Source organism: Ambystoma mexicanum, chromosome 9, assembly GCF_040938575.1.
Source record: "Ambystoma mexicanum isolate Mex_15411 chromosome 9, UKY_AmexF1_1, whole genome shotgun sequence".
NCBI classification, from domain to species: Eukaryota; Metazoa; Chordata; class Amphibia; order Caudata; family Ambystomatidae; genus Ambystoma; species Ambystoma mexicanum.
In genome coordinates, this window is record NC_090931.1 from 1,499,779,696 (window position 1) to 1,499,923,874 (window position 144,179).

Here is a 144,179-nt window from a genome sequence, read left to right on the forward strand (position 1 = left end):
GTTACTTTCTTCTCCTGTCTGGAACAATTATGACATCTTATCTGTTCCAGCGAAAAAAGCTAAACTAGGTCCTCCAACCTCAGGGATCCTAATAGCTACTAAACAGAGCACTCTAATTGCATTGACAAATTGGTTCTCTCCAAACCCTTTTATTCAAATGGTCAAACTATCAAAAAATCAAACAACTTATGCTGTTATCAATGTGTACTGGAACCCAGAAGGAATAAATGATGACTGGTTCCTAGAATCCATAACCGAAACTCTGGATCTGATTGCTCAAGAAAAACAATACTGTCATACAATATTAGCTGGTGACCTGAACCTACATTGTCTAGATTTGAAGCGCTTCTTGGAACGCTCTAGACTATCAAAATGGAACAATCTAATCAAATCCAGAAACTTGTTTATGCTCAATGGCGCCTGGTCATCAGATATTCCTGCCATTGCCACCTGGCATAGGGGAACCAGCTCAGCTGTTATTGATTTTGTATATGTGGATATGATATTATTTTCTCAACTAACCTCCTTTAATGTAATACACTCTGACTTAAGTGACCATAATAAGCTATGCCTGTCGTGGATTCACAGGACTATAGAGAAGACATCTCCTAGCAAAATCCATCCAGGGCATATAGTGGTTAACACCGCCAGGAAAAGACTTAGATGGTCAGAACCATCATTGAATGCATTTAAAATATGTTATACTTCGGAAATTGTGCGAGTGAGACAAAAAAGACCACGCATCTAGTTTAATTTATCCAGAATTAATGCAACAGTTTCAACCTAAAGCCATCCGGATGGAAACTAAGCAAACACCTCATTTGCATGTTCATAATCATGAAGTTCATCGAATGAAAACATACGCGGGATACCTTAAACGCAAAGCCATGAGTTTACCTATAGAGGAGCGAGCCACAGCTCTAATAAGGATTAATACAAATTATAAAAATTGGATAAAAGGTACAACATCCAAGCTATACCAAGAAGATGGGAACCAAATGCTTAGAAATCTATCTAGTAAAAATGCATCTCAAACTTGGGTGCTGATAAATCAAACAACTTCTGGAACACAGGTGGCAGTTCAAGCGAAAATGATTAAAGAACAAGACTGGATTGACTATCATAAAAAAAATATACAGTCTTCCAGTCTCTGTCACTTTCCAGAGAACTCAAACAGAGGAAAGAACCTTTGAGCTCAGTTATGATTGTGATGACATTTTATATTACATAAATAAAAGCAGCCACTCCAGGGCCCTGATGGATTTTCCAATGCAAATTTCAAAAAACATCCAGATATTTGGGCCGACATTCTTAAAATCATGTTTGACAACATACTACTTACTCAGCACATCCCCGATTCTTGGACTGGTTCAATCACCATACCATAATGGTGATCGTGCAAACCCTGCTAGCTACCGACCAATATCACTTCTTGATTCCCCTAGTAAAATCTTTGGGTGCATCATACTAAAGGAACTAAATAAATGGTCATTACACGAAGGGAAGAGAGATCCCCTACAATCAGGGTTTGTGAGTGGCCTTGGCACGGTGCCCAATATGATTGCTTTAAGCATGATACAAGATCAAAGTGCCATAACACAACAGCCGTTATATTTGGCTTTCATCGACTTCCGAATGGCCTTCGATTCTGTTGATAGAAACCTACTATATACCAAACAAGAAGCTTATGGATGCCCATCGTCTTTACTAACCTTGATCAGATTATTACACACAAATACCACTATGAGAATTAGGCTTACACATGAAGGCCTATTATCAGCGGTTTTCAGAACTTTACGTGGCCTAAAACAAGGATGCATCTTGGCTTCAATATTGTTTAATCTCTTCATACTTGACATGGGCTTGTTTTTTCTTCGAATTACATCAGACTCTCCTAAACTAGGGTCCCAGCGTATTCCGTGGATGTTATACGCGGACAACCTTATACTAATGTCGCACACACCAATTGGTTCGCAGAATCTATTAAATGCACTAACTGCCCTTGTTAAAGCAAATAATTTGATCATATACTTGGAAAAAACACAGGTTCTTGTCTATACGAATTCTAAAAAACGTAGACAGTCTAAGTATGTATGGCATTTGCAAGGTGTTCCGCTTAAGGTTGTCAATGAGTACAAATATTTAGGATATAATGTTTATAATAATCCTTCATACATGTTGTACCATGATACCCTTAACATCAAGATGAATAATTTAATATCTCAAGCCAAGATTCTGAATTACAAATATGGTAAATTTACCTGTAAACATGTGGCATTATTTTACGAGCTAAAAGTTATTCCTATAATGCTATATGGAGCAGAATCAAAATTAAACACGCATACAAAAGTATGGAATACTCTTGAAGGCCGTTTTTGGAAAACTACTCCATTGCCAATAATTCAACATGAACTGGGTTTAGTGTCAATGGCAGCTCGCTTAAACTGACGCATGAGTAATTTCTTTCGTAAGTGTATATTGGGCCTTGAGGACAACAATATTCTAAGCACAACAGCCCATCACCTTATAACTTCAAAGAATAATTTCCCAAAGAAATGGCGTGTAAATGTCCTAGAAACCATGGCTAAAGCTGACATAACTCTGACTCTATTACTTGAGAATCCTTCTTGCGCTAAGGTGAAATTGTATCAGTGGGACTGGATTCAAAATCAATTCATCTGTATGACCTACAAAGATTTTGACACTAATGGTTTGGAAAAAAAAGTTGCGGGCCATGACTTTCTACCTGCTACAATGCCCTTCCAAAACTCTGAGGCAAAAGTTTCTAAGGTTTAGGCTAAATCTGTGGCCTACACGAGAAATTCTAACACGTCGAATGAAAATGCCATTAAACCTGAATTATTGTCGTTTTTGTCAAATAACTACGGTTAAATAAACGCTGCAACATCTAATAATAAGGTGTCCAAAATTACTTTCACAGAGAATAATATACTTCAAGAACTTGGTTTGTATGTATGGTGACAAAAGTGATGATGAAATCTGGCGGGTGTTATTTTCAACAGATAGACTAGCACTTATGAAAGCTATAACACAGTTTTTGGATTGTATTTTACCAGTGGAAATCAAACTCTAGTGAAAGAATAATGAAATTACTAATTTCTGTCCTTATTTACTTCATAGTGCTAGTTTTGTTTCATCTCATCACAATCATTTTCCTTTCGATTTTATTTTTATATTTTTCCTTCCTTTTAGAGAATATTAACTGTTTTAATTATGAATGAACTAAATGTTTGCAAAATGTTTTGTATTTGAAAAGTTGTTTAATTTCAGCTAAATCAAATCAAATAAAAAAATTAAAAGACTAATTGGGGGTCTGGCCACCTTTCAGAGGTTAATGGACCAAGTCCTCCGGCCTTAGACATCTTTCTGTGGAGCGTACATCGATGATATATGGACAGATCATTTACACCACCTGTACATAGTTAGCAGAGCATTAAGAAAGGCAGGGCTCACAGCCAATCAAAATAAATGCTGCTTGGCTCAATCTGCAGTGTAGTATCTTGGATTCTTTTGTTGGCAATGGACTAGTTCAGCCCCAGACTGAAAAAGTAAAAGCAACCAATACAGAAAACAAAAACAAAAAAAAGACCTAAGAACCTTTTTGGGCCTAGTGGGGTACTATAGGCAATTTATCTCCAGTTATCCATGTGTCACTTTTAGCCTCACTGATGAGCCCAAAAATGGAGAAACCCAGAAGAACTGTGTTTTGATAAACTCAAGCACATTCTGTGCAGTGAAGCCAATTTTGAAGGTGGCAGATTTCAACAGGGAGTTAATTTTACAGACCCTCTTCTGTACATTAGAAGGAAGTTGTTTCCCGGGAAATGAACTACACCACTATTGATTCGGAGGCCTTGGCAATACATTGGGCAATAGCCTATCTTAAGTATTACCTTACTGGTAGAAAGTTTAGATTGGTCACAGATCATGCTCCATTAACATGGATGAGCCTCTGCAAGGACACCAATGCACGGATAATGCACTGGTGCATAGACCGGTAGCCCCATTGTTTTAAGGTAGAACACCGAAAAGGAATAGAACAGGGCAATGCAGACTTCTTTTCCTTTTTTCGAATAGGCACTGAGAGAACTGGTGTCAGTAGGGGAAGGGTATATGATGAGTTTGGTGGAGTCATCGCTATTTTCCAACGGTGACCTCCTCCCATGTGGCCTGGGGATGGCAGCCGCTACCTGATCTTGACCCTGCGGGCGGCCATATGAGGGAGGATCACATGGGAGGAGATAGGCTCTGAGATGTCATGGCTCCATCGGGTGAGAAATGGTATCCCCCCTTTTCCCTTCAATATAACCTTCCCATGTCTGAAATCCTTGTGGCATATTCTCATGAATCTAGTCACTTTCCTACGGCAATAAAAACCCTTGGAGTATACTTGACGCCTCACTTAACATGTCAGGGCAAATCCGCCATATCGCCTCCTCTGCAACAAACGCCACAAACTGATACGGGCCAGCAAGCTGTTCCTGTCTCCTAACAATTGCCCGAGCCCTTGTAGGATCCAAACTGGACTACTGCAACGCCCTGCTCTGTGGCTCATCTGAAACTTGAACCAATTTGTTGACTGTGTAGGAATCCGGCACCACTACATCACCCCATACTGGCCTCAAGCTAATAGGGATGCAGAAAGATTTATGGCATCCATTAACAAATCGGTGAGTATTGCAAAAGACAAGGGGATACCATGGCTGCCCGAACTTTACAGGTTCCACCGGTCATACCGGCAAACCCCTCACACAGCGACTGAAGTCAGCCCTGCAGCACTGATGTTCGTGGTACCCATTCAGGGGGGACAGGCCCTACACCACTTGTGGAAGCTCCCACCAGTGGACTTGGAACAAGTAGAACGCCGAAGACAAGAACACAACACCAGAGTGAGAAGAGCCACACCAGAGTGAGAAGAGCCACACCAAGTTACCTCCAAGTAGGTGACACAGCACTCGTGAGGAACAGAGCACAAAAGGGAAAGATGACCCTCCCCTATGAATTGCTCCTCTGGACCAACACCCACCGAGCACATGGACTAGCCACTGCCATGCGGGGGCTTGAAACGGTGACCCAGAACGTGTCGCACTTCAGACGGGCACCTCCAGCCTTATGGGAAGAGTTCTGATAGAACCAAGACCCCGCAGAAACCCGCTCCTCAATGATTGAGAGGACACACCTGAAGAGCGACAGAAGGCCAGTCCACCTCTGCAGCATCTGACACCAGGCGGGGAGGACAAGAGTCTTCCCAGATCACGCACCCCACACCGAGAACAGTGCGAACGATACTTGCTCCAGAGGCGGTTGGTACCATCCACTCGACTGCGAGGGGTACATCTTGAATGGCATCTACAGAAGGCTGGGAAGTTGACCGCCCAGGACTGGTGATTGATAGGTGACTGAAGAAAACCACCAAAAGAGAAGCGGAGTCTACTGTTGTTCCATCTGTTTGTTTATTCTGCTGTCTCATTTGTTTGTTTGGTTTGTCCAAAGTTGGAATGGGATATGATGTCCACGTGATATGCATCATGTGGCCAAAGAAATAATGGTGAGCGAAAAGCCTGCAAAGGGCAGTTCCCACTCTGCTCCCAGAGCTACAGTGTCTGTGCAGTCATTGCTTGCTCGCCCGTGCTGCGCTCCACTGGCCTCGCCAGGCACACATAGCTCTCAACCATTTGTGTCGCAAAGGCGGGTGAAAACACCCTATTTTATTTTTGGTGGTTGAGAGGCCCATTGAAACGAATGGGCGTGCAGGAGTCTTGGCGGGTGAGTCAGCTGTTTACAAGGCAGGTGACACCCGTCAAAAGCGTGCGAGTTGAGAGCTATGGGCACATCCCCTGCGCGGCGAGCCCTCCCATCACACCAAGCATTCTGCAGCCATCTCTATAAAAAAAAAAATAACAGCAACACAGAGGGGGGGGGTGGGGGCCCAAGAATTTATTTTTTGCTCCAGGGGCCTTGGCATAAAAAGTTTGAAGACCACTGCTATATGCGAAATTTTAAAAGGACCTTTTAGAGCTTCCGTGCTAACAGTCTGCATGTCCTAGTGAGTAGTGCTTTGTCTTTTCTTAGCCTCAGGACAGCTGGGCTCCTTGGATTTCTCAGCCGGGCGGTTTTGCTCTATGTGGGTCTCTGTCATGGAGCTTTAGTCCTGACAGTCTACGCATGTCCAGGTGATAAGTGTCTTCTGTTCGACGCAGTCGCAGTACATCGCTGGGCTCCTCAGATTTCTCAGTCGGGAGATTTTGCTCCACGTGGGTCTCTGTCATGGAGCTTTAGTACTGACAGTCTGCGCATGTCCTGTGGAGGAAGTGTCTCTTTTGTTCTGCGCAGCCGCAGTACCGCGCTGGGGCTACTCGGATTTCTCGGCTGGGATGTTTTGCTCTACCGGGATCTTTGTCATGAAGCTTTAGCACTGACAGTGTGCGCATGTCTTGGTAAGTAGTGTCTTCTGTTCTGCGCAGCCGCAGTTCAGCGCTGGGCTTCTCGGGTTTCTCTGCCGGGAGGCTTTGCTCTCCTCGCGTCTATTCATCTCTGTGGTGGCGGGTGTCGCTGAAAGACCTGCAGGAGGTCACTGGGGCATCCTACGAGAAAACCATTGAATATCACTGGGGCGAAATGAGTGCACAGGGCTCAGATGAGGTGAGTTGCCCCCCAATCGCTTCCTTGTGAACAGCAGTTGCTGCCATCTGGACCCATGTCACGAGGCTCCCTTTCATCCTCCCTTAGCCTTTTAGCCAGCCGTGCTTTGGATTTTGGGAGTTGTAGTATCCGTTGTACTATGCAAGGTGGGCCTAAACGGGCTATAATTCCCAGCATTCATCTTGCTGCTGTCTAAATAAAGAGGATTGGTAGAAGATGACCTTTATGACATGGGTCCGGTTGGTTCCTCTTGTATTTATCGAAGATAAATATGAGTGCTTCTGTCTGGAACACTGTACAGAAGTAAACAAAACAGTGCATTCCCTTCCAAAGGTGCTTTACAATGTTAGAAAGTGAACAGTGAGCAGAAAATGGCGGGGGGCTCCGGGGGCAGAGCAAGATGCAGCTTGCTGGACACCTGGGTCAGGACCATTAGCTGCAATGGTATTTCCGTAGTTTCCACTTCCGGCTGTGACCCTAATGCATACCCTCTTTTCCCCCCTCGACCCCCCTGGCCGTCTTGCACTCTCACAGGCAGGCATGAAAGGAATTGCACCGGTCCCAGTAGAACTCCCATGCTGGTGAGAATGGAGTTTCCAGGGGTGCAATGGTTGCTTGGGAGCGAGAATGAGATTTCTAAGGCAGCTTTAGCACAGTAAAGCAGCGGGAGAAGGCTAGGGCTAATGATACACATTAGTCAGGAGCCTGGAAGGTGTAGAAAGGGGCTGCCATGAGGAGAGGCAGGGGAATAAGGGCAGGGCATGCCATCCTGCAACTGTAAGGTCGTTTTCAGTTGACATGTAAGTGACATGACCCGCCACAGAAATATTGTCAGCTTTCCATCATCCTCTGTTTTCTACCTGCATTTTTTCTTCATTTCCCGTTTGTGTATTCTCTATTATTTTAAAGATTATTCTTCCAGCTTTGCCTGAGGAAGCCTACATTGGAGTAAACAATTGCTCTCACCCTTAGTATCCGTAAGTGTTTCCTGGGATTGCAGTGGTAGTTCAGCTTGAACACACACAGACCAGCATTGTGGTTTTGTTTTCTATTAAACCTTACCCAAAGTACAAAATTAAGACAATGAACACACTTTATACACATTTCATTTAAATCCACTTAATATAGTCTAATTAGTATGCATTTTACAATACAAGTCACCGATACAGTGATCAATTTCATCTAAGAATTAGCATTACAGATAAAATAAACACAACAAAAAACAGCTTCCTTGCACTGTTGGTGACCTATCTATTGGATTTTTCCATGAACTACCCTGCAAAACTGATTGCAAACTCTCTGGCTGTTTGCCCAATTTTTCGCATAAGTGTCATACATAATGCACCATTTTAGCCTATTATTCAGAAGATTTTCTCCATGGTAGTACGCCCCCCGAGCCATCCTCCTTGTTGGGTTCGGGCTTTCTCACTTCACTCTCAGATTTGTGGGAAATATTTATGACCCTCCAATTAAAGAATTCACCAGCTGCAAATGCACAAAGAGAACAAGCTTTCATAATTTGAAGCTTACCTAATGCCTATAATCGATGACCTGATCGAGCAAACTGCACCAGTCAAATTCATCTCAACCCTTGCTCTGCCAACGAGTTACTGAAAGGTTCTGCTGGACCCAAAAGATCAGCAGAAAAATGTCCTTGTTCCATTCCCTGGTGCTCCACTTTGCCACACATGCCTTGTCCATCTCTTTCAAGATGATAATGGTTGTGATCCTCCATCATCAAGCGTTCTCAGGGGATTACTTAGAGGAGATGGTGATCTACAGCAGTAGCCAGCATCAAGCATTCTCAGGGGCTTACTTGGAGGACACAGAGAGGTAGTGCAGCAAAAGCAGTATGCCGTGGTGGAGAAAGTTGGAGTCTTTTTATTTTTTTTTGCTTTCACCATGGAGGCAGGATTGTGACCTGCTGTGCTAGCCCTTCGGTGGGACAAAGACTGGTATGCATATGGAAATGTCTCCTCTGTGAAAAGCGCAGTGAGCTAAAGCATGGTTGAGACTCTCCCGGGGGCCATCCACCCAAGAACAGGTGAATGGGCTGTGTTTGTGCCGGTAGAGTGACTCCCAGCCCATCTGTTGCTCATAAGATCAGATGCCGGGTGGAGCAGAGAAGTGCTGTGGCAATAGTGGTCTGTTGGGGGAGTGCACAGTGTGGGGCAGGAGCCTTAGCCACCACCTCCATTCTCCTGAATACTTGGAACTTATTCAGCAATTCTGAGGTGACCCTAAGTGAAATTCGTGTTTCTGTCAGTTTGCTTGTTGCTACTTTTTGGGACTTTTAATATTACACATGGCAAGTAAAACATGTGATCTATTGCGCAGTAAATCATCACAAAGCAGTACTATCAATGAATCTATGGCTGATCACTATAGCAGAGATGGTTTTATTACACTTTTAGGCAAAATTGTGAAAGTTGGAGTAGTGATGTTGAGCGCAGACACTAGGACGATAGCAGGAAAATAAAACACTGATAACGAAGGGGAAGGGGCTAGTGAAATGCCATTGCAGCCCTGAGTTAGAGTGCAAAAAATTGCACTTATGACTATGGTGGACTTCAGTACCAACTTGGGTTCCATTATTGGCAGGGGTCGAACAGAGGATGATATCATCATTGAATTAAGGGTACATTTAGGTGAACAGGAGAACTTAAATACATGGCAGTTGCGACAGAGAAGCGTAATCACTTTGTCGCAACAGTATTAGGGCCTCATTACACGGATGGCGGTAAAATACCGGCACCGCCTTGGTGGAAAGGGGAATTACCGCCCTATTCCAAGGTTGGCGGGGCGGTAATTCCCCCTTCCACCATTGCCCTTCCCCATTCCCATTTTTGCCCCATAGGGCTCTATGGGAATGGGTGAAGGCGCTAATTACGGTACCGCAAAATGCGGTTTTTAATGCCTGCAAAAAGCAGGCGTTAAATTCCCCAACCCGCAAAGGGACCTCGTAGTAAGGCGGTAAGGATTTACCGGTACCGGTAAAATACCGGTACCGGTAAACCCTTACCGCCATCCATGTAATGAGGCCCTTAACCCTCTATTACTGGGCAGAAAATCAGACTTCTTTCTTGGACCTTCTACTATTATGAGTACATAAGAACGAAGCAGCCCAATCAAACACAGGATAGGGGGACAGATTGGAAGGTGGAGGAACTGCAGCAACAAGGAAATGTAGTAATAGAAAACAGAGATGCTCTCAAAGGACCATTTTTCCGGGAACGAGATAATAAAATAACTAGCGTTGTGAATCAGAGGTCGATGAGAGGATTAAACTGTCAGCCCCCTCAATCTCTGCGTTGAATTCGGTGCTCAGCTCATTCGTGCAACTCTATGATATTATTAGATACGAAGTCAGAGGCCATACCATAATTCTTTCTGAGATAAAATTGGAGTTGGAGTCCCAAAGTGATCCAGTAAATGTAGCTGTGACATCATCCTGTAGGCCTCACCATCCTTTTTGCTCCCCAAATGGCATGCGGGTTAGTCAACATTCAGAAAGAAGCCCCTGGGATTGTTGTAACCCCCTCAACGAATATTCCTTGTGGTGATCCAGGAAAGGACATTGGGATCCTAGGTAATGGAATGAATATGCAGTCTGGTACAGAAGCATCTACCTCTAGTTCAAATGATTGGCCGTGAATAAAAACACAAGGAAAATGACGCATAAAGGGAACACAAACAGAACTAATACAGATGTCTGGAAATTACTCTGATTTTTGCATAATACCAAAGCAGCCATGATTTCGGCGAAGGAAAAGGCTCCAGCCAGAGCTGAAAGTAATGTATATGCTTGATTTTTGGACAGGCTAAAGTGTTGGAGGAAATGGCACATTTGGTTAAATCTTCAATCTCCAAAGTTGTCACTAATGGGAAAGGCCGAGTAGCGTAGGAGATGTCTACTGTCAAAAAGTGTGACTTTGGGATTCAAACAAAGTGGATGGATGATGGCAGTAGTAGGGTCCATAGCTTGCTATAATACCTCCCGTTAGTCGACTGGATCAAGTTATCCATAGTTTTGAGCCTGTAAGCAGGAATAACTGCCGTTCTGCTATGTGTGAAAAACCTGAGTGTATTCTCCCAGGAGGACCTCGAGAATCCCTTATTCAGGTGGCCATGGAAGGGCTGGTGCTTTCAGATCCCAACCCTGGGGGTGGACGAGTGAGGGAGGATCACCTGGGTACGGGAACTCTGGGTTATGCTTGGGGGTATAGCCCAGGTGAGACGCAGTATTATACCGGAGAAAAAGGAGAGGAGGGTGAGATCCCTGAGCCCTTTGTGGGCTCTAGCACATCTATTCCCCCCCCTTTCTCACATGAAATCTCTTCTACCCAAATCTACATATATTCCCCCTAGAATCGAACACCCCATTGCATTCAGAAACCATCTCCCTCAGAATTCCTGCCTTCCTCTTCCCTATCTGAATGCTCCCAATCATTCTTCTTCACGTCCCTCTGATTATTCTGTGTCGAACACCCACTCTACTTAGACTAAACACTACCATTCCCATCATCCTCCCCTTTTCTTTTTCACAATAACAATCCCGGTCATTCCTATCAATCTCCCCTTTCTAAGGTCATCAACCCTCCTGATACGATCGTAATTCCCTATAACACCTCTTCCCCATCCTACCCTGTAGGATATGCTGACTCTCCAAACCCTACCTTTTCCTACCTAAACACTGTAGAAAACAGACTAACCCTAAAACTGTTTACCTGACATGTCCCAAACCAAGGGTCAGGCAAAGTCAGGCACTTGACCTGAATCACACACACCTGACGGCCCTTTCCCTACAGGGATAAAAGGTGGAGCACAAAAGTACACGATGAGCAAGGCAGACCGCCTGACGTGAGAGCTAACTCAGCACTGCAGTTCAAGAGGAGGTGAAAGACGGCGTTTACCGAGATGGTGAGAAGGAGAAAAGTGACCTTGCCCTTTTCAATCAAGGCCCGTGAAACCTCTGCAGACAGAAACATAAGTCTGCGAACAATAGCTAGCGTGTGTTGCAGCAGATGTCTACAGTACGCGAGACCCTCCTCTGCTGATAACCAAGCTGGGGAAGGACAGTGGTACCAACCTTGACTCCAAGGATAAAGAAAGGCAAGTGGTCCCTCACAGCTGGGGAGGGGAGAATCGATAGGAAACCCAACTGTGTTGAACGAAAAGTAGCCCAGCGGCTAATTTGAACTTTGAAAGGCTTAATGATATATTGATAAAAGAGGGGGGAAACCAGCAGCAGAGTTGTACAGCAACATGTGGGTGCTCAAGCAGGAAACTGGGCGATTCCCCGAAGATAGAAACTACTGTAACCAGAGGCCCTTGGGAAAGAGTGAAGAAGGGTCAAAGAGTTCAAACAGTGCAAACAGTGCTCTTGTAAAATCCTCTGTACCGTCGAAAGTCTTTGACCAGCAGATGATTGCGAAAGCTAAGGGAAGTGAATCGTGCATGGTGAAATGAGCGTTTGAGCAGTGTATTGAAGTTGGCAAGAGTGAACCCGGCAGAGGGATGCTAACGGAAAGGGGCGAGGTAAAAAATGTCACTATGGTGAACTATTTTGTCGAAGTTGGCAAAAGTGAACCCGGCAGAAGAATGCTAACAAAAAGGGGTGAGATCTGAAGTTCCTATAAACCGTGTGTTAACTAAAGTGAACCCAACCATGGGGTGTCTACAGTGAACTGTCTGTGAAAGTTGGCTTGAGTGAACCCAGTAGAGGGAAGCCATAAAAAGGGGCGAAGCACGTAGAACTGTTCAAAAAGACGTTAAAGTTTGTGAAAGTAAGAAAAGCCACAGTGAACCCGAAGGAGGGAGGTGAACGTCTGAAAGGGGTCCGAGCCCGAAGTAGGGAGATCCGGGGTGGAAAGTTGTCACACAAAGATTAATTGGAAAAGGAACGGTTTAGTCAAATTGTTGAATATGATATCATGAAGGGTCTACACCCGGAAGAGGGGGGCCCAGAGGTGAAGCCATCACCCAAGGTATACGTGAAGCCGAACTTGGTGTTTGTTGTTGAATACATCCGGCGCTTGAAGGCAAGAGACTTTTTATTGAAAGAGACTTAACCATTGAAGAACCTGATAGCTTGAATGGAACTGTCGGCTTGTGGTGAGAAGGCTCACGCATGTGCTGTGCTCCAAGGTCCCACCTTTTCCTGTGCTACAAATGTGGGGAAGGGAGAACCCTGGCAAACCCAACCTGACTTACGATTTGAGAAAACTTCCTTCTTTATTGAAATCCTATCCCACACTCTTTCTGTAATTCGTTGTAAGGATTTGGCAATAGGTTTTTCTTAGTATAGGCCCTTTTATTTGACACAATGCCACTTGGATTGCCTTATTTTTCATTTGATGGTCGACGCTTGCTCCCATCTTAGATTTAGGTTAGACGTTTTTCCACACTGCATTCATTGTTCAATAAACACCCTTGAACTGGGATCGCTTGTGTCTGTCTTTACTATTGCCACAATGAGTTCCTTACCTATATAAGATATGCAATCAACCAAGGATTCTATGAGACAAGAAGTGGCTATCGAATGCAATCCTACGGAAAGGATACAAAATAAGAGCATGTTGGGGGTTGATAGGCTGCCACTGACACTGGTGAATAAGCATGAGGTTGCTGTCCAATGTGGGGATCTGGAAGTGTGGGACTTGGTAGTGTGTCAATCACCTCATCGAACAAAATATGGTATGTGCCAGACAGTCAATGATTGGCGAGATTAGAGTGTGTCTAAGGACCTGGTAAACAACTGCAATAAATTATATTTTGATTAAACTCGTATCCGACGAAAGAAGTACTAACAGCCAGAAATGGAAATGGAGAAAAGTGTGCAAACTGTAGGCTGTACTGTTTTGCCCGGCTGTAATCGACATAAGATCATGATTCCTAGGCAAATTCTTTTATGAACTAACTATGAGTGGCTACTTCAGATGAGTGGTGGATCATCTTTTTCCAAGGGGAGCGGACAACTCTGATCATAGCTTTGATTAACTTCTTAGTGGACGTTGTAAAGTAATCGATCAGCAATAAGTAATTTATGGGGACAAAGGTAAAATAAACAAATTCAATATGAATTTTGAGGGTGATTTTATTTTTTATGTTTTTTTTGTTGTTCTTTTGCATGAAATTTGAAGGACTTTTTTGAATGAATATATTGCTTTTTTATGAGTTTACTAAGGTGAAAGGTTTATGATAAGCTAACCAATTGGCGTTATTTGGAAATATTCCCGAACTGGGTTTGCTCTCTACATATGATATTGATCAAGTAATATTCCACGATGAATAGATAAACAACATAGAATAGAGAAACAACATATAGAAGTGATAAAAGTCCCCTCAAGGGTGGTTTATTCTATGCTAATGTTAGAGGTAGATATATTCGCTTACTGGCTTTTGATCTTAGACTCTGCCTCATACAGTTTGTAGAGATACCATTGCTTAAGAAGGCGCTCGTTCCGAGCCCAATCAGAGAAAAGGGGGCTTCTTCAATAGAAGAAAATGTGACTGTTATGTGCTCTCATAGTCTGGATAGGAGAAGGGTGTGCTTCCTAGAATCCCAGATGGTATTACTGTAAGGAACTGATGGTGCCAACAGTAAAGACAGACACAAGTTCAAGGGTGTTTATTAAACTGTATATGCAGGTTGGAAAAACACCTAATCTAAACTTAAATCTAAGATGGGAGCAAGCTACAACCATCAAATAATAATAAGGCAGTCCTAGTGGCGTCTTGTCAAAATAAAAGGGCCTATACTAGGAAAAACCTATTGCCAATCCTTACGCTAAATACAGAGTGTGGGTTCACTATGGCCTTTTCAACACAATCTCATCTGTGTCATTCACAAATCTTAATGTCTTTTTATACAGTTCACTATGTATCATTGTTCACATCCTTCTGCCATGTTCACTCTTGTCAACACACTGTTTATCGGGACTTTTGGCATCGCCCCCTCTTTATTGGCATCCCTCCGTCGGGTTCACTCTTGCCACCCTTTATCAGTCACACAGTTTCTTGAACAGTGCTTATGATGCAGGATTCACTTCCCTTAGCTTCATAGTCATCTGTCGGTCAAAAACAGTCGACTGTACAGAGGATTTTACTAGACCCCTGTATGACCACTTTGACCTTTTTCTTGCCTTTCCCAAGGCCTTCTGGTAACAGTATTTTCAACAATAGGGTAGTCGCCCAGAGTTTCTTGAGTGAGCACCCATGTGGTGCTTGACTCCTCTGTTGCTGGTTTTCCCCTCTCGCATTAACAGTTGTTTGCACTTTCTTCAATTAGCTGTTTGCTACTTTTGTTCAACATAGTTCGGTTTCTTATCAGCTCTCCCCTCGGCTCACCGGCTGTGATGAGCTGCTTGGCTTTGCTTGTCTCTAGAGTCAAAGTCGGTACCACGGTGGAAAGTCTCTCCCCGGCTTGGTTATCAGCGGAGGAGGGCCCTGTGTACCATTGACATCTGCTGCAACACACGCTGGCTATTGCTCGCGGTCTTAAGATTCCTTCTGTGGAGGTTTCACGGGCCTGGTTCGGAAAGGGCAAGGTTGCTTCTCTCCTTGTCACCCTCTCAATTCTCACCGTCTTTCTCCTCCTCTTGAACTGCCGTGCTGTGTTAACTCTCTCGGCGTGCCGTCTGCCTTGCTTGTGTTGTGCTCTCGTGCTCCACCTGTTATCCCTGTGGGGAAGGGAAAGGGCTGTCAGGTGTGTGTGATTCTGGTCAATTGCCTGACTTTGCCTGACCCTTGTGGTGGGACATGTCGGGTAAACGGCTCTGGTGTTTGTCATCTTTCATGGTGTGCAAAGTGTTTGTGTCAGAAAAGGGGAGGGGGCAAGAGTGTTTGAGTATCCTACGTTTTAGGATGGGGAAAAGGTATTATAAGAAGGGGGATAACACATCTTACCCATCGATGGCCCACTTAGATCCGTGAGGATCTCGCATCCAGGTGATCCTCCAGCACTGGTCCACCCCCAGGAATTGTATCCAATAGCAATGGCCTTGTCCTGGCCATCTGGATGACAGATCCCTGGGGACTAGTAAGTGAGACACATTCAGGTTTCTCACATTACCTAAATCCCAGGAAAACTGGGACTGGTTTCTGGCTTGTTTGACAACTAAGAATGGTCCCTAAACACAGGCTGGATTTGATTTCAGAGGTAACCCCTGTTTACAAACCAATTATAGAACCTTATTAGCTCACAATTGACTTATGGAATGTTAGGGGTTTTGTGAAATGAACACAGCATGATAAAATATGCGATTTATTCGAGGTTCTACAAAGGTTTTATTACAGAAAACGTGTGCTATTGACAGTTTAATTTGGGATGGATATTGTGCCCTACAGCAACTGGCCACGGTTCAGAATGGCGGTAGGCCTCTGGGTGGTTTTTGCACAATACTGAAACATAATCCCCAGTATCTGGGAAGTTGGTATCCTGTGAAATGAGAGGTGCTTTGGTAGTTGAAAGTAAGTTAGTCGATAATCGTGCAAAAAAAAGAAATCCTTCTCGTCAATATCTACTGGCATCCCCTACATTATTATTTAACTTTTTGAGTAGTGTGGGGAAGTTCATTGAGGCATTCAAAGAGGAGGAACCAGAGGATGAGGCAACTGGAATTCGAAATATATTTCGTATTCAGACTACTTGGGAGCAGAGAAGTATGTTGACTCCGGTTATAACAATAGACAAAAGGAGTATGGAAAACATGGATAGAATTCTATGCTGATGGGGTTCTCGTTATTGCGAATGGCCAAGTAACTGAGGATATCCCCAGTAGGACAACTTGCCATATGTATGAACAAAAACCATGGATAGACTATGTAGCGTTTACAGAGTCATTATTTCACTTGTGCAAAAAATGTGACGTTAATAATGTTCAGAGTAGTGAACATTGTATATTAGCTGCTCACCTGGATGTAAAGCTAAGCTCTGCTGAGTTAACAAGGTGCAATAATTTGGTAATACACCAGCAGAAAAATAGAGTATCTTGAAATCTTAACCAAATGCATCCAGTGAACACCTGATTGGTAGGTTTTTTTGAATGATACCCCTTTAAGCCAGAAGTCGAGGGAATTGTCGGTGCAGAATTTTTCAACCTTTTATTTCTACAAGTTGATGGATATAGATGATAAGATACACCCTTCAGGTTAATTACAAAGATCTCATAATTCTGATGAAAGTGTTCAGCAGAGAAAAAAACAAATCAGACAGACTATTAGAAAACTACATAGGGGGAACTGGGAACCTTTAGTGAAACATAACTTGATTAGAAAGGAGAAATTCAATTATAAAAACTGGTTGGGTAATGCATAAGGATGGTGAAGCAATGTTTAGGGTCATCACTCAGCTTATGATGGCAAACATTTCAGGACCTACACAATTGCAATGAGTGTGAGATTGGCATGGGGCAAAGAGCTAGACACAGACACAAGGATAGAGTTTCCAAAACCTTTATTTATAACAATGCGGTTGGAATAACGCCTAACTTGCTCTATTTCTAAATGGGAGTAGTCTCAACCAAGAAAATAAGGAAACAAAAGGAATAGTCCGAAGGTTAGTCTGTCCAAATTAAAGAAACTGCTCATGCCAAACTTAAGCTTGCCATTACTCTCAAACTTAACAATGTGTAGGGGTTTGAATAAAGTAGGTACGTGTCTCAAAAGAATATCAGGATGACCAAGGAGCTTCTTCTCAACTCCCTTCCCCAAGCTTAGATCATGTGGGATGTTGAAAAGTTAAATTGGTCCCAAAGAGTTCACAAAAAGGCAGTTCAGCTTTATCGATGTTCTTTTCCTCAGGCTTCCCTTGCCTGCTTCAATGCTCTCTAGCATAAAACAGTTAAATTATTGGATCTCCAGGCCCTCTTCACTAGAGCTTGGATCCTTCTCTCTTGCCAATTCCACTTAAACAGATCATCACATAACACAACATTATCTTCACATCCGGAGTTTCTTTCCCAATCTTTCCTGCTTTCACTATGCGGTTTACATCAGACTTTCGAAACGGCATAGACGTACTCATTCCTATGCCTGACCACTCCGACATAGTTGTGTTTTAGCTCTCGTAGTTCTTTTCCTCAAACGTGCATCCAGCACCATGACAAGTATCACTCGCTTGATAGTTCAATTATTCAACACAGTTCACTTCATTCAATCCCTCTCTCGGGATCCTCCTTTATTCAGTACTTTTCAGCTGCCTTTCTCATTTGCTTCAATTTCACCAACTTTGCTTTAACTCGCTTTGCACTTGTCATTCAATATGCTTCAACAGACATTCTCGTCGGCTTTTCTCTTCATCAATTTTGCTTTAACATTTCAGAGACCTTTGAAAATATGGCATTCTGCGGGACAACTCTGTTACTTTGTCTCAACACACTTCAAACAATGAAGGCTTTAAATGTGTTTCACTTCCTACGCATACTGCTGCTTGCAACTTTGTAATTATTTCACAGAACCGTGCTCTCTCATTGCTTTGAACTCACCGGTTTTACTTTCTTCCATGCAGCCTTCACAATTCACTTATCCGAGGTTAGGGTCCCTCCCACCTGCTGCTCAGATCTTCCTGGACAACCTTGCTGTCCCAGGGAAATGAGCAATGTTTTGGCACATAGTCAGAGCGATTCACCCAGCTTTGTGGCTTCTTTTGATGAACACTTTCGGCTTCCTGGAGAAACGGCGCCCTTGCCACACTACCTCCTGCTATAGCCTTGTAGCATCTCGTCGTCGCGTTCCAGTAAGCTGGTTTGCTCTCCTAGGACTGGCCTTTGCCATCTTGGCTTTGCGTCCTTGAGCTCTTGCTCATTCACCCTCCATGAGTTTGGGCTCCACCTTTTGTACCTGATTCGGTTCCTAATGGGATTCAGATGTTGGTCAATGTAGCTAAATGCCTGACCCGGCCTGGCCTTGTTAGAGGGACATTCATAGAAATAGTCGTTTTTATGATAGGTTTTTCTAGGGGTAATCTGCACTGCTCTGTCATTTCTTCCTCTTCTCAGTACATGTTGAAAATAGTGAGGGGGCGGATTGGGATAGGATTCACAATATAGCCCATACAGGTGGAGGGAATGTCGGGCATAGGGGTATTGGGAAAGGGGGATACCATGTCTCACCCTCAGGATAATCCCTTTCCAATCCCAAGGGACCCTCCACCCAGGCGATCCTCCCTCGCTTGTCCTCCTCCAATGTTGGGATCCAAAAGCAATGGCCCTCCCTTGGCCACCAGTTTGGAAGATCCCCCGGGAGTGGGAGGGGGAAAACCCTTAGGTTTTATACAGGAGGCATTTATGAATCCTATATCTGAGCAGGTTTGGAGTGACCATTTTATACAGTTATATCGTAACATATTGACAGTCAGTGGAATTTCTATGAAGGTGAGTGGAATTTGGAGATTTCCATTGAGCAAATTCATTTGATCCTACAATCTGTGTCTGATTCATGTGCCCCTGGCACAAATGGGCTGTGTAATCAAATCATGAAAATGTCTCCCCAAATGTTGGCATTGGTATTATGTGTCCCCTTTAATAGTATTTTAGGGGCAAAAATAGTGCCTCCTTCATGGAGGTTTTCATATGTGGTCCCAGTGTACAAGAAGGGTAACCTGCTTTGATCCAAGTTGCTACCGCCAGATCGCCCTCCTAGATGCTGATAGTAAGGATTTCTCAGTCTGCATTCTTAGTGCGATAGAAGCATGGATTGCTCAAACGGATACATTGTCGAAGTTTCAAACTGGCTTTAGGAGGGGGATGCCCTAGCTGCGACAGTAAACCTTAGTCTAGCGTTCAACATGGTAGACTGAGCTAAACTCTGCAACAGGTTGTATAGGTGGAAGTTTCCAAGTTACCTATTAGATATTTTAATACACATCGATGCTGATATGCAGATTCAGGTCAGATTGAATGCTCATGGTGAGGTGTCCAAGGTTATTCCTACTATGTGTGGTTTGAGGCTGATGTACGTATTGGCCGCCTACCTCTTAAATCTGTACGTATATAACCTTGTTGAGTTTTTGGACCCAGCTGCATTTGTCCCCCATATCATTGCCAACAAACGTTGCTTTTGGTTGGGATACGCCGATGATCTCCTGCTTATGGACAAGACTCCAATTGGACTTCATCGTCTTTTGCTGCGCTTTGAGGAGTACACAGTGCAGGATATACTGGTGGTGAACCCCTCCAAAACCAACATTCTTTGTTATAATGGCAGGAGAACCAAGTCAACTAAGTTTAAATGGTTAATGGGTAAGAATGTACAGTCAATAGAACAAACAGCAAATTATTTGAGTTATATTTTAACATGACCATTGCAGTGGATGACTTTGGAAAGCCATATTTGGGGCAAATAGAAACAACTGGGAGGGCAAATAATGTTTATTTCCCAGAAAATACTGTCGATTTACGCTGTGTTCTCTGATTCATTTCTACAATAAAGTGATTCCATTCATCTTGTATGTATTAGAAACTACATTGTTATCTGAGAAATTTGAGTACATTGTTTTTGAGGGTATACTTTGGCAAACGGCACTAACCATGCCTAATTGTGTACTGGCAGTGATCCTGAGATATGAGTTGGCTTTTCCATCTTTGTCTGGGTTGCTTTCATGGAAACTAGTATCATTATTTAGAAAGCTTTTGTGTGCTGATCCTAAATCATTGCATCAAATGGCATGTAAGCAAATAGAGGGTACGAATGTGGGATGTTTTGCCAATTTTAAGAGAAGATGTCGTCAGATCCTGGAAGATAATGCGGTTGCTCTGGATATGCTTATTGCCAGTCCCATCTTGGTAAAGAAGAACATTTTTGATTTAGATTGTATTAGGACTTGTGATGGGAGGAAGAAATATAAACTGTATTCGCACATTGCATTGGAATACAAAAGAAGAGGCTCTATAACGAAACACATTCGGCAATGTCTGGATAGTCTTTTTTTACGAGTGTCTTCTTAAAAATATGTTTTAACCTCATACACATCCGAGAAAAATGTTTTATCAGCTGCCAGAGTATTAATACTGTTGATTTTGTAATCAGGAAACTGAAACTCTGAAGCACTTGATAATTAAATGTCAGTACTTTTTTTAGTCCATATGTTATGAGGTGTGTGAGGGGTCAGAAATGAGAGGCACACACAAAGTTGTAACGCTTGTAACATTGCTCATGTTTATTAAAATAAAAAAGGTCGGCATAAAGGCCTATTTGTCCCTATCCTAACGAGAACTAAAGCAAGCTGACCTTGTGTCCAAAAGATATCTGACCCTCAAACTAACATACACAATCAAAGGTGCAAGTCAACAAAAATGTGCACAAATCATAAACGTTTAATTCCAACAAAACCCTCCTTTTGTCCAGGGGTGGATTCTCTTCCCCTGAACTATTTCAGGATAACTGTTGAAAGTGTTTTGTTCCAACAAAGTTCTGTTCAAGTCAATAAAATGTCTTTCACGAAATACTTTCCTTAGATTGACAAAGCAAATGTCTTTTCTATAGAACACTTTTGTCAGGATGGCAAAGCAAATGTGTCTTTTTAACTTCAACAACTGCTTCAAATGGGAAAAAAGTGTTTCTTTCACATAACTGTCCAAAAATATGATCTACTCTCCTGCCAGGAATTTCTCAACTGAATCTCTAGGTAGGAATTGCCCCTTTCTGGTTCACACAGATCCCCTGGTGTACTCTCCTGCCCCCAGGTATCTTTCCAAAAAGGTCTCACTGCCTAATATGTAGCCTCCACCAGGTCTTTGCCAATGTTCACTTTTCTATAAAGTATAACACAGTGGTACTTGTTCACTGTTTATACCTTGTTGACACCAGGTATCACTTGTTCCAACTTCCCCCCTATTCAGAGCCCACATATGGGGGTTTGTTCAAGTTATGTTTGTCAACTTTCTTCTTGGTGTCTTTTTGCTTTGGCAATGCTTGTTCCAAGTTTACTCAAGCTGACATCTCATGTAAGGATAATTGGACAACCTTTGCACTTATATTTCTTCTTTAGTGTCTTTAGCTTATTGCAATGCAGGTTCCATATTTCCCCAAACTGACATCTAAAATGTCCCATTTTGCCGTTGTCCTTCAATTCTACTTGGTCGTTATTCAAAAGGACTCCCCAAGTATTTGTTAACTTGATGGCATGTCCCGGGGTCCCCAACTCCTCTGGTTCGACTCACTGGTGTAACGTGCAGCTGCAGCAAAGAGTTTTCGTCGGGCAAGCTTCCCAAGCTAGGCAGAGTCTCTCTCGGTTCCTGCATCGCTTTTCACTCCTTCACTGATGGAACCATTGCACCTCAAATGACTTCTCCCTTCTAGCAGTCCCTTTAGAGCACCCGCTTAAACTTCACCAGAGTTCCTCTCCTCCAGTACGCGTCACCTTCAGCTGTAAGCATCTTCTTCTTCCTGCCTCTGTCTTTGTGTTCGCTTTCTGCTCTGTGCTCTCTGCAGCTTTCCTCTCCCTTTCCTTCTCCTTCTCTCCTTCCTTGTAGGTGATTTTCAGGTTTAAATGTCCTGTGCAGATGATTGTGAACCTAACAACTAGACGGCATGTTGTACTGAGCATCACATGCATTCCATATTGATCCTTGCTCCTTCTTCGTCGCAGTACTTGAGGCTTCCTGGGACTTGGAGTCCCAAGGATTTTTAGACGATTGTAAGCTACACTGTTGGATACTCTTGTAACCATTATAAACATTAGGGGGCTGATAATTGGAATTTTTGCGCCAAAAAACGGGGATTTGTGCACCATTCTGCCCGCAAATACCCATTTGTTGAACAGGGATTTGCGGGCAGAATGGCGCACAAATCCCTGTTTTTCGGCGCACAAATTTCATGAATCAGCCCCTAGATGTTAAATGTGTTTTAGAGGTGTTATGAACTTCTGAAGCGTAAATGGAGTTCTGTTTCGAAAGGTTAACAAAAAGGGGGTTTCAGGGTTTTACCATTGAAGAGTTCTGAATAATGGCAACATGCCATCAGAGATTCTGGCATTAGAGTTTCGTCTTCACTGGAAATGGACGAATACCGCATCTCCTGCGAGAGTCTCCACCACCCCCTGACAGCCATTTCCTCCCATGTGATCCACTCCCAGGATACCGCCCCCAGGGTCTGGATCAGGTAGCGGCTGTTTTTCCCTGGCCACATGGGAGGCGACCTTAGGCTGGGGATCACTGATGACTCCATAGGATTCATCACAGGTGTCATTGCTAAATTTGGACAGTTTCTGGTATATTTTGAGAGGGCAACCAATGTCGCTAGTGATTAGGGTGGTTTCCTTTCTAAACATTTATGGAATTGAATGAATGGAATTATCTGACGCATTGGTATTTTATATTGCATTTTTAGGGAGGGGTTTACTGAAGGTTTAAAGTGTTTTTGAGTGTTTAATGTGAAGTATTATGAAAATGTGTGATGTGTTTATATCATTATTTTTTAAACATTGTTTTTCTAAAGTGTTTTTGTATAAGGATTGTAATAAGCCTATGTACAATAAAAATTAATGTACAAAAAAAACAGCAACAATCACCATCCCATTCCCAAGGGCTCACTTTGATGGCATAGTGATCTACAGCAGTAGTTCCCATCAAGCGTTCTCAGGGGCTTACTAAGATGACAGGGATCTACAGCGGTAGTCGCCATCAAGCATTCTCAGGGACTTACTTAGATGGCATAGCGATCTACAGCAGTATGTATGTATGTCCGCTTACATAGCGCCGGCAGCCCGCAGGCATCAGGGTGCTTTAACAAACACAAAACAACAGTTATACAGACAGCAATAACATAATGGCTAAGCTATAACACTACTGGTTCTATATTCCATTTCGCAGACTGTCACCGAATGGAAGAATCATAAATCACCTGAACAAGTAAGTTTTCAGGTTTTTTCTGAATTTTAAGTGATTTTCTTCCAATCTGAGATCCTGAGGACGTCTGTTCCACTGTTGTGGTGCCAGCACTTCAAAAGATCAACCCAGGCCCATTTTCAGCTTGTGTTTAGGCGCTATGAGCAACCCTTTGCCTTCTGATCTTAACTGTCTCTGTGGAATGTACCTTTCCAGGCGGGTTTTTAGATAGTGAGGAGCTTTGCCGAAAAGGCACTTATGAACAAGTGTCATGGCCTTAAACTTTATCCTCTTCTCAACCCTAAGCCAGTGTAACGATCGTCTAGCTGAGGTAATATGCTCACTTCTTCCTAGTTTCTTCACTATCCTCACAGCGTCATTTTCTATGACTTGACATCCTCCTAACTCTTTTGCAGTTGCACCCTTAAGAAGAGCAATACCATAATCCAGTCTTGATAGCACAATAGCCCTAGCTATTGTGGCTATATTGTTTTCCTCTAGGTATGGGCTGATGGCCTTCATAAGACACAGATAATAAGCTGTGTTTTTTTGCATGTAATTAACCTGTGCTTCAGCATTAACCGAGGAGTTAACCATCATTCCCAAGGTTTTAACCTGGTTGGATACCTGGATTTTGGCTTCATTAATCTTAAAGATCTCATACTCGTTCCCCAGTTTAATAAGTGTACGACAGGACCCAAACAGCATAAGTTCTGTTTTAGTGTCATTGAGACACATCCAGTTTCTCTGCATCCATTCATTGATTTTACTATGAACTGTTGCAATCATCTCACTATCCTCAAGGTAGGATCCCTTTAGTTCAATGACAAGCTGCGTATCATCTGCATAGTTAGTAAAAAAATAGTGCGGCTTTCACCAAGATGTCGCACAGACTTTGCATATAGATGTTAAATAACATAGGTGAGAGACTCGCACCTTGAGGGACTCCGAATAAAATTGCAACGGGGTCTGAAAAATTATTCCCCCAATACACTTTAGCTTGGCGGTCTGTAAGAAAAGAAACTAACCACTCCAAAGCTACCTCGGAACAGCCCACATTGTCTCTCAGTGCCTCTACTAATAATTGATGATCTACGAGATCAAAAGCGGCATTGAGATCCAACGGCATCAATATCCCTATTTTTCCTTTATCTATCAGTCCCAACATGTGATTTTGGAGGTCTCGCATCGCTGTCTCAGTACTGTGGGAAGCCCTAAAACCCGATTGTTGTTGATGTAAAAAGTTCTGTTTTTCAACGTATTCTTGTAATTGCAATGTGGCAATTCTGTCCATTATTTTGAGTATAAAATTCGAGTTAGTTATAGAGCGAAGATTACCTGGGCCTTAGGATCCAAACCCACTTTTTTTTTACCAGAGGTGTAATGGTAACTTTTTTTATTTCTTTTGGTACTATACCCTCCTTAAAAGAGGCATTGACAATTCTCAGTAGAATAAGTGCAAACAGTTCCTTATTTTCAAGTATAATATTAGCAGGTAACATGTTTTCAGCGCATGACGTGGGTTTCATTTGACCCAAAACTTCCACTAATTCTGCTACAATGATAGAGGTGAAATTAAAATTCTCCAAACAACTATCGTTATTGCCATTCTGCATCCATGCTTCCTGGCTCAATGTTTTCCTGGCATTAATTATATTTTGTCTTGCTCTTGCTATTTTAGCTGCAAAAGCATCTTGGACTGAGCCGCAATCTTCCTTGGATGGTAAAAATGGAGGAGTAACAGGTATCAACCATTCTGAGGTGCTTATTTGGATGACACAGTGATCTACAGTGGTAGTCCCCACCAAGCATTCTCAGGGGCTTCCTTAGAGAACGTAGTGATCTACAGCAGTAGTTACCATCAAACCTTCTAAGGGGGTTACTTAGATGGCGTACTGATCTATAGCAATAGCCAGCATCAAACATTCTCAGGGGCTTACTTAAATGACATAGTGATTGACAGCAGGAGCTTGCATCAAGCATTCTCAGGAGCTTACTTAAATGACATAGTGATTGACAGCAGTAGCTGGCATCAAGCATTCACAGGGGTTTACTTCGATGACAAAGGGATACACAACTGCAGTTGCCATCAATCATTTGGTGATCACTTGAAACATATATATCCTGTGGCCCAGAATCTCTGGAAAGGCCAGGTTTACCACTAATCCAACAAAACTCACAGTACTTTAGCATCCATTAAGTAACTGGGTTTCCAAATCTGCAAAGGACTTTACAGTCTCAGGGGAGCAAAGTCAATTGGCAAGAAGGCCTCCTGTATCTTCAGCCCCAAACCTACTGGTGACCCCCAGGAGTTGAGCACATCAGATTCCATTCTCGGTGCATAGCATGTGCAGACTTCTATCATAGTGTTTATACATTTAAATGGCAAACATTTTCGTGGTCTCTTCTCATCCGCTGGCAACTGCTCAGAGTTCCACAAACACAATGTGGGGAATGGGGCACTCACTCTGTCGCCATACAGGCTGCCACTCCCTGGAACTCTAACACAATATCTCAGGAATACTGGTGATGCTTTATGTTTCAGGGCATCTCTTCAAATCCCCCTTTTCCCCAAATATGCCCTTACACGTTAGACCTTTATAGGGCAAATACTGTAAATAACATAAATGACTGAACTCATACAAGTACTCTTGGCATGTTAATGAGGAAAATAATTTCTAGAATAGAGATATGACATGGGAGACAGCAGATACGTATAAATGTCTTCAGCAGTTTTATGGATTTCTCCCCATAACCTTCACCATGCCCCACCTATCCCAAAGCCATCTGTCATCGATTGCGGTGCACGTCAGAACAGGAATTCAGCAGCAGGAGGAAAAATAGACTGCTAAGGCAGGCTGTCCACAGGAGGATGAGACATGAATCTCACTATCCATGTGCTGGCCTCCTCTGTGGCCCACCTGAGGAGGCCCCTACACCATCAGATGTGGAAGGTGTCCCTGCTACTCCCTTCCTTGTTAGCCACTCTGATTCCATTGCCTATGGCTGTGGAACAGCAGCAATGCCGTGTGTGCCTCCCGCTGCCTCTGCTCTTCTTCCTGTTCCCTGCCTGCTTCCTTGGTCCTGGGGCGGGGCTGGAGGCTGGAGTATGGAACGCGCAGGGTGGCAGTTCTGCAGCGTACCTCTCCTTTCCATCCCTACTTGCCTTCCCAGTGTCAGCAGGACACCCTCCCTTAGCTGCAGGGATCCTGGATAGGGCATCATCATAAATCCCTAATGGCGTGCAGGAAGGGCACATGAAGATACCGAGTGACTAAGGCCGCAATAATCCCCTTTAGAATGACATCACCACGCCCATGTGTTTCCTGCCAAAGTGCTTGTTCTTTTTTATTGCATCCTAGCAGAGTTTGGTTGATGATGTCACCTGGGTTTGTTGTCATTGGCAATTCTTGGGCATACATATTGATAAGGCTTGCGCAATAAGGTTTGCTATGCTCAGCATTTTTGGATGTTTAGGGGCACTGGGCAATAGACACCCAGCCATCATGTTTGGAATGCTCTGGTTTTATCCAGCTCCCACATTAAGGCTCTCGTTTGGGGCAGATGTGCGTCAGAGGGTGGTGAACCTGTGTCCCTCACTGAGGAGGAAAAGAGCGGATAACGATGTGAGGGCTGTTCTGAACCGGAAGTATTACATCACATGGTGTTGGAGAATCTTAGAAGTAGATGCCAGACTACGTCCAAAGAAGAAGGGGATCCATTGTTTCGGGAAGTGGGTATTGTTCCGCAGGAAGGCCTGCAGAAATGGAGGCTTCGAGCATCTGGTGGGGCACAAAAGGGTGCGGGTTGGGTTGGCTGCGTGCATGGGGTCTGAACGAGATTCTGTCCATTCTCTTGCAAGAGATAGAATAAAACCTTGCCTGTTCATCACCTAAACCTTGACCCCACTGGTCCCATGCCTGGTTAATACCTGTCTCACTGTCAATGGCCTCAGGGATGTCTCTTCTTCACTCTCGCTGCACAGAGGGGAAGCTCATGGAACCTTTGGAAAGGAACCAGTTGGTAACTTGTGAAAACACTACATCTACAAAACATTGTCTCAAGCCACAGCAAAAACCAACAACACTTGACACAATAGGATAAGAGCAATTTCACTTTAAAGGATGAATTAATTTACTGATGACTACTCTCCCTAAATTCCTATTCGTGTGCCAAAATGTACAGATTTCTGCCACTACATTCATTCAAGATTACATATTTAAAGTGAAACATCACAAGATTTATTTAGACTTTCAACAAGGTCAGAAAAGCCTAGAAACACTAAGTACACCAAGGTTAAGAGGGGCTGGCCATGGCCATGCTGGCAGAAATACTACTGGGAGGACCGCGGAAGGCAGGTGGAGATGCCCATTAATCTGCTGGCTGAACCAGGTGCACCCACTCAATGAGCTAAATGTGACCAGTCCCAAAGGGGAGGAAAGAATTTGCAGATGGAAGTTTATTTTGTAATTTAAAAAGCAGTCCGTCTTGCAGCATTGTCAATATATATGCTTTTTAAAGACCCTCCAAAATTCAGGACCAATAAAAGATTAATTGTTCCAGATGCCAAGAAAAAGGAATATTTTCACCTGTACTCGTAGTGTGTAAATGGACGACAAGTCTCTGTAACTATCGTCTTAAAAATATCTTGGGGAAATATTAGCAAAGTAATGGAACCTACCCTGAGTACTCAATATTTGGCAATAAGCGCGGAAGAGACATCCACGAGCATTGTTGCATAAACCATGTAAATATTGGCAAAGCATTGGAAAACAGGGAGGATTGCTGGACTAACTTCCTGACCATATGACGCTGGAAGGGATCGGGGTTTGTCGAGGCTGTAAATTGTGAGCTTGTCTGGGATCCTGGGGCTGGATATCCATTGAAATTATTGGAGAAACTGGTAAGATCCGACCGACATGGAACAGGGAATCGAGATTCCAAGCAGGACATGGATCCGGTTCAGTGGAAGCGGTCTCTTTACATTTTATTTGATTTGGTAGCATGGAGGGGGTTCGGACTGAGACATCAATTATTAAATAAGAAATGTTTTTGGAAATAAGAGAGGTGTAAAAGGCGATCTCCTCTTCTGTGTAAGGGGGGAGCTTGTCTTGATTTTAACAGTCATGCTTTATCTACTTTCCCACCATTTGATGCAACTATCCGGTGCTTTGCGCTTTGAGAACCTTAGCAGTACTTTTGCAGCACTTGTCATCTATCGGCCGACACACGATGCACCCTTTGCTATGATGCTGCCCTTCTATCTCAGCGAGTAGCCTGAGTAGAATTAATCTCTTTTCCCCCAATCATGTTTTCATTGAACCCCCATCATTGCTAAAAGAATAACTTGATGCCCAGAGCTTGCTGGCCCCTCCCATCTGATACACATTGCATCACCCTCACTATAACCATATTTCATATTCCCTTTCATCCCGCATGCCACTTTCCCTTAGATTTGATACCTAAATAAACACTTGAACCAGCAGTCTTGAAATATTTACTCAGGTTTTATGATTTGAACTTGGGTTTGCATGATGCGTACTATTTAACATAAGTGATGCAGAGGGGAGAGCACGTTCTCTTTAACATGAGTGATGGCAGAGGGGAGACCACGCATTCAGTACACCATTCTCCCACAACAGAATCACTAATAGTTTTGTGGTGAATGGCTTCCATTAAAAACCATCTACAACTATTTCCTTTCCCAAATGTCTTATCCTCCTGCTGTGACATTACGGCAGAGGAGTATGGAATTCATAAACAGCTACAGTAACATCACAGGAGGGGAAACTCGCCGTTTACTCAACCTCCCCTGGGTCTCCTATGACTCGAGGGATACACCCCGGCCAAATCCCTTACAGTGTAAGAGCTGTGATTCTGTCTGCTTCTGGCAGCTGTGGCTCCTGAGACTTCAAAGTCCACTCTGTCTTTAGCGTCATAGGAAACACAGATCTTACAATCTATTAGACTTGCGACTCCCACACTGCCAGGGAGCCGCATCAATAGGGAGGTAGTGTTGATGATGAGGGAGCAGGGAGTACAGCTGTTATTCATGGAGATGACTTGCTTTATTTTGCATGTTGTGTATAGTTCCCTCATGACTTGCCACTCTACTCCATGCAATGCTGGTTAATAGGGACGTTGCAGGAGTGTACAAATATTACATTGGGGCCACATCTCTCAACTGCAGGATAATTCAATGTGTGGGTTCAGAGACAGCTCACGTTTTGCTCTCATTATTTTTATGTCATTTATTTGCATTTTTTAAAGCGCTCGCACAGCCCGGGGGCATCGAGACGCTGTTACAGAATTGTTTGTTGTTGTCTTAGTTGGATATTGATAACACGCTTAAATACCCAGAGGTTTCTAAGCGCGGACCCGGGGATCGAACATGTGTTGATTCGTGTTGTCTTGCTTCCAAGGCGAGCACGTTGCCACTCGGCTATCCTCCCAGGGATGGGGCAGGAGGGGCACATTCGACTACCCAACTGCTGAAACTTTCACATATAAATCGGGCAGTATTCTCCCAGCAAGTATATTTTGTCCATATCTCTCTCCTGGTTGGTGAGGGCTCTGGAGGAGCTACATTTATATATTTATTAAGGATTGTACTCTACTAAGGTTTCAGACCCCTGATTTTCACTCTTAAAATGTATCTGAGGCAGGACACTAATGGCTTCATTGTGGCTCACCCAGTGAGTTTGTGAGTGGGGAGTAAAGTTATAATTAATGGCTGTGCCCTGAGTCTATTGATAGTTGGGCTGTTTGATGATATAAAATAATATGTGGAACCTATGCTTCTTTCAACAGAGAGTAAGCAGCCATGAGATACGTGTTCTGGAGAAGGTCCACGAGTGCATGGAATGTGATGAGCACTTTAATCGGGAATCACAGCTGAGAATACATAAGAGATCCCACATGGGTGAAAGACCGTTCAAGTGTACAGAGTGTGAGAAAAGCTACACTCAGAGCTCACATCTGCATCAGCATCAGACGAGACATATGAGAGAGAAGCCCTATAAATGCACAGAGTGCAAGAAAAGCTTCAAGGACCCCTCAACTCTGATCAGGCATCTTAGGATCCATACTGGGGAAAAGCCCTATGGGTGCACGGAATGTGGTAAGCGCTTCAATCGGGCATCAATCCTCATGTCTCACCAGAGATCCCACAATGGAGAAAAACCGTACCAGTGTATAGAGTGTGAGAAAAGGTTCAGTTCCATCTCAAATCTGTACAGACATCAGAAGAGCCATACAGGTGAGCGACCATACCAGTGTACGAAGTGTGAGATAAGCTTCACTCAGAGCTCACATCTAAATCAGCATCAGAAGAGCCATACTGGGGAGCGACCATACCAGTGTATGGAGTGTGAGAAAAGCTACACCAAGAGAGGACATCTGTACGAACATCAGAAGAAACATACTGGGGAACGACCATACCAGTGTATAGAGTGTGAAAAAAGCTTTACTAGTAGGACATGTTTGTACAAGCATCAGAGAATCCATAAAGGGGTGAAGCCCTATGAATGCACTGAATGCAAGAAATGCTTTAGGGATGCCTCATCCCTGAGCAGACATCTAAGGATCCATACTGGGGAGAAGCCCTTTGGGTGTATGGAATGTGGAAAACACTTTACACGGGCATCAACTCTGATGTCTCACCACAGATCCCACACTGGCGAGAAACCATAGCAGTGTATGGAGTGTGGGAAAAGCTTCAGCCACAGCTCAAATCTGCACAGGCATCAGAAGAGCATACTGTGGGGGGGACGTGTGGATGCACAGAGTGTCTAAGCTCCTCAATATGCTATCAATTCTGAGGCAATATTAGGACCACACGCAAAGTGTTCAACCAAGGGTGGTTGCAACAGTGCTGAGCCTTCATAAATCAACACCACTATTGTGCTATGTCTTTGTGAAGAGGATTACTGTCTCCCAAAAGCAGGAAGCAAAAAAGAACCAGCTCTAAAAGAAACTGATTTGCTCCACCTTCTTGTGCTATACATTACCCCATTATGCCCTGATTTTAGGTTCTTTCTCACTTTCGAATACATGAAAACATGCCTTGAACTGGGAACTACTAACACCAGGAGAAAAATAAAAATAATGCAAAAGAAAAATGAAGAACATAAACCTACAAAAAAGGCAAGAAGAGAGGGAGCACAAGTGCAGTGAAAGATGTCAAGAACTACTGAAAAAAATGCTGATGAGCAATTAGCACGAGTGGCAACGAAAATGGAAACTGAAGCTTAAATGAGATTCATACAGGAAAACACGCTGACGTCACATTTAACCTTTTCCATGGCCCAGAAAAATAGAAAATCAGGTGCTGACAATTCTGCCATTCTCATGTCAGTAAATAGATAGCTATGAATGTATAATATACTCATGAAAGTAAAGACCGAGATGAGGACCAAGGCCCTCACTATGCGTTTTGCAATAAATAGTGACATTACATACTGCAGTCCTTTTGAGTCTGCAGAAGGTATTTTTAGGGCCCGGGACCCAATGAAACTATACTGCATCTTATTATTGATAGTTGTGCTGTTGCTTGCGCTACACCTTTACATTAGAAACAATCTTTCAAATAAAGTTTCACGCTTTGTGAGTGCACATGCATAGTCCTTTTATTCTTGAACTCTGTGACAGAGATCACAGAGATGAACAATCCCCAAACTACCAAAGACAAACACTATTAAAAAATGTATACGATCCTGGGCATCTAGCAATTCGAAGTAAAATTAGAAAATAAATTTGTGATGAGAAAGACTGTCGGGTTGACAGTGTCTACACCTTTCAGACAAAATTTGACGAGGTTATAAGAAAATTCAGAGAGAGCACTGCCGTCACATCTTCAGGCAGCTCAGATGTTTACTCTGATGCGGACACAAGCCCCAATACAGAAGAATCCACATCAGGGGCCGAGACAGGATATACACCGGGACAGAGTTTTTTTTAGGGCAAATCAGAAGAAACGGTACTCAACATAGCACCAAACGAGTAAGGTTTCAGCTTCCGACAACACAACGTATTATAACATGGGGCACCACGTATTGGGCAGGAGGGGGGAGGAGGAAACGTGGATGGGGCAGGGGGACAAACAGTTCAAGAAAAGGTAGCAGGCGCTCCTCTCCAGAAGGAACATGGCATGATAACCAGTTCTGAGATGAGTTTGCTGCACATGCTTTTTGCTCACTGTACCTTTCACAGATGGGAAATACCCATTTGCATATCAGTCTTTGTCACGCCCACATGGGCAGTCCAGCACTGAAATGCTAGGGCAATTACTCTCTGAACAAGAGTACCAACAACAACCCCATACACGTGTTTCAGCCTTGTTGGGCCTCATCAGTGAGGTGAAGCTGCGCCTCTCTGAGCACAGTGAGCAGGGAGTCCACGTCTGGTTACCCCCCAGGTAACTCAGGATGGCCAACCCCAAGGGGAAAAATAGGCATCCTTACACGGTCCGGGTCGCAGAAACAATCAGGGATTTCACCACATCTCTCATTTGCACCCACTATAGGGACCGACTACACAGATTTCCAGATTGACATATTTAAATTCATCAGGAAACTCAAACTCAAAAACGTTTTGCTACATAAGTGTTGGATCCCGTAAGTCAACTGACGATAGGGGATATCGAGAATACACATCTACTGATGACATTGGAAATGGAATCCAGTGTTTCTCAAACATACATCTGTAAGGACTTAGATGTACCAACACAACACTTGCCAATTGAGGAACTTCAATCCAAGTCTAGATTCATGCCTCAGCTCTCAAATGAAAGTTTGATCAAAACCTTTCATCAAATACTCACAAAGGACATTGATGCCCTTTGGACACAAGGGAATCTGGAACAGAAGAAAAGGCAACTTCAGCAAAGAGGAGACTCAAGCGGGTAAGGGAGGAAACGTACTGGTTATGAACACTAGAGACTATCTAAGTATGGGCATGGCACACCTCGGTAACCCTGGGTGGTATAAGCAGTTGCCAAACAACCTAACCAAAGAAGTGGTTCACACGTCAATCGCTAATACAGGACTGGTAACGCACGGACAATGAGAAAAGATTCCTTAACATCAACAACCCAACCATACCAACAATATATTTCTTACCAAAAATACATAGACTATGATAGACTCCCAAAGTTGAGAACTATAATGAGTGGAATAGCATGGGCCACAGAGGGACTATCCAAATACATTGATAATATGATCAATGAACATGTATTGACTCCACCATCGTATATCAAGGGCAGCACACAAATTCTGTCTGATATAGAGTGGCAGGGGGGTTATTAACTTGCAACAGTGGACGTAACAGTGCTCTAGACTTCAATTAGTCATGACTTGGCAGTAAGAGCCATTGATCGCACATATCAGGGTTTCTCACCATCTTACAGACAGCATGTCCAAATGTTGAAGGACCTTCTCAAATTCATACTAGAGAATTTGTTTCTTTTTGGAGGGACCTACTATGCCCAGCTACAAGGGGTAGTCATGGGGGCCAAGTACGCACCTTCACTTGCAAACCTATTCATGGCAGATTATGAAGTCACATGCATTATGCAATAACAGATTCACTCGTAAGATAGAAATTTGGAGACAGTATATCAATGATATTCTTATAGTTTGGCATGGGGACACACAAGAATTTGCAGAGTTCACTGACTATTTGAATAATAACCATTTTTTTGCATTAAACTAACAAGTCCCAGATTGATTTTCTTAACCTACACACATATATATATATATATATCGAAAGGCGAGATACAGACTAACACATTTTGCAACAAAACCGAAGTCAATTCCATTTTACATGCAGACAGCTGTCATTGAAAGGTTACTATCAATAATATTCCCATGCAGGAGTTTTATAGAGCACGACGCAACTGCAGTAAGGAGAGGGACTTTACTAAAGAATGCAAGGCATAAAATAAGCATTGTTGAATAGCAATTTGCTGTGCAATACTGTAGGTTTGCTAATCAAATGAACACTTGTGTAGCAAAGGTAGCCATTTAAGTTGCCCTCTTCAATGAAAGCAAAGCTCACCCTGCATTCCTCTCTTGCCGTCAGTGCTCTCTTCACCATCTTTTCTCTGTTCACTTCAAGTGCTAATGGAGGGAAAGTGCAGCAATAATCCTCTCCTCTACTCCTAAATGCTAAATGAATGTGTAGGAGTGAAAGAATTTGTTTTTTCAAATAATTGCAAACCAGAAGAAATCGAGATGATACTTTTATTAAGCTTTTTATATCCTGCCTGGCAAAGACAAGTATGTGTCAACATTATATTTTTTTAATAGACAGTTATGCAATTCTATTCCTAAAATGTGAGTTGTTAAATAATACATAATTACAATATTGAGACTGTAAAGACTTGCATCAATCCATGCTTTACAGTAAAGTTTATGTTAGTGTATCTGAATTTCATAGTTTCAACTATATTTCATTTTGGGGAAGATGCATCATGTTGACTAGTGAACTTTTGAAAATGTACAGTGAGTGGAGTGCGTTGAGTGTTTGGTGAAATAGTCATCGTCCTCCGACACATTGCTACATTGTGTCCCTGTTGGAGGAATTATGAGACGTGCCATTTGAAGTCTCCTTTCTATGCCTGCAGCTATAATATCCCAGCTGACAAGCCTGAGCGACGCGGAGTGCGTCAAGTGTTCAGTGGGCGTGGGCTTCTTGAACTGCCCATGGGAGCAACTTTCCGTTAAGAAAATATCTGGAGCAGCTCTTTTCAAACCACTATAGGGGAGTACTACGCATATAACTATCGCACACATTTAATCTTAAGTGCTTGCAGAAGTGCCGGCTGTGGGTGCTGACTTGGCTGACACCACTGGTCAAGGTATTGCACTTGGCCAGAGGGTAGCTGCTGCTCAGGCACTATCGTTAACTATACCAGCTGTAGGCATCTGAGCCCAATCTTGGCATGAAATTGAAATTAACTAGACAGACTGTCCTGAGGAGCGAGATGCTCTCTAAGGGAAAGGGAGCTTGCACGGGCACGCGCGCATAAGACACACACATAAGACATGACTGGCCAAGATGGAAATGGGGTAAGAAGGACGGGGCTGTGGGTATGAACATTTTAGCCCCCTCCCAGCTAAGTGTTCCAGGGTACTTTACTGGCCTAGGTCCAAAGCAAAAGCCAGTTGAAGCTACAGTTCAAAATGGAAAACCACAGTGTCTTAAGCAAACCGCGGATAGAAACTGCCAGAGGGAACAAGACAGTGACCTACCTAACACAGATCACTCATTGGACAATAATGGCTCCCTCTTGGCATTGCACAATACCATTATAAGGAACTCTCTGGGATTGCATAACCAGTCTACGAGACCAGCTATGCTATTCAGTAACCTGTCTGCAAGTCCAAATTTGGCGGCACTGGTTTCGCCAAAGCGAATAACTGGAAACAGCGGAAAGGAGAAGCAGGAGTACTGACAATTCAGACACCGGCCATGGTACGCTTACTTCCCAGACCAGGTAACAGTTTTGGTTTCCAAGGTAGAAGCCCTGTTTGCACTATGCTCTGTAATAGCGGCAGACCAGAGAATCCTGCATACCATGACGACACCATGGGCAGCGAACAAAGGGGTGTATTGTTCGCCCAACCTTGTATCCATCAAAGTGCAGAGGCTGCATAAAATTCCTACAGTGGAACAGTCTATAGACAATACTCTGAACCTCCGATACTATCCTCGTAACAAGGTCCACTCAAAGGCAATAACTGAAGTAAGGGAGGGTGCAATAATAGTGCCAGACGACTCAGACATTACCTGGACATCCCAGGATTCAGTAAATAGAGTGGCAGGGTCGGAAGAGGATGCTATAGGTGCGCTTTGTGCTGAAATCTCAATGATGGAGGCAGAGTCTACACCGGCAAAATTGGTCCAGCAGGAGGGAGAGCCAAGTGAATACTCGCAAGACGAGGAAGCAGTCATGCCTGCCTACTCCACTGGAACTTGGAAGACCCCTTCATTGGCTGCAGCAGGAGCATACGACAAGGCATCTAAGGTGGTAACAAGGGTGTTGAAGGATGGTTCTAGAAGGACAGTGACCATACTTGGCCCTTTGGATAAATGGGTCTATACGAAACCTCCCAAGGCTCCAGACTGGCTTTCCACTAGCCCAAGGAGGGCCAGTAGCTTGGGGGGCCAAGCCACACAGTTGTGTGGACAGACGGGCAAGCATGCATAACTGGCTAATTCGGACCCAAATTGGCCCAGTAAAAAATTAAGTGGATGCTGGAAGATATTGTCAGCCAATGAGGGAGACTGGGGTGCCCAGGCTCTTGCCTGTATGTCTGTCTCCAACTATGGAAATTAATCTGCTAAAAGAGGGCACCTAGGTCCCAGATGTAATCTCGAATGCTGGCCTGTAGGCAGAGCTAGCTAAAGGCAGACAGAGGGAGACTGAACTCTACAACCAGGCCGTTCCATTAAGGCTGGGTCTCTCAGTAAAACTAGAGGAGATGACTACAGCTCTCAAAGGCCGATGCTAAGAACTGTGCCCACAAACAAGTTTTTGGTTGGAAGTCCTTCTTTCATTTTCATGATTTTTACTCTTCTGGAAAGTCTGTGCATGACCCAGAATCAGTCTGTTCTACTGAGCACTGCCTGGGCCCTGAGTGAGGCCGGAGTTGTACCCTGGGCAACTGCAAGGACACGGCAGCGACCAAGCCCACCAAGACAATTGCTTTCTTGAAGGCATCCCGTTGAAGTGGTGGGAGGGACCTGCATCATTTTGAAGTGAGAGGAGGATGTAGCACCCCTTTGTAGTGAGAGGGAGCATCACTTTGAGTTGAGAGGGGGTGCTGATTCCCTTTGAAGTGAGAGATGCACTATATTCCTGTACCATGAAGTGAGCCAGTCTCTACTATCCTGAATGGACTGCCAATAACGAGCCTAGTGCTGTTTCACTGTAGCTTTGAATTGGACTAACAATTGGACAAAGAAGTAAAACTGCTCTATATCCTTGTGTTTTGAGCGATACATTGGAGAATCAAATAAGTGGCGCGCCTGTGTGAAGTGGCCTGCTGAAGTGGCCTGTTATGCCTGGAGATTCTCTGCCGGCTTAGATACGTGTGGAGCTGTTTGAATTACCCAGCGCTTCCACTGAGATCGTAAGAACATCTACATACAACTGCTTGTTAACATCATCAAATAGAGACATTATAAGTTCAACAGCAGTCTAATATATGAACTTTTTGTAATTAAATACAGTGGCCATGCCCCCAGCCTACGTGAGATTTGAAAAAGGGACGAACATGCACGTATGCGCGCGTGCCCGTGCAAAATGGCCTGCTGAAATGGCCTGTTATGCCTGTTAGGCTGGAGGCTGGGGCGTGAGGCTTATATAACTTTGCCAATTTAGGTTACTGCTAATGGGAGTTGTAATTGCATGTATTTTGAGACGAATATATTCGTATGGCTACGTAAGAGTGTTTTAGAAGTTTTACATTCGTTCTCAGATGTAAAGCGTCGTGTTGGTCTCAAATATAGCGGACGGTGATTGAGAGCATGAAAAGATAAATGTTGCATGCTAAGCTATACAGAGAAAGGAATGCGCAGTGATGACCCCTGGTCCGAAGACGCAGAGGATGAGCATGTCTAGAGCAGTGGCTCTACTGCTCCCCGGGTCTTCAAATACCGATGAGGATTTAATTGAATGTGCGCAACAATGCTCACTTATAAGTATAAACAAAGATTCAACTAAAATGAAAGTATACAAAGAGGTGAATCTTGAGTCTTCGCAATCTTTGTTTGTCGAAGACCGAGATATTGACTTGCCAGCAAATATGAAAAAGATGTATCTGAATGAAAATGATCAGAATCATTCAATTCTTGATACACCTCCTATTTTCTCAACAGGGAAGATCACACTATTATGCATGTCATAACACCTAGACCCTCAATTTCAACCCTCAACAGTAGATAGGTTAAGCCCAATCAAAGAAGTAAGCACCGCCAATACAGTTAACCCAAATGAAACCATATCGATAGTAGCTGAATTAAAAAAGCAAACTCGACTTTTGAATGAGATTGCTTTAGTTTTGGCATCTATGCCAGAAGTGTGCTGTAAAGTCTGGCAAGGAATGATGCTCCCATAAAGGACGGTGTATTCAGGGAAGGTGGCAAGTGTGAAGAAATAGCACAAAATAAGAGGTTAGAGCAATTTAAAGTGAACATTTAAAGAAAATAAATTGCGATGCATAAATGCAGTAGCACAAAAAGCGCTTAACACGTCCTTTTGTAGGTTTCTGAGGGATGTTACCCTGCGTGATGCATCAAAGGAGGCTCAGCTGGGTAAGGAGGACTATAAAGCTGAAGAGTTTCAAAACTCTAATGCTCATATAAATGCGCTACGGGTGCCCAAATTCCCACAAAAGCCAAGTTTATTTATGCACTATATTTTTGACGAAGGGCCATGGTCAATGACTAGACCATATTTTAAGTCTCTTTGCTGATATTCCAGAATTAGAGCTCATTACATCAGCTGATATAAAGTTGGTGGACTTTATTCATGCACAAAGGTTAGACTTTGTACGACTTGTAATACCATCTCTTTTGGTAAGGTCCCTGATACTGAGGGAAGCTGGTGCACTACAAAAGAGACTTTGATATTTTGAACTATCATAATCCCATCTCTAATTTTATGGTGGGAATCCCAAAAACGGCAAGAATAGATGTTGTAGGATATCCTAGGGAGGAAAGTGTGAAAGCAGTAGAAATGGATAGTGCACTCCTCAAAGATATGAACAAGTGGCACTCATTAGCACTATCATTTAAAAGAATCCATCACACAATTGAAAACAATGGGGAAACCACTCTAGTACTGTCAGATTCTTTAGTTTGGTTTCATGGAACTCAAGAGGATCTTCTCATCTTATTTCCAATAATGAAGTTTGTGAATCCATGCTAAAATATGACTTATTCTTATTGCAGGAAACTTGGTCAAGGAAAGTTATGGTGTGGGATGGATATGACATTTTATTTATACCAGCCAAATTGGGAGCTAGAGGTCGCCCAAAAGAGGTTTGGCCCTTGCATTACGTAATGACGAATCGATAACTGTTGAATCTGGAGAGCATATTTATGATACAATAATGGTTTTAACTCTTAAAATATTGACAGAATCAGGTATAAAGCATCTCCTGCTAGTTAAGATCTACTGGAATGTGTCAGAATTCTTGGATAGTGATTTGGAGTTGGTGATTGGTAAACTGGATACAAGGGTAGATGCCTGGCTGGGCACAAAACCGTATGGAGCGATTATCTTAGCTGGCGACTTGAATGCCAACTGCACCATGTCAAACAGTGATATGGAATGGGCTATTTCGGTTTTGGGCGATCACAACTCCAATGCTGGAAACAAATTGTATAGAGGAAGTCTATGGCTTGCCTTTGCCAACAGTTGGGGATTAAATATCATGCATAATACCAAACCGACGTGGCAAGCAAGAGGGGAGGGTTCTATAATAGACTACCTGTTTGTTAGCACAGACCTATGTTTGGCGATGTGTAATATGAAGATTATCCTAACGGCAGCTAGCAACCATGCTATGCTTTCATGTAATTTGCCCTGGGAAAAAAAAGTGATGTTCCAAAAATGCATTGTGCAAATGTTGAAACTAATGTCAAAGGCTCACGAATCAAATGGAATCCAGGTAAAATTGAAAAATGTAATATTATGTTGCTTTATGAGTATGAATCAAAGACACTTGAGACAAAACATAGGATTTATACAGCTGATAAATTTAGCAATCATCTGAAGTCTGTGCTAAGTAAATATCTAAGGAATGAATCATCTGTAGTTATGACAAAAACTTTACATAAACATTCATTTGATTTAGAAACAAAACAGCGGAAAACTGATTTAAATAAAGAAATACGTGAGATAAAAAACAAAATGCTAATATTCGAACTACTAAACTAAAATTGAAGAGTTTTAGTCAACAATATTAAAAATTGGTTTATTAATCACTGTGTTATTATCCAACAAAGGGATGCCGAGGCCCTGTTCGCGTTCATGAAGGAATCCAACTCAAGAAACCTTTGGTCCCTAATAAACAGATCGGAAGTGATGCAAACTCAATTATCAGTGAATCCAATAAATGGCAATGTATGGACCGAACACTTTGAAAAATTATACAGGGAATCCAAATCTGAAAAAATTGAATTTGAAATAAACAAAATGAGTTGGAAGATAGATGTATCCATTTCAAATATAAAGCAAGAAATCTAAGGCTTCTAACACTCCGGGCCCCAATAACTTGGGAATTGAAAGAGATCTCTGAGATATATTGGTAAATCTGTATTCAAAAACAGATATCCGTGTAAAACTGAATAATGAAGGACTAATGTCAAATATTATAATGGCAAGAAATGGTCTGAAGCAGGGCTGTGCACTTGTTGACATTCTAATGAACCTATACGTATATGAAAGATCTGGATGGGAGTGGATTCGTAGCTCCAAAACTGGATAAAATAAAAATGCAAAGGGTGGCATATGCAGATGCCTTTTTGCTATTTGATACTACAAAAATAGGGCCACAACGAATAATTAATTCGTAACCTTGACAAAAAGAGTTGAAATTGAAAATAAATGCTTCAAAAACTGATAATAAATCTGGGCCATAGTTCAAAAAAATCATCGACCTTTGTATGGCATTGTGACAGCATTATAATTAAGTAACATAAATCTATGAAATATTTGGGTTTCTCATTCACAAGTAGACTCTCTACTAATTTCATCAAAAATGGTTTAAATCAGGAGGCGTTATATGCCTCGAAACAATTGAAAATTATTGAAAGAATGTATGGGAAATGTTCCATGTATGCTTGCATTGAATTTTATTGTGAGAAAATAATTCCAAGAATTACTTATGGTCTGGAATTCTTACAGATGAATTGTCATATTACTTAGTCTATCGAGGCGATAATATGGAGAAATTTATTGTTTTTTATTCCCAAATGTATTCCAATGGAAATAATTCTATATGAATTTGGACTTCCTTCGTTAAAAAGCTGTACATTTTGGAAAAAAATCGCCTTACTTGCCTTACTTGAAACGTCAGACTAGTGAAAAGGAATCAATTCATCAAAAAATAGCTGATGATAATTCAGGACATTTTATGCGCATGTTAGAAGAAGTTGATGGTATATTATTAAACTTGGGCTTAGCACTGTCAACTCTCATCAAAAAACCGTTGAAAGTGAAATCATTGATAAAAGCGTATGATTGGGTGGAAAATAATGCAAAACTGTTGAATTCAAAGTTATATGCACAAACTGTATTGTTTTGAAAATGGCATCCTGAACCAGAAGTCTGTATGTTGAAATATCCTGCTCGTTCCCTTCGAAATAGTACAATGCGATTTAGATTCAATGTTTTAAATACTCTTGAAATTTGCAATATTCGATATCATACAGAAGGAGAGTATAAATATTGCAGGCGTTGTTTGACTCCAGGGGAGATAGAAACTTTATACCATCTTTTATTAAAGTGCCCGGAATTACTGCCTAAAAGAATAGAATACTTCGAACAATTTGTTAATGATACATCACAAGTAAATGGTGAACTTTTATGGTTTAAATTGCTTCATGGTAATTCCATGGTAATGAAGATAAGAACAAATGTATTTTTAAAGAATGTATGTAATTTGAATAGTACAAGAGATAGCTAAAAGATGGGTAGTGTATTCTGCCGTGTAGAGCTGTTTCTCTTTTAAGCAATATGTATTATTTAAATTATCTAAGAATTCCTTTTTTTGATTTGTTAATCTGTTTATGTAATTAATGAGATGTATTTTAAAGATATAAATGTTGCTGTTTAAAAGTTTTGTAAAGGTTTATATAAACCAAAACAATAAAAAAAAATACATCGCCCACCAGCCCATTTTTTAATAGAACTGCATTGCTGAGGTTGTGGTCGACCACCCCAGGCTGTCAATACCATAAGGGTCATGCTACAGATTAAGTTGCCTAAATGTGGAAGCAAGTCTAATTGGGTAGTGATTTGCTTTGCATCCCTAATGGTGGTGTCTCTCCTGTGTGCTAATGTTCAGTCACCGTGTAAGTTGGGTCTAAAACTTACGGTATGTAAGGAACGACCTGCACATATCAAAAGATATGTGGGGGAGTCTGCAGTGGCTAAAAGGGGAGCGTTGCCTTGCGTGAGTTCCAGAGAACCACATAGAGGGGGTTGTGAGGCTGAGACAGGGGATGTTTGTTTGTTTATTTATTGCATTTATAAGGCGCACCAGACCCCGGAGTAGCGGGGCGCAGACGGATATGCAATGCTTAAATATGTTACAAATGTACAGGCAAAATACGAAATGTCGACATTACATCTGAAATAATACTATATACAAAACTTGGGTTGCACGTAGAGGCAGAATTATTTACATCTAGGTAGTTGGAACTGTACATGATTTACAATCTAGCAGCAGGTCGTGCTGACGTACCAGAGTTTCAGGGCGAACTAATTCTCAGTCAGGTTGAGTTGAGTAATGAGGTTCTTTCTGAAGAAAGAGTAGGGGAGGTTGGCTCTCAGCTGGTGTGGCAGGGAGTTCCAAAGTTTAGCGGCCTTCACGGGGAAACTGCTGCCGCCAATCTTAGACAATTTGAATCTGGGTACTACCAAACAATTAGTATTAATGGTTCTGGACGGTCTACTAGAAGTTCTTCTGGATATTCTGTCAATGAGGTAGCTCGGTGCCAAGTTGTGTAGCGCTTTGTGTCCGAGGCGATTTTTAGTTGTATTTTATTGCGGGTTGATAACCATTTATGGTGATGTCTGGTGGCAGAGAAATGCACTCTTTTGTTGATGCCTAGTGCAGCTCTAATGGCATTGTTTTGTAATATTTGGAGTTTTTGGATAATGGTTTTATTAGCGCTGCTGTAGAGGGCATTGCAGTAATCTAGTCTTGATAGAATTAATGCTCTGGCCAGTATAAGGCAGCTGACGTTGGAAAGGAAGGGCCTGCCTGCTCTGATCAGCTTACAAGTATAGGCTGTGGTAGAGGTCAGAGAATTTAGTTGTTTGGTAAAGGACATCGTTGCATCCAGGTAGAAATCAAGAGGTTTTACCTCTTTGGAGACGTGAGTATTATTACCGTCAATGATGAAAGAGGCATATTCATGCCCTAGTTTGGAGATGTTGGATGGGGAGCCAAGGATTATCAGCTCTGTCTTGTCATCATTCAGGCATAGTCCGCGAGTGGCCATCCATGCCTGAATGATGAGATAGATTCTATTCACCATCGCCAGGTCCTTGCCATGATCCCCGGAAAGCGGGAGGAGAATCTGAGTGTCATCTGCGTAGTAAGTATAGGTGACACCCAGAAGGTCCAGATCATCGAACAGTGGCTTGGTGAATATATTGTAGAGAGTGGGGGACACACAAGAACCATGATAGGCCCCACACATGAGGGTCCTCAGCTGCAGAGGGAGAGAATACTCTGCTAGTTCTGTCGCTGAAGAAGGATTCTATCCATTTAACAGCGCCTCTAGAAAAGTGGGCTGCTGTATCAAGATGCCTTCAAAGGATCTTATGATCAACCAAGTCGAATGCAGCTGAGAGATCGAGTAGCAATAATAATGCTGTTTTCCCTTGGTCCCTCAGCTCATCGATTTGTGTCTTCAGGTCTATTAGTGCAGTTTCCGTCCCGTGTAATGGTCGGAATCCTGATTGACGGACCCCTAGGAGTTTGTGCTGTTCAAGGTGTTTTTTTTATTATCTGCAAATATGCAATTTTATCCAAAATTTTAAGAAGAAATGGTACTGTTTTGATGGGGTGGTAATTGATAGCGATAAGTGGGTCTAAGGTTTGCTTCTTGAGAAGCAGAAATACCCAGGATTGTTTCAAATTGGCTGGGACGGTGCCAGAGGCAAAGGAGGCGTTAATCAGTTTGGAAATGAACGTGTAGAGGTCTCTCGCAGCCTCTTTTATGATATACGCTGGGCAGATATCACCTTTACAGTTAGATGGTTTGAGAGAGAGGATGGTTTTTTCCACCTCGAGGATAGTAGTTTTGGTGAAGCAGAATGTGGTATTTGGATCGGAGATATTTGCATAAGGTGGGGGATGGTGGTTGGTTGAGATAAGTTCAGAGAGTCTTTCTTGTTTTTATTTTGGTTTGGAGGGTGTCGATTTTATTGGTAAGTGCTAGTTGTATCTCTGAGCACCAATTCTTGTCTTTAAGGCAGATATCGGATGGAGAGATAGGGGACTCTAGCTCTTTTAGGATTGAAAATAATTCTTTCATACTGGAGTTGGACTTAGCTATCCGTTCATTGTAGGAGTTTCTTTTGGCCTGGCGGATTTCTTTTTTATAATGTGATGCAGTGGCCACTAGCTTCTTTTTGTTTTCGTGGTAGGGGCAAAGGCGCCAATCAATTGCACATTTTCTTTTTAATAGTCGCAGGTCTTGTAACTGAGGAGTAAACCACTTGTTGAGATGTAGTTTAGGTTTACTAGCTCTCCGTTTGAGAGGGGCGACTTTGTCCAAGGTAGAGAGCATGATCTTGTTATATTCATGCACCATCGTACTTGGTTCCAGGTTGTCTGCCAGAGAATTTAGGGTGGGTAGAATATTAGGGATCACACTGTCCACTGTTATATTCTTTTTTTAACCTGGTTAGACAGGGTGGCACTTCTTGGGGAGCCATGAGTTTTTGTCTGGTAGTGGAGAGTGTCATGGACACGAGGAAATGGTCCGTCCAAGATAGGGGAGAGATTAGAGGTAACGGTAGCTGTACAATAGTGGTCGGCTACCCAGTCCAGGGTTCTACCTTAATGTGGGTGGGAGCGTTCACCTTTTGGGTTAATCCTAATGCATTGAGGGAGTTTACTATTTGCATGATTGTCAGAAGGATCATCCAGGCCTAAGTTAAAGTCTCCAAGGAGCAGTACTTGGGAGGTAGGTTTGAAATTACAAGCAATTGGATTATGCAGATCCTCTTCAAAGGTGCCAATGGGACCAGGGGTTCTGTAAACTATATGCATGGTGAGAGATTGGGCGTTCTTTAGTGGTAGCTTGATAGAGAGGGATTCACATGATTGCAGGTCATGTGGGGCTACTAGTCTCAGCGATAAACTCTCTCTAGATATGATAGCTATTCCGCCGCCTCGGGAGCCATCTCTGTCTTGTCTGAGAATAGTGTATCCTTCTGGGATAGCTAGCGTGAGTGCAGGTCCTGCGGCCTTGTGTAACCATGATTCGGTTATGGCTAGGAAATCTAGGCTGTCTTCTGTAAGTAGGTCGGCTATGTCGATAGCATGGGCCACCAATGACCTAACGTTGAGGAGAGCTCCTTTTGGGGGTAGATTATCTTCTTTAGTTATGGTTGTGCATGTAGTAGGGCTATTGGGGGCTAATGCCTTGGAGATGAGTGTGGGAGTCTGAGTATCAGAAATGCTACAGGTGGGAAAAGTAGTGGGCCATTTGGCACTAGTGGTTGTCGTGGTGTGGTGACAATTAGTTTTCTTATTGGAAGGTGGTAGCGATCTGGTAAGCGGCTCATAAATATTAGGGTTTCTGCTACGTAATTTAAGGTTTCTGATGTACATAGTGCAAGGGATCATGCTATATTCTTCTGTAAACTAGTAGTTGGGATGGGCAAGAATACTAGGCTTGGGTGTCATGTTGGTGTAGGTATGAGGGCGTGATTTCTTCTCAGCTAGGAGGGTAGCGTTGGTGTAGGCTACTAAGCTAATGAGCAGCTGAAGAATGATAGGTCTCATAAGGATATAGAGGATGCGACGGCCTGGCATATTAGAGGTGAGCAGTGGGCCTGTTCAACTTTAACTAAGTGGTCCTGGGACTCTGTATACATGGTACACAGAATGTTCTAAGACAAATCGAAGTAGGCAGATACAACTTAGTCTGTGAGGGCCTGTGAGATGGTATGCAAGTGCACTGAGTGCTCTAGGACACAAAGGGTAGGGCTAATGCGGTATAGGGCAATAAGGCTGAGTAGCATTGCAGTACTTTGTCTAAATGGTCATAGTGGTTATAAGGCTTCAAGCGCTGAATAATAAATGCAATGGTATCATGGTAAGCAAATCCGTATAGTACAGCATAAGTACAGTTCCTACAGCAATACAAACATAATCAGGCAGGCGCATTTAGGTGTCTGAGTGAATATGGGTGGTCTAGGCCGAGAGTAGATCAAAATACAGACAATGATGAGAGCGCGATTAAGGGGGGAGTTTGTGCCGCTGATGTTACTGGACAACAAAGGTAGCAATGAGTGTCCCGCACAGGTGCGGACAGGGGCAGACAGGAAAGGGCTTTTGGCTCACGGGCCTTAGCCAACTCAGGGTCGGCTTCCGCCTCCGGTTTGCGGCACAAAGGGATATGCAAATGAGGTTGCTAGGCAACCGATGTAAACTCTGAAAGCGCTTTCACAGTGGCGGCCATCTTACGGCAATGAAAAGCGTCGGATTCTCGTTGCCTTGATTCTTCTTAATGGTGGTGGGGCCCAGATTTCATGGGCAGAGTGCCACGGTGCCCTTCTGGGCAGGTGCAGGCACTGGTGTGGTGCAGGTCTTCCAGCACAAGGCAGGCTGGATCAGGGAGTTATGGACGGCCTTCTGTGCTTGGATCCTAGCTGCGCCTGCAGCCAGGTGCAGCGTTGATGCTGCTCGAGGGAGGGTGTTGCAGGCTCCTGCCCAAGTGGATAGTGGGCTCAGGGGCAGACAGGAAGGGGCTTTTAGCTCACGGGCCTTTGGCGACTCAGGGCCGGCTTCCGCCTCCGGTTTGCGGCACAAAGGGATATGCGCTGCTGCAGAGGTGGATATGCAATGTTATACCCATCTAGAATTCTGACCTACTAGAATAGCTAGCTGGAACACCAGAGGGCACAGTAATTTATACAGGCCCAAGGCTCCATGGTACAGTTAACTGCGTTTGACATTTTTATGTTAGAGGAGACTTGGCTAGACTGCCCCCTATATGTAGATGGGTATCGGATCCATCGGGTATTGGCAAAAATAAGGGCAAAAAAGGGAGACCCTATGGTGGCTTTGTAATTGGCGCCAGACAGAGTTGGTCTTCCGTCGGATAGATGTAAACTCCATTGAGAGTAACGTCGTAGCAGTAGAGCTAAGCCTAGACGCCGGTTCACTAGGGCTGAAGATATTGATTATCAACTTGTATTCTCCTCCCAGGGCCAATGTGTTGGTGGAGATGCATAATGATATTGATGCTATCTTCAAGGCAGCAGACGTCACAAGGGAAGTGTATCTGATCATCCTAGGCAGAGACTTAAATGCAAGGTCTTGGGATGATAAGCCATGTGCAGTCTACAGTAAAGTGTTTCAAAAACGTATCATGGCACAAGGGATGGGTAACGCCAAGGGCAAGCAGTGGGTCTCTTATTTGGCGCAATGAGACCTACGGATCTTAAATGGTAGGACAGATGGCGATATCTCAGGTAGTTACAACTGAGAAGGAAATAAATCAGTGGCCACATTGGACTACTTGTTTGGCAATAATGATAGCCTCCAAAGGATTGAAGTACTAAAAGGGGTGCCTACAAAATGTAGCAACCATTATCTATTGGCACTGGACATCAGCCTCCAACCCCATGGGGTATGGCAGAGGGGGTGGAGGGGTACTGACACCTATGTAAATCATACTGGTAATGCAGTACAGTGGTCAGAAAAACATTTACAAAAGATGGATAAGAAGGCATCAGAATTACAGGATGCAGACTTTGCACAGACGGAGAATATGAATGGGGATGAGATAAAGGCATGGATCATGAAACGTACTACATGCATAGGTGGTGATGCAATAATACCGCAGGTGGTGAGTAATAAATCCCCATACGTATCCGGTAAAACCATATGAGAGGCCAAGTGAGGATTGAGGAAAGAAATTGGAATATTGCGGGCCCAGGGCATATCAGTTGCAGACCTGGCGTCCCACACTAGGGCCATAAGAAAAAAATATTTTGGTTGGATTAGGAGATGGAGAGCATCGTTCGAAATGCCAGTTGGCAGCAAATGATTATTGCCCCGCGTAGTGGTTGCCCCAGGATGGTTTGGGGGAAGCTGGCCAAGATGAAAGGGGAAGTAAGGAAACCTACATTAAACCTTATATAGGAGTCTGCCTGGATTAGGCACTTGGAAGAAAGTGGGAAAGCTAACATCTTGATGTCTTCACCTGAATATATGGTTGGGGGTTGGCCGCTGATGTTTAATGAAATTGAAATCAGCAGTACTATCTGAAAATTGAAAAACTCGAGGGCCCGGGGCCCGAATGGCCTGGTCAATGCTTTATTAAAATAGAACCCAGAGCAGTGGGCCAGGATATTGAAATTGTTATTTGAAAAGGTTTGTAGGACACAGACTATCCCAGTATCATGGCAACAATCAATCCTAGTTCCTGTATATAAGAAAGGTGAGCGAATGTTACCAGAGAACTACAGATTGCTGTCACTCTTAGATGTGACAGGAAAGTTGTTCCCAAACTTTGTGTTGAGCGCCCTCTAAGAGTGGATGGAAGAATCCCAGATACTGCAATTTATGCACACAGGTTTTCATCCTGGTAGTAGTACAATTCACAACCTAAGGCTGTTGGACTCCTTGATAAGAGGGACACACGAGGCAGGCAGTCAAACACTTGGACACTGTAAGTGATCTTTGTGGACTTCAGATCAGCATTTGACAGTGTTAACTGATTAAAACTATGGGGTAAACTGCTGACCTGGTGTTGTCCATCGTGGATTGTTAATATATGGAAAGGACTTCACTTAACACACAGGCTCAGGTTCGATTGACGGAGGATGGGGTACTTACAACACCAGTTAAGATCATTAAGGTGTTAAGCAGGGCTGTGCACTTGCACCAGTATTGTATAACTTATATATGGCTGACCTCCCGGCCAGACAGTTACCAATCATTGGATGCTGCCCGAAGAGAGGTGGGCGGCCAATCCCAAGTATGCTCTACGCGGATGATCTTGTTATGTTGAATTGCACATATTTTGGAGCCACAGCCATGCTCAGTGTTTTAAGTGACTATGCATCTGGAAATGAGCTCAAAATTAACATGGGGGAAAACACAAATATTGGTCATTTCTGCTAAAAGAGTGAAGAGCCCTAGTTTTACAACTACCTTGGGCAAGGTGGACTACGTTGAGTCATACCGTTTTCTGGGATTGGACATATCTTGTGGTAAAACCTATAGATACATAGTGGAAGCGGAGAGAATAAAGGCCATACATATGGCACACTTGATCATCCCCTTTGCGAGAAAAAAGGCAGGGTTTTCATTGAAGGGGATTATAATATTGTGTAAATGTTATTTTCCCATGATACTGTATGGATTGGAGGCGCTGGCTATGAGGGATTTGACATGGCTAGACTATATAGAAGGTTTGTTTTGGAAAAGATATTGAGGCTGAGCGTGTCTACTACTAAGCAATACATTCAACTTGAGTTAGGCTTGGTCACGCTAAGAGGCAAGCTACTAATTAGGCGAGGCTTGCTACATTTGAAAACCCACTCCAACCCGAAATGTCAGTTGCTGGCACTATTAGGTAACCGTGGTAACTTGGGTGGAGGGATTAAGGTGGATGGGTTTGAGACCTTAGTAGCTGAATCATACACAAATATTGGATGGAGCCCCGATTTATACAATTGGCACAAAATATGAAACCCTAAAATGTATCTTTAAAGCTAAAGCAAAGGAGTGGGATTTGGTCAATAACAATAATCACCTTGGGACATTACGTAGTTATGTTTACGTCTGAGGAGTGATGATGCATAGTTATCTCCAACCTCAGAGATACGTTGGGCAGTGCCAGAACTCTGCAATGTTGTATTTTAGACTGATGCTGCTCATTAATCAATTGCCGGTACTGGCAAATATTGGAGCACAATTAGGGATTCTTTTAAAGGAAAGATGCATTGGAAACTACTAAACATCTAATGACAGAATGTGCAGCCTTGGGAGTAGAATACATGAAAATCCTAGGGGGACTGGTCCATTTCTATGAGTCGCATTGCCCTGTATAACCTATGGGGTGCTGTTAAGAAGCATCTGCCTGAAGTTAGGTGGGGGAGAGGGACCCAATTGAGTGCACCAAAGGTTCTACCATGCCTATAATGTAAAACAACATAGTAGATACCTAATGGGAATTTTTACATAATTATGTATAACAGGTTTTAATGTATGGATGTTAAATTTTCACTTATCAAATGGGAAATAATGATGTCCCCAGGTGTATTGTGTTTTAAGCATACAGAAGCATAATCCTGCATGACCAGGTAATGGCCCAAGGACCTTTGTGATAGGATCAGCATTAGAGAGTCTGGGCTTAATTACAAGTGTGCCAGTCCTGTAACAATGGTGCCGGTAAGCCTACCGGCACACTACGAGTCTGCGGGTGGGTGCCGTCCCTCCCACCAGGTCAGACCTGGTGGGCAGAACGCCACCCGCTCGCAGACTTCCGGGAAGCACCAGCACCGTTATTAACAGTGCCAGTGCTTCCCTCATCCCCTTTGAGTCCTGTGGGACTCAATGGGAATGGGGATTTACATTTTTCCGGCGGAGTTTGTGGAGGAGCTGCAGCGACGTCATATTCACTGTGTACCTGTACCTTTTAATCCTAAGGCCAGCCTTCATAAGTGAACTCCCTGCGCGGAGCGTGGCGCGGAGTTCGTGGCAGAGTTCAGTCTGCTTCAGTCCGCATTAGGAAGCGGCCTCACTCCCCATCATGAAGCGTACTGCGTCAGGAGGCCTGCATTTCTCGCAGGGTCCTCAAACACGCCATAAACTTCTGCAACAACGGCGAAGACTCAAAAAACAAAATGATTTATCGCTGGAGGTAAGCAAACATTTGTCTAACAATGATGCTGACATTGACAAAGAACAGACAAACCTTGTGAACAATGATCGCCTGTTTCCCTCTCTAGCCTCCTTAGCGTCATCAATTTTGTACCAGAATGAAGGAGGGCGTAGTCGCACCGTTCCAGCAAGCCGCACTACAAACATGTCAAACGATCAGACAAACTGTGCTGTGAACAGCGCTGTCTCGTCTGTTAACACGCTGTCCCCTCAAGGCCCTCCTCAGCCTACATTGACACACAGGAAACACCCTTTGATTTCGATATCACAGATATCACTGATCGAGATCTGTTGAAACTGCGCTTGCCGTTTGAGGCAGAACCATCAATCAGCATAACCTGTGACCCTTGTGCGCGTCCTTGTGTGCGTCCTGTCTCTGAGAAACGAGTTCAAGAAATTGCACTGAATGAGAGTAACGCCAAGGAGCCAACTAATAACCATCACATCGCCGAAGTTGGACACTCGACCCCGATGCAATGTAAACCACATCATTTGAATGCAGCTAATGAGACAAATAACGTTGGAGTAAACGCCTTATCGAACACTGGCAGAGCGAAGGTGAGGGCGAGGGAGAGTGAGTACCGCTGTAGCTCACTCGAGCACCGAAGCCCAAACCTACAAAACTCTCTCCCAAATATTAACTTAAACAACACAGAGCTTGTAGGGCTATACGAAACAACTAAAGATACAACTGAGCGTTTAACAAGTGGAAACAACGCAGCTACAATGACCTCTACACAAATATCTTCACATGTGAAAAGTACAGCTGCATTTGATGTTGCTGCACGTGAAGCACGATGGACTGAGCGGCTAAAAGCCGATTTCTTATCCATGCACGAACATCTAGAAGCCAGCTACACTCAAAAATATGCCAATATCCCACGGACCAAAGGGAGAACAGCTCGACCAAATTGTCCTCCCTTGAGAGAACTTATGTTCCAATGTCCAGTTAAAGAGCAACCGCAGGGTCAAATCTTGGCAAACACAAACCTCAGACCACAAGCAAATAAACTACAAGTGGATTCCGAAGTTGAAACAAAACAAAGCCCTTTAAATGTGCAATCAGATGTTCACATGAATGGAAACACATCAGCAACACATCAAACATTGTCGCCAACAAGTCAAATGAAAAAAGAGGCAAATATAAAGGAAAATCTGTCAACAGCCGCGAGTGTGCAGATTCACAACAACAAACTTGCAGCCACCTCAATTGCCTTATTACCCTTTATGAAACTCTATGAGACAATAAATGACTCAATTCAAGACCAAAGCTCACTTCTAGTAATGATCAATAACAAGTTGCTGATTTTAGAAAAGCTCTCTGAAAACCTTATGCACAGACTGGATTACGAAACTGAAATATCCAGACAGTGGCAATCCCGCATACATGAGTTAACAAAGCCTGAAGCTTGTGAAAAGACCGATTTAATTGAAGCAGTGATCGAATACACAAAGTGGCTTAGACACAATGCACCCACATGACTAGCATGCAATTCTTACACATGTAATTGTCAAAGAGAAGTGGTGAAAACAAACCCCCCCCCCCGAATGATACACCTCCTTTGGCCAATAGGATGGCAGTAAAATCTTGCCAGACGCTATTGACTATAACACCAAAGATACCTGTAATATCAAACGAAGTATATGAAGCCCCATTGAACTCGCGTGTCACAGAGGAACACGCAAGAGTGATTGGCGGAACTTCTGCCGAGAACATTGGAGCTGGCACCAATCCAACTAGATGAAGCTAAGTAACGAAGTCTAGAAAACTGCCATTTTAGTTGGAAATGAAAATGTCAAACTTGCCACGTTGAACCAAGAAAATCAGACATCAAATAAAGCTTCATCTGGAATCTTTACCGGAGCCGCGCTATCGATATCGAAGCCAGTCGACCCAAAATCTTCTGCAAAAGCCAAACACAGTTAGCACCATAAAAAATTAACCGAAAACCAGTGGCAAAAAAAGCCCGAACAAGTAATGCAAAAATGTTAATTCGAAATCTTACAACTCTGCCGAAGATTGGGCTATTTGAACGCAACGACAATGCAAGAAAAACAAGCACCAAGCTGGCTCAAATACAAACTGAGCCACTTGCGACCCAAATGATTACAAATCCCAATTAAAGACGAAGACTCAAAGTTGAAGATTCGGAAGCTTCGAATTCCGATGCCTCGATTCACTTATGTGAATTTTCAACCTACTCCATTGATGAAGATGCGAAACTGTGGCGGAAATTGAAAACTCAATAGACAACAAACAAGGCCCACAGGAAAAACGGTCTGAATGTTTGAAATTCCAAAAAACATTATCAAAAGAACGTTCTAAAGAAGTGGAATCAAACAAATCTGAGAGATCAAATGCCGAAGCTAAAATCTTGGAGAGCAGACACGGCTAAAAGGAAGTTCAGCCACAAAGAAAAGACGTTAGGCACACAAGTCTCCAGATATCCTCAAAACTAAACCCAAGAAAAACAAAAGGACAATTGTTAAAAGAAAGATACATAGCAAAAATGTCAGAGACCAGACAAACATCAAATTCCAAAAATGGAATCTGGAAAATACAACTGGAGTACAAAAAAATGAGGTGAACCTTAACAGAAACAACATAATGAAGCTACTGCACAGTATTCCAGCTCTCCGGACCATGAGATTGGATGACATCATGATCGTAGAATATAAAACAGAATGTCGCTCAGATTGGGTGATCCTCCACATGAGATCCAAGTTTGTCGTAAAATCCATAATTGAAGCCAAGGAAGACTTGATATTCTTCGGTTTCGATGTCGAACTGTATGCTGACTCTGTTGAAACACGAGTAGCTAATCAGCGATCCCAGCACACACACACCTCACACGAACAACGACGACAAGAACTGTGCAATCGATTCAATGACCTCCCAGGATCGTCGGATAAACAGCATCAAAAACAGTTAAACTCTCAATCTACTCGACACAAAGAAGAACATCAAAGTCATAATTAGCATAAAAAGGAAGGGATCAAGGCTGCCCATCTACTGACCTCCTGGTATACCCGAGGATTCACCCATCTGGTTAACGATGACTCACCGATAAATAACAATCATTTCATAATTTGCCTGCAAGAGACATGGCTGCGAACAATTCCAACACGTGACGGCTATTCTATTTATCAAAATGCTGCAGGAAAAAATCTATTCGGGCGACCATACTCAGGCTTAATTAGTATGATCAAGCACAATAACAACTGGAAAATGATAAATTCCTCTAATCCAAACTTATTCACGCAAGTTACTATGTTAGAACAAATTAATTTGAACTTATCAAATCCAAAAACAGCTAATAATTATAAACCTGTAGTGGAACCCAGCAATGATTTCACAAAAAACGAATTTATATCAACAGTAACTAATCAAATTGATAATGGACTACTGATCTTTGAGGGTCCATTTATCATGATATGTGGTGACCTAAACTTCTCATGGTTCAACAAAGCAAATGAATTGATCACATCACCATCAGTCAGAAAGCCAGACAAACCGTGGACAATGTTGGTCAGAAGAGATGGCCTTACGACAATGCAAAATGCTGAATGGTTGCATTAGAGGCGACATCCCAGCAGCAAAAACATGGCACAGAGGCACTATTACTAAGACACTTGATTATATTTGGGCCTCGAGAAATCTGCTAAGCAAAAATTGTCAAACTAACAACAGCAAAAACACTGAAGAGTGATCACGACCCATTACTGCTATTCTGGTGGTGGCCTGATGAAGACATTCCTGTAAGGTACAATTCTACCTTGGCCATCAACAATGGAAACAACAGACTTAGAATAAATGCAAATCAAATAATATATTTGACATCTAAAATGGCTTGCAGCAATGACAACGGTTTCGAAGTGAATTAAAAACCTTTTTTGCATCAATTCAAAATAAGAACTACTGGTAATAAAACTGAGATATTGGCACCAAAATATCCTCACAGTACGACTGTAGCAGAAGCAAAAAAAGAACTAGCTAGTATTCTCTGAATTTTAAGAAAATCAAAAACAAAAAATCATAGAGAATTGGCAAAAAAACGACGCCATCTTTATTGAAACTGGCTCAAATCGTTCAACACGATTTGGGACCAAGCCAAAAAAATGCTATGATTGATCATGCCAAAGGACAGTCGACACATATGGGAAATATTAAACACCGGGCATCTAAAGCAAACTTTTTCCATGTCAAACGGAGTAAATTCAGCAAACTGGGTTAAACACTTTTTGACTGTCTTTGCGTCTAAAGCTCCCTTAGAAATGCCATCTTGCCTTCAGACAAGGTCGAGATGGGACGTAACAAACATGTGACACCATAGAAAGTGCCATTCAAAAATTAAAACTCAAGAGCTCCAGGCCCTGATGGCATTTCAAACATGACACTCAAACAAAACAAGCCTCAATGGGCTTCTTTCATCAAGTTATTGTTTGATCAGATTGCAAAGTCAAAATAACTTCTTGAGTCATGGAAAAAAGCAGCGATTGTACCAATCTTAAAGAAGGGCGATCGAGATGATCCTGCAAACTATCGTCTGATCGCCCTTCTTGATACGATGGGGAAAGTGTTTGCAACATTTTTGCAATAAAAACTGGCAAGATGGGCAGAAGTCGCAGCTGTGACGGATAATCGGCAAGCAGGATTCACTAAAGGAGTTGGAATCCAGCTAAACTTGACGCTGCTCAACATAATCAAACTTGAAGCCCTGAAAAACAGCAAGCAACTATTTCTTGCGTTTATTGACCTAAAACAGGCCTTCGATTGTATTAAGAGGCAGAATTTATGGAAGGTATTGAAGGCCTGGGGATGTCCGGATAACATACTGCAGCCGATAATGGCACTATATTCAAACACCTCGATAAGAGTAAGGCTAAACAAAAAAGGAGACCTTACTGAAGAAATACCAACCGAACGGGGAGTAAAACAGGGATGCCCTTTAGCGGCACTCCTGTTTAAACTCTTTATTTCAGATCTACCTACGGCTTTAACGCAACCTAGGACCTTTCCTCCTAAAGCCAATGGTGTGCAAATTAGTTAGATGATTTACGCCGATGACATTGCGCTTCTAGACCTAACACAAATAGGCCTACAAAGATTACTCACAGCCTTACAATGCTACCTGGTGGGAAACAACCTAGAAATAAATGTACAAAAATCAAAGCTAATATATTTTGGTCGTAAATCATAACCGCGATCCAAGAACTTCACCTGGAAGGTAAATAATGTCCCTCTGCAACAAACTGACAGAATACGTTCTCTAGGAGCCATCTTTAATACATGGACACGGGTGGGAGGAAGGTGAAGATCAAGGAATTCATCAACTGAAGGTCGACCTATATGGTTTATGCATTTATTTGCATGTGCAATAAACTGTACAAGGGCAGCACAATCAGGCAGTTGCGGATCAGAATTAGGGACCACATGACAAGTTTGTCCAACCAGCACGAACAATTACCATTGTGCAGCCATTGGCAAACAGATCACCAGATGGCAGACCGAAAAGACTTTAGATTCATAGGACTTATAAGGGTAAAAAGGAGCACAAGAGAGGGAGACGTGATACGTAAACTACGCCAACTATAGGCACAATGTATCTGCTATCTAAGATGTGTTAAATATGGGCTCAACTCAGAGCATGAAATGAATGTGTTTCTATGAAATGCATAGGAATGTGAATGGGTGGGGATGCACCAGAGGATGCTTGCACCACAGTACCTCGCACAAAATGAAAGTGACTTCAGTTAGGCTTATTACGTTTTTTAATAACTCATATGCATACTTATCCGCCTCTCAATTGTATTGGAATATGCTCCATAGTGCACAATAGCCACATTTAGGTAATAACATGACACACAATCCATACAATATAGGACATTAGAGGGTACTCATGCGCACTGCGCAGTCTTAAGAAACAAAGGACACAGTGGCCCTCATTACAACCCAGGCGTTAAGGGGTTAACAGCGCCGTAAAAGGTGGCGGCGGCGTTAAACCCTTAACGCCTGATTACGAGGTCCCTTTGCGGGTGGCACTTTAACGCCTGCTTTTAGTTAAAAAACCAACCCACAAAGGGACCTTGGTGCTAAGTACGGTGCCGCAATTTGCAAAAAATGGGGAAGGGCCATGGTGGCATGGGGAATTACCGCCCCGCCAACCTCGGAATGGGGCGGTAATTCCCTATTCCGCCATGGCGGAGTCGGTAAGTTACCGGCATGGACCATGGTGCTGTTAGCACCATGGTCCAACGCCTGGGTCGTAATGAGGGCCAGTGAAATAAATCTATCATTTTGCAGGTTTACAACATGATACTTGCCACCAGCACAATATTTGACATCAAGAGTAACAGGTATTAAATGTTAAAGTTCTCGTATGGTGTCATTTGCTGAAAATAGTCCTCCGCATTGGTGAAATGCTTATACAGGAAATAGATTCTGCAGAGAATCATTTACCAATACATAGGGCCTCATTACGACCCAGGCGGTAAGTTACCGCCTGGGCCGTGACTTTACCACCATGGCGTAAACTACGTTTACGCCATGGTGGTTGGCGGACTTACCGCCCCATTCTGAGGTTGGCGGGGCGGTAAGTCCCCAATCCCCATTTACCCTTCCCATTCCCATTTTTGCCCCATAGGGCATAATGGGAGTGGGGAAGGCGTTAATTACGCCACCGTAAATTACGGTGGCGTAATTAACTCCATGGTCCCTTAGCGCCATGGATTTTAACACCTGCTAAAAGCAGGTGTTAAATCCGCCATGGCGCTAAGGGACCTCGTACTCAGGCGGTAAGGGTCGGCGCTGTTTACGCCGGCGTAAACCCCTTACCGCCTGAGTCATAATGAGGCCCATATACTATTTGTTTTTCATGGTAGGTGATGCAGACTGATGTATGGAGTGGTAAAAACTTAGGCAGGACACACACAGGAACCACTCCAGAGCCAGGCTTGTAGAAAAAGATAAGCTTCTTTAATGTTACAGTTGATAGTGGGAAAGTGTGACAAATCTGATGTAAAGAAAACAGCAGAGATGCAATCAGGCACGGGCTCTGGCAATATTAGGTCAAACAGGGCAACAACGGGTTAAGGTTGTTCACCAGCTACAGGGAAAGACTGACAGATTAATTGGCCAATCACTGAAAGAGTTGTGGTTGTTGACTTCCTTTGTTTTTGTATCCTGGTTGCTAGGAGGCGGAGGAGGAGGAAGCCGGGGACGACCATTTTTTGTGGGCTTATTGAAGAGAAGGTGAATAGTTGAAAGGCTCCGGTCGATGGGGTGCTGGCGTGAAGATGATAAAAGGCGAGAGCAGAAAGAAATAAGGAAGCGATCGTGGTCGCTCTTTCAGAACAGTGAGTGACACGTCGTAAGGTTAGAATAAGAAGATCAACCTTACATTAAGCTAATGTTTGCTACCCACGAATAGACCCCTGAATGAATGTGTGGTTTGGATAAGAACGAAGTTGCCGAATGAAACTAAGGGCGATCGTTATCGCCACATGAACTTTAAAGAAACGCAATGCCGTTGTGCGGTATGAGCTGAGGTCCATACCAAAGCAAGTGATTGATGACGCCGCATGATCCACGGTGAAAACAACGCTGTTGCGTTGTAAGGAATGGAAGTGTATTTGAAATAGGCGCCGTTGCGCTACCTGAGGAGAAAGTTAATGAAAGGCGATCGTTGTCGCCGTATGTTCATGTCAAGTAGGCGCCGTTGCGCTATCTGAGGAGAAAGTTAATGAAAGGCGATCGTTGTCGCCGCCTGTTTGTATTAAGCTGGCGCCGTTGCGCCTGAAGTTCGGAGTGTAATGAGAAAGGCCATTCTTGCGCCAGATGAGGAGAAACTGTTTGGGGCAAAACGTTATTAACAATATAAGACTGAAGTTGGTCACTAAAGGATACTGCTCTTAAACAAACTACAGAGAGCAGGAGGTGGAGCTCTAAACAACAGACCGAACTTAATGAGGCAGAGACAGAAGTATTCTACAGTCTAAACATGTAGGGATTTTGGACAATAGAAAGACAGGAGAAGAAATCCACATAAGGAGAATTCCAAATAGAGGAGATAAGCAAGAATAGAGATACAAAAGACTGAGAAAGTACATACACAGATAGAAAGTGTCCTAAGGAATTGTTTATGAGAAAAGCATAGAAGAAAGAAAACATAAGAGACATTAAAGAATTAGAAGTATATCTTACCTTGATGCATCTCGAGGGAGTATCCTGCAGAGGAAAGCTGAACAGCGAGAGAGAAGACATATCCTTTTTTCTGAAATATAAAAAAAGAAAAGAGAATTGAGAAATAAAAGAATTGGGCTCTCTTCTAGTCCAAACAACCTACTTATTGGCTAAGCACTCATTTGTTTTAACTAATACATCTTTGAATCCCTACATTTTGGTGTCAGAAGTGGGATTGAGGAGAACACCATGGAGGAACTCATCAAAACACTGAGTGAGGGCCAACAACTTCTCCAACAGGCATTACAGATTCAAAATCACAGTTGATAGTGGGAAAGTAAGACCGAGATCAGGTAATGTGCAGAAGCACAGGTTCTACCTCCACCAGCTCTCTCCTGGCCTGTCCTCAACCGCCAATCCTGGAACCCTCATGCGCTCTCCATTCCAGGCCTCACTTCAACACTCCAAGCTCCACAGCTCTCATACACATACACACAGCTCATCTAGCCAGATATACGCTAGGCGCTAGAGCAGAGTTGGCACTAGGTTACAAGACAGGCCCATGGCACAAACAATAGACATGGGAATAACAAACTGTTATGCTGCAATCTTTCAATGATTATATTGATGCTAAAAAGCCAATAGCATTCGTTATATGTATAAAGACTTTTTTTTTTTGACACACGCGCTACCAGAGGACTTTTTTGCCTCTCCCGACACATTAAGAGGGCCTATACGCACCTACTACCAACAGTAAATATACTGTGACGCCAGACGCACTGAGCGTATGACGTCGCCTGTTTGTGATCACACATAAACAAAATAACTATCATGGCGCGCGTGCAATTCTGAATGCGACACCAGGTTAAGGTCCAAGGACGTTGGTTCTAAACATTAATGTAGATACAAGAAGGCTAAACATTTATCCACAGAGATTCAGGATATTACTAGCAGGGGATATTTTGGGATTCAGGGGCTCACAGGGACAAAGGTATGCTCTAGGGCTCCAACCAGAATGGGCAGTCATGACGGATTTCCTTTGCTCAAAAGCCTCAAGGCATTCATACCTGAAACAAAGTTTAAATGGACCGGGTATACACACCACAGTACGAGATAGGTAAGTGGCTGCATAGCGTTACTGGGAGCACACACAATAGGACTAAATCACGCGTTAGAACGATACAGGTGTTTATTGGGCGTATTTCTTTTTTTCTCTTTCCCCATTATGGCTCAGGAGGGGAAGCTAGGCTAACAAGCAGGAAATTGCGATTTGCAAGGAGTTTAGCACCCGCTCGTGGGGGTAAGTGTACAGAACACTCTGGGTGACACACAATATTCTACACACACAGTAAACTATTATTATAAACCACAATGCTTATTTTATTCCTTCAATCTCATAGAATATTCATGCAGTAAAACAAGTGGTAAGACTTGCATGTACCAAACATCCTGCCTATTAAAGTTAAGAGGTTCTAGTGCCACGGAATGGGGGAATATAAACCTTTTCACCCTCCAGCATGTTTATACTCCGCACGGCTAAAAGCACCCGTCCCTAAATGCTCCAATTTCCACATGAGGTATGGCACCTGTACAATGCTCCTCACACTGGCATGATCCTTCGAGATACTATGCAACCACCCTAAGGGCAACCTGCCTTGTATATAGAATATGTGATAAACACTGTAAACGGGCATGCTTTTGCGCATTTGGATCTTGTGTAACACACATGTATCATACTATAACTATGTAGCATTATCCCTCGTCTGTTATTTCCCCATCACCCCTCTGGCCTACTGACTATGGGTATGTAGTACAATGAAATGACTGTACTCATATGGGGCATAGGCTTTGTACGATGGAAATGTATATATGTATGTACTAATCATGCAATGTGGATTGACAATATACAGCCTTGAGGACGACCTGGGGTCGAAACACGTGCCAGGCTGTCACAGAGCACAAGAATAAAAGACACTATGCATGGGCACTTATAAAGCGTGAACCTTAATTTGAAAGAATTTTTCTAATGTAAAGGTGTAGCACAGGCGACAGCACAACTTTCAATTATTGAATCATTTGGACAGGGGCAAGGGGAACGCCTCTGAGTGCTGACGCTGCTGCTTACCGGAGGTTATGAGGAGATTTAGCGCACCACTCTACAGTTTAATCCGCCCATTATATTTACATCTATACTGCATTTTAGGCTGCAAAAAAGGGCACATGAAATTACAGTTATGGCATGTAATAAAAATATTACCTCATGTAGTAATTTCTGCTTCGTGTCTGGAATATAATGATCTAAAAAACGTATTTTTATCACCTCCCTGGCATATGGCATGGAAATGCATGCAGGATAATAGTCGCTCATACTGCTGCTGGTGTTGGGGGCGGGCAGGAACAATTGCACAGAAAGGTTGAAAATCGCACTTTCAAATGGATTGTGTCCTCCCACGTGTTCCTCATCTTTTGATATGTATCTATATCCAGCTTTAGGTGCTTCAGCAAAAATTTTCAGCAGGGGGCGCTGCGTGTTGATGCCTGTTGACTCAATGTCCCTCGAAGGCCTCTGTCTCGATGACCACGTCATCACTGGCATATAGCGTGCAGTGACTGTTTGCTTCAGTTCTGTTTTTCCACAAGATCTATCGCTTCGGAAGATCGCCTTGCTTTGTTCACCTGCTTTTATTTTGGAAAAATATGGCATCTTCTTCAGGATTATCAACTCCCAAATCGGGGTTTAAGAAAATACCATAACTCTGAGGCAAATATGTCCCTTATGGACCGGCATCAGGTGTGTCTGTGGTTCTCTGATCCAATTATAAGACATTGGAGTGTGAATCCTGCCTTTCGATGACAGTAAAAGCCTTGACAGAACATAGAGAGAAATTAGCTGCAGGTAGGTCACGTAAATCCCTTTCGACGATTCTGTCGAAAAAAAGCAATCGTCCGATGGGTTGAGGGGTTACTCTCCTCGTCGGAAGAAAGCTAGAAGACTATCTTGATCTAGGAATGGGTCTCGCCACTCTTTGTCGTCTTCACGACGTACAAAGAAAAGGCGCCACGCCATCTTAGTCATCGAGTTCCTCCCCATAATGTGTTACTTGCTCGACTGAAAATGCTTCAGCTCTTCGATAATGTGGCCTCAGCCCCGTCGAAGAAGAGTAAAAGTCATCCTCATGTTGAGGGGAAACCTGACAAAGAAAGGGCAAAGGACAGACCCTGTGCACCCTCGAGCCCGGGTGTCCAGGAGAAAACTCCTTGAGAACTTTTGGAGGTTCCATCGAGTCGAGAAGATACTGCTTTGAAAGGAAAAACTTTGAAGTCATTGATGCCGTTTAGTTGACCTCATTGTCGAAAAAATCTTTCGACGCCGTCTTCGACGCATGTGACAATCTTCGAAGAAGGTTGAAAAAATGAGGCATTCCTTTGTTCCACTGCCAAGAAAGGATTTTTTTTTTAATCACTTTCTTCTATTTATGAAGAGCATGAACCTTCATCTGATGAGGCAACTAGTGCAATATGGGACACAAGGTTTTCCAGAGGCTCTGATATCAGAAGAGTCATGGATAAAAGATCTATATGAGACTCTGCAAACTGCAAGTGGGATAGACACTTCTCTGGAAATTGAATTTGGAAGGCCAGATCCTTCAGACCATGTTGATGGGCTGTATAGACAGTTAATGTCTAGAGAAGTAGAATATCTAGGATGGAGTAGACCTGCACCACATTTTGTGCAGCATGACCTAACATATTTTAGATGGGGACCGTAGGAAGATCCTATTCTTCCCTGCCATGTAGCTTTACAAAGACGGATCGTTGCCAAGTGGGAGAAGCCGAAACTAATTCCAGCAGTAAACAAAAAAATTGACAAGAAAATACAGAACTTCAAGTAGTGACCCCTTTTATCTAAGCAAGCATCCTACTCCAGAAAGTCTGGTGGTACAAGCCCCCACATCAAAACAGACTGCATACCCGATTCCCCCAGACAGAGATTACAAGCGCTATGATGCCATGGCAAAGAAGGTCTTCTCTGCTGGGAGTATGGCACTTAAGTCAGCAAATGCCACATGTGCACTTCCTAAGTTTACATTTACCCTATGAGAATGCATAGTGATGGCGGCTGAACATATCCCCAAAGGGGAAGAAAGAGACTGTTTTTCTAAATATTGTTAAGGATGAGAAGGACACCATGTGCGAATCCCTTCATACTGGTCCTGAATGTGCAGACAGTATCAACAGAGTTGCCTGGTTAACAAAGTCTGCATTTGCTCTGGATGTTCAATCAAGACTTCTTAACATGCCCTTTTACGGCACACATTTATTAGGCAGCAAGGCTGACGAGAGCCTGGAGAAGTTTCAGACTGCAAAGCAGCAGCAAAATCCCTTGGTGCTGCTCCCCCATCCACTTTGGTGGATGGGGGAGAAGTGCTAAGACCGCCCAGACACTGGCTCCTTTACCCTCAGACGCTGCATCAGCTGCCTCAAAACCTCTCTGAGGCCTTAGTCCACAAAACCCCAGTGGGAGGCAGACTCTCACAGCATCTGCAAGACTGACAGGGTATTACTCCAGATGCATGGGCATTGGAAACAGTAGCCCAGGGTTACTGCCTTCCCTTTCTAAAAAGGCCTCAGGATCATCCACCGTGAACAACTCTTTCAAGATTCCAGATCCGCTCCTTGTGCAGGACATGTTCACCCTGCTATAGAGAGGTGCTATAGGGTGAGTCACTGTCTTGCGTAAGGTACACACAAAAGGACAATTTTAAGTTTGCATAAAAACGGAAACTGAAGCCAGCGGTCACTGCATGCATTATATACCAGTGATGATGTCGACATCGAGACAGAGGCTCTCGAGGTACATGGAGTCGACAGACATCTACGTGCAGCACCCCTTACTGGAAAAACTTTGCAAAGCAGCTAAAGCTGGATATGGATGTATATATCAAAAGATGAGTAATACTTGGGAGGAACATCCAGTCGAAAAGAACATTACCAGGGGTAAGTATTTATTTCTTTGTCTCTTGCCTTGCTCCTGTTTCCAATAGGCAGTTAATGCTGCTGTCTCCAGGGATGTTAACGTGCATCTTGCGCTTGAACATGGGGTGCATCTTGCTAGTGAGTGTGGGGGGGCACTCTGGAAGGACTGTAAATGCCCCATTCAGCCCTAGATTTGCAGAATTGTGCACCAGAATCCTGAATGTGTGCTGTGATGATGCCCACATCCTGTGGTCCTTTTGTTAATAGATGCTTCATATGTTCTTCAGAGTGAAGGGGTGCATTGCCCCCTCATTTGAGGGATTGACCTTTTTGGTCAAGAATTACTTTTCAAAGAGAAACCTTTGTCTTCCTCAGCGTTCTGCAGGTCGGAGTTGTTCCTTCTCGTTTCTTGCAGCCAAACAGTGGACTTTGCTTCCAATGTTCTATTTGATTTCTTGAGGCTAGTTTGACCTTTCTGAAATCTTGCAATACCTGGATAGATCCAAATTAAGCACTCTTGCTGCGCTTTCCAGTGGCTTCAGCATTCCATGCCGTGGTACATTTTGTGTAAGAATTAGAAATATATAACAAAGAAAAAGTACACATTGATGAGATACTTGGCACATGCACCAATGCCGGTATGTCAGTGGGTTGCGCACCTGCTGCAAAAATACATTTGTAACCAGCATCGCAACTGCACCTAAAAGACAGAATACAGTCCCTGCAAAATCCCCTCCTGTACTGCTTTCCAGACCTATCTGTGCTGCAGGAGTATATCTTTCCCCCAGTTCTTAAAGAGGAGAGGTCCAAAGCAGGGTGGGTGCCTTACAGGGGTACACCCATCACCATTACTCTGCCAGGCCAAGTGTATTAACATCCAAAGCACTTCCGCTGCTTAATGAAATCTAGAAGTCTTGAGGTGAACCGAGAACTAAAGGTTTATTTTAGAAGCAGCTCGTCTTGCACCATCGGGGGAACCCATGCCCCAGAATATTGCACAGAAGATATGATTACTGTATCCATCTGGGTTTGTACTTAGAGAATATTGTGGAGAGCTGGTTTCTCAGTTATTTTGAGCCACTAATATTTTTAATTATGAGAGGGACGTCAGGTTGCAGAGTCCTGGACTCCAGTGTGCTTGAACCAGAGATCACCTGCAGCACAGAGGACTCTGTCAACGGCAAGTTCAAACTGTGGTTTATTACAAATAAAACCAACAGGGATCAATACAAGGACACAGGTGGATTCCAGTACTTCTTGGCGTCTCCTGGCTCTCAGGCCAGTTTACTCTAAAATGATGTCACTACTCTGTAATCACTTGGATCCTTCTCCAAAAACCTATCGGTGTGAGGGATTGGCCATCGGAAGTCTAATAACCTATATTGTCACCTATAAATGTTATTCTGCTGGCTCTTACGTGGCTGACCTGTCCCATCCCCAATTCACTATCTATTACATGGTTGCAGAGTAGTGGGCTTACCATTGGTTCTTGCCCGTCGCCATCCACCCGGGATACTAAACTGTGATTGGCTAGAGCTGATCCCCCTAGGCCTGGGACTCGAACAAGTTCTCACTTGCTGTGTACCTTTTTCAAGGTAATGAGTGCGATTATGTGTCTGTATTTTAACTTGTGTACACAACCTTTGCCTTATGAGAATATTCTCCTAATGGTAGCAACACTTCTTGCAATCTGCGTCTGGCTGCTGAGACTGGCTTCTCTTTCCCACCGTGGAAGACTGTCCATTGTTTCATTCGGCTGTATCACGTGTTTGGAGACCACAAAATCGATCTCTGCAGCTCCTAATTATGAGGATTTATTCTGTTTCCTTGCAGCTGGTCCCTTTGTTGTCTGCGGGTTGGAATGTCTTCATATCTCTTGACCTTGGCTGTGGGCCTCATCTCACGTGTCTTGCTCTCTGTCCAGCCTTGGGGTCTCATCACGAGTTGGGAGGTGTCCGGGCGCATATACCGCTGAGCGTTATTTGCGTTAATGCCGTGTGTTGTGGTGCAAACACCCCATCACGAGTCAGCGGGCATGCGTACATGGCCCGGGCATTAACGCAAATACCGTTCAGCGGTAATAGTGGCTGGAAACCTGAAAACTTGGAGAACATTGCGTTACCGCCGGCAGCTAACGCTATTAGCGCACTACTAGCACGCTTTAATAGCGCTGTGCGAAATGTGTCACCGCCAAAACGCGAAACAAACCAACTTCCATTTTGGAAATCACAATCCACGTAAAACCGGAGCCCCTGGAAGCCACCAACTCCAACAAATTGCAGGCAATGGGCCTAATTACAAGTTTTACCGTCCGGAAACAATGTGTGCCGTAAGCCTACCGGCACCATTGTTTCCGGTCAGCCAATCTATGAGTCTGTTGGCTAGTGCTGTTCTGCCCACCAGATCTGACCCTGGCGGGTGGAACAGCACCCGCCAGCAGACTTTCACGGAAGCACCTGCACCGTTATTAACAGTGCCGGTGCTTCCATGGTCCCCATTCCCGTGGTGTCCTATCGGACTCCATGGGAATGGGGATCAACATTTTACCGACGCCTGATTTACCAGACCGCCAGGGTTTTAATTCCCCGGTTATTCCGGCAAGTAAGGTGCTGGTTACTCATTACTGGTCCGGTGGCTACCTGCCAGTTTTTCCGGCACAGTTACTGCCGGACTTGTAATGAGGCCCAATATCCCAGGAGCAAGTGAGGAGCAAGTCTTCCCTGGATAGGCTGCGCAAGCCCAAGTTCTCTGACTCTGAACTCACAAGACTGGTGGAGGAGGTGATTTCACTCAAGGATGAACTCTATGGACCCCAACAGAAAAAGACTGGGTCACAGCAGGGGGCCACATCTGGGCAGAAATTAGCGAGAATGTCACTGCAGTGGGCCGTGTCCCCAGGGATGGTAAGGACTGCCGCAAGCGATTTAACAACCTGCGGGTCTGTGTTGGGCCTCCTGGCACAGCACAGAAGAGAGAGCATGGCGCCCGTGGGAGGGCCACCACCACCGGAGTTGGCACCATGAGAGGTGCAGTGCAACACCCTCCTCGACATGGCATCCATTGAGGGAATGGAAGGAGCCAAGGCAAACTCCAAACTGTGTCCCCCCTCACATAGTATGCCCCAGTAATACCAACACCGTCAAAATAAAACCGGCCAGGTCCAAGCATGAGCAAAACTTTCCTGTACAACCCCCCCCTGTAAGCACTGAAATGCATGAGAATAATTTGAGGTGCTCCGTCCTCATACCATACCCTATGTTCCCTAGAGGCACGCAGGCATCATCCGAGGGCAACGTGGATGACGAGGAAGCATCCCCATTGCAACGTGTGCCCAGGCGTGCCTCCACCAGCACCACCACCCTGCAAAGAGCCCGGCAGGACACACCAACGCGGAGGACCCACCCCAATGCAGCAGTGTCACACCACCTCAGTGCACACAAGCCACCAGGGCCTCACCACCTCGGCCCATACAAGCCACCAGGGACTTAACCCCACAGCACACCGAAGCCACCAGGGCCGCCTCACCAATCCACCGGGGTTCACAGGATGTAGAAGTTGCCACGTGTCTTATAACATCCGAAAGACTAGAGGAAATATTTCTCTAGACCATGTGTAAACAGCCCTCTAAAATTTGGTACAATACTTTATGTTCACAAGGTCACTTGTTTCCCCTGTACCACGTGTGCAACCACCCCAGAGGAGGCGGCATCATCCGGTGAAGAGCAGAGTGCTGTATATGTCTTGACACTGATACCCAGTCCTGTGCAGCAAATGGTCACACCCTGAGCATTTGGAGACTCACAGCCACAGTCCACATGTCCATGCAAGCCGCTGCCGCTGCACACATACACGCCAGTGGCAGATGAGGACACACCCTCATATGGGTCATCTGATGGCAGCCCCTCCATCCACGGCAGCCCCACCGGACAGCCCGGCACCTCCAGCGACATCAGCCCCACAACACTATGCAGCACTGCCCAACACAGCAGCCCTACAACACCACGCAGCCCTGCCCGGCACAGCAGCCCTACAATACCGCACAGCGCTGCCCAGCATGGCAACTCCACACGGAGCACAGGAACAGGTCCTGCCAAAGCTCGATGTGATAGAGGCACGCTAGATGATGATCGAGGGCATGGCCAGCGAACACAACCGCCACATCAAGGCCATCAGTAGTGCAATTAGAGGGGCGTCCAAGTCCATGGCGCCTGACAGTGCACACACGCATAAGGTCGTGGAGGCATGCACTGCAGCCCTCACTGGGTCTGGCCAGCGTATCTGCAAATTGTGCGAGGGGCAATCTGCACATGCAGAACAGATGCTTACGGCGGACAATCTTCTCTTCCAGCAGATGCAGTTGGCTGCATCGGTGCCATCCACCTCAACCACCCCCACAGATGGCTTCCTAAAGGGGTCACCCAGGCATAGGTCACTGTGTCATTTGCAATGCCGCTCACCTGAAGGCGGTGCACGTGGGAAGCGTCAATGTCCATGTTAGATGAACAATGCACTGTTGGCCTGAGGGCCGGGTACATGGACCCATTTGCACTGTGTGGGCGCAGGGGGTATGTGTGCTGGGGTGTTGGTGGGGGTATGTGTGCTGGGGATTTGGTGGGGGAAGCGGGGTATGTGTGCTGGGGAGTTGGTGGGGGAAGGGGTTAGTTTCACTATAATTTAAGCCCGTTCAAACATGACATAAAGCAAGGACATTCATGATTGTGTACAAGTGTTCTTTATTTCACAAGTGCTGTTCGTGGTATGTGCCCATTCACCATGTTAGAAGAAATTGTCAATCAACACCTGTCTGGCCAACCTCCCCTCCCTCACTCCATCCCTGTGTGTAATAGCCCTGGCACTGGGCACATGGTCATCACTCCCATCTCCTGGGGGTTGTCCGTCTGCGTCAGGGGGTAGTGGCACATTCCTTTGACAGCAGATGTTGTGCAGCATAGCACAAGTGAGGACAATCTTGCCAAGTTTTTCGGTTGCGTACACTTGTGCCCCTCCAGTTTGATCTAGGCAGCTGGATCGTGCCTCCCACATTTCAAATGTCCTTTCTATGAATATGCGTGTCCTACTGTAGGCATTGTTGTATGCCTGCTCTGCCGGAGCTTGTGGATTCCGCACAGGGGTCATCAGCCAGATGAGATGCGGATATCCTGAGTCACATGCATGGGATGAAATGAGTACATGAGGCCTAGGTCATTTGGATGGGTGTGCAAGGACTAAGCATCAATAAACTATGCACTGTGGTCCTCTTTGTGTGCAACAGGGGCATGCAATGTGATTGGCTGATTGGTATACATGCATCATCTAACGCGTATATGCATCCTGTGTGATTGAGCAGGCTGTCCTGTAGCGGATTACAGTTGGCTGCCCATGGGATGACTGTAGTCGCACCGGCGGATGATGCACTATGTGAATGGGTTTGTGTGTGACAGAGTACCATCATGTAAACCACTTGTACTTGGAATATGGTGTAGTCGTGTCCCATGGGTTTTCTCTTCAATGGGCGCCACGCCCCTTGTAGCCCACTTTGTACCTGCACTGCTCCCTGGGTGTGATTGGCACAGTGGTGTATCCATACCCTCAGGATGAAGCTCCTGGCATGGCTAGCTGTTGAGGGCCAGTGGTGATTTGTATTTGGATGTGGCTGTCCCAGTGGATGGTGGAGATTTAGCTACATGGCACCAGTTTTCGTTCTGGTTCTCATGCATGTAAACGTGCATTTATGGGTCACTCTCTCAGGGATGTTCATGTCTGGGTTTGATCCTGAACATCTACAGTGTTTTAAGGGGTGGGTATTGCATTCCTCTCACTTTGCATTCCTTTGTGTTCCCTGGGTGGGGTTACTCTTAGGTGTCAGGGTGTAAAGCAGCACTGCAACACCGACAAGGTGCATTCTGGTTGTTGTGGTCCCACGTGTTATGATGTTGTGAGAAGTGTGTGGCCATCACCTTGTCTGGGTCCAGGTGTGGTGTCTGTGTGGAGGGGACCTTGTGTGCCACACGTAAATGCTACTGGTACTGTGATGGTGCTTGCTGTGGCTGCTGGTGGCATGCAAGGATTCCTGTGGCTCTGCCCCCCCATCATTTCTTGTACTTTGGCATGAATTTCTGCCATGGTTTGTACTCGCGCACTATCCATGTGCGTTATCCTCTGTGCCTCTTCGTGTAGGCTGGCAGTGTGCTGTTGTGCAGCACCATGGAGTCATGGGTGGATCCAGGGTACTGAGCGCAGCAGTGGCTGATGGTGAGGTCGGGGCTACAGGTCATATGTCATTCAAACAATGGTAATGATTCCTATTCCGGTACGCTGCCTCATGTTCCTGGGGTGCAACGTGTGCAGTCTTGTGCAATTGCATAGAACTGTGCCTTAAGTTCATTCACCTTTGCCTGGGTGGTGGGTAATGCCATATGTTGGTTCACATGGCGCAGCAGTGCATCCGCCACTGGCCCAGGACTGCACTAAATGTGTACTCGGCCATGCCATGCATCATAGGACCTGTGTGCTGGAAGCTGCCCATCCCACGGTATTGCAGGACTGAAACCAGCTTCATGAGTGGGGGTGCAGCGGTGCTGATGACAGTCCTGCTCCCAATATTCCAATGTCCCCTTGCATTGTGTCCAGCAACTGTGTGATGGTAGCCCTGTCCAGCCTGTACTCTGCTACCAACTGGCCATCCGTCAGGGCCCAGTGTGATGGCCTGACACTGGGGATGGCTGCACACCTTGCTGGGGCTGGTCTCCTCCTCCTCTTCACCCCCCCCACCAAATACCCCCTGTGCTCCCTGTGCCCTGGGCTGATTGTCAGGCCTCTGTAGCTCCAGGCGCTGCATATAGAAGCCCATATGAAAGCTCCCTGCTCCAAATGGCAACATGGTGTTGGGAAGTGTTTTGGGGCCTGGGTGGGTCTTTTGTAGGCCTCTTGTAAGCATTGTTAGCACCTGTGGTTATATTACTCTCACCTGTGTTATTTTACCTCCAGCAGGCGTCTCAGGGTATTTACAGCAGCCGATACTGTACATATGATAGGTCTGTGAAAGCGTGTTGTGTTGTCGGGCTATTACAGCTGGCGCTATTACAGCTGGCAGTAATAGCGCCCCGGCTGGAATAGCGCTGGCTGGATTACAGTCGTGATCTGGCAGAGAGGTATTGGCGGTTCTAATACCATTACCGCGAGATTTAAGGGCTACCGGCCAACTCATGATGAGGCCCTTAGTCAGCTCTGTTAGTCTTCTGCTCATGGATTTGAGGCCAGCTGTAATTTTCCTAAACCTTATAATGTGGTTTCTCCATTGTCCTTGTTAAACTATATTCACTATGGGTTAGCTATACGTGGTTCAATCAGGTACCATATGTCCTCCTGTATGTCGGCGCAACCATTGGCTTTAACCATCAGCAAGCTCACTCAGGAGCTTGTGTGTCCTCTAACCTACAGAACTGTGCACTCTGTTCTTCATGTATTTGTGTGGTGCAGTGTGGACTGCATATGTGCTTCATGTCCAAAGCTGCTATGTTGTGGTGTCTCTAATGACGTCAGTAACATGGCTCCTTGGTGCTTAGTCCAAGCTGTCCATATAGGTGTCTCTGACCACAGTATCAGCTTCTTCTTCCATGCATGGATAGATTTGGACCTCATTTTGTATGGCTGACTGAGAGGGTACCTCTCAATGTATTTGTAAATCATTGGTACATTTGAGATTTGTCTGAAATAGAATGGGTGGTTGCAGGCTTTGTTGGCCTTCTGTCTTGTCATGAACTTGATGGGGTGGAGGGGTGGTCTTGGGAACCAAACTCCCTCTTCATTCCCCCCTCTGGTCGACCTGTCGACCACATCCTTATATGTCAATCCTTTTGCTCTGAGCTGCCATATCTTCCTGATTCCTCCAAGGTGTCCGTAATAATTTACATGATAGTCAAAAGTCCATTCCATGTAACTGCATACTGCTTCCAGGTTGCACCACACCCACTTCCCTTCATAATACTTTGCATCAAATGGTTTGTCGAAATTCATTGCTTCAAGCGGGAACAATTCACATATCGCTATTCTCTCTCTCAGCTTTTCTCTTTCTGCCACAATCGGGTCCTTCGATCCTCCTATGTTTACATCCATCAGGACCTGCAACCCGAGAGCTTCCTTCACTGTCTTCTGACACTTGGTGATGCAAATCTTCATTCCACAAATTGACACCCTTGCCAGTATCAGTGCACCCATTATCACCTTTAGTCCACCTGACAGACATGATGCACCCATGACCATATGTATGCTATCCAGCTCTGGTCCTTTCCTGTCCCCTTCACTTCTTCCATTTTGGCATGCATCTGCGATAGCTGAAATACCGCTTCTGACAGGGCACCATTGTCTTCGTCATTGGCAGGTTTGAATGTGCAACAGAAACTCCCAATTTTTGCGCAAACTCCTCCTTCCATTGCCGTGAGCAGATCCAGAACTGATTTATTCTGGAGCGCCACCAACCTCACTGCTCAGAGCCCTTCTTTTATTGAGTTGAAACCATTCACTGTGGAGTAGATCGTCACCATCAGCTCCCAACGGGTAATCTGCAGCCACTTTGCATTTGTGTACACCTACAGATAGTATTATTGCGGCAAAGAACATTTGCATCCTGCTGAAAAATCTGTGTTCTGTCGGAACTTCATCTAGTACTGTCGCTGATGCCTCTGAGAAGTAATTTCCTCCTCTCTTTACTCTGCTCAGTTCAGCGGCTAACTCACTCTTGCTCCTCATTCACCAACCTCTTCTTCCTCCTGTTGATGTCCATCTTCGGGAATTCATCAAGCTTCACATCTTTTCGTGGCACGACCAATGACGGCATATTGATGTGTACCAACGAATAAACTCCTCCCCTGTTGTGTGGCAGCTCTTCGTATGCCCTTGATCTGCACGCCCAGTAGCGGTCCATCAGTACTGCTGTGCCTGCCTTCATTGCTGCATGCTTCCCTATGCTCCGGCATCCTACAAGTCCGCCAACTTCCACGTTCCCATTATTCTGGTAACAGAGTGCTGGTGTCTTCGAGGATATTATCGGCATTGGTCCAGCTTCATTCTCCACCCATGTAAGTAACTTTTCACTCCCATCCCACTCCTTCTGGCACTTGTCGTTTTCCTCCTGTACCTTGTTCACTGGTGACTGTGCTAAGGTGAGCACCTTGCTCCCCACCACTCCATCCTTCCATCCATCTTCTGTGTATACCTTTTTATTTTTTACATTTATAAAGCGCTCCATAACCCTGAGGCATCAAGGCGCTATGACTTAAGAAAATGGTTCCAGTTACAAAGTGCTTTAGGTTACAATATATACAGGAGATTGGTGGGTAGGTATATGGTGCCAAGCACATGTTGCATGGCGGCAGCTACACATGGTTGCATGGTCAAGGTAGGTAAGCAAACACATGGTGCCAGCCACATGTTGCATGGTGGCAACTACACACAGATGCCAGGTCAGATGTTAAAGGTAAAATACACAGAGATGAGCTACACATCAATGGTACATTAATATAAGCAAGGGATAGCATGGTGCCGGCCCCATGTAGCAGGGTGGTCAATAAATGCTAATACCTTAGTTCAGATTAACTGGTAGTAACATGGTGCAAGTTTCTATTAGAGGGCGGTAACAACACACACTTACAGGGACACTATGGTGGGGGCACAACAAGTCACACTAATGAACAAAGATGGGGTGGGCAGACTAACAATCCAATAGACAACAAGGGAAGGGTGGTTCAAGCAAGCACAGTGGCAACCAAGGCGGGGTGGGGGGGGGGTTCATCCTTGCACTCAGGCAGCCAACGGGTGGTGGGGGTATCATCCGCACACACAGGCAGCCAATGGGGGTGGGGGGATCATCCGCGCACACAGGCAGCCAAGGGGGGGGGTGGCGATCATCTGCGCACACAGGTAGCCAAGGGGCTATGGGGGGGATCATCTGCAAACACAGACAGCCAAGCGAGGGTGCAGGGGGATCATCTGCGCACACAGGCAGCCAAGGGGGCGTAGGGGGAGGGCGACTCTACGGCATACCATGGTGGACAGGGGTAGACGGGGCCTTAGGAGTGGGCCGGCCAAGCCTGCCGACCTCCTCATTGGCCCAGATGTAGTAGGCCAGGACCAATCCCAGGCACCCGGCAGCAGGAAAGAAGGCATACTGGTGCATGATCAGGGAAACAGCCATCTTGGAATGGCCGTGCCTCATAGAGCAAGTGAGGCCACAGTATGAGGAACACACACAGCAGACCCACGAATCTGCTAAAATGTTTAAGATGCTTACACAAGTTGCATGAGGCAGATGACTAATCTCGCAATGAATATTAGCAAATTTCCAGAGTCAGCTGTAGCGCCATCATGTGCCGGAACATCGAGCCCAGGAGGGAGCTTACCTGCGGTTTTAAATGCAATGCAGGGCCTCAGGGTGATAGAGGAAGCATTGGTGCAGCCACTGCGGTCGCCGTAGCAGGAGAAATTGATTGGCCATACACAAGTATCTGCGAGCTTGCACAACATCCAAGCTCTCCTCATGTTTCCTTCACTCTAGTCCATGGGCATGGTAATTCCTTCAGCATTATTGTCTTTGTCTTCCCGCTTCGTCCAGCTGGCAATAATTGTTCATCATGTCTAATATCTTTCTGTAATTATCTTCATACTGGAATATTGCATGGGACATCCATCTCAAGGTTGGCGTCTTCCCTTGGAACCTTCCTTTGGCTGTTACCATTGACAGGTACATCAGGCAATGACCTCTTGCTGCTGGTATTTCAGCTGCTATAAACGTTCCAGAGGCACTCGTGGCATAGGGGATTAATGAGCAGACATAGGCTCTCCCCAGTGGTTTCCTTACCTACATTTGTCATGTGTTTGTACCACGTGTTGTTAGATACTCAAGCAGTGTCAGTGAGATACATGTTTACCCCTTTCATGTCTGTGTCAACACTGCGCTTACCTCTCCTTACCGTGCTTTCGTGATCTCCTGTCCACCTGACGTGGTCGTTCCACCTGCTGGGGTCAGGGTAATGTTAGTAGAGGATACAGTGGTAGCACTAGCAACAAATGAAATTCTCCAATATATAAAAGCAACAACTCCACTTGGAATAAAGAGACACAACATGATAATCAAATTCTTTATCAATTCACTCATCTTTACCTGTGCTGCTGATCCTTATGCATCCTGAAGATATAGTTGCCCGCCTGAAATGCACAAAGAAATGCATTATTGTTTTAGTATGTTAAGTAACTCTTTAAGCCCTGCATACTAAATAATAGGTAATGGCGAAAAACAAACACTTCTTCCCACACTGCCCTTAATGCTGGGTCTCTGTGTGGCACAAATAGGAGAATCGCTGTGTTCAAGTTGTGGGTAGGTTTGTGCCAAATATTCTACAAAGACAAGGTAATCCACCCCCCGGAGATCGTGCTTGGAACCTACTGGTTCTTTTCATAATGTGGACACACTGGTTTGTGGACAGACTGGTTTGAGAAAGTGTCAGGGTAGTAGGCAGTGGGTAATCATCAACAATTGCATCAGAGTTCTCGTCGAGAGTGTGTTGAAAATAAAATAACAAACAGACAGTGTCTCCTCAATCTAAGTCTATTAATGGCCCGGTCCCTAACTCTGTCCATGAGCGAGTAATAATTGGGTGTCCTCCACTCAGCAGTGTAAGTTCAGTATTGTGAGTTTTCTCGTCTTGCTGCTTTTCGTTGGCTCTGTTGAACTTGTTGCCAGGTGAGGCTGCTGCTTTGTAGGGCTTGATGTCGGACAGGTGGTTTCAGATGGTCTTCGCCTTGAGCCTGACACTGCGGTCTGTCACCTTTTCCACAGTGTCAGGACCAGTAAACCTTGGTGCGTTCTGCTGGTGGGTGAAATTCTGCAACAACACTAAGTCGCCCACATTCACTTGTCACTTGGTGCATTGTCAGAGTTGCTCTCTCTGCTGTCTTCTTGGCCCCACTGGTGTTGTATCTGGAGAGAAATAAGAGGCTCTAGCAATCAAGGAAGTAATGTATGCATACATCTCTTGTCCTAACACATCTGCACTACTCTCACAGTCTTTCAGTGCTCTTGTGGGAGGAGCCAGTAGGAGTTGCATTCGCCATTTTCTTGTGGGTGGTACGCACAGGTGAATTTGTGTTGAATGCCGAGCAACGTGGTGATGTGCTTGAACATTTAATTGGAAAAGTGAGGGCCATTGTCAGACTGCAGGACCTCACACATGCCACATCTTGGGAATACTTCCCTGACCAAAACTTAAGCTGCTCTGAGAGCATCGGGATGCGAACAGGCACCTGCCTCAATCCACCTGGAGAATGGTCACACAACTACTATCAGGTAGCGGTATCCTTAATACACTTGGATCATGTCAATGTAATCGATATGTAAATGTTGGAATGGGCCTACTGGTCGAGGTATGGCTCCTCTCACAACTGTGAAGCTATGCCCTGCTGTATATTGTTTGCCTGTCAACCATGGGTTCTGCCAAATTAGGAAAGAACCATGTTTCTCCAATGCGGCCATCATTGAATGACCTCTTTTCCTGTGTTTGTTGGATAGTGCAGCTGTATCAATGCTGTGTTCAGTAATACTAGTGGCATCGCCATTTTCCCTGTGCTATTTGTTGCCATAGGGCATCTGTTGGAGATACTATACATCCCCTTTTAGTCCACACTTCCTTTTCTTCCATGGGGGCAGCTCCCTGCAGTTCCATAATTTGTGTTTCTGGCAATGCATTGTACCCTTCTTTCATTAACATGTTCCTGGCTTAATCTTGATGCTGTCTCCATTTCTAATAGTTCTCCAAAATATGCTGCGCATTTTGCTTCAAAGTCTGCCGTTTCATTCCCCCTTGAGATACGATCCTCCCATCGAGTGTGTGCTTGGCATTTCACTATCTCTGCCAGCGCAGGGTACTCAATAACGTCAATCAATTTGCCAACAGAAATGCATGTTGTACTGGTGTGCCATCTGCCCTCCTGAAGCCTCTCCTCATCTATTGTGCCACTCCTGAGTGCCCTGTGGGTGTCAAATAGGCAGAGTCTGGGTATACTGTCACTTCCTATTCCTTTCTGTACTCCAATGCTAGTATGAGGGCCACTAGGTCTGCTGCTTGTGCTGAATGATGAGATGGTAATCGTGCACTGGCTACCACCTCACTTGTTCCATATTCTCGTAACCTCACCACTGCATTTCCTGTATGCCTGATCCCATCTGTCTGATTGATTGTTGATGACCCGTCAATGTACAACGCGTCTCCCCCCTCAAGTGCGTCCTCATGTACTTAGCGAGTGTCACTAAATGCCTGTATGTTTTCTGCACAGTCATGTGCATTGTCTCCTTCGTGTAGGACGTCTGGCAGGGGAATTGCTGACTTGACAACTCTGTACCTCACTATCTTCAGTGAAATGTTACATATTATCACTTTCTTGTTTTATGGGATAACTCATTTGTGATTGATGTTTCTCAAATGATTACCCCAAAAGACGACCCTGCTATTGGGGTACAAATATGAAAAGCCTTAGTTTTTGTTGTCCAGATGTATCATTTTGCATATATACAGAAAATAAAGCTGGCTTATAAACTATTCCTTTTGACCCATATGTTAGGATTAAGGGGCTCTGATTCGGGTATTAAAGGATGGAAGAGAATGGCAAAAGAGGAAGGAAATATTTGACAGGGTGTCTGGGTAAGAGGGGGGAAGGCAGCTGACTATTATAAGATACCAGGGGAACGGAGAACCATAGACATTAACAACAGGGTTTATGAGAGACCGTAGACAAATCCCTTCTGACAACATTATATTTTAGTATTAATTTTAAATAGGCCCTTTAAAAGACCCGCAAACATACAAAGTTCAGAACCAATAAAAAGAGTAATTGTTCCAGATGCCATGAAAAATGCATATTTGCACATGTGCTCGTAGTATATGAAAGGACGAGAAGTTTCTGTAACTAACGCCTTAAAAATATCTCGGGGCAAGATTAGTGAATCAATGCACCCTACCCCAAATACACAATATTTGTCAATGAGCGAAATAGAGCCATCCAAGGGCACACATTTATTTTTGTCATTATTGCACAAACAATATTAATATTGGTAATGCATTGGAAAACAGGGAGGATTGCTGGAATAACTTCCTCACCCCAAGGACTCTGGAAGGGATTAGGGATTGTTGAGACTGTAAATTGGGAGTTTGTCTGGGATCCTGGGGCCAGATATCCTGTGAAATTATTGGAGAAATGGGTAATATCCGATATGGAATCGAGAATCGAGATTCCTAGCAGGACATGGATCCCGATCTGTCCAAAGATCTCTTTAGATTAAATTTGATTTGGTAGCATGGAGGGTGGTCGAACTGTAACGTCAATTATTAAATAAGAAACTTTGGGATAAGTTAAAAAATTGGAACTGCCCAGAATCGGTCCTAAATCCACTAATGGCCTTGCATACCAATACCACTTTCAAGGTCAGGTTGAACAGACAAGGCACTCTCTCTAGGGAAATCAGTGCAAACAGAGGGGTCAAGCAAGGATGCCCCTTGGCCCCAGCCCTCTTTGTTGCATTTCTTGGGGACTACAAAGACTCTGAACGACTTGTTCGTTCCTTTCCTCCAAAGCTTGGAAACATGGTCCTGTCTCGACTCCTCTATGCAGATGACATGATTCTGTTCGACCAAACGCCAATTGGCTTGCAAAGACAGCTTGATAACCTTGCAGCCTATATGTCAGCCAACAACCTACTAATCAATCAGGCCAAAACTAAAATCATGATCCTTTCAAGAGCGACTCGTCCTCTCAAAAAGCCCACATCGTGGTCTGTAAGTAACATCAGAATTGAGGTGGTCCCCCACTTCAAATATCTGGGGGTGATCATCGACGGTTCAAGCAAGGAACAGAAGATGCAAGCTCACCTTTGGACAAAAACCAAGCTTTTGACGTCTCAACTCAAAGCGATTGACAGAAAATTCGGCAAATACTCACTATTGCCGGCCATTACCTTTTACAAAGGGAAAATAGTGCCAGCATTAACGTATGGCATGGACGCGATGTTTACAATCCCACACCAACTATGGCGTAGGCTAGAGGGTCACATATGGAAATCACTTTTGGGCCTACCAAATGCAATCCCCATCGAAGCAGTTAGAAGAGAGCTGGGCCTGCTCTCACTGAGTGCGTCTGTCAGGGTGGCTTCACTTGCCCTGTTTAGAAAGACCTTAATGAAAGATGGCCTTCCAATCTGTAACTTTATTGGCCAGGAGCTGTCCTCCACGTCCTCGAAAGCCACCCTGCTTTGGGTCCGCAAACAAGAACACATACTGGAAGAAGTGTCATGTTCTAAACTTGACCTAATCTCGAACCCCCAAAGGGTTAACGAAAAAGTAAAGAACCAAGATTGGATCTCTACCATTGATAAAGCAGTAGCTGCGAAGTGTTTAAGACATCTCCCGCCAACATTTAATAAGTTGAAGTCGCCCCTAGGCTACTGTACAAAATTCCCAGATAAAAATCTGCGAGGAATATTTCTGCGAGCCCGTCTCAACCTGCTTCATACAAGAGAAATCTTGGGGATAAGATCCTTAACTGCTACAACCACCTGCAGACTATGTAACGATCCTGACTCCACGGAGTCAATACGCCACCTTTTGTTAAAGTGCCCCTCGCTGAACCGAGAACGGATGGCCTACCTTCTTCCATTATGGCATGACTCAATCTTGATTGAAGAAAATACATGGTGGTGCCGTCTGATTTGTGGTGAAAAATCTCGCTGGGCAACGGCCACGGCAAAAATAATGCAGGCGGCTTTTCTCAAAATTGCAAACCAAAGCAAGAACTCCTTACCGGAAGCTTTCGCTGTTGGACATCAACTTGATAACATAGGTGCACGACACTAGGCTCCAACAGGCGAACCAGGCTCTGGCGGAATTTATCCTTTCAATCTGTAAAAAACTCCGCCTTGACTTGATTTGATCTGTTTTTACATCAACTCTTCAAAACTCTGTCCAATCCCTGGTGCCTGCACCTGTGTAGGTTTTCGAAACTTATGGAAGCAAGATCTGATACTTCTTGTAAAAATCATGTTTCTTTGATTATGTACAAGTAATAAAAAAAAAAAAAAAAAAAAAAAAAAAAAAAAAGGAGATCTCTTCTGTGTAAGGGGAAGCTTGGGTAGATTTTATCGATCAGGCTTTATCTTCTTTTCCACCATTTGATGAAACTATCACGTGCTTTGCACTTTCATGAACCTTAGCAGTACTTTTGTAGCACTTGCCATGTAATATTGGCTGACACACGATGCACTCTTTGCTATGATGCACACCCTTTTATCTCAGCGAGTAGCCTGAGTAGAATTAATCTTTTTCCCCATCACGTTTTCATTCAACCCCAAACATTTATAAAATAATACATTAATGTCCAGAGGTTGCTTGTCCCTGCTTTCCGATACACATTGCACCCTCCTCTCTAGTACCATACTCCACATTCCCTTTCATCCCTCACACTACTATATTTGACACCTGAGTAAACAATTGAACATGCATATTTGAAATATTTACTTGTGTTTTATTAATTGAATTTGTGTGTTTTGCATAATAGCATACTGTTTAACATGAGTGATGGCAGAGGTGAGAGCATGCACCCAGTACACCATTGTCCCACAACATAATCACTAATACGTTTGTGGTGTATGACTTCCATTAAAAGGTATCAACAACTATTTCCTTTCCCAAATGCCTTATCTTCCTGCTGTGACATCACGGCAGAAGATTATGGAATTCATAACCAGCTACAGTAACATCACAGGAGGGGAACTCAACCTTTACTCAACCTCCCGTGGGTCTCCAAAGACTCGAGGGATACACCCCGGCCAAATCTCTTACAGTGCAAGAGCTGTGATTCTGTCTGCTTCTGGCAGCTGTGGCTCCTGAGATCATCATAGAATCCTCAGATCTTACAATCGATCAGATATTACAATCTCTCGCACTGCCAGGGAGCCACACCAGTAGGGCGGTAGTGTGGATGGTGAGGGAGGAATGGGGACACCTATTCCTCATGGGTGTGGCTTGCTTTATTTTGTATGTTGTATAGAGTTCCCTCATGCCTTACCACTACACCTGTGCAATGCTAGTCAATAGGGACAGGGGTGTAACAAGATTGTATTGGGGCCACGTCTATCAACTGCAGCATAATTCCATGCTGGGGTTCAAAGACAACTCTCAATGTCTATCAGATTTCACTCGGAGCCCCTACGTGAAGTATATTCCTGCAGTCAATAACTCCACCCTTATTCTATGTTCAGCCCATGGGTGTACTCATTATGCATGGTGTAGTGGGGGGCACATTCGACTAGATAATGTGCAGAATATTTCACATATATATCAAGGCAGTGGTCTCCCAGCAAGTATATTTTGTCAATTTCTCTCTTCTTATTGGTGAGGGCTCTGGAGGTACTATACTTCTATATTTGAGGATTGGACTGTGCTTAGGTTTCAGGCACCTGCTTTTCACTCTTAATATTGATCTGAGGGAAGACACAAAAGGCTTCACTCAGGATCACCCAGTGGGGTTGTGAGTGGGGAGTAAAGTGAGAATGAATGGTTCAGCCCTGAGTCTATTGATATTTAGGCTGTTTGATGATATAAAATAATAAGTGGAACCTCTGCTTCTTTCAACAGAGAGGGAGCAGCCACGAGGTACATGTTCTGGAGAAGGTCAACGAGTGCACGGAATGTGATGAGCACTTTAATCGGGAATCACACCGGAGAATACATCAAAGATCCCACTCAGGTGAAAGTCAGTTGGAGTGTTTAGAGTGTGAGAAAAGCTTCACTCAGAGCGCACCTCTGCACCAGCATCGGAAGATCCATACTAGGGAGAAGCTCTATGAATGTACAGAGTGCAAGAAAAACTTCAGGGACACCTCAACACTGATCAGGCATCTTAGGATCCATACCGGAGAAAAGCCCTATGGGTGCACAGAATGTGGAAAGCACTTTAATTGTGCAACAGACCTGAAGATTCACCATAGATCCCACACTGGAGAGAAACCATACCAGTGTATCGAATGTGGGAAAAGCTTCAGTCGGAGCTCAAATCTGTATCAGCATCAGAAGAGCCATACTGGAGAGCGACCAGAGCGTGAGGAACGCTTCACTGTGCACTCAGCACTGTGCCTCCATCAACAGAGCCATACTGGGGAGCGGCCATACCAGTGCACAGAGTGTGAGAAATGCTTCACTAAACTCTCACATCTAAACCAGCATCAGAAGATCCATACAGGGGAGCGACCATATCAGTGTGCAGAGTGTGAGAAAAGCTTCACTCTGAGGGCAAATCTGAACCGACATTAGACGAGCCACACTAGGGTGAAGCCATATGAATGCACAGAGTGCAAGAAAAGCTACAAGGACCACTCATCTCTGATCAGGCATTTTAGGACTCATACTGGGGAAAGGCCCTATGGGTGCACGGAATGTGGTAAGCACTTTAATCGAGGATCAACCCTGAGGACTCACCATAGATCCCACACCAGCGAGAAACCATACCAGTGTACAAAGTGTGGGAAAAGCTTCTTTAACAGCTCAAATCTGTACCAGCATCAGAAGAGCCATACTCATACTGGGGAGTGACCATATCAGTGTACAGAGTGTGAGAAAAGCTTGACTCAGCACTCAAGCCTCACTCAGCATCAGAAGATCCATACCAGGGTGCAACCGTACCACTTCTGAGCGTGTGAGAAAAGTTTCACTAACAGTTTGAATGTGTACCAGCATCAGAAGATCTATTCTGGGGAGTGACCATACCAATGTACGGAGTGTGAGAAAAGGTTGAGTTCCATCTCAAATCTTTACAGGCATCAGAAGATCCATACTAAGGAGCCACCATACCAGTGTACGGAGTGTGAGAAAAGCTACACCGAGAGGGGACATTTGTACGAACATCAGAAGAGCCATACTGGGAAGTGACCATATCTGTGTACAGAGTGGGAGAAAATATTTACTAGAAGGACTGTCTGTACGGAAATACAATGCTTTAGGCATGCCTCATCCTTGAGCAGACATGTAAGGGTCCATACTGGGGAGAAGCCCATGGGCATCTGGAATGTGGCAAGCACTTTACTCTGGCATCAAACCTGAGTTCTCACCACAAATCCCACACTGGAGGAAAACCATAACAGTGCACAGAATGTGGGAAAAGCTTCAGTCACAGCTCCAATCTGCACAGGCATTAGAAGAGCATACTTTGAAGGGGGGCGGGGGACATGTGGTTGCACAGAGTGACTAAGCCCCTCAAGCCAGTATCAATCTTGTGGCAATATTAGAGACCACATGTCAGGTGTTCAACCAAGGGTGGTTGCAACAGTGCTGCACCCTCATAACTCCAAATAACTAATAGTTTCAGGTGAGTACCAGAGTTAAGGGTTCTTTTTAAAGACATGCTGAGTTTAAAGGGGAATCCTGATCCACTGTTTTTGAAAGAGTATCTTGTTAAACATCAGCAAGTTCATCAGCTGTCTCCTTATTAACTAAATTGTGCAAAATAGGTGCCACAATGGGAGCAATAGTCTCAGGAGTTAGCTTCCGCATGTTTCTGGGCGTAATCGCAATTCTTTCTCCTTTAGTCTTCAACTTCCCGGTTGATACAATGTTAAAATTGATTAAACTGTGATCCGACCATGAGCATGGAACAAGGTCTACTTTATCGAAAAGGACATTATGACTAGTGAGCCAGTCCAGTGTCCTCCCTTTGATATGTGTTGGATCAGAGAAATGGTTTATAAACCCCAGGTCACTTAAGGAGGACTTGACTGCAGCCTCAATAGGGTCTGAACTGTCTGACGGTCATAGATTGAAATCCCCCAACACCACACATTTAGATGTGGGTTTAAGCATAGGGATCAGCATGTCACATAATTGAGCGTGGAATTCAGGTATAGCAGAGGGCGGACTATATAAGAGTACAAGACTGACTGTTGTATTATGATCTATTAAAACTTTAGCAGGAAGGATGTCATAGTCTGGTGGACCTTTGATATCAGCCGCACTTGCTGCAATGCACCATGGTAGATGAATAAAAGATTTAGTGCAAGGGGCACCCCGTTCTCCACCAAACTTTTAAAAACCTAGTGGGTGGATTTGCACTAAACCAGAGGAGGAGGTGTAATAGTCATTGGTACGCCGTACCACTAGTTGATTTCTTTTTTAAAGACCGTGGGCCTCATTACGAGGTGGTCGCAAAGGGATACCGGGCACTGTTAAGGACATTGGTGCGGTAATCCCTTTGCGCCCTATTCCGAGGTCCCTTAGCGGGTCCCTTCCTTAACGCCTGGTTTTACCAGGCGTTATGGACGGGGCCCGTTAAGGGACTTCAGAGCTGATAACGGTACCGCAATTTGCGGTACCGTTATTAGCGCCTTCCCCCTTCCCATTGAGCCCTATGGGGGCTGAAATGGGAATGGGGAATTGCTTTTTCAATGGGGACCTACCGGTCCCCCAAAGGTCAGAATAGACCGGTAAATCCCCATTGAACGAGGGGGGACTCGGTACCGGTATTGGAGGTAGTCATGGCGCTAATAGCGCCATGACTACCTCCAACCTCGGAATGAGGCCCCATACCTTTAGTTCAAAAACCTCATGAATAACTTCCTGGACGCATTTTCTTTCTCTTGAGCTAAATTTGAAATGTGCATGGCTTACACAGCAAGTACTAGCATTTCCCAAGTCGGGTCAGGCTAAAATACAAAATCTGCACCTTAACAGCCTATCTAAAACACATCCTTTGTCATCAGCAGACCCTTTCTTATGCATGATGGAGCATTTCCAACTGAAAGATCAGCATCTAGCACCAGGGAACCAGTAGATCTGTGACAGTTAAAGCGAGTAACCCAAAAAAGCTCTTGTTTAAAGATGTGTTGATATCCATGTCTACTACCTTGACATGCAGTGGAGAAAAAGGTTTGCTTATATGTCCTATTCATAATGAGCTAGATGTTTGTGACGAAGACTCTCCATAGTTAGCTGAGTTTATTTACACAACATTTATTTCATTTACTGGTTTCATGCACAGAAAGCACACAGTGGTGCTCCAAAACAGACTGTTCATGTTTGCATCATTTTGAATTCTAGGAGTTATAGTTTTCCATTCAGGATATGGAAAATAAAGCTGCAGTGATTTGCTTTGTGTTTAACATGTTTCTATAAGGATTTAGGTGCTGTCACATTTCTTTACAATGTAATCTGTGTACTTTGCAGGTAACCTCTCTAAAATGATTGTGGAGAGGCAGGAATGAGACGCAGACACAGTGGATTCATGGTGTTGGTCAAAGACTTATATTAAAATAAAAGGGGGTTGTGAAATGCCTCTCTGTGTCTACCCTAAGAGATGTTTCCCTACCTAAAACCAAAACTAACGGTCTGTCCAAAGTCAGGATGTCTAAAGCAAATCATCCTGTGTCTAAAGTACTATTCTGGCCCTCACATCTAGGAAAAATAACTCTATGGTGAAAAGGGAAAATATCCTCGGCCTTTAGCAGTGCACACATGTTCAAAAAGGAAATGCATAACTCAAACACAAAAAGGGTCCAGAAGGACATAGTTCTTTGTTCTAGAGGGTGTTTTCCTTCCCCTGGATTTCTCTTCACTCTTCCTTGTATTTCAAGAATGCCACTTCCTCAAGTTTCTTTTGATCAACCGCACAAAACAACGTGGCTGTTAGTCCCTATCTTACTCGCATACCTGGTGTACTCTGCTGCCAGGTATCCACTTCCTTTTGATGTATTTTTGCAACCTTTTTCGCTAGTCCTGTTATATCCTCATCAGAACATTTCTCAGGTTCTGTATAGCACACGCTGTTCAACTTCACCTTGCTCCTACCCGGGCTTCTCTTATCTGTATATATCCTTACAAGTGGAAAAGCCAAAGATTTGTAAAAGATCTTTCTCCTTTTACGTGGAGGAGTAGTAACCTCAAACAAAATGTCACAGAATCCGTTGAAAGTTCAACATAGTACATACAAGCAATTGTTGCATCTGCTCCTCATTGTCTTGGATTCCACGTATGGGTTTTGAACTCAAGTATATAATGTTGAGGGATGTTGGAGTGATACAATTCACATGCAGCATGATTCAAAGTAGACATGAGATCATAAAATAATTTGAAGTCAATTAAAGTTTAAAACATGCATGAAGAATACTATTGATATAATGTATACCAAGACAGATTCAAAAGACAGAAAGCAGGAGGCTCCAGCTTCCCTGCTATCGCAGCCAACTACTGGAATGCCATGCCCCTGGAGCTAAGGACAGACCCTTCACTGTGGCATTCCGCAGCAAACTCACGACCTGTCTCTTCAACCAAGACATCTATTATCTACCCTAGCCCACCACTGAGCACTAGGTACCCCCCCCCAGCTCTTGTCTGTACTCTGCAGACAAGGCCCGCACAGTGGAACTAGGAAAGTGTACTCTGTAAATGTAAGAATGTAATGAAACGAAATAAGATTGAAACAGAACTGTAACCACTGTTGGTATTGCAGCAGAATAAGCATGCATAGATGCTATGCAAAGTAACGGTATACTCAAGCTGTATAATGTAACCATGTCCATAAGCACAGGCGCCCAGATGCCTAAGGGTTAGGTGTGCTGTATAAGTGTAATAAATAAATAAATAGTACAAGGAATAATTACATCATATATATAAGCACATTATAAAAAGTAATTCATTTTGTTAGAGAAATAGTGCTTAATCAAATGAATTTCTGTTTATATGTTTTTTTAATGTATATATTTTCTTAGTGTATGCAACGAGAAGTATGCTGTTACAGTGGAACCCCTGTCGTGGGCCTTTTCTGCAGCTATTTGTATGTTATCATTGTTGAAATGCACATTTTGTTCGCCTGGAAGATGAACTTGAAGTCTTATTTTTGTATTCGTAAGGCAACAGCTCCTTCTAGCAGTGATAGTGGGCAAAGCGGGCAGTAAGCCTTCGGAGAAACATATATCTGGCCTTTTGTTATATAGTATAATGACTTGGGTATGCCTGGTACACTCTCCTGTCAGGGTTTTCTCACATAGGTATATTTCTGCTCCTATAATCTGATTGGTATGTTTTCCTAACAGGGCTTTTCCCTTGTGTATGCCCTTGCACCTTTAATTTGCCTAGTATCCCCTGTCAAGGCTTTCTCAAGTGAGCATTGATAATCTTGATAATCTCTTGTATCTGTACTGGCCTGTCTTGAATCCCCGTTGTATACTATTCTACCAGGATTTCTCTCATAGGTGTATTGCATACGCTCACATACTTGACAGTCTTTTCTGTATATTGCGTTATGCCTCTTTAAGAGAATTTCACTTGCTCGTTCTTTCCTATGTGCTTTATTTGCTCTGTTTGCATTGATAGGCTTGCCGATACATGCCAGCATCCCCACTTCCCTTGAGTGGATTCGCCAGCTTTGGCTGGCGTATGCCGGTAATCCTGCTGCAAGCCTGTGGCGGCCTTCCGGTTTTCTGCCTTCTCTCGCCACTTCTGCTTCCCAGCTTAATGTCCTCTCACGGCTCGTGCTTCTCTGTTCTGTGTTTCTCCGGGCTTTGGTTCGGTGGAGTCTGCTTTGCAGTTCCAGCGAAGGCCCATAAACTCTCTGTGTACCTCTGGCGTCCTCACTGCATACGTTCACCTGCAGTTTGCTTTATTTTCCCTTGTTGGAATAGACACCACCCCAGCCTCATGGTTCCTCAGTCAGCACTGAGAGAGGTAGCATTCAACAGCCAGCATCCTTTCATCAGCTGTTTTGCCAGTTTAAATGTGCTGGCTTCAGGTAGGTTTCTGTAACAACTAGAGTGCAGCCTGTGCTCTTGGCCTCCATTGATCCTCATTACTTAGCTCATCTTCCTCGTTACAGTATTTTCACACTTAGGAAATAAAGGTCTGTTTGTGATAACTTGGATGTGAAATTTGGTGCAGTGTTCTTAGTGATCTTGAAGGGCAAGTCAATCCTTGATGTCTTGTGTGCAGAACTCCGGGAATATGTTTTCAGTGCCTTTCTTGGGTCGGTGACGTTAGGGGTGACAATATGCCATTGGGGCATTGAAAATGGCAGGGCTATCCTGAAACGAGAAAGGGGGATACCATGTCTCATCTGATGATGTCAGAACACCCCTCAGAGTGTCGCCTCTCCCGTGTGATCCTCCCTCATATAGCCGCCCCCAGGGTCAGGATCAGGTAGCAGCTGTCATCCCCTGGCCACATGGGGAGAGGTCACCACTGGGAAAAGAGTGATGACACCATCGGATTCATCAGACAGTATTACAATCCAACACCTGTGGTCAAGGGCCTCCATTGCATAGAAGGTTAAAATCTCTACTTCAATGTTTAGCTAAAGTGAGTGTCCTGGACAGAAAATGCAATCTCGCTCTGACTTCAATGAAAAAATGGATTTCTTACAAATTAAGTTCACACTGTTTGAAAAAAGGTAATTGTGTTGTTGTCTCCGAGTCTCTCATAGAGGTGTCGAAGGTGTGTGGGGGGCTGTGTTGGTATATCTGTGGTGGGTTTGTTTGGCGTTCAGGGAAATGTATTGCAGACACATGCCTCCGGGAGGTTTGTGTTCCATTGTGTAACCTGTTGTTTTGGTGGATGGGTTGTGTGTTGTGATATATTGTCAGGTAAGGGGAGGTAGTATGATTTTGAAGTATTCATTGTTACAGTATCTTTCTCAATCTGTGACAATTTCGATTGCATGAACACCCCATGCAAGCGTGGGAATTTGGGGATTTTAATGTATGTTTTAGACAGCAACAGTACACAGAAAAAGGAAGCAATTTTTCTTCCATTTATTTTTGCCGGCCATTCAGCGGGAAGCCAAGAGCCAGAACTGCAATGGACCTGAGGTGCAACCCACAAGGGAGGCAGTGACCAGAGTAGAGTGACTCTGCAGAGCAGCCAAGAACTAGCGGGCAACTGGCCTGAGAGTTTTGCTTTCACCTTTGTTTTTGCTACTAGGTGGGGCTTACGTTTTCACTGGCCTCCAGCTGGGAGGGAGATGCTGTGTAAGATGGGGCACACTGCTTCAGAGTGCTTCTTTTTAATGACATTGACTTCCCGTGGCCATGTTAATATCTATGGTCATTCCCACCCACTATCTGGCACTCGCCGCCTAAAACACATCCTCCTGGGATCTCTGAAGTGGCTCTATCCAGCATTAACATAAAGCGTTGTCTCTGCTCATCCTTAGTGACTGCAGCCAGATGATTATTGGCAAATACGAAGTGTATGGAGTGTAAGGTACGGGTATGGGGTTGCCCAACGTAAAGAATTTGTTTGGATGAATTCCTGTTATTTATATATACAAATATTTATTAAGGGAAAATTATACAATTCAAAATTAAGATTAAAGTGTCACCTGTGATGGCTAGATTGACATCCTGCACTATTTATGTCGGAAAATGAAAAGTATACCTACTAACTGTCGAAACCCCCTTTCAGTTCAAATGTAATGCAAATCACCTCATTACACGTAGTGCGGTAAGGGTTTACCGGTACCGGTAAGGGTACTGGTACCGGTAAACCCTTACCACCTTACTACGAGGTTCCTTTGCGGGTTGGTACTTTAACGCCTGCTTTTTAGCAGGTGTTGTGTATGTGGTACACGCAACGCGCATGCGCGGCCCGCGAGCCGGCGCATGCGCGCTAGTTAATAAAGGCGACGCCCGGCGGCAATTCGCGCCGGAGCGCCGGAACAGGCAGACGTCTCCAGTGTCTGTTCTTGCGCGATCCACCCACGCGCAGGGCCCAGATCTAGGAGGGCCCCGCACTCCACCACAGTGGGCCCTCTGATCGTAACACTGGCGACGAGGAGGTACGGTCTATTTCCGTACCCGACAACCTCGGAGTGACGGAAATCTACCGTGTCACGGACCCACGGAGCACCGGCGGCCATTTTCTCTTCCACCCGCTCCCCGTAACACGTGGCGACAGTGGTTGCGGCCCGACGGGGAGCTCGTGCGCCACTCGCCAACGGCGTCAGGAGTCACCAGTGGACAATTTTTGAAACGCCCACAGTCCTGCAGGCGCAAGACTGTGGCAACGAAGAAGAAAGAAGGGGATTTCGCACCCAACCCTACCACGAGGCCGAAACAAGCCATCTTCTCCCGAGACGGCCAACCGTGAGTACGGGGCACCGAAATGGGTGAAGGTGCCGACGATGAGGGTGCTGCAGCCCCAATCCCCCGCAGAGCTCGCAGCTCCCTGGCCCCCATGCCGGAATTCGATGCCACTGGCCCCCCTTCCAAACTAGGCCCGAGGTGGCTAGTGTGGGTCAAGAGACTGGACATGTTCTTTAGGGCAGCTGGGGTAGTCGATGATGACGAAAAGATTGCAACCATGATCTATTCGGCAGGCACAGAAGTCCACAAGATCTACGACTCCCTCGTCATCCCCGCGGTCACATACGACGCGGTCAAGCAGGCACTCAAAGACCACTTCCTACCCATGGCCAATATAGACTTTGACAGGTTTGTCATGGGCGCCGAGAGACAACTGGACGATGAGCCCCTAGACAAATTCTGCGCCCGCCTGAGACACCTGGCGACCTTCTGCAGATGGGCCGATGAGGAGGAAATGGTCCGCAACCAACTACTACAGGGGTGCAGCTCCGGAAAACTTCGGAGGCAAGTATTGAGGGAGCCCGGCCTGACCCTCCAACAGATTCTAGACCTGGGCAGAGCACATGAGCTGGCAGAGGCCAGAGGCGCGAAAATGGACGCTGCATCGCGACCAGGACCCAACGAAGAGGCGTTCGCAGTAGGACGGTCGGCTGCTGGTAGGTCGAGATGGGCGCCGAAAAGGCCTGACACCACGTCCACACCAAGCAACGCCCCATCGTGCTCGAACTGTGGGTATGACCTCCCCCACAGTGGTGACTGCCCGGCGAAATCAAAGACATGCGCCCGGTGCGGTACACCGGGTCATTTTGCCAGAGTGTGCCGTGCGACTTCCCCGGTTGCAGCAGTGAGAGGACCAGAGAGAGTGGGGCGAGGAGGTACCCGCAGAGTGAGAGGCATCTCCTCGATTGATCAGGGCCTGCAAGACTTAGACCTCGCGGAAGAAGAAGAGGAGGAGGAAGAAGTCTTCTTCATCTCCAGCATCGCGGAAGGTCCCAGCACGAGGCGCCAACCGACGTGCACTGTCAACATCAATAACATTCCTACCCCCATCCTCATTGACACCGGAGCCTCAGTCTGCGTGCTAGCCACCAAACACTATGTAGCCCTGCCAGGCCCACCAGAACTGTCGACATCCACAGCAAGGATATATGCATTCGGTGGGGACACCCCCTTACCCATCCAAGGTGCGTTTGTTGCCCTGGTCTCTCATGGGCGAAACTCCATCAAAGCAAGGTTCTTCGTCACCGACGTCAGCCCACATTCCTTGCTGAGCTGTGCAGCGTCGGAAGCGCTCGATATTGTCCATTTCACATTCGGGGTATACCACGCTGATCTGAAAAGCATGTTACACAAGTTCGAGAGTCTCTTCAAGGGCATCGGCAAACTGAACGCAGACCCTATTCGCCTGCACATCGACAAGTCTATAAGGCCAACAGCCCTCAAACATCGCCGAATTCCCTTTCACCTGAGGGCCCAAGTGGAAGAGGAGTTGCAACAACTGATCGACCGAGACATCATCGAACGGGTAGAAGGCCCCACCCCTTGGGTTTCGCCCATCGTAGTAGCCCCAAAGCCGAAACAACCAGGGGCCGTGCGCATCTGCGTGGACATGAGGCTCCCAAATGCCGCCATCAAAAGGGAACGCCACCTCACACCCACCCTGGATGATATCGTCGGTGAACTCCAAGGAACTAAAGTGTTCTCCAAACTGGACCTCAGATCCGGCTACCATCAACTGGAACTACACCCCGAGTCGAGGTACATTACGACGTTCACAACGCACGAGGGGTTGTACCAATACAAGAGGCTTAACTTTGGGATCTCATCCGCGGCCGAGGTCTTCCAGAACGCCATAAGAGGAGCACTGTCCGGTCTAAAGGGTGTCATCAACATGTCCGACGACATTTTAGTCTTCGCCAAGTCAGAGAGCGAACACCTTAAAAGGCTTGAGCGCACATTTGAGAGGCTCCAGGCGGTAGGACTAACCCTGCACCGCGAAAAATGCGAGTTCCTTAAAGACCGGCTGGAGTTCTTCGGGTTCACTTTTCATGCAGGCGGCATTTCCCCAGACCCTGGGAAGGTGAAAGACATAAGAGATGCGCCCCCACCCACATCTCCAGCAGAAGTTCGGAGCTTTCTAGGGATGGTCAACTACTGCGGCCGATTCATCAAAGACCTAGCCTCCCTATCAGAACCACTGAGGGCGCTCACCAGAAATGACGTGCCGTGGCAATGGACAGCGACTGAACAAAGATCTTTCAATGCCATCAAAGAGGCACTGTCAGAGCAGGAGACAATGGCCTACTTCCACCCCAGCCGGGAATCGGAGATCGTAGTTGACGCCAGCCCTGTAGGACTAGGGGCAGTCCTCATGCAGGCCGACGAACTGGGGGCCATGAGACCCATAGCGTACGCCAGCAAGGCCCTCACCGACACGGAAAGACGCTACTCACAAATTGAGAGAGAGGCCCTCGCCATCCTGTGGGGGTGCAAACACTTCAGGATATACATCCTCGGCAAACCGGTTGTCGTGGTCACAGACCATAAACCCCTGATTCCCATCCTGTCTGGCACATCTTCCAAGCCGCCTCCCCGTATCGAAAGATGGATGCTGTCACTCATCGAATATGGCGTCAAGCTGGTGTACCGCCCAGGCACCCATAATCCCGCGGACTACCTGTCCCGCCATCCCGGCACGAGGAACGCCCAGAGTCCCGTGGAGCTGTCTGACGCTGGGGACGCGGTGCACCTTGTCGTTGAATCGGCCCTGCCAGTGGCCCTGTCGAGGGAGGACATTGCGGATGACTCGAACTCTGACGAGGCATTCCTGCGAGTGAAAAGAGCGGTAGCCACGGGGGAATGGCGTGACGTCCTCCAGAACAACGCCAGAAGAAACACAGAGGTGCAGAGAGACCTACAACTACTGTGGAAAGCTAGACACGAGCTCTCGGTGTCCACGGACGGCCTGCTACTGCGGGGAGACCAGATCGTGATCCCCAGGTCCCTGGTCACGAGAGTCCTCCAGCTAGCCCACACAGGGCATCAAGGCATGGCGAAGATGAAGGCGCGCCTAAGGCTGAAGGTCTGGTTCCCCGACCTGGAGCACAGGGTGGCCGAATTCGTAAGGACCTGCATCTCCTGCCAAGCCGCGAGTCCGGCGGAAAAGAGCCCGCCCATTCGAGCCATGGAACGGAGCGACGTGCCGTGGGGGACCGTTCACGCAGACTTCGGCTCGACCGGTAGAGGCCTATACTTCTTAGTAGTGACAGACCAGTGGTCAAGGTATCCAGAGGTGGAACTCGTGGAATCCACTGCCAGCGACCACACCATCCTGGCCATGGACAAAATCTTCGCCACCCACGGCTTCCCACTCGAGATCTGCTCGGACAATGGAGCCCCGTTCCAAGGGCAGCGTTTTGCCAGATACTGCGCAGAACGAGGCATCAAGCACCGCAAGGTGACCCCGCTGTGGCCGAGGGCCAATGGAGAGGTTGAGCGTTTCATGCGGACGCTTAACAAAATTTTTCGCATCTCTGTCAATGGGGGAGAAGATCTGCGCCACAACCTAATTGACTTTCTCCGTGAGTACCGGTCCACCCCACATCAGTCCACCGGAATCGCGCCCGCCGAGGCACTGTTCAAGCGAATACCCAGAGGGCTGATACCGGAAGCGGGTGAACGATGCCCTGGGGTGATCGACGACGCACGGGTGGCAGCAGACAGGGCCGCGAGAAACGAGAGTGAGACAACGAGGCGGAAGCTGCCGGAGAAAGAGATAGCAGTAGGAGACACCGTCCTTGTCCGAAACAGGAAGCCGGAGGGGAAACTCTCAATGACTTATAAAACACAACCGATGGGAGTAACCCACGTCAAAGGATCCATGGTCACGGCGGCAAACGCGCGTGGGACGGTGACCAGAAATGTGTCCTTCTTCAAACGCATCAGACCAACAACCTCAGAAGAAGAACGAGGTCCCGGCCAAGGGCTGGCGGTAGAAGCACCGCCGGAAAACGTTGAACCGCCCGGAGATCCTGGAAGGCCAGAGGACCTCGAAAGGGGGCCGCCCAGATACCCCCGCAGGGAATGGCGCCGCCCCCCACAAAGGTTCCAAGACTTCATTATGGACTCAGCAGCCTGAGCAATCAAGTCTGTTAAGTATAAAATGTTTTGAGCCACGTTGGCTTCCCATGTTTAGTGTTTTGTTGTTTGAGGGGAAAAAGGAGGGATGTTGTGTATGTGGTACACGCAACGCGCATGCGCGGCCCGCGAGCTGGCGCATGCGCGCTAGTTAATAAAGGCGACGCCCGGCGGCAGTTCGCGCCGGAGCGCCGGAACAGGCAGACGTCTCCAGTGTCTGTTCTTGCGCGATCCACCCGTGCGCAGGGCCCAGATCTAGGAGGGCCCCGCACTCCACCACAGTGGGCCCTCTGATCGTAACAGCAGGCGTTAAAACCCAACCCGCAAAGGGACCAGGGTGCTAATTACGGTACTGCAATTTGCGGCACCGTAATTAGCACCTTCCCCATTCCCATTATGCCCTATGGGGCAAAAATGGGAATGGGGAAGGGCAATGGGATTTTTCCGGCATGGACCAAGGTGCTAATAGCACCTTGGTCCACCGCCTACCGTGTAATGAGGCCCATTGGTTTATGCATGTAATAATTGTTTAGTGTACATGATTCAAAGATTCACAATATGTTCTAAAAAGAAGTTTTAAATGATATCTAGTTTACTTTGCACAGTTTGATCACAGATGTCTATTGATATTCTTTTGACATTTCTGTCGGGGAGGAACCTAGTGACGTTTTTATTAATCCAGGCAATGTCTAGACTAGCCAATGAAGCATGCAAGCCAAAGGTCAAACCCCGTTCTGCCCCGCCCCCTCGTCCCCTACCTCTCCCGCCCTCCCACTGCCTCCTTTGTGGATGTACCACTAGTTCCTTTCCTCCGCTTCCAGCGCTGCACTAAACCACCAGAAGGCAGACCTGTGCTGCTTTGGGCTCAGCCTGTTTCAGATGTGAAGCAAGTCTGTGCAGCAGTTTAGGCAGCGGCCGCGCCTTGAAACACGCGTGTATAGGCGCGTTATCATTGCCATCTCATATCATCTCATATCACTGAATGCGCATTTTCCCTGTGGGAAAACCAATGCAAACGGTAAAACACGCCCGCCTTTATAATCGACAATTACTTCAATGTAACCTTATAGCAGGGGTATTCAAACTTTTTCATACCAAGCCCCAAATAAGCGCTGTCCATGGAGGGGCAGTGGAGGCAGGATCACGTTGATAGCTTTTGTTAGAAAATATAAGCAGGGGGAGGCGCTTAGCTTTGAGCTCTGTGCTACGGTGGAACACTCGGCTACACGGTGGCAGTGTTCAGAACTTAAGCCGCTAAAAATTGCATGCATCTGCTCGTGAGGAACCAAGGAACATTGTGTTGGAGTTCTGTCTGTGCCGGAGCCCGCTTTGGGAAACTCCCGCTTGGACGGCAGAGGCCCCTCCCGTGGGGAGGAAGATGACTTAGGCCTGCTCTGAACTGCGCAGCGGCATGCACACACGCCCGACACCCTCGCTGCCTGACCTGGGTTGAAGTGACGCCTGTATCCACCCCCCCACCTTGGGGGTCAGCCGACACACATCGAAGGGTGGGCGCTCTCGAGGCGCCCGTGGAGGACCCCGCGGGCTGCACCCAGAGCGCTCCCTGCTTCTGGAGGATGTCTGCTGCAAGGGGATCCCTGCCCCGGTCCTGAGCGCTCCTTCCTTCATCAGAAAGGGTCAGCAACCAGCCCAACGTGCTGCTGCCCCTTGCGGGCTCTCCCACGCCAGGTGGTTGCCGCCGCCGGATCCGACCTGGAGGGGGAGTACAAAGCCCCCTCCACAAGAAGTTCCCATTGTCTGCAGCATACATATACCAGCAGGGCTGCCATACGAACAGTCTGCCTGAGACCGCTCCACTGCCTCATCTCCCTCCGAGCCCCCGCCGCGCCGTACACACCCGCTGTGTGGCGACGGAGTGCAGGCGGGACTCACATCAGCCTGCGGGCCCCATCAGCGGCTTGACCCTCCGCCGCCCAGTAAGAGCGCCCCTCCCCAGTCACACTTGCAGCACTGGGGAAGCCTCTGGAGCCTCCCTCCTGCCCCGGGCTCCCTGCTGCAGCGCCCTGCACTGCGTCGCCCTGGTGCCTGCCCGGGAGAAAGAGGGCTGGAGCTCTACAAATCATGCCATCGGGAGCCGAGGCACGTGACAAGGAAGAAGAGCCAGCACCCCCATTTCTTGCCAGCTCTGTCACCAAGGCCTAATCAGAGCACCGGCTTCAGTGTAGCCCCGGGTGGCATGGATACCAATCTACTCACCGCTGCCATCCGGAGAGGCCGACATGCTGCCTGCCGCCTGCCACTGAACAGCCATACCAGGTGAGGGCTCTGCCCCCGCCAAATACAACTTTCTAACCCACTGATCCCCCAGCGGGTTGGCCTGGTAGCACTTGCGCCATAAGGGGTTGTGCCCTGCACACATCCCGGGCAGGGTGCAGTGACACCCATGCCATCACTCAAAACCCCCCGCCAACAGCCGGCCCCCTGGTCGTACTTATTTCTCTGTGCTACAAGGGATTTGGTGCACCAACCCATAATCCAACCGGGTGGCACGCAATTAGAGCACAGGTCTGACCCTCGGCTCTCGATTACACAGTCCCTCCTCACGCTACCAAGACGACAACGCCCAAAGCCCGCACAAGCAACAGGCTTCCGCATCTTTGGCGCCCTACTTACCAGAGGGGCCCTCCAGAACCGCCCTACAACCGCTGCTCAGCAACCCACAGCACTAACTCCCGGGCTAAGTCAATGCTCAACTAAAGGGAGCTGATCTCCGTGCTGCAACCCATTATGAGGCTGCCAAACTGGAACATTCATAACGGCGGGCTGGTGGGCGATAACACATAGCCCTTTGACCTGGTTCCCTTGAGGTCCTTCCCCATGCCAAGGAGGCGATTCAGCAACCCACACTCAAACAAACCCAGAGCTCTATCCTATGACGAGCTCCACTTCTGGAGGCCCCTTTGCACTGCTTCATATGGCGGCGACACTGGGCCTGCCCTAGACTGCTACAAGAGAATAACACACACCCCAATCTTGGAGGACCCGCTGGGAGACGAGAAACAATCACTGTCTCCAGGCGAGGCACCGATCTGATACCAATTCAATCCGGCAACCCTCATAATGACTAAGCTGGCCTGCACAGGTAAAAAGGCGGGCGCGATGGTCAAATTCGTGAAAGCAACTCCTCGGGATGACCCGCCACATCAGTGACAGATCGTGGCAGAATCATCACCCGCACAAGCTAACTCCTTACAAGCGCCAGATCTCTCAGGCATGATGGAGGCAATAGCCAAGGGATTCGAAGCAGTTCACGAAAAACTAGATGATATTACAGCCAGTGTAGCCTCTATACGCTACAAACTGGCCCATGAGGGTGTCCGGATAACTGAAGCGGAGGTGAGAAGTGGAACTAATGAGGACAACATCTGCACTCTACAGAATACAGTGGACACACTATCCAAAGACATGAAAACAGGTAAGAGCAAGTGTGACGACCTTGAATCGCATTCCCGAAGGAACAACATCCAGAGAGTGGGGGGGTCCCAGAGGACGCTTTAACCGTTAACATGGAGCAGACTGTTGAAAATCTACTGAAGGACCTGTTGGATCAACATCCCTCTCCCCAATCTTTGCGGTGGAGCGAGCACACCAAGCCCTTTCTCCTAGGCCGAAGCCAGGAGACTTCCCCAGGCCAATAATTGCAAAGATTCTAAGCTACCGTGACAGAGACACACTCCTCCGCCAGGCCCGTGACAAGAATGAACGAAGGCTTGGGTCCCAAAGCATCCGAATATTCCCAGATTTCTCCATCCCAGTACAGCTGGAATGTCGCCACTGGAGTTAAAAAGATGCTTTGTCAGAGGAATATACAGTATGCTATGCTGTTCCCAGCTCGGCTGAAGATACAATTTCTGAGCAAATTATATTTCTGAGCAAATTATATTTCTGAGCAAATTATATTTCTTCACAGTCCCCAAAGAAGCTGTTAAATTCATTGAGGCACAAATCCCAATACCGGACCGTGACAAGGACTCAGCTGAATGAGCTAAAATACCCTGTCTATATTCTGTACTCGAGCAATTATCCAAGGCCCTTCACTGTGACATGAGCAGATACCACCTACTCCAAGTTAAGTCACCTTGACACTTGCTATCACTGGACAAAGTATCCCCTCAGTATATACACTGTGCGGCAACAGCGCTCCCATTTGCAGTTGCTTGTGTGTAACATATTGTGGTTCGTTTTTAAGAAACACAAGAAACACATTCTAAAGAATACACCTGCCGCAATGTAGATCTCTCATGGGCGGGGGGGGGGGGGAGATACTTTACCTCTTACCTCTTTCTCCAGTCAATCCAGGGGAGTCATGATGGTTGTTCATAAATCCCTGAAATCTGTTGCGAAGCGTACACATTTAGATCCAGAGGGTAGATTCCTGGTACTGCACAGTGTCCTGGAAGGCCTAGAAATCATACTCGTGAATACCTACTGCCCCAATACCAACTCGCCGTAATTCTTCAAACAGTTAAATGACACCTTGGCTGGGTACTACGGGCTGCCTATAATATGGGGGGGGAGACATGAACCTAATTCTTGATCGCACTCTAGACAGGTCCAACAAAGCCCCTCGACCCCAAACCCGTGCACCTCGCCACCTATTATCCGTCATGCAAGCACTTCAACTCAAAGACGCATGGCGTCCTATACGGTATCCAGTCATTCCATCGAATGACAATCCATCTAACACCAAACCATCACATTTTTTCCATCGAAATGCCATTCCATAGAATGGCCATTTTGTTGAATAAAATGTGATGGATCCATCGAAATGTAATGCTATGATTAGGGGTTAGATTAGGGCTAGGGTTGTGTTAGGGATAGGGTTGGGGCTAAGGTTACATTAGGGTTAGGGTTGGGGCTAGGGTTAGCTTAAGGGTTACATTAGGGTTAGGGTTGGGGCTATGGTTAAATCAAGGGTTACATTAGGGTTAGGATTAGGGTTGGGGCTAGGGCTATTTTAAGGGTTACATTAGGGTTAGGGTTGGGGCTAGGGTTAGATTAAGGGTTACATTAGGGTTAGGGTTGGGGCTTAGGGTTCTGGCTAGGTTTAGATTAAGGGTTACATTAGGGTTAGGGTTGGGGCTAGGGTTGGATTAAGGGTTACATTGGGGTTAGGGTTATGGTTGAGGTTGGGGGTGGGGCTACGGTTAGATTAAGGTTACATTAGGGTTAGGGTTGGGGCTAGGGTTAGGGTTGGGGCTAGGGTTAGATTAAGGGTTACATTAGGGTTAGGGCTGGGGCTAGGGTTGGATTAAGGGTTACATTGGGGTTAGGGTTATGGTTGGGGGTGGGGCTAGGGTTAGATTAAGGGTTACATTAGGGTTTGGGTTAGTGTTAGGGCTTGCGTTAGGGTTAGGGTTGGGGGGGCCGTGGCGGTGGTGGAATCCCCACCCCAATATACAGAAATACATAAAAACATTACAGGGAGCTGGCCAGTGCTGAACTTTCAGCACTGGACAGTGCCATTACATTTTTTAAAGTTACAAAAAAAGCATGGAAATGCTACTTTCTACATGTAAAAGTGCATTTCCATTGAAAGCAGTCCATGTATATTGTTTATGGACTGGTTTCAATCGAATTGCACTTTTACATTTAAGATATAGGTTGTCTATGCTTTGGTATGCAATGGTTTGTATTCAATGGTTTTGCATGTGGACCCTTTTTTTCTATGTAATCACTATAAACCGTTCTATACACACAATATTGAGAAAATACACTTTCTACTCTTCGGCACACAATATGTAATCTCAGATAGACCTCTTCTTTATCTCAGCCTCACTAATGGGGAGAGTGCCGGGAGTAGAAATCGGGCCACGCACCTTATCCAACCACTCCCCGGTGTCACTAACCCTGAAACCAAAGGAAGGCCTGTCCGATTGCTCCAGGAGGATTAAATCTGCGGCACTCTGAGATGTGGTGTTCAGAGAGGATATCAAATCTGACATTGACACCTTCTTCACCACCAATGCACCGGATGCCACCTCTCACGCCACTTGATGGCAAACCTTCAAAGTATATATCAGGGGCATGGCGATGTCTAGAGAGTCTGGAGTGCTTAAATGCATTAGAAGCGACCTCAAGGTCTCCGAAAGGACAGTCAAGAATCTTGAACAAGAACACTCCTGGACGTCTGTCTCCGCGCTGCTGGCCCAAATCCACTCAGAATTGAAGCATTTTGAAGCCCACGCCTTGAAAGAAACCCGATACTACTCCCGCCCTCTTTCCGCCAAGAATTACGTCAAAGGTGATAGACTGGGAAGGACGCTGGTGAGGTTGGTCCAAGCTGAGCGGGGTAGAGACCAGTGTACTGTATCCTAGATACTGATGGCAATAATAAGTGGTCTGATGCTAAGGTGGTTGTGATATTCCGCAGCTTTTATCACACACTGTACACTGCACCAATACCAAGTGATACACATGCCATTTGTACACTCCTACAAAACATTCCATTGCCCTGCTTAAATGCTGAAGCCAGGGATGAACTGAAACTTCCAATATTCCTGGAGGAAATTGTGGCGGTCATCTCCTCTGTGCCCAAAAGTAAGGCCCTGGACCCTGACAGCCGAGTTCCACCAAGAATATGCTGCTACACTATCCCTGATACTGTTGCTGGTATGGAAGGAATCCCTCTGCCTCGGCGTCCTACCTGAGTCTCTGGGGGAGACCCTAATCACTGTAATGCTAAAGCCGGATAAACCTAGCAATGAATGTGGCTCATACAGACCCCTGTCCCTTAATAACTGTGATACCAAAATGTACGCAAAGGTTTTGGCCAACCGTCTTCTCCCTCTAATGCCTCACCTAGTACACGACGATCAGGCTAGGTTCATCTTGAGGAGGTGCACCAATCTCAACATTAGACGACTGTTTAACATAATGGCTCGAATAGACCCCGGAGCAGAAGCAGTGGGGGTAACTAGATGCACAAAAGGCATTTGACATGGTAGCCTGGGAATACCGTATCACAGCACTGGAAAAGATGGGTTTGGTTCTAACATGCTGAGTTATATTAAACTTTTATACATGCAACCACTAGCCAAGGTCCTTGTTAATGCATGCATATCCTCAACATTTGAGCTCGAGTGGACCACCCGACAAGGTTTTCAGGGAACATCATAGGCATCAGGGAATTTGCCTGGCCGGCTCCCCTGAGATCATATCCCTATACACTGATGATGTAATACTGTACGTTGGGGACCCTTCAACCAACTTGATACCGATACTTGAAGACATCACATGTATAGTGGAACTCTCTGACTTCACGATTAACTTCACGAAATCCGTGATATTCCCCCTCACTGAAGCCACCTTGTACTGCCGCGGAACTACCTCTCTATGGTGGTCCCCAGAATGCATCAAATACCTAGGGGTATTGGTGTCGCGTTCACATCCCGTCCTTCTACAAGACAATTATGCCTCACTTAGAGCATATACAGAGACCAAAACGAATCAATGGAAATCCCTTCAACCCTCCCCTGCCGCTAAACTATCCCTAATTAATATGACAATACTTCCCACAATGCTATATACATTCTGTAATGTCCCAACTTGGCCTGGTAAACAATACTTCTCCAAAATGCATGGCCTACTTGCGCAGCACCTGTGGCATTCCGGAGCGGTCCATAAAAAATGGGTCGAGATGACTTACCCTTATGACAAAGGGGTATTCACCGCCCCGAACCTAGAACTGTACTTGACAGCCGCCCAAGCACAGTTTGCCACATTCTGGTACCTCATGACATCTCCCCCCACATGTAAAACTGGAAACACTGGCTGCAGCGGATTCCTATTTAAAAACACTAATACTAGACCAACGCTACAAAGACGACTGACCGTTCGACCCAGTCCCCTCCACACTGCGCGCATGGTGCTCATTTTCTCTTCACACAGGAGCAGATAAGCCCTACTATCGATGGCTTCCCCAATGGAAATTCCCTGACCTACTACCCACATTGGACAAGGCAATACAGACAAAGTGGCAACGTCTGGGATATAGCGCTCTTGCGGATCTCTTTCCCGAGGGCGAATTCATCACACCCTCCACTTGGAAACCTGCTCATGGGAATACTGGGGTGGATCACCTTCAATACTATAGGTTAAGTGCTGTTTTATCAGCCAAATGGTCCTCATACCTGTCTGAACTCTCCGAGACCACGTGCCTGGCCTACATTGCAAACTCTGGAGACTGTAGACACACTCTCTCTACACTATATAAGATACTGCTGGATACCACCTCTCCCTCCCCACAACTGGGCTACGAACTCAATGATGACAAATGGGCCGCATGTGTAGGCAAACCAAGAATGTTTCGTTGAACATTCGATTTAAATGTATACAATTCAAACTCCTGAATAGGCCCTATTACACACCTGCCAGGCTGTCCAAAATGGCTCACACAAATCCTCTGGGCTGCCCTAGATGCCACCACTCTCCTGCTGACCACATACACATGTTCTGGGCATGTCCCCAGTTAGGAGATTAATACGATATCCGAAGTGTTGACCACCTCCCACTTGAGCGGGGCCCACTCAGAGTGCTCTTTGGCATCTGGCCGACTATTCATAGCAAAACTCAGCATGCATTTGTGTACATAGCATGCATGATCGCCAAGAGAGCTATCCTTTTCAAGTGGAAAGATAAAAATTCCCCCACTGTGAAAGAATGGTTGGTTGCATTGACAAGGGCCCAGGAATGTGAAGACCTATATATCGCCACCCTCCCTCCGCAGTCCAGACCTCGTGATGCCTGGGTCGCTTTCCGTTCTTATCTCTGTGAGCTGGGTGATCCAGGCGGAACCGAAGCGCGCCGTCCCCACCTAATAAGTCATGTAAAGTCTGTGTGTGATTTGTACAATGTGTCAACTCATGTTGATGGGAATACGTATACTTCTGTTGATATTCTCGTTGCCCTGTACCTGTATTGCCAGTAATAAAGAAGGGGTTTCAAAAAAAAGAAAATATAAGCAGTAGGGGAAAGTCTGCTTATATTTTATATTAAAAACATTCTTCTTAATCTCTTTTTAGAGAGACTGCCTACCCCCTCCTCCCCCATCAGATATCCTTCTAACCCCCCAGTTGGGAGACCACTGCCTTATAGTGATGTAAAACAGAGACTTTGCACACTTGCAATACTTTGCATTCTTGAAATTCTAATGGGTCATTTTCATTCCCATGTTAATTGCACCAGCAGTGACTGGCTGCTTTTGCACTACGTCTACATGGAAGTATGTGTTTTTAGGTTGCTTTACTATGTGATCTGTTTACTTTGCAAGTTTTCTTTATAAAACAGTATTGCTGTACCTATTGAAAGCCAAAACCTAACTAGGTGTACCAACGAGAGCTTTGAATGTATTGTGTGTAGTGCTTAAATTGCAGAGCTGGTTACAATCGTGGCTTCACTACTTAATCAAAGTGTGTGAACCTGGGCAAATGATTTAATGTCACTGTGCGTTTTTCTGCAAACATTGGGTAGCTATAATTGATTCATAAAAGCCCCCTTTTTAATGGGACAAAGCTAATGTTTTCCCTTTGTGCTCCTCTGTGAGTGGTCTCATGGGCAGTCACTTAGAACCGCTTTATTGTAACACTGCGGCCTCATTATAAATTGGGTGTATTCCGGTGCCTAATCTACAGAGCGGAATTAGCGTTACTGCCGGAACCTGCTGCGCTATTAGCACTACATAACAACCTGGTGTGAACGTGCGCACCTCTCCAGAGGTAGCGCAAATACTGCCCTGTGGAATTAGTGCCGAAACAAGGCACTCCACCAAACTTCTGGCACTAATACTGCTACTAGCGGCCACCGCCGGCACTATTAGCACTGAGGGAAATAATGTCATTGCTGGAATGGGAAGCATGGTGGAGGCCGTCTTTAAAAACTGAATCCAACCTGAATCACCCACTTCCTGCAGCCATCCGAACCTGAAAGTAACTGGCAACATGTCTCAGGAACAGACAGATTTAGTGAGGGAGAGCTCATAGTCCTCACAGATTAGGTTGTAGCCCACTGCGAGGAGCTGTATGGCAGCAGACAGTGCATAACGTCAGCCCAGCGCAAAACTGACATCTGGCTGGCAATAAGCCAGAAGGTAACTATGGTAGGCAGCGTCCCCCGTGATGCAGAGGACTGCTTCAAGAGGAGGAATGACGTAAGGGTCAGGCTGCAGGGACTCCTCTCGCAACACTGACAGTAAACAGGAGATTGTACCATCGAGCCCCTAGTCCTGACACCATCGGGGGAGAAGGGTAGCAGTATCCTCGACAGGGAGGGTACTGAGGAAGTCGGTAGAGCAGAGGTGGGTGCCAGTAGGCAGGAGGTGAGTCATCCCCCGTGTTGGAAGTGTACAGCATTTTATTAGTATTTAATTATGAGTAGTTATGCAGTGCCTGCTGTTGTGTGAACTATCACATGGAACCTGGAACCTCTGGGTGTTCTGGAGTGCAGGAAGGCTTCCAGGTTAAACGTGGTGTCAGTTGGCTGATGGGTGAGCTGGAGGTCACTGCTATGAACCCATCTTATGTTTATTCATTAAACTACTTCACAGTTACGTCTTCATGAGCCTCACTTTGGGCGTGTGGTTCCCAATCTTAAACTGGCGACGAGCAGCAACCTCTGGCGACTTTTGCATGTGCTCCACTGGAGTGAGGACAAGGATGCACAGCTGGAGCGCAGTGGCAGGCGAATACGTATACATCACAGCGTTGGGGCAAGTCAAGTGAACCAGTTGAGAAGCGCAGCATACTTAAGGACGCGCAAGGACAAACGTCATTTCAAAGTTCAACAAGCCGGGCACGCGTGCCATGACCTGACCGAATGCTGTAATGCTCACAGACTTGGCCTCCAGGCAGCTGCAACATGCTGTCGGCATTAAGGGAAGGCATCCAAGAGTGTCGATGGGCTGCATGGCCATTTTCATTATATGGAAATGCATTGCTTACCCAAGTTTTTTATGGTGATGTCACCGATGGAAATAGAAACAAGGCTCCCTCTAGCACTGCTTTGCCTATACACAATTCGGCAATATTTGATTGGAAGGCCCCAGAGCAATTATCCACACATGATGGCAATATTCACTCAGCAGTAAGAAAGAGACACAGCAGCGCACTGTACTCTCAAAAGAAAAGTGGATTAAAGGTTAAGAAGTCCCAGAGCAGTGTCACATATACAATACAAAACGTTAATCAACACAAAACTTTAAAATGTGTAATTTATGGAAGTTGCCAGATATAGAGAGGCATGACACACAGTAGTTCCCACATGTGGAAGCAGGACAGTAAATCTCCCCAACAAGCACTTCAGTGGCCAATGTGCCTGGACCTGTGTTTTTTCTATCCCCACTTGGCGAGGCGGTTTTACCAAGTATGCATTGGCAGTGTTCAGAGCCAACTACTCAAATGACAGGAAAGATTCCTTGCTTTAGCACTGTTTTGGGACAGCAGGTCAAGGCATTCTAAAAGAATTTCCTGAACCTGTTGGCACAGGAGATGTGGGTTTATGTGAAAAAAGCATAGCCAAATTGGATAAGCACTACGAGGTGTCACAGAATATTATTCTAGCACGCTACCATTTCGCTACCAGAGAGAAGAAAGCGGGCAAGTCCATTGATGAATGTGTTAACATCGTAAGAGGTTTGTCAGTCAAGTGCCAATTCCCATTGCCAGGAACAGCACATCAGAGACCAGCTGATGATCAAGTGTACCAATGACAAGATACGAGAAGAGATGTGGGAGGCGCTTAATACAACCCTAGCAAGAGCCATTGAAATTGCAAAATGTATTGAACATACTGAACTTTGCATCAAGGCGCATCACTCTGAAAAGGACTCTGAACGCCATAAAGTGGTTCTGGATGAAGGCTCAGTAAACAAAACCACAAAAGCATCTCAACAATAATGGACGGCATCTGGAAGGAAGGGTGACAAGAAAGTGAGAGAAGCTCAAAGTGACGCAGTGCCCCGCAGCCATAGAAATTCAGGACGCACATAGGGTCCTCCTAAGGAAACTATAAGGAAATTGGAAAGCTGTGCAGGCAAGTGGCCCGGTCCAGCAGAGAAACGAGAACAAAGGTGCAGCAGTGCATGAACAAGTAAAGGTGGGCAAGTGGCCCAGGAGAAGAGAAAAGGTGTAGGAAGCACCAGAGTAAAAGAAGGGAAAAGAGAGGGGAATAACTAGGGGCAAGCAGTCAGAGTGGTCGCACAGGAACGAAAAGAAATGCCCTGCATTCTTGAAAGTCTGTGAAAAGACGCTGTCCTCCAGGAACTGTATGCTGAATGAATTTGAGTTGAATAAGCTGAGACTTGGGGAAGGGACCCCCGAGTCAGTTTGAACTTGTGGCTGAAACAATTTCTTTGAACATCCTTGAATATTTTCTTTTGAAAGTGACCTAACCTTGGGGAAGGGAACCCGGACAGGTCTGAAGATAACATTTAAAAGAATTGTGTGTTTTTTTTGGGAACTTTGGACCTATCGTACCTCAGGTGAGGGTAAACCAGGGAGATCTACAGTGAACTGTTGTGGTGATATGTTTTGGTCAAGAGCTGGAAAGCTGACCTTGTCAATCTAAGAGCCAACCCCTTTCTGAGACTAGGCGAACCAAACCTCAAAAGTAAGACTTTGCTGAGCCAGAACTGGTTTATTTTTGCATAACTTTTTTTCTTTTATCAGTGACCACCTTTTTCACGCTTTTGTTAGTTTGCGAGGGCAAGCGTAGGTTGAAACACAGATAGACTTTCCTTTGGGACATCAGTTGAGGGACCTTTCCCTTTAGAGGTAGGGCCAGTTAGGAGTTCTGCCAACCCCATCATTTTGTTTAATAAAGGTTTGCAAACTTCACTTAATGAGTTTGTGTCTCTCTTGGTACCATGCCTCATTCACACCACCTGGGAGGAGACTTTAGGCAGGGTTTTGGTATGGGATCCGCAGGATTACTCACAGGCCCTTCCCCTAAAGACCTGACCTCCCGGTCTCGGCTCCATCTCCTTTTACTTCAGCCACTCCTGCATTTTTAGTAGGATTTTCAGGCCTCCAGTTCCTGACTGGATTATGGTCAAAGTTTCCCAGACTCATGAATCACCAGGGAAATATGTTGGCATCATCCCTTTTCAAGTTTGACAACTTTTTATTCACTTTTTAATTTCTGTTGGGTGATATTAAATATGCATTAATTAAAACATGGAATTTCCGGGTTTTGGTGAGGGATCCGCAGGATTCCTCAGAGCTTGTTCGCAAATCCAAAGAAAAGAGAGAGTATTAAGGAGATCAGAGTGATGAACAGTGTCAGAGGCAGCAGACAGGTCAGGGAATCAGGAGAGGATTGATTGGAGTGCCTAGCAGAGGCGAAGAAGTTGGAGACAAGAGAGCAGTTTTCTATCAATTTTCATTAATGGCAGAATGTTTCCCTCATGCTGTGCTACAACATCTACATCATCAATGTGTCAGTAACACAAATAAGTCGTGCAGACTTGATTTCTCTCAGTGCGACAGCCACGGAATGCACAACCACATCATATCTGAGAGTGCTCCAAGCCCCTTTTTCTAACTCAGAACAGCAGAGAAAATGACCTTCCCTTTATGTCAACTTGGCTTCTTGTACAACAACAAATTGTAACTTAGCCGACACTTCCCCATTTAAAAACGGATAAGGTTAACTCATTACATACTTTGTAATTATATACTGTATGAAACTACTTGGCAGTTTCAGGTACAGTGCCAAAGGCTCTTCTGGGCACTATCACAGACAATGCATTTGTTTCTGGAGTTACACAACAAGACCACTGCTCTGCTTTGAGCAAATGCCTTTGTTATGTAGTAATGAACACATGAATGAACATGAATTAACATATTATTTTAAGGAGTCTTTCAGCAGACCATTGTCTCAACTATCTGGTCCACTACAAATGACTGCCTGCGAGCTTCAAACAACATGGCAGGGAAGCTAGACATTTTTATTTGTTTGATTTAAATATCTCAGAGTCATCTGCATACGGTTCAAATATGTCTCGACAAGGTCCTTGCTGAGTCACAGAACTTGTCATTCTGGGAGCGCTGAAAATCACAGAGTCCCCAAACATATATAATAAACTAGGAGAGCTTCAAGTTGCCCTATATGTCCCTGTGTGTGTGTGTTTGTGTGTGTGTGTGTGTGCGTGTACAATTCAATCAAAAATCTTAGTTAATAAACCGTTAAGTTGAAGCAATTCAATGCAACAAATCCTATGAAATGTGGCACGTGTTTGAATCAACGCCACCTTAACTCTGAGTTCACAGATTATGCCATGTGGGGCATGAACTGGGCAGGTCAGTAGTGATGTCATTCGTTTTGCTCATGGACTGGGAAATGGGAGACTGTGAGTTAAGGTGGTGTCACTTCAACACTTGCCGAATTTCATTGTTTCTTGCGTCAAATTGTTTCAATTTAACTGTCTCTTAATTTAAGATTTTCAATTAATTTCAAGGATTTTGTTATGCTATATCTCACCTCATATCCACTAGTGAAAGACTGTGGCCCACAGGACACCTAGCAACAATTCTGAGCACGGAACAAAATACAGGTATTTCTAGCTATGTTTTAGCTGACATTTTAAATCGTTTTTTTTGCCATCCTTTTTTTGTTCTCATGAGATTTTCTCTCCTGATTTACCTGCGAGTAAATCCTCTCATGAGAATTTAGTGCAGTTTCCAATTCCCACGAGATTCCCTGCACTACAGCTCCTTGTCAGAGTCTCACAAAAAATGAAAACGACATCTAATTAAAAACTCTCTCTAAGCCCCATCAAATATGAAGTCTGCTCAAATCTTCATTTTTTTGTCTCCCCACATCCTATGTGAGGGAAAAATGTCCCCAGTGCCCCACCTATTAGCATTTTAATGATTTGTATTCTTGTGCAGAACATCAATTCCCACCTGGCCATTGTAACTTCTTGCTAAATGACCAGAATGACAGTACATTCTACAAAGAAGCAGAACAATTAAATGAGCAAACTATTATTCTCTAGCTCGCTCCAAAACTTTTCAACTCACCACTTGGTCCCTTCCCTGCTATCCCTCCCATCCACCTTGAAGGCAAACATCCCCTTCCCCCTCCTAATATAAATGTAAGGACTTTTCTTTTTCCATTTTTCAGGATTTCTCACAAGAATAGCGCACATCAATGAAAAAATGTGTGCCTTTTCTTTTCTGAAAAGCCTCACTAGCTCCAATGTACCATGGGAGATAAATAAACGATTTTGCTGCCGGGGCACCCTGTTCTCCATCAACTGTTTAAAGACCTACTCAGTGGATTTGCACCACACCACCAAAAGGCACATCTGTACTTCTTTGTGCTCATCATGTTTCAGATTTGAAGCAAATCTGTGCAGCAGTTTAGGCAGTGGCCACTGAATATTCCCTGTAGGAAAACCAATGCAAAAGTTGAAAAACACCACTCTTTTTCAACACTTTAAAACCTTTAAGTCATTGGACGAATTTGCACCAAACCTTCCAATTTTGTGGTCCCGGGCCAGAAAGTATCTTTGGACCATTTCAAATGGATATTTAAATGGGTCAAACGTTATTAATAATAATTTCGGATTTATATAGCGCTACGAACCCTCAGGTATCTGAGCGCTGCTTATTATTACCCACGGTGTGTGGTGCTCATTTATCGACCTCGGAAGGATGAAAGGCTGAGTTTGGCCCTGCCGGGATTCGAACCTGCGTTAGCAAGCTCTGCACGGATGTCAAAGCGAGCGCTCTACTCGCTGTGTATTAGCAATAGAGTTTTTGCAAAGGCAATGGATCTTGGGTATCACCATAACAGTAGGATGAAGACTGTCACCCTATAATACGTAGGAGCCCCATGCACAAAAAAGAGGTGTGGCTCCCACGCTGTCATTGTTTGTTTAGTGACTTGAAGACTTGATGTGTCCCAAATTGCTTAATATAAATATGTTAAGCATAAGTAAATGGAGTGATGCCACAACAGGTGTGTCTTCTGTAACCTGTGCACTCGGGCGTAGAAGTGATAGGCACAGGAGAGGCACCCTTTGAAGTATGATCCCTTTTGGTTGAACTCTCAATTTTTGCATGAGGTTTTCAGCATAACCTGTTGTTATTTTACAACATTTTTCAATTTTGCTCCAATCAGTCAAGAGGGAAAAACAAATCTCCCTCTTCCTGTCAGAAACTCCCTTTAGCATTTCCAAACGTAGGGCCTCATGAACGATTTGGGTGGTATTCTGATGGTAAATCCACTGGAATACCGCCCAACGGAAGGCCCGTTACCGCCACTTGGTCCAGCGAATTTACCGCGAGATTACAAGTGGTGGCGGCAGTGTTAGTCCCCATTAATTTGGAGTTGATAGGACTCCATGGGGTAATTCTGCCCATGGTAATTCTGCAGATTTTTTGGCAGCAAGTGGGAGGATTTACCTCCAGAACGATGCTGGCGGCAAATACCCCACTCCAGGGCCAAACTCATAGTATGACAGAGCGGGGAAAAGTGGCAGTAATTCTATTTCCAACACTTTTTTCCCTGCAACGCCATCTTTTGACTAACACCCCTCCTGGGCTCATGTGAAAGTCACGTGTGGTGTGAAACGTGGGAGACATGTCATCAGCCCAATAAAGGGCCGAGCGGGAAGCCACTCACCAGTCTGTTACCACTCCTGACCGTTATTTGGTGCAGCGCCAGGGCTGCACACAAGGCAGTGGGCCTGCCCAGCAAGGCCCATCACCACCTGGTCCGGGACCACCGGGCCCCTTCACGTTGGCAATGTGGATGGCATGCAGGCACCCCACAATTGCTTACACAGGAGGGACATCGCATGTTCCTGCCACATCACTGGCATGGCAAAGGCTGCTACCAGCGATAATGAAGTCAGGGTAGGCAGTACTCAATGCCGATGAGCCGTTCAGGCCAAGATGGTGACCACCACAAAGGGCTAGGCCAGTCCTGCCATGCGACCCATGTGGCGAAGCTCGCTCCGACATTGGGGAGTTTGCACCCGGCTGAAAGGGGAGACATCCTTGCCCGCACCAGGAAGTCGGCCTCCCCGGTGCCCGGTGAAGCAAGCTCTGGCCCGTAGCTGGAGCACGGCACTCAAGATGAAGATGGTGGCCACAAGGGACATGCTTCCTGCTGGTGTACCCAACTACGCACTACATTGTTGTCCGCAGCCATGCAGATATTTAATGTACTGTGTGCTGCTTTGTGTTTGTCTTGGTTTTATTGTGTGCCCCTGGCATGGGATGTTGCGACTAACGACCCTCCTGGACTCGTGCGAAAGTCACTTGTGGTTTGACACGTAGGAGACGTGTCATCATCGCAATAAAGGGCTGAGCGGCAAGCCGCTCGGAAGTCAGTTGCCACCATGACTCCCCTCCTTATCGTTATTTGGCACGGCCCTACCGCTGCGCACGAGGCATTGGGCCTCCCCAGCAAGGCCCATCATCACCAGGGCCAGGGACTACCGGGCTCCTTAACACGTCATTCTCGTAATGAGCCCCATTGCCTTCAGGAAACAGACACCATACTTCCCAACTCTGCAGATTTAGGCAGTAGGCTACTGTTATTTAAACAGTCCTAACACCTACAGATTTGGGTGACAGATCCTACTGCTTTTTACAGTGGCAGGTAATTTATGTGACTCTTAGGCAGGCTGCAGGACAAAGCATGCAACACATTAATTTGTGTGTGTAGTGGGCTAGTAGGTGATTACTTTGATTCGGCTCAGACCAATCCACTGACCTGACAGCTACATGACCCTGCCCTGCACTCTGGCCGGGACAGCCCTTAGGTGAACCACCAATGAAGGCAAGTGGCAGAGTGTAACACCGTCACACAGCATCTGCCTATCAGACTGAGGGGGTATCAGTCTCCATCTCATTCAGTGTTCAACTTGCACTGCAGGAATACATATGTTTTGTCCAGGCTGCTGCTACAAAGCATTGGCAAACGTTGCCTACCAGATTTGTATTAGTATCTTCTGCACGATTGAATTTGGTGTTAACCATTCAGAATTATACATTTTTAACATGTGAACATTTTTCCATGTTGTGCTGTTTGATGGGTTGTGTATTTTAGAACGCTTCAATGGTGCCAACAATGTATGCTTTGTATTTTCCTGTGTTGTCATTTTTATGCAAATTATTATTTTTGAAACTTGAAAAATCCTACATCTTTTTAGTTACAGAATGTTGGCAAGTATGAGACACCTGTGTCGATGGATGTGCTGTGTAAGGGGGGTGAGGGGCTTTCACTGATCTACGTACGACTCATGAGATAACATGCGGTTGGTTCCCCATGCTCTCTTACTAAGTCTCATAAGAGGGCACCTGGGGCGTGTGGTGCCATACACGAGATTTAATAAAGACCATTTAGAGTCTGTGGCCTGATTCATGGAATTATTTGCATGCTAAACGGGGATTTGCATGCCATTTTGCCCGCAAATCCTCATTCGTCAAACAGGGAGTTGCGGCCAGAATGGCACGCAATCCACGTTTCACATGTAAATCCATGAATCAAGATTTTAGTACTGACAGTCTGCGCATGTCCTGGTAAGTAGTATATTCTGGTCTACGCCGCCTCAGTACAGCGCCGGGACCACTCGGATTTCTCGTCTGGGAGGCTTTGCTCTACCGGTGTTTTTGTCATGGAGATTTAGTATTGACGGTTTGCGCATGTCCAGGCAAGTGGTATCTTCTATTCTGCGCAGCCGCAGTACAGCTCTGGGCTCCTCGGATTTCTCTGCCGGGAGGCTTTGCTCTACCGGAGTCTTTGTCATGGAGCTTTAGCACCGATAGTCTACGCGTGGTCAAGTGATAAGTATCTTCACTTCTACGCAGCCGCAGTACAGCTCTGGCCTCCTCGGATTTCTCTGTCGGGAGAATTTGCTCTACCGGGGTCTTTGTCATGAAGCTTTAGCACTGACAGTCTGCGCATGTCCTGGTGAAACGTGTCTTCTGTTCTGCGCAGCCGCAGTATAGCTCTGGGCTCCTCGGGTTTCTCAGCCACGAGGCTTTGCTCTCCTTGGGTCTATTCATCTCTGTGGTTGGGGGTGTTGCTGAAGGCCCAGTAAGAGGTCACCTTGGGGAGGGGGCACTCCTGCGAGGATCACTGGAGACAAAGCCATTGAAGGTTGCAGGGGCAAACAGAGTGCACAGGGCTCAGATAAGGCGAGTTGCCTCCGTTCGCTTCTTTGTAAACAGCACTTATTGCCGCCAACTGGGCCCATGTCACAAGGTCCCCTTCATCCACCCATAGCTTTTTAGCCAGCTGCGCTTTGGATTTTTGAAGTTATAGTATCAGTTGTACTATCCAATGTGGGCCTAAACGGACTATAATTCATAGAATGCATCATGCTGCTCTCTAAATAAAAAGGATTGGCCGAAGGTGACTTTTTTATAACATGGGTCCAGTTGGCAGCACTTGTATTTGTTTTTAAAAAAAACATGTTTTTATTGTATTTGGTTACAAATTAACCTTTTACAATCAACAAATTCATATTTCCATTATACACATAAAAAAAACTATTTCACATCGATTAAATTCAGTTACAATTAAGTAAATACAAATCATTAAACATCATAAAAATGTATGGAAATGAGTTACAGGTGCTTAAAGTGCTAAAAGTGCTTAAAGGGGCCAAACAATAGTAAAACTATATAATAATTGTACCTTCCAAAATCCATATCATGCAATTTAGGGCTTGTCAGAAAAAGAAAAAAAAACAGTCTACCCCTTCTTTTTACATTGGCTTAAAGACCTATCTTGCTGCTCTCAAGCATTTGTATCACAGCTATTGTTTTCTGCTGACACTGCCCATCAATCAATATTTCCCACAGTTGCTCTTGCACACAATTTGTTGTATCATGAACAAATTTACTAAAGAACTGTTGTCTGGCCCCTCTATTTCCTTCAGACTCCATCATCAGATGTTTGATTGGTTTTCTGGGTTTTTACAGGTCTGGCATAGGTTTATAGCCAAATTAACCATTCCTCTTCTTGTCAGCACTTCACCAGTATGTAGAATATTCAGCCTCAGCCTTAAAAATGTCTTCCTGATTCTCCCATCAGGGAACTTGATTAGGTATTTGCTCAGGAAACCAAGTTTACAATCTATTGTTTGCTGAGGGTTTGGATTGGCCCCTGATCTTACTTTTACAGTGGTATGGATCCAATCCATTTCCTCCCATTTTCTTTTTGCTTTTGTTGGATTTTCTTGTAACAGTTTACTCTATATGTCCGTACCTAGAGTAAATCTTTGACCAATAGATTTAGCTTTTCAAGGTTTTTTGATCTTCCCACCTCTAGGTGCGTCCTCATATCTGAATAAAGTGAGTTATCCAGAGCTGTAATAATTCATTGATGCTGTGATATCAATTTCCATCCAACCTGGTATTTTAAGGATCTGACACCCAGCTCAAATCTAAGATTACCCATCGATAGGCCCATTGGCAGTCCCTTTAGCAAAACAGAAAGTTGATGGCTGGAAGGTTTTGAATTAATCATAACCACGGGCAAAGCTCTGGGCAACCCTCCAGACCATCGTTTTTCAGCCTGCCAAGCCATTACAGAAGGGGAAAAACCATATACAAATCAGGCTTGGTCCTACCACAAAAGGGGCAGTCCAGCCCGAACTGCTAGGTCGCATCCCTTCTGCACGAGACCACAAGCATCCCCAGACATTTTTCAGCCTTGTTGGGCGTCATCAGTGAGGAGTAGCTTGGGTCTCTAGGCCCGGCAGACTCGGGACCCACATCTGGGCATACTCGTCCCACTCGGGGTGACTTTAGCAAAACTGAAAGTTGATGGCTTTGTTTTTGCTTTGTCACCCCGAGTGGGACGGGTATGCCCAGACGTGGGTCCCCGTGCCTGCTGGGCCTAGAGACTCAAGCTACTCCTCACTGATGAGGCCCAACAAGGCCAAAACATGTTTTGGGATGCTTGTGGTCTCATGCAGAAGGGATGTGACCTAGCAGTTTGGGCTGGACTACCCCTTTTGGGGTGGGACCAAGCCGGATTTGCATATGGTCTTTCCCCTTCTGTAATGGCTTGGCAGGCGAAGAACGATGGTCTGGAGGGTTGCCCAGAGCAATGCCAGTGGTTAAGATTAATTCTAAACCTTGCAGCCATCATCTCTTTGTTTTTGCTTTGTCACCCAGAGTGGGACGGGTATGCCCAGACGTGTTCCCATGCCTGCTGGTCCTAGAGACTCAAGCTACTCCTCACTGAGGCCCAACAAGGCCGAAACATGTTTGGGGATGCTTGTGGCCTCATGCAGAAGGGATGTGACCTAGCAGTTCGGGCTGGACTACTCCTTTTGGGGTGTGACCACGCCTGATTTGCATATGTTCTTTCCCCTTCTGTAATGGCTTGGCAGGCGAAGAACGATGGTCTAAGGGTTGCCCAGAGCAATGTCAGTGGTTAAGATTAATTCTAAACCTTCCAGCCATCACCTCTTTGTTTTTGTCACTGGCAGTCCCAACACATGTTTCCATAGTAAACCTTCCCATTTCTGCCATGAGATATTCCACAGCTGGGGTTTGGCTTCCAGACCATATAACAAAAATAGGGACTACCTTTGCCTGATAAAATTTCAATACTGGGATAATTGAGAATCTCCTGTATTTCCACAGGGATTCCTTCATTTGCGCTGCAAGGGGTTTTATTTTTATCTCAATATCCTGCTCCACCTTACAGATTGCCGGGTTGGCATATATTTTATAACCTAGATAAACTAGGTCCTCCACCCTTGTTATTATTTGGCCCCCGATAGACCACTGGGGGAAAGCAATTTATTTGGGTTTTTTTGTCTGAAAATCATCACCTTTGATTTGTTAGGATTTAGGGAAAGCCCATTTTCACTGTCCAGAACTACCACGTTGTCTGCATAAGCAAGCCAGTGGATTTTTGTCCCATTCAATACTGGACTTGCCAATGCATACAACCCTAAGTAGTCCCCCATATTGGCTGTATACATATTAAAGAAAAAAGGAGCCCCAAGGCATCCCTGCTGACCCCCCAATTTACTCTAACTGGTTCTGACATATGGCCCTCCGCATCCAGTCACACTCTGATGTCATTCTCTCTATGAAACTCAATGAGCATCCGCAAAAGACCTTCCGGTATACCCTTGGATATTAACTTCTGGCAAAGCCTTCCCCTGTCCACTTGATCAAAGGCCTTGGAGAAGTCAACCCCCTCTCCTGTGATTTTTCGCTAATTAAATTTAACACCATCCTGTTAATTGCCGTGGAGAGCCCCCTCCTAAAACCCGTTTGACATTTTGATAGAACCCTAGCTTCTCTTTCCCAGGATTCCAGTTCTCCCAGCAAGATTTTCATTAAAATCTTGCTATCAATGTCCAGGAGGGCGATAGGGTGGTAGTTTGATGCCACCGTCCTATCACCCCCCTAAAACAAGGGGATGATCGTGGCATTTTGCCATGAGGTTGGCAGTTGTTTTTTGGGTAGAATCTCTCTAAAGAGCCAATGGAGCAGTTTCGCCCATAAACCCGGGCTATTCTTCAAAACCTGGTAGGTTAGGCCATTCGGTCATGCTGCTTTCAAGGTAGACCCTTTTGAAATTAGTTCTTCTATATATGATTCATTGAATGCTAAGTGCCAATTTACCAGTGTGTTATATTAGCATATAGTTTTTTTGGGTTTACCAAATGCTAGGTTTAAGTAATTAATCCAATCTTTCTCTGATACCAGGTTACACTGTTGATTTGTTTTTTCCCCTTCCAGCTCATGTATTACAGACCAAAACCCCTTTTCCCCAAAAGGTCTACCATGTGCTCCCCATCCTGTTGATGTCTTTTTATGTTCCTCGACGTTGACCACTCTTTATAAATCTTTATTACGGCTGTTTTTTCTGCCTTTTGACCTTCATTGCCACCCTTGTTTTTTTTTTTAACCAATCTTATGTTCTTTTTCAGTTCTTTTTTCTTTTTCATTGTTTCCTCATCATACACATGTCGGTGGACTTGTTTAGGCCCACCACCATTTGTCTTAGGTGGACAAGTTAACTAAACAAACTTTATGAAACCTGACAGCAAACAATTCTCTTTTTGAGTATGCTCAGGCTCGGCTGATAACCTTTCATTAAGTTTTAGTCCCCCTGCTTTATATTTAAGTAGGCAAACTCATCCCTTCCTAACATCAAAGCTCTGTGTTACTCTTTGTTGATTTTCTAATAATATTTCTGGCAAAAAGAGCTCTAACCGGAGGTGATCACTCCCACCCCCTTCTCTAATATTCAAGGTAACCTTTTGTTCAAACAGGGAGCATGAAAGAAAAAAATAGTCCAATGTTGAAATTGAGGTACCCTGAATTCCACCCATAAAAGACCATTCTTTGTCATTCTCCTCCCTGTTTGTGATGTTTGGTCTCTTAACAATTGAATACATTATGCGTTCAAATCCCCCCCCAACCCCCAGAATTATTTCTGCGCCCGAGTATAGCGTTTTCATTTTCCCCAAAGATTGGGCTAAATGGTCCAAAAAGACACAAAGCTCTGAACACACAGGGTTCCAATAAATATTACAAAACAGCATCACCCGATCACATTTGTTACTTCTTAGTGTCGTTTTACACGTTTGTGAGTCCTGTGTTTTCGATTCTACGATTCTATTATGGTGACGTCCTTACATTTTTAACATTTAAAGGCCATAAGCATAACTCCACTCGGCCGCCCTCTGGCTTTCGGGGAGGCTCCTTGCACCTCTATATGATATCCCTCTACTGCAATTTGGTTAGTTATCCATGTCTCTTGCAGCATCAGGACATCTCCTTCCCCAAAAAGATAATTTTTCATTGCCCTAGGCGTAAAGTTATTAGGCCCCTGTGTGTTCCAGCAAATAACATTCAAGCATTCATTTTTAAAGAGATTTTTGACCTAACCCACGCTTCTGGAGAACCTCAGTCAAAATACATGGGAACATTGCCAAGTTAGTGCCCTTATTGATGTCTCTCTAGGAGTCACCGGGCCCCAGGGTATTCGGGAGGTGGGTCGACTGGCACAGTTTCCACCTCCCTGTGTATGAGAGCATTTCAGACCCCCTATGCCCGGCGATATCAAAGATTCTGGTTGAGATTTTGACACCAACAGATCAAGTTTCTTCAAGTCCAGTTTTGCTCCATCAATGGCTGCATATACCTCCCTTGAGGCACATCCTACTTTGCAACCAGAGGGTGGTTTGTGTCTGGAAATCTCAGAAACGCAATGTCTTGACTATTGAGTAGAAAAAGACTTGGTACTTTTTTTAGTACTGATAAAATCGCCCCCCGATTTAGGAATTTTATCTGGTTTTTATTCGTCGTAAGTGATAACCAAATTACCGGCATTGCAAATTGTTACGTGGCTTTAGTATCTCTTCCTCCTTGTTCTCCTGACTTTTCATCTGGCACCATAGTAACTCTATCTAAGTTCCGTATCTCAGCTGTTTCCTTAAATTTCCCTGAACCATTCCTGGTGTCTCCAATCAACCTGCATTTGCCTTCCCCCTGTTTCGTTTCCACCATAGGGTGTGATGTTTTTTGCTGTACTTGGGCCATTTTTAGGAAGATTGTGGCAATCTTCTGATTTGTTTTTGCATCTCCAGAGTTTGCTTCCTTGGGTAGTTGTTTTCTCTCCCCTGCCTTTGCTTTGGCTCTTAAGAATATCGGGGCTATGGTAAGGCCGCCCTTCAATTTGGGTAGCACAGTTTCCAATGACAAGTCAGCCTTCACATTTTCAGTTTGTGAACCTCTCGATGTCTGCGATTTTCTTTTTTTTTTGTTGCTATTTTCCTTCTGTTCTTTTAACTTTTTTCTTGTGTCGACTTTCCCCCGTGAGCCTTCTACTGAATCTAGCTCAACAATCTCCTGATCAGCCCCTGTTGCTGATGTCGGGATATTAACGATATTCTTCAAGAATGAGTTTGTGTCAGAGTTTTTATTTTTCCCTTTCTACTGATTCTTTGATTTTCTTTCCTGTTTCCTTTGGACTACTTTGTCTTTCAATCTTTTTTGTCTCCTTGCTTCCTTCTTTCTCTCTCTTTTCTCTCCCAGTGGTTCGGATTGAGTGCATACTTCTTTCTCTCCTTCTACTTGATTTGTCCTTTGGCTCGAGGAGTTGTCTAGTGAGGATATTAGTTCATATTCTTCATCCTGGTATCCTTCACCCACATTAGCCAGTCTCCGAAACTCCTCTAGGACTGACTCAGAGAGAGGGGTATCATCCAGCTGGGAGTATTGGCCCTCTACAACTTCTCTTTGTTCTAAGTCCATTTTTTTCATTCAGAGTTTGCAATTGTATCAGTATATCCTGTTTCACAGCAAGATCTGCCTCTTCGTATTATTTCTGTGCTGCAAGTGCCTGTTGAATGGCCGAAAGGTCTAGGCCTTGTTTGACAGATTCAATTCTCAACATGACATTTGTATTTATTGCATTACTAAAGCCTACTACTGCCCCATCCAATGTTGCTAACTCATTGCTCATTTCTATTAGGGTACCCGTTTGCAACTGAACTTCACCCTTTAGTAATTCAAACACTGAGACCAGTGAGTTTAGCACATAATTTAATGCACTCAATGGACCTCATTACTACCCAGGCGGAGGACCATGGTGCTATTAGCACCATGGTCCATGCCGGTGTCGGCCATGGCGGAATGGGGAATTACCACCCCATTCCAAGGTTGGCGGGGCGGTAATTCCCCATGCCGCCATGGCCCTTCCCCATTCTTGCCCCATAGGGCTCAATGGGAATGGGGAAGGCGCTAAGTACGGTGCTGCAAATTGCGGCACCGTACTTGGCACCAAGGTCCCTTTGCGGGTCCCTACTTTAACGGCTGGTAAAACCAGCCATTAAGGTCGGGTCCCCCAAAGGGACCTCGTAATTAGGCACTAATAGGTTAACGGTGCCGCAGCCTTTTACGGCGCCGTTAACCCATTAGCTCCTGGGTCGTAATGAGGCCCAATGTGTTTTCATTTGGTTGGACCCAGGTTTGTGTTCTTAATGCTTGGGAATCAGGGGTCAAATGCTGTTCTGCCAATCTATCTTCCTGTGCTGGGGTCATCGATTCTTGATTTTTAGCCATGCATGAGAGATTCAGTTTTCCAAGTGTTTGTTCACTTGTATCCATACCCAATATTGTACCTACTGAACCACTTTCTCTTCTGTGTCTTTTACTTGTGTTTGGCGTACTGTCTTTTCCCAGTGTTGGCTCATCTTCACTTATGTTTCTTTTCTTTCCGAAATGGTCTTCTATTTTTTTAAAAATTTTTGTAATTGTTATTATAAATTCAAATCCTCTTCCCAATTATCTGTCAATGCATTTTCTTCTTGCCTGAGTACGCTGTTCCTTATTGGTATATGGACGGAAGGTTCCACATAGACCTGGGCTTGGATGAGCTGTCTCCATGTTGGTGGCAGCTTGTCACTCCCGGCCAACGCTGGGGAACGCTCTGAGCAACCGGCGAGAGGACTACTGCCAATTATTGGCTCATCCCATTCTGGCGCTCTTCTGTCATGCTGGATAGGGCTACTCCGTAATTTCATGTTCAATTGGTGGCTTTTGTCTTTGTGGACTGACGGGGCAAGGGATGGTATTTTTCCCCTTTTGTATTCGCTTGGCTGCAACAGTTACATTTTTTAATACTTTAGTAGGGGTTGAATGACTTTTCTCTGGTGTTTTTGGCAGCTTTTATTTGCTTTACGGCCTCCCGCCAATCAATGGCTTAATTCCAAGGTCACTTGGTTTACTTGCCCGCCTCTTCCTGGGTGTGGTTATCGTCACACGTAGGAGATTGTGTACCAAATTTTATTGTCTTTTTTTTGTTATTTTAATGCCGGGTGGGCTCCAGACCGCAGCAATCTTATCCTCGGAGAATCAGTGGATCGAAGTAACGTGGCTCCAGTGCAGCTCCAACGATGAGCCCTACTAGGTGATGTCGGGATCAAAGGATGGAAATCCCAGTCTCCTGACGCATATCGGGTACGCTGCCTCTAAAAGTCACATAATTTCTCCTGGTCGTTTGCTGATAGCCCCCGGTATTTTGTCACTCTGGCTCTTAAGATTATTGTGGCTCCTGGCAGCTCCGATATACTGTCTTTCTGACTAAAGGCGGGATCAAAGGATCAAAATCCAACAGTCCGCCGCCGCATATCAGGTATGCTGCTTTTTGCTGCCGCGTAGTATGTTCTAGGAGTTTTATAGTTACCCTTATGTATTCAATTGCTCTAACTCTTTTAAGCTGTGAGTCCCCACTACAGTACGACATAGAAGAGGACTTCACTTGTTCCAAACAGAGGAGAGAACGTTTACTTTCACTTGAACTCTTTAGTTATATTATTGCACACTAGTTGTTGGCCACTTACCCTGGGGGGTGTCACTTAGGGGCCTCTTCACTTGTAGAGTGTTTGCAATGCTTTTTGTGACCAGCCCTCACCGGACCACAACGCACCACAACAGACCACTTGCACCACTTCCACACCACCACTTGTATTTGTATGTATTGAAGATAAATATGAGTGCTTCTGTCAGGAACAATGTGCAGAAGTAATAAAAACAGTGCATTCACTTACTTTACAATGCTAGAAAGTGAGCAAAAAATGGTCGGGGGATGGAGGGAGGGGGGTGCAGACGAAGATACAACTGGAAACCAGGGACATTAGCTGCAATGGTGTTCCTGGTGTCCACTCCCTCAGCCTTTGTGTGAGGCAGCACTCAGGACATGGGTGTGATGCTGTACTGAGCACTGCACAGGACGTGCTTTCCAATGCCGACTGTGACCCTAGAGCATGCCCCCACCCCCAGCCCATCTTGCACTCTCACAGGCATGCATGAAAGGAAGTGCACTGGTGCCCGTAGAAGCTTCCAGGGGGTGCAATGCATACTTGCCTAGTCTCCTAGCAGGTTGTTGACACTGCTGTGTTCAGTGTGTGTGCCGGCTTCATTGTCTACAATCTTTGTCCATGCAGCCGTTTTCCTGACACAGCTGTCAGCCTGCAGTGGTAGGCCTTGAACATGCCATCTCGAACCATTGGGTCATTTTAACTTTTTCTATTGTGTCAACAGAAGTCTTGCTGCCAGGCCCGGCCGGAAATGTGCAGAGGCCCATTTCCACATGATGCACAGTGGGTTTGGGTGTTTTATTTGTAAAAATGGTTGTCGGGGTGGTGGGTGGAGTCTTGCTGAAAAGGGTGCGTCGGTGACGTCATTCTCCGGATTTCTGGTTTTCAAATGTAGGCAGGTGTGGTGCAATGGCTGGTTGGCAGCGAGAATGTTCACATGCACCAAGAGATTTCTAAGGCAGCGTTGGCACATTAAAGCAGCGGGAGAAGGCTAGGGCTAATGAAACACATTAGTCAGGAGCCTGGAAGCTGTAGAAAGGGGCTTCCATGAGGAGAGGTAGGGCCCCCTGGGGTGACTGAGGACAACGCATGCCATCCTGCAACTTTAAGGTCGTTTTCAGCAGAAATGTTGATAGGCAGAGACATGACCCTCCAAAGAAATTATAATAGCTTTCCATCATCTACCTGCATTTTTATTTCATTCTCCATTTGTGTAGTCTCTACTATTTTAAAGATTATACTTCCAGCTTTCCCTGAGGAAGCCTACATTGTAGTGGAAACTAATTGGGGTTGTTCTACCGCAGCAGAAATAACCGCGACGGAAATTACAGAATTAGAAATGTACGTAATGCAAAATAGTTAGTACATTTCCCATTCGGTCATTCAAGGTAAAACAACCCCAAACCTAAAGAAACCATAACCCCCAATCCCCCTACTTACCTTTCCTTCACTCTCATTGGTCCCTGCGATTCCAGTTCCCTTTCACTTCTGTGATTGAGAACTGGCGCCGCAGGGTCCTGTATTTATTTATTTATTCTTTTTTTGTTTTGTTTGGGTCAGCTGCAAGGGAGTCCCCCGCAACCCCCGCTCACTATACTGTAAAGTATAGTGAACGGCGGTTGCGGGGACACCCTGCAGCTGACCTGATCCCAAAAAATAAATACAAATAAAAAAAAAAAAAGGCTGCAGGGGTATACTATACAGTATAGTGAGTGGGGGTTGTAGGGGATAACCCTGCAGCCTTTTTTGTTTTGTTTGTATTTATTTTTTTGGATTGGGTCAGCTGCGGGGTGTCCCCCGCAAACCCCGCTCACTATACTGTATAGTATACCCCTACAGCCTTTTTTTTTTTTTTTGGTCAGGTTAGCTGCAGAGACAGCTGTTCCGACACAAAAAAGAAAATGACATACACCACCAAATAGGTACTACAAAATGTCCTATGAACATTTATAGTCAGTAGGACATTTAGTAGTATCTATTTCCGGTAATTTGGTGGTGTAGGTCATTTGGATTTGGTCATTTTGGCTGAATCCATGGAAACATTGCTCTCACCCTTAGAAGTTGCCTTAAGTGTTTCCTGGCATTGCAATGCTAGTTCCTCTTGATCACATGGTGACATGCATTGGATATTGCAATATTTCTGAAGATCGCTGCACAAAGTGGACCTATTTTTTTTACTACAAGTAAGAAATTAGGGTTGTACTTTCCAAACAAGGCTCACATGGGATTTCCATGAGAATGTGGAGTGTTTGAATTAAAGCACATTTAAAGCCAAGCCAACTCCAGCACTGCCACCTACCTTCTCGATTCTCCGACCCATGAAGCACGTGTCCGTTGAGGCTTTCGCTACCGCTTTCTCACCCCACATCCCCCTTTGGCTGACTCACACCCTGACACAGCCCTTTCTTTGTTCCACTCTGATATATCTGATCCTCCTGATGTACTAGCCCCTGTCGTGAGGATCCGCTTTAAACCTAAAGCCAAGTGCAACTGTTGGTAGGACTCAGAGCTCATCACCCTTAAACACACATGCAGAGTGGTTGAGAGGAAATGGCGCACTTCTGGTACATCCTCTGACAAACTGGCCTTCCGCCTGCTCCAAAGGCAAAACCGGCTCTGTTCACACCAAGAAGAGCGCCCACATCCAAGCTCGCGTCTCTGCGACATCTAACAACTCGGCCAAACTCTTTAAAATCTGAAAGGAGCTGGCCAATCTTGCTGCAGTCTCTTCCTCTCCTGTCCCCTCCAAGGCCCTCTGTACGGCCCCGGCTTCTCATTTCATCTCTAAAACTCAGGACATCCTGTGCTCTCTCTCTTCCTCTCCCCCCTCCTCCCTCTACTCTTCCTCTGGCCCTTCTTCAGCCACCTCTCCTCCCTCCTTCTCTGCCTTTCCCCTGTTTTCCCCAGACAAGGTTTCTAGACAAGTCCGATCTATGAAATTCTCATCAAAATAGGTACACCCCTGTTCCTCCAAAACCATTAAGGACCACATTGACTCCCTGGCTCCTGCTCTGGCTGATTTCTGCAACCACTCCTTCGCCACTGGAGTCTTCCTCTCCCCCTGAAGCACTCTCTTGTGCACCCTCTTCGTAAGAAACTCTCTGCCAACCCTTCCTGCCTGGCTAAAAATCACCAAATCTCAATCACTCCTTTACTGGGCAAACTCCTGGAAAAGCTGACCATCTCCCAGCTGAATCTTTACACTGAATCTGTTGGCTGTCTCCATGACCATCAATTTTGTTTTCAGAGCGTCCAGAAGCACAGAAACTGCTCTCCTGAACATCCATGAAGACCTGCTCTCCAACCTTGATTCTAACACTGCCTATGTCCTCATCTTACTTGATCTCGCTTCCGCCTTTGACACAGTCAACCATGCCATCCTGCTCAACTGTCTCTGTGATAAACTGGGTATCACTGATCAGGCCCTGGCTTGGCTGACCTATTTCCTCTCTGATCGACTCTCCCAGTTCCAACTTGGTTCCTTCCTCTCCTCTATCTCCATCTCTACCTGTGGTGTTTCACAGGGGTCCAACCTCTTTCCCTGGCTGTTCAACCCATACCTGGCTCTACTTGCCCACCGCATTGCCGCTCTCTGCCCTAACTTTCAGTGCTTTGCGGATGACACTCGGCTCATTTTCAGGCTCCCTTCCACCATCTCTTCTCCTTCTCTCATCTCTCACTGTCTGTCCACCATCCAGAAGTGGTGAGCCGCCAATGATCTCTGCCTTTATGCCAGTAAGACAGAGATTCTCCTCATCGGCACACCTGCTCCCTCCTTTCCTGTCACCCTCTGGCCGGCCTCTCTTGGCACTCTTCTTACTCCCACCTGTGAGGCTAAAAACCTTGGGGTCATCTTCGACTCCACACTTTCCTTCTCTCCTAACATCTCTGACGTCTCTAAGAAGTCACACTACCAGCTTCACCTCCTCAGGGATATTCTTCTTTTCCTCTCCTTCCCCCAGAAACTCACTGTCTCCAAATCTCTGGTTCCCTCTAGGCTGGACTACTACAACCGATTCTTTCTAAATCTACCTGCCTCTACTCTTCCCCCCTCTGCAACTCATCCAAAACAGGACTGCAAGACTTGTCCTTGGCCTCAAGCCCAGGGATCGTATCTCTCCAGGACTGAAATCTCTGCACTGGTTCCCAGTGGCGTTGAGGATTAAGTCAAAAACCCTCTGCATTGTCCACAAGGCCTCCTGGGACCTCAATACCTCCAACTCTCTTCCTAAATATCTTCCCTCTCGAGCTCTTCGCTCATCTGCCTCCAACTCCCCCTGGGTCAGTCACTTCTCCAAGAAGCAAGTTGGTGGTAGTTCTCTGTCTTCTGCTGGGGCCTGCCTATGGAACAGCCTCCCTGCCTCTCTGAAACTTACTTGAGGAGAACCATCTCCGGTTCCGGAAGCACCTCAAGACATTCCTCTTTGCTTCTGCTTTCTCTCCTCCTCTCCCCAGCTAATCTCCTGACTGTATCTGAAACTGCACTGGTTACATGGCTACCCTGTGATCTCGGGCCAAGGTCCCCCCCCCCGCAAGTCGCACACCTGCACTGCTTCTGGCAAGCCTTGCACTCAGGGACTGTTTCTGTATCCCTACAGTCCCTACTCGCACTTCACCCCTGATTTCTGCTCTTACCCTTGCACTTGCCACCAGCTGGCTGCACTTTTATTTACTGTCTTTATTTATTTTACAGTTCTCCTATGTACTGCACTGCCACCCCCCTCCCCCTCCCCTGCACCTGTGCGATCTCAATGTCACCTGGCCTTTTAGGATCGTTGTCTGTCTTCCATCTGTTTCCCCTCCCTTGCCTTGTCGTGTCTTGAAACACTTGTGTATAGGCACATTATAAATGCCATATCATATGTTATCATATCACATTCCACTATCTTTCCCATGCTGCACGTGGGTAGATCAGTCCTGGCTTTATTCTTTGCATTCTGGGATCTGTAGATTCGGTTTCCCCACTTTTAAATATTAAACATTACCCAAAGTACAAAAACAAGACAAAGAACATACTTTCTGCATATTTCATTAGAATCCACATATTATATGAACCTCATTAGTATCTATTTTATAATAGAAGTCACCTATACTTTCATGTATTACATCCAAGAATCATGCATTTTAGTTAAAATAAACACAAAACAGTAATCACCATATATTTCATACACTTGATTCCTGTATGGCTACAAATCTTGCATATATAACATTTCTCTCATACATCTTACAGTGCCCAATATGAGGCATACTTGTTACCCTGCACAGAAACATGGCCATGGATTGTCGCGAGAAACTGGGACGTCTTCCATTTAAAAACGTCCTCAAATATTTACCTCCTTTTCCCCCCCAGAAATCTTAGGGTTAATACATCAAATGGTTTAATGTTTCCAAGACAACTTAATTCATAAAGTAGCCACAGTTACATTTACTTTGCGCTACCTTTGTTCTTGCACCAATGACCTCATGTGGGTAAAGGGTTTAGCCTAAATCTCATGTAGAAAGATCTCCATTTGTAGCCTGGGAGTTTTTTCAGCGTGTTCTGGAGAGCGTTATAGGGTTTATCTTCTAATGCAACTATAGAGAATTTCTTTATCCCATCCCTAGAATTTCACCAATCATTGTATCTAAAACACCTTTTCATCATTGAAGAAAGATCTATTCATGTTTAAATTCCGCAATAATTTCTCACATTTCAAAGCGTCCGGCCCAGTTCATATCTCAAGTCTGAGATTGGATTCATTTGGGCAACATCAAAACTCTCAGTGCAACTCAGATCCATACAGAAGACTTGGTACCACCTTTATTTTGTGGCCGTTCAAGAATGGTATTAAAGAGTAACAGCCGAAGCATAAATTAACCTTTTTTATCTAGGCAGCCATCATGATACTTTCGTCATGCAGCCTCGTAAGTTGGCGATTTAAGGAATTATTTTTATAGAAAGGAAAGCCTAGATAGATTAATTGATCAAGAACTTCCATTTCTGACCCAGCCAAGCACCATGAACACAAATACTTCTTGCAGGCTTTTGAATAAAGTAATATATTGCAATTTCATTCTAAGTTATGATCATTCATATATGTGTGCAGTGCATTTAAACTCCATTGAAAGCCCAATTGGGGTGTGGTCCAGGATGACCAGTTCATCCGCATACACCAATTAATGTGTCGAAAAAGGACCCAGTTAAGGATGGAATGCTCTCACCATATTCAGTTTGTTACCCATATCTGCAATATAACCATTAAAGCGGGGAAGGGCTAAAACACACCCTTGGCATAAACCTGTAAATATATTTCAGGATCAGACATTTTTGGACCATCAAGACGATTACTTAACTAGGTGCCAGAATGCATTTGTATAACTATGTCCAGCAGATACCTTCTCCCACAGCATCTTCTGATTCACTTTATCAAAAGGCCAAAGAGAGGCCAATAAACGCAGCATACATTTTACTTTTGTTTGAAGACCCCTCTTTCTGACTTATTGAGAGGATAACACCATTTAATGGGTGCCAATGCCTATGCAAAAACCTGGCTGCTGTTTATCCCAGAGGTCATGTTCCATTACCCAGATGTTCAATTTAGATTGAACTAGAGATGCAGAAATCTTCCTCCCAACACACACATAAGGGAAATAGGCTGATAATTAACGAGCTATAATCTATTGCCCTTCTTGAACATCGGTGCAAGAAATGAGATTTTCCAGGGGACTGGCAAATAACCAGAATCAGCAATCTCCCTGAATAATAAGTAGAGACGCCCAAACATGGGTATTATTACCTTTAAAGGCAATATTTGATAAACCATCAGGACCAGACACCCTAGATGGTTTTAATTTCATAATTACATTGAAAACATCATCATAAGTAAACTCCAACATCTTTGAACCTATACTAGAAGATAACGAGCGAGTAGGGGCCACGGCAGGGCAAGAGTTCAAATCTCAAAAATGTTTCATCCATCTCTCCTCCGGGATAGGATTTATTTGCATAGAGTCCTGTGTGTCCTACACGGTGTTAATTAGTTTCTAAAAACGTTGGCTTTGGTTATTTACTATTACTTTAAGCATCAGCTGACACCCTTTATGCCAAAGGCTACTTGAGATATGAGTGTGATTCATGTTTGGAGCAACCCTTTTTTTGAGTGCTCCTATTCTTTGTCTTAATATTCGTTTGTTATCTTGAATAAATCTATCGGTGATAATTGTTCCTCCGAACACCCCAAGAATGCCCAGTAAGCCCTTAAGTTAACTTTTAAAAAGTAATCTAACAATGAAGATATCTCAAGTGTTTTACTTCTCTTCATCGGATACCATGTTAAAAAACACTGCTAATTTCCCATTCAATCTTTCCACTTGATTCATGTTCCTAGTTATTCTTTCCCCACTGTAATCTGCAATAGGAGTCTCAGGACCACATATCCTAATGAGTGCGCAGGATAATGCAAAATCTATACTGCATATCAAGTGTATAGTATCAAACTGAGCACATTTATTTTGAATTGAATGAGAGACAAACATATTGGGCCTCCTCGCGGTATTAGCGCTGCCACCAATACCGCTCCACCGGATTTCGAGTCGGTGCAATTAACGCCGGACCCAAAAGGTACTGGCGCTATTACAGCCGGTGCAAATAGCTCAGAAAACACACAGCACTATTACAGCCGGAAAACACAACTCCATGCACAGCAGTATTAGCTCCCGAAAACTGGCGCTGATACAGCCGAGAAACACCTTCATCCTATAGCTGGAGGTAATTGAACCCAGGTGCACACAATGTGCACCAGATGCCTACATAAGACACACCCAGGCCACAAACACTGCTACCAACACCATGCAAGCATTATTCGCTAAAAGCTGGGACAGGCAGCTGCTCTTGCTGGAGCTTGAGATGCAGGCCAACCAAATGCAGGGGGAGGAGGGGATTGAGGGAGGTGGAGGAGGGGGGATTGAGGGGGAGGGGTAGGATGGAGAGGGGGATGAGGGGGAAGTGGTGGGGAAGGAAGAGGGAGAGCAGGTGGAGGGGGAGGAGACGGTGGAGGAGGGGGAAGTAGAGGAGGAGGAGCATGAGGAGGACGAGGAGGAGCAGGAGGAGGCGCACAGTGGTGTCTCCACTGCTGAAGCTGGTGGCAGTACTGCATTTCCTGGGGACCGGCACCTTCCAGACCTCCATGGCCATGATGCATGGCACAGCCCACATTCAATGCAATCCTGGGCCAGGTGCTGGATGCCCTCCTGCGCCATGTCAATCGACAAATTGCACTGCCACCCACCCAGGTCCAGGCCAAAGACATGAAGGCACAGTTGTATGCCACTGCACAACTGCCCAATATGATAGCAGCCATCAACTGTACCCATGTTGCATTGGTGGCACCCCAGGCCCATGAGGCCATATTCAGGAACTGGAAGCACTACCACTTCCTCAACATGCAGGTGACTTGTGGCCCTGACCTCATCATTACCCACTGCTGTGCCCGATACCCAGGTTCCACCCTCGACTCCATGGACCTATGCAACAGCACACTGCCAGGATACATGGAGAGGACAAGGGGAATGGATAGTGGGCGAGTACAAACGCATCCACATATGCACAGTGAAACACAATATAAAGGGGGGGGGGCCACAAATAAAAGAAGTACTGCATGTCAAGAGGACGCACTGGCAGCACCTGCACCCACGAAGGTATATGTTGTACACACCTGGGCAAACACATGGTGACAGACACACACACCGCTATCATCATAATGACACATCAAACCACATGGACCACAATGCTTCTTGAATGTGGCACAGCACAGATACTCAGCAGCACCCAACAGCATGTCCACCCATGCCACAGCCCTCTGCCCATGTGCAGTCATCTGGGACACAGCACAGCACAGAACACCGGCAACAACAACACAGGGTGCATGTACGGGACAATGAATGTATGGGATGATCTACAAAGGATGCACGCCCATCACACATACACATTGCATGGGCAGGATGCACACAATAATGCTCACTGCTAACAATGCCCAGATACATTGAGATTGCAGACCCATGCATGAAAGAAATGACTGATGTCTGTATTTCACACCATGCATTTGACTCTGGATATCCACAGCCGACGTGGCTGATGACCCCTGTACGTGACCCATGTACACCACATGAGACCCCCTACAACCATGCCCACAGCCGGACCGTGAATGCATCGAGTGCACCTTTGGAATCCTAAAGGCACGATTCCGGTGCCTAGATCGCACTGGTGGAGCCCTAATATATGACCCTGACAAAGTAGGAAAATAGTATTGGTGTGTGCAATGCTCCATAACATTTGCCTGAGGAATATGGAGAGGATGACCATGTGGCAGGAGCCAGAGCAGACGCTCACAGGAATGACATGAGGGAAGGGAGACTGGCCCGATAGGCTCTAATAGACAATTACTTCATGAATGTCCTTGCGTGTTTTCAGTTCAACAGATTTTGTTGTAACTTGTTCAAACATTATTCCCCCCTATCAACACCCCAGCACACCATCCACTGACCGCCACTAACACCCCAGCACACTATTCCCCCTCACCCCACCGCCCACCAACCCCCCTCACCCCACTACCCACCAACCCCCAGCACACCAACCCCCCTCACCCCACTGCCCACCAACCCCCAGCACACTATCCCCCCTCCAACCCCCACCAACACTCCAGAACACTATTGTACACTATCCCCCGTCTGCCCCCACCCACCATTGTGTCCATGGCAAGGCCACTCAGGCCAACAAGTGTCATGGCATTCACAAAGGCCTTGCCCTTTTCTCACTACTCCCAGCATCCAGGAAACATGAGCGTAGCTGGTGCAGGGACCTCCGCCTAGGGGTGCTCTGACGAGATTCCTCCGTGGGGGTTGTTGAAGTGGAAGGAATTGATGCGGCCACCTGCAACTCCTGATGTTGGAAGTCGTTGCTCTCCCTGATTTGTTCTGCAAGGGCAGAGACCCCCTTGCACAACTCGCGCACCCTTACCCCAAATACATTCAGTGAAGCTGTGCATGCTGTGATGACACTCCAGGTCCTCGCGTTGTTGCGGGCCATCCCCCTTATGGCATCACAGATAGCCTCCATATGGTCACTGTGTGCAGTGGCAATTATTTCCATTTGCCTCTGCCTTGCCTCCATTTCATTTAGCCGCTTCATGACAATGCCAAAAGTGGCCGTAGGCTGGGATGGTGAGGGGGTGTGTTGTGTGGAGGGGCTGCCAACAGGGGAACCAAAGAAGCTGGCAGTGTTGTCAGGTACGGGGGGTGCAGGCCAGCGGCGTGGCTGGCTCTGTGGGCTAGGCCTGCGCTCCATGACACAAACTGGGCTCTCGGGTGTGGTAGGTGGTGGACGGCGCAGACTGCGGCCTGGTGTCAGGGGTAATGCCACATGGTGGCTGTCACTGCTGCTGCTCTCCCCTTGTTCCCCTAGAGGTTTGCGGGGGTGTGTCCTCCCTGGTGGTGTGAACTGCCACAGTGGTGTCCTCAGTGGCTTCAGGTGTGCTCCTGACGGGCTGGGTGGTTGGTGTAGCTGAGCCACTGCAGCAGCGGGGTGTGGTGGGGTGTGTCTTGCTCCTAGGGTTGTCATGTTGTCCCCTTCACGGGGTGCTTGTGGTGGTGGTGGTGCGGGAGGGCGCACGTGTTGATGGCCCTGCTGCATCCTCGTCCCCTAACACCTCTGGTGATGCTTGTGTGCCTGTAGGGGACATAGTGGATGGCGTTGTGACAAAATGTGTGTGTTTTGGCATACAAGACGGTAAGTACATGGTGATGGGTGTGGCACCGGGCTGTTGGACTGATGCACGGACCTGGTCTGGTCACGTTTGATATTGGTTTGGCAATGATCGGTACACGTGCTGGAAGGGGGGGCACATTTGTGGATAGCATTTGGCCGTGGTGGCATGGCAGGTGTACATTGCTGGCCTAGCTGTTGCTACACTTGCATGTATCTGATCCCCATGACCAACTTTACAGTTATACATGATGATTGAGAGGGGGGGGTTCTGGTACTTGTCACTGCTAGGTCCCAATGGTGCACTTCTGTGCCTGCGCCATGGCTGTTTGGTACATGGTGCTTGGATGTGTCCCTTGGCTACCCTCCACACTGCTCTGGCTCACAGGGGGGGCCTTTGTGTATTGGCACATGGGTGCTGCGGTAGGTGCCTGTAGTGACTCCCACGACTACCCGAGTCGCAGGGCCCGGCTCATGGGTCGTTCCACCGGGGGATGCTGTGCTAGGCTGTTGTAGTTAAATGTAAAGGAGGGGGGGGGGTTTGACACACCTTATGCCAGTTCCCGCCTTGGCTCCTCCAACTCCCTCGATCTCCTCCATGTCGAGGACTGTACTACATTTCTCTTCCCAAGGGAATAAGGTCAAATTCCACAGTTGAGCCTCCCCCTGTGGCCAGGCTGCCCTGTCTGTGCTGGAACAGGAGTCCCCGGTCCGCACACGCAGGTCATTCCACCTTTTGTGGCAGTCATTGTGTGGCGCTGGGATGATGTCTTCCTCTGTCTGGCTCCATAGAGCTCTGCATGGTGGGCCACAACGTCATCCACCAGGACGATGAGCTCTGCCTCTGTATATTTGGGCCTGCGCAGGCGATCTTGGGCTGTCTTGCCCCTTGACCTCTCTTGAGACAGTTCAAATGCTCTGGAAGTGTGGATGGCTGCCAGGGGCTCAGATATATAATAGATTGTGATTTTTTAAATAGCCGTCGCAGTGCTTCCTGTTCCGACGGTGACGCGCTTTCCGCTGGCACTACTAGCAGGCGCTAATTGTGTCGGCGATAATGGCGCTGGCAGAGGTAGCGCTATTAGCGCTGGGATTTTGGGCGGTAGCCCGCTTCACGACACAGTTTCCGCCGTGTGAATTCGGCGTTACTGCCAGGGCCGTGTGTGTGCGCCTGCATACTTGTGATGCAGTGCTGGGTGCGTCACGGGTCCAGGCTGTAACGCTATTAGTACCTGTTTCCCACCCAACTCGTAATGAGGTCCATAGTCAATCATCGAGGTTAGGGACCCCCTATGCCAAGCTGGAGAAAGAAGCGAGCTATGAGAAATTTCACCAGTAAGACAAACAAGATCCCATTCATTCATCAGATTACTTCAATTAGAAGCATTATCATTTAGGACTTCACATACCAGAATGTAAGGAAAGGAACATGACTGACCGACCTAGTTCAAAAAGCTGTGGGAACCTTTTAGAGCACAGAGCAAAGTGCTCTTCTTAAAACATTTATGTTCATCCCATTCTGAAGATGCTAAACTAGTCCTGTTTTAGGTCTGTCTATAGATCGCCTTAAACACATTGCTAGATCTCTTTGGGATTACATGGTATGGAGGGGCCATGGTGCCAGTCCCCTTATTTGTGATGCAGAACAAGGGCATCCTGGTGAAACCTCTGTTAGGACAGAAGACATTTTATAAGAGCTATCTGAATTGCTCAAGATGGGGAGCGATTTAATTAATGTTACTCAAAGAGCTTGTTTTGTATACATGTTGGTTGGTACATTGGTGTGACTTCCACTTGTGTTGCGTTATTATGTTTTATTTCTTTCATTGTCTGCAGTGGCTGTGATTCTGTAGCATTATTAATAGGCATAGTAAAAAGACTTCAGAGCCTGCCAATGCCACAAGGGAGTTGGGAAGCCATCACACCCAATGTAAGAAACTTGGTTCCTATTTCATTGTGTTGTTTTGTTAAATTTGTGGATGCAGATACAATGTTGACAGTTCAGTCTTTTCTGTATCCCGCGTGGCCTTCCTAACAGATGTTGTCAACAGTGGCATGCACAAAGATTGCGATGGAAGTCTGCCCAGTTCTATGTTGAGGCTGATTCATGCTACAGCAATGATCCAACTTCCCACCCAGTCTGGATCTAGTCAACCAGGGCACTGTGGACCTTTCCTTGATGGGCTGAGTCCTTGTCTCTACCAGCCGGAGGGTAGCACCGTGAAACAGAACGTATTTACCTCTCCCTCCCTAGTATGGCTTGGCTCTATGGTGCTGCATTGATGCAGCATAATAGTTATTGATCAGAACTATAGGGGGGATGCTCCTATTCAACCCTGAAACTGAAACCTTTCCAGAAGAAGGTCCTTCCACTTCTAGGGAGAAGTCTCTATGGCACAAAACAGTAACCCTCTCTTTAAGGTCGGTCATCGACTCCGCAATCTCTGGGGAAGTTGTTAGACCATTAGGAGGCCCATATTTTGTTGAGAAGAGGGATTGCTGTACTTGGTTACTAATAATGTGACATGGGAAAGGCAAAGAAGATACCAGCTACTGGTTCCTCCCCAATCGTGAAGGGCTCTCCTGGACCTTGCCCATTCTCACCTATCCGTGTGTCACCAAGGGCTTGGGGTTCATCTGCAAATCGATAAATATTGTCTTGTCAGCTCCATATAGCTCCCCTCAACACTTTTACATTATTATGGAACCCTTTTCCGGGATTGGTATGAATACCATGGGATCCAGGGGCCTCTCTAACGCTGCAAACTATTATACCAAGTACAACCAAGACTTTACTTTGAAGAGTAACACCACACAAAGCAGGTTAAACATCAGATACTCTACTTCTCTAGGATGGGTTTCCCAAATTACATACTGTAAGGAAGGCATGGTATCAAACAGTAAGGCAGACACAAGTTATCACAGTTCAAGGGTGTTTATTGAACTTCAATTTGGTATGGAAAAACGCCCATCTAATCCTAAATCTAAAGATGGAAGCAAGCCACGACCATCAAATAATAATAACACAGTTCTAGTCAAGTCTGTCAAAACAACAGGGGCCTATACTAATAAACCTATTGCCAATCCTTCTAAATGCAAATAGCGTGGGAAACAATGCTATGCAATAGAAAAGTGTTCAAGAAATTATATGTCAGGATATTCAAGCCGATGGCTTCCCTTCACCACAATTTGAGCACCGGACAGGGCGGCACACTCGAGCTTAACACACTCTTTGGCTTCTCTAGTATGAGGATGCAGTTCAAAACCTCCACATCAGGCCCTTCTGTGCCAAAGTCTCTTTACCATTCAAAGTCTCTTATTTCAGAGGGTCTGATGCAACATGACAAACATTGAAGTTCCTTTCTTCTTAGGATTTCACACATACAACTTCTTGGATGTTTTCTGATTCACCCCCTGTACCCTTCAGCTGGGCTAAGACCCATCTTTAACTCAAAGGCTGAATTGATGGTGCGGCGCTGGGCGCGGACAACTTAATCTACGTTTACAAGCTTTTTTTACTTCAAAAATAGAAGACTTTGGACTGTGCTCAGGATTTTGCTCAACCCGTCGCAGGACCAGTTTGATTCACAATTACTTGCTCTCTTCTTGATGTGATCTCTTTCTCACTTTCACTTTGCCAATTCTCAGCTGGATACCTTACAGAGACTTTCAGCTGAGCACCCACGTGGTGCCGGGCAACTCTGTCAAGGGTATTGTATGTTGCTTTAAAAGTTCAATCACTCATCAGCAGTTCAACTTTACTTGCGTCCTTTGTCACACGTGTTTTTAAAAATGTTTGTTCCAGCGTTCGCCATAAATGTTGCTGATTGCAACCTTGGCTTGAACACAGAACAGTTTTGTATCGGTCTCCCCAACTCACCGGCTGTGTTGATTTCACTGACGCTGCTTTGTTCTTGGAGCCAAGGACAGCACTACGGCGGTTGGTGCTTCTCCCCACCTTGATTATTGACGCGGGAGGGCTCCCAGTACCTCAAACACACAATGCAGGATTCTTCAACCTGGTTTCCTGGTTGTATGCTTTTTATTCTCAAGGTTTCAGGAAACTAATGGTTCCTTGTCAAAAAGGTCAAGGGAATTTCCCTCTTTGTGATCCCCTTCTGATTTGCCATCTTTCTTCTCTCGTTAAACTGCCATCTCGGAACTGCTGTTTCCTTTTGTGCCTTGCCTCGTTCAGAGTGTGCTCCGCCTTTTATCCGTGTGGGGAAGCTTAATAGAAGTCAGGTGTGTGTGATGGTCAGTAATTGCCTGACCTCCTTGACCATTGTATTGGGACACGTCAGGTATACGGCTTGGGTGTTCGTCTGTTTTCCCTACTAGCTTGCTGTCCGTGTGAAAGTGTTCGTGTTTTAAAGAGGGGGGCAGTTCCTAAATAACCTACATGGTAGGGTGGGGTAAAGGTGTTAGTGGGAAGGGGATACTGCTTCTCTCCCTCAGTGTCCCACTCCCCGAAGACCCCCTCAGTTAGGCGATCCTTTTGCACTGGTACACCCCAGGAACTGGATACAAAAGTAATGGCCGTGTCCTGGCCACCTGGATGACAGATCCCCAGGGACTAGTGGGTGAGACACCTTCTGGTTTCCCACAATACTAACTGATCCGGGAACCCCATTCATGTCCCGTTTCATCACAGAGCTGAAAAGGTTGTACAAAATCACAAGCGTTCACAACTTCATCAACTGTCCTTAGACCGACTGCATGGTGGAGTGCTTTAACCAGACCTTAAAGCACCTTCTCCTGAATGTTTTATCTGACAACACCGGGAACTGAGATGAGCTGCATCCCTCCACCCTATTCGCTCCCCAGAACATGCTGCAAGCTCAACTGCGTTTCCCCCTTCCTACTGGTCTACAGAAGAGAGTTGCCTCCTGTGCTGTGTGTTCCAAAGGAAGGAAATGGGGACCTGGCGCACAGCTGTGGACCACAGTGTTTGTCCATGCACCCTGGAAGGTTTAAGGCTCATCAGTCACCTAGCCCATCATCAGCTGCCTGAAGCATGCCAGAAGGCGATAGAAGATGAAGTCAAGAACATGCTGCAGCTCCGCTGTCCTGTTGTCCAAACCATACAGTACCTTCTGGCTTTGCATTGACTTGCACAAAGTCAGTGGGGGTTCAAAAATAGGTGGCAATAGGGTGGCACCCCTGCCTTAATTTTCGGATCCCTCCAAGGCCTCCATGCAAAATAAAATGCATTTTCAACATGGAGCGTGTGATTTTTGACTCACTCCCAAATAATGCAAATGTAGTATTTGTATTTACAAAGAATCTAAAAACCTTTTACATTTTTTGCAAATAAAAAGACTGATGGTGTTGCTTCTGCCACATACAGTACATGGGTGAACGCTGGTGAAGAGAACGCTCATGTAATGTTCTGTGAATGCTTTAGAGGCGCTGGGAATTCCAGTGCTTGAAGCTTCCTGAAGGCCTCTTCGCCGTTCCCTCTGCCTGTCTGTCTTAGGTCTGTGGCGGGGTCTGAATGCCTAATACAAGAATAGGCAGGAGGAGGTGGTGAAGGGTATCCCTCTTTCTCCAATGTGATGACGTCTGGAGGAAGAGGGACAAAGCTGGGTCCAACAAGGGAGACCACCACTGCTGCAGCCCACACAGGTATGGTTTTAAAATTAATAAAGGGACATGTGTATGTGTGTGTTTGAGAGAAATTTTATTTTTAAAGTGTGGGTGCATGTGTTCTGATGGGTGCAGTGTGAATGATTGTGAGGGGGTGTATGTGTGTGTGTATATATAATCACGTTGAATACATTAGTTGCTGGGACGTTAACATAAGACATAGGGCCTCATTATGAGTCTGGTGGTAGCCCTGCTGTTAAAAATGGCAATGGGTACTTACTGGGGCATTACAGTCCCGGTAGGTCCCTGCGGCCTGGCGCCGGAAAAAGAAAATACCCATTCGACTCAATGGGAATGGGGAGGACGGATGCACCGGCACTGTGTGCAACAGTGCCGGTGCATCCGTCAAGGTCTGCGAGCGGGTGACTTTCCTCCCGCCAGGTCAGACCTGGCGGGCATAAAGGCACCTGCTTGCAGAACTCGTAGTTTGCCAGTCCGGAAGCAACGGTACTGGCAAGCTTACCGACACCATTGTTTCCGGACCGGCAACCTCGTAATGAGGCCCATAGTAACAAAACCTTTGAAATTCAGGGAATAAAGTTTAGTTTCAGAGATGTTAAGACGACAATGTAATGCAACAAAACCCCTGAAATTCTGCTAAAGGCACCTTAACTTTGCGCCCCCTGTTGTATAATGGCATGCTGCAGTACTGGTTTATTTAGGTCCTGCCTTTGACCTAAAATTATGTGCACAGATGTAAAGAGTAAAGCAGTAAATTGCGCTCATCAAATTAATGTTATTGAGTTCTCATATCATTGTTGTGCATTTCACATGCCTCCTTGTATACTATGATCAAATTCTGACTGGTTGTAAATTAAGTAAGCAATAGTAGCTGATCCATAGAAAATGATAGTTTAACTCTTGCACTTAGACAATGAAACATATATTTATCTAGACAGCCAGCAACGGGGCAGTCATTTTGTACAAGTTATGTGTGTCCACAAATAAGATCAGATAAAAGGGACCCACTCGAGTAGACCTGGGAGACGATGGCGGGCCTACCCAAACCACAGAGCCAACCGCCTTAGATACCCACTACTATATGCCTGATGAGTGGAGTAGACATCTCCTCCATCTGATCACATGGACCGATAGATAAGCTTGCAGAAATGCACAAACCGCACAGGATTTGGCGAGTGACCCCCATGAAACACCATAATACAAGACACTAGCAGAGCCAACCGCTGTAAATACCCACTACTCTATCCCCGAGGGGTGAAAGAGGCATCACCTCTATCTAGTCACACAGGCCATTAGACCGTCCTGGAGACAAGCACAAACTGTATGGGATTCGGAGAGTGACCCAATGAAACACCACAAACAAGGCACAAGCAGAACCGCTTAACTCGGATATCTAAAAGTACGATCATGCAACCCACTAACCCAAATGCAAAAGTCTCAACCTTCTGCGTACACCCCTCAAACTCTACACAACCACATATATCGCACAGAAAACCGCACACACTTAACTACACTGCAACAGCAAAACAGGCTACACATAGGGCCTCATTACATGGTAGGCGGTAAGGGTTTACCGGTACCGGTAAGGGTACTGGAAAACCCTTACTGCCTTACTACGAGGTCCGTTTGCGGGACCCGACCTTAACGGTCGACCAGCCGGTGTAGACCAGCTGTTAAAGTTGGGACCCGCAAAGGGACCTTGGTGCTAATTACGGTACCGCAATTTGCGGTACCGTAGTTAGCTCCTTCCCCATTCCCATTGAGCCCTATGGGGCAAAAATGGGAATGGGGAAGGGCCATGGAGAAAGGGGGAATTACCGCCCTTCCAACCTTGGAATGGGGTGGCAATTCCCCTTTTCTCCATGGTGGTACAGGTATGGTACCAGCGGCAACCATGGTGCTAATGGCACCATGGTTTACCGCATTACGTGTAATGAGGCCCATAGACTCGCACAGCAGAACACTACAACCTACCAACTGAGAATCCGTACCTATGCTCAGTAAACAGTGATAACCAAACTGATGCTGTCAACAGCACATCACAGCTTTCTCTGAGCCTCTTCTCACTATACCCCACTAACCCAACTCGTCGGCTTGCCTATCAGAACCACCAGGGCAGCGGGGGCGTACTCCGTTGGTGATAGTGCGCTATATAAGTAACCTATGACATAACCTAACATAACATAATTGGAAGTTTACCTAATGCTTATAATCCATGACATGATTGAGCAAACTGGACCAGCCAAATTCATCTTGACCCTTGCTCTCACAACAAGGTACTGGAAGTTTCTGCTGGACCCAGAAGATCAGGAACACATTTCTTGTTACACCAAGCGTCCTGTTCCATTCCTTGGTGCTCCCCTTGGGCACACATGCCATGTAGGCCTCTTTCTCCTCCATCATCAAGCATTCTCAGGGGCCTCCTTAGAGGTCATAGTGATCTACAGCAGTAGTCACCATCAAACATTCTCTGGCTTCCTTAGAGGACATAGGCCCTCATTACAACACTGGCGCTAAACCATGGCGCTATTAGCACCATTGTTGGTGCCGGTGTTGTAACGAGTATGCCATGGCGAAATGGGGAAATACCACCCCATTCCAAGGTTGGCGGGGCGGTATTTCCCCATGGCCCTTCCCCATTCCCATTTTTGCCCCATAGGGCTCAATGGGAATGGGGAAGGCGGCAATTACGGTACCGCAAATTGCAGTACCGTAATTGCCTGCGAGGTCCCTTTTGCGGGTCCCTACTTTAACGGCTGGTCCAGACCAGTCGTACAGGTCGGGTCCCGCAAAGGGACCTCGTAGTAAGGCGCTAAGTGGTTAACGGCGCTGCAGTCTTTTACGGCGCCGTTAACCACTTAGCGCCTGGGTCGTAATGAGGCCCATAGTGATCTACAGAGGTAGTCCCTGCGATGCTGGCAATGCATTGGAGGGACAGGGCCTCCTTGTCCTATACCTCCTTATTTTGTGTGTTCTTATTTTCTGCACAGGAGTCTAGTCTGCCCCTCTAGCAGTGCATCTGTAAATTTTGTTCTTGGTGAACAGTACCTCTGGGATACTCATGGGTGGGGATACAACCCTGTACCCCTAGTGTACGTTGTTGGGCACATGTGTGTTGCCCACAGAGCAGGGTATGGGTTGGTGGCAGCTACAAATTGATGTGACAGTGGCGCTAGGTATCCTCCATGTTTGGGTGACCCAAGCCCTGTCATAGGAATCAACAGATTCCTACACAAAGGCAAGATGGCCACTGGTGGTCTCTTGATTTATTTTGCCTTACCCCCTTATTTCTCAAAGTCCTGAGAAGCCCTTTCATTGAAGGGTTATTGGGTGGAAGGACCATATATGGCTCTGGGGTTGCCTCTTGCCAGACTGGCTGGAGCCTTTCCAGCAGTTGCTTTTTGTGGGTACACCCTTGGGGTGGAGCCTACCTGAATGGAGTGAGTAGTCAATATGCATTCTGTGATGGGGGTGTCTGGTTTTGGTGGTGTGATACAATGCCTGAGCCAGCCCTGACTGAAACTGGAATGAATGCAGTGTGGTGCACTGAAATGCTGGGGAGTAGGCCCAAACCACATTCTGTGTTGTGGGTGTCAGGTTTCTGGTGAATAGCCTGAATGCATGCAAGCCTGATTGGGTGGTACCTGCATGAATGCACTAGTGTGTGATTGGCTGGCTGAGCCTGGCTCAGCCTGAGTGAATGGGGAGTGTTTTGTATAACAGGGAGCCTCACACTTGCCTCCTTGTCAGAGGTTGTAACAAGAAACCTGAAGCTGAAGTCCTCTTAAGCTTACATCCTGGAGCAAGCTTACATCCTGGAGCTGCATCCTTCAAGGGGCATTCCTGACAGGACATCTGCCTACTTGTCCATGCCGTAGAAGGTCTGGGGTCACCGCCGGCAGTGGAGTGACCACCTGTGGGTTTCCCACCTCCAAAATCCAAAGAAGATGTCCTGAGTGTCCAGACTTGGTGAGGGTCCGTAGTCCAGTCTAGTGGTCATGTCCTGTTTGCCAGAAGCCATTCTGATTACATGTTGCGGCTGCAGCACTGAAGGCTGTAAATTGAAAATTCCAAAACCTGACGCATACTTCTGCCACTGCACCCATCACCACTGAAAGTCATCCACGGGCACCCAGGGCCTTGTCTTCTTCAGCCAGGACTTGTCGGGGTCCACGGCAAGTTTCACCCTCGTTGGACATCAACAGCCGGAGCAACGACCCACCAATGGAGACCACTGCGAAGACCGAAAGTGCTACCTTTCCAACACTGCTTGGTTCCTTTTTTTCTTCACGACATCAACATGCCTGCGACTCCTTCCTTCATGGGTGGTCCATCCTGGAGGGGTCTCAATAAGTAAAGCCAAGAAACTCAACCACTTCACCTGCCAAGGCACCCAACGTACTGTGACGAGGAAGAGCATCTTCCATCCTCAGGAATCATCCAAGGGTCCCAGATTTGTCTTGGATCCTGTTCTCCTGTGGCTTCCAAGGTACTTTAGGGTAGTGGGTCCTGTAGAAAAAGTAGCAGAGCATTATTGAACATTTGTGTACCTGGGCTGTAATATACAAGATAAAGTACACCTTAACTTTTCCCTTACAGGTTGCCCAGGTGGGGGGATCCTTGCACAGTATTGCCTAGCTACCTTAAAGAAAGTATTCTCACAATGATCCTAACCTAGCCTGCCTTTCTACAGTAATATCCGTGCCATAATCCAGTGCTTTATGATTCCCATGCTTTTTAATAACTGCCAGTAGTTATTAAATAATAACTGGCATTAGTTAGTGCAGTCTAAATTGAATCTAAAGTATATTGTGGTACCACATAGATGTGTATATATTTACTATTGTTAGGATAGTATTACCTGAGTATAAAGTGTGTTATTTATTGATGTATATATTTACTTGAACCTTATTTCATATATAAAAGGACAGTGTCATCACATAACATAGTGTGTGGATATTCCATTGTTGGGGCTTGGGGATTCACTGTACATTAGAACCAGTCTGCATCATCTCACAGCCTTGGTTGCTTGTCCATTGCTACCATATAGAGAACCTTGGCTGTCGCCCCTCCTTTCCATCCCTGCCTGCCTTCCCAGTGACAGCGTGACACCCTCCCTTAGTTACATGGAGGCTGGATATGGCCCCATCATGAATCCCTAATGGCGTGCAGGGAGGGCACATGAAGATACTGAATGACTAAGACCATATATTCCCCTTTTGGATGACGTCACCACGCCCATGTATATCCTGCCCAGGTGTTGTTTTTTTATTAAATCCTAGTAGAGTTTGGTTGATGATGTCACCTGGGTTTGTTGTCTTTGGCAATTCTTGGGCATACATATTAGTGAGGTATGCCCAGTGGGGTTTGCTGTGCTCAGCATTTGTGGATGTTTAGGGGCACTGGGTGATAGCCGCCCAGCCGCCATCTTTGGACTGTCCCAGTTTTACCCAGCTCCCACAATAAGGCTCTCTTTTAGGGGCGGATGTGCATCAGGGTTCTATGTCATTTCATTGCAGGATGTTTTTTGTGTTTTTTTTTTAATTTTTGTTTTACTACAAATCTTTCTATGAAAAAAAATGTTATGTTTTATTTTTGGGGTACCCCCGAATCCCCCATCTCCTTTTATTTTGTATTTGTTCCCGAACACCCACAACCCAAATATATATTATTCTAACC

General features: G+C 45.6%; 2 protein-coding genes across 4 annotated transcripts in view; both read left to right on the top strand.

Moving 5' to 3' along the window:
* Positions 1 to 6,503: 6,503 nt before the first annotated feature.
* On the top strand, positions 6,504 to 85,699 carry LOC138489318 (zinc finger protein 436-like). 3 transcript variants are annotated; one of them, XR_011274779.1, is made up of 3 exons: positions 6,504 to 6,663; positions 58,559 to 58,720; positions 82,199 to 85,699. XR_011274779.1 is itself a non-coding variant. In XM_069617018.1 (2 exons), exons 1-2 carry the CDS (start codon positions 6,640 to 6,642, stop codon positions 82,871 to 82,873), a joined length of 699 nt encoding a protein of 232 aa, XP_069473119.1. In that variant the 5' UTR covers positions 6,504 to 6,639; the 3' UTR covers positions 82,874 to 85,699. The 3 variants fall into 3 exon arrangements, 2 of the variants coding, with proteins under 2 accessions (XP_069473119.1, XP_069473118.1); XM_069617018.1 differs by lacking the exon at positions 58,559 to 58,720; XM_069617017.1 differs by lacking the exons at positions 58,559 to 58,720; positions 82,199 to 85,699 and adding an exon at positions 30,300 to 32,102.
* A 28,118-nt stretch (positions 85,700 to 113,817) lies between these two features.
* LOC138489319 (zinc finger protein 271-like) overlaps positions 113,818 to 144,179 on the top strand; it is a 49,362-nt gene continuing 19,000 nt past the window's right edge. The window contains exon 1 of the mRNA XM_069617019.1: positions 113,818 to 113,990. The gene's annotated coding sequence lies outside the window, so the exon portion shown is untranslated. The remainder of the gene's footprint in view (positions 113,991 to 144,179) is intronic.

What these genes read in the sequence shown, in the direction of transcription:
- LOC138489318 (XM_069617017.1), top strand. Translation starts at nt 6,640, where the DNA reads ATGAGTGCACAGGGCTCAGATGAG. An exon ending in GTGCACAGGGCTCAGATGAG is followed by an intron (nt 6,664 to 30,299) that starts GTGAGTTGCCCC and finishes TTCTTTCAACAG; the next exon opens with AGAGTAAGCAGCCATGAGAT.